Here is a 141,110-nt window from a genome sequence, read left to right as displayed (position 1 = left end):
TGTGGAGCTCACTGTTAAAGGGGCGGGCACTGTGGAGATCATTGTTAAAGGGGTGTTGTGGATGCTACTGTTAGGAGGCAGGCCGCTGTGGAGGTCACTGTTAAAGGGGCGGGCATTGTGGAGGTCACTGTTAAGGGGACAGGGGCCACTATTAAAGGGGCAGCTGCTGGGGAGGTCACTGTTAAGTCAGCAGGGTACCGTGAGGTCACTGTTAAGGGAGCAGGGTACTGTGGAGGTCACTAATAAGGGAACGGGGTATTGTGGCAGTCACTGTTAAAGGGACGGGTGCTTTGGAGGTCTCTGTTAAGGGGACAGGGAACAGTAGAGGTCACAGATAAGGGTACGGTCCCCTATTGAGGTCAGTGTTAAGGGGTGGGGTGCTGTATAGGTCACTGTTAAGGGGGCGAGCCCCGGAGGAGGTCAATGTCAAGGGAGTGGGGTACTGTCGATATCTTTTAACGACACACAGAAACATTAAATGAAATAGATGAAATATACTCGTGTGAAGCTGGGTCCTTCTGCTAGTCTCTTATATATATAAAAATGAGTTTCTGTCTGTCTAAACGTCTGCCACGATTAACGGGGCAGCTGCTGTGGTCACTGTTAAAGGAACGGACACTGTGGGGGTCAATGTTAAAGGGGCGTTCACTGTGGATGTTACTGTTAAGGGGGCAGGCCGATGTGGAGGTCACTTATAAAGGGGTGGACACTGTGGAGGTCACTGTTAAGGGGGCAGGGACCACTATTAAAGGGGCAACTGCTGTGGATGTCTCTGTTAAGACAGCAGGGTACTGTGAGGTCACTGTTAAGGTAGCAGGAAACTTTGGAGGTCCCTGTTAAGGGAACGGGGTACTGTCGCGGTCACTGTTAAAGGGACGGGTGCTGTGGAGGTCTCTGTTAAGGGAGCAGGGAACAGTGGAGATCACAGATAAGGGGACAGTCCCGTATGGAGGTCAGTGTTAGAGGGCGAGCCCCTGAGGAGGTCACTGTCAAGGGAGTGGGGTGGCTGCTGCGAAAGGTCAAAGTTAAGGAAGTGGGCTGCTTTGGAGGTCCCATTTTAAGGTGGCGGGGCACTGTAGGGGAGGTCAGTGTTAAGGGTTGGGGGACTGTGGAGTTTACTGCTAACAAGGCGGGGTGCTGTAGAGGTCACTGTTATGGGGGATACTGTCGATATATTTTAACGACACACACAAACATTAAATGAAATAGATCAAATATGCCCGAGCGAAGCCGGGTCCTTCTGCTAAGATTATATATAATTGACTTTAAGATGTCTTACCTAAGATGTCACTATAGTAAGAATCCCATTGACCCCACAGAGAGAAAAATATATAGTCTTGCACCAGATATGAGATGATATTGGATATCCGTTCTGAGAAATTCATTCTGTCAGTCAGTTCTGACAAGAACGCTGGGGTGTATGATGGAATGGATGGCAGTTTTCCACAATGTCTTTCCGCTGCTGAGGCAGGTGTGAACCTCAATGAATAAATGAATGGTATGTCCAGTGTCACTGCTATGAGGTCTCCACACATGGTGACTGGGTCTGATATCATTATGTGGTATTGGTTTGACTTCAGCTTTGTCATTAAGTCTTGGTTTTTAAGTACAGAATTACAGTTTTCCTTAATCATCAGATTGACTTCACTCACCAAATTGCTGAAACGTTCATAGAACTGAAAAAAGGTCATGTTTGGCTTTTCATACATCCAGAGCTTAACAAAGTCATCAATTATTGCTAGCATCTCAGTCTTCCCATAAGAGACGTTATAAATCTCATACTTTTCTGAGTGGGACTTATCATTTGCATTAATGTAAGCTGCTCCTGTTGATATCAATACTGTCACACTATGGTTTCTCTTTATTAGCTCATCAATTATAGTTTTGATGTTTAACCAGTGACTGCCTTCTGTTGGCCAGATCAAAATGTTTCCACAGAGTACCGTTCCAGAAAGAAACATGTGGGCGATCAGCAATTTTGCTGCTTTAGTCATCTTTCATTTAGTACTAGATAAGACTTTATTAAGGCTCCTGTACTATTCAGTTAAAGCCACTTGATCAGACGCCTCACAGAGAAGGTGATCTTCAGCCAAGATAACAAGCTGAGATGTTGTAAATTTCACCAATTTGTAAATCTATAAAATATGATAGAGAGAGATTAGATAGATAGATAGATAGATAGATAGATAGATAGATAGATAGATAGATAGGAGATAGGTGATAGATAGATAGATAGATAGATAGATAGATAGATAGATACTGTAAATATGAGATATATGAGATAGATATATAGATATGAGATAGATAGATAGATAGATAGATAGATAGATAGATAGATAGATAGATAGATAGATACTGTAGATATGAGATAGATAGATATGAGATAGATATATAGATATGAGATAGATAGATATGAGGTAGATAGATAGATAGATAGATAGATAGATATAAGATAGATAGGAGATAGATAGATAGATAGACAGATTTATTTTACTTACCTGAAATGTCTTCCTCCTTACATGCAAATGGCAAATCTGCTGTTTGAGTTTCAGACACCTGTGAAATCCCTATTATATCTCCATTGTACTGAGTGGATTACTGCACACAATAGGATTTATAGTTCTGATAGGTCAGGATATTTCATAAATTACATTTAATGAGCTACAGGAGTCCATAGAGTCTGATCAGATTACCAGTATATATTTCATCTTATCTGCTCTTATATGTTTCCCTTGTCATGACATATGGCTATACTCCACCCTGTGGGCTGATAGGATAGGTGGAATTTTTAGCTGAAACTTGAACATTATACCACATTCCAAATTATTATGCATATTATATTTTCCTCAGATTTTCCTAAATGGTCGATGCAAGTGACAGTATAATTTTCAAGTCATTACCCCTTAGAGTATAAATCTAATTTTATTAAGCAAACCTGCCAATGATAACAGTATTTTTTTTCATGAATTAAAAAACTTAAAATTATTATGCACAGCAGAGTTTCAAATCATAGTAAAATAGTTTATAAGGCCGAAAAAAGACATCTGTCCATCCAGTTCAGCCTGTTATCCTGCAAGTTGATCCAGAGGAAGGAAAAAAAAACTGTGAGGTAGAAGCCAATTTTCCTCACTTTAGGGGAAAAAATTCCTTCCCGACTCCAATCAGGCAATCGGAATAACTCCCTGGATCAACGACCCCTCTCTAGTAGCTATAGCCTGTAATATTATTACACTCCAGAAATACATCCAGGCCCCTCTTGAATTCCTTTATTGTACTCACCATCACCACCTCCTCAGGCAGAGAGTTCCATAGTCTCACTGCTCTTACCGTAAAGAATCCTCTTCTATGTTTGTGTACAAACCTTCTTTCCTCCAGACGCAGAGTCACAGTCACAGTCCTGGGGATAAATAGATGATGGGAGAGATCTCTGTACTGACCCTGATATATTTATACATATTAATTAGATCTCCCCTCAGTATCTTTCAGGGTACTGTAGTCCACCCATTCCAGTTATTACTTTAGTTGCCCTCCTCTGGACCCTCTCCAGCTATGCTATGTCTGCCTTGTTCACGGGAGCCCAGAACTGTACATAGTACTCCATGTGTAGTCTGACTAGTGATTTGTAAAGTGGTAGGACTATGTGCTCATCACGGGCATACCCTTTTGATGCAACTGTAGTGTCCCACTAGGTAAATGTGGGCACTACACAAGGGTCAATTTGGCCACGTTGTTCCCCACTTTTTGTGGAACAGGGTCATTGTATGTTATATGATGTTTTTATGTGTATTTTTCCTGTTGTCTCCTGTAACAGGCCTGTTAGGGGTAGTTCCTCCTCCTAGACAGTAGAGGGAGCTAGGGAACCCCCTGGTATATATTGTCAGGTCCAGTTCAGGAGAAGTTAGTGTGTGGTTAGGATCCAGTGTTCACTTTAGCTAGGCAGCAGCTGAAGTGCAGCTTCTAACATGCAGCTAGACAGTCCAGGGTACTAGCTCGCATCCAGGGGAAGAGTTTGCCTCCTGAGAAACCAAGTTCCCTTACAAGTACAGTGCAGAGCCAAGTTTATTCCAGCCAAACAGAGAGCTGATGGGCAGAAGTATATTCTACAGCAAGGAGACATATACCAGAGGAAGGTTTCCCTACCCAAGGATAAAGCCAGCAATAGGGCATACGGGCCTTGGAGAAAGCCAGACAGGAGCTGAGGAGAAATACAGCCTGATCTGTAAGTGTTATTCCCTCTGAGTATCTTGCAAGGACTTTGCCTGCCGTTTATATAAAGCCTGCCTGTTACAACCTTTTACATGTGGAACTGACTAAAGACTGTAAATAGTTGAACTGTTCAGTAAAAGGAAGTTCTGGTTCACTGCAACTTGTGTTCCTCAATTATTACTACAATAAATCGGTGTGCCACCGTTACCGGCACTGGCGTCACAAACTTAAAGGGATCTTGTCACCAGCCAATTAAACCTGTAACACCCAGGGCACCTCACCTACCACCCGGCCTGGTCCCTATACATAGAGAGTGCCCCAGAGGATCCATGAGCCAGCCTCTCCATCACTGCTGTACGCCTGCCCAGAGTATATAAAAACTGTGAGTACCAAAAACACCCTCGGTTAGTAACTACCCCTGTGACCCCACCATCGCTCACCCTGCAGGGCTGCTTACTGCACAACCTATTATCTTATTGGCCTTGGCAGCAGCTGCCTGACACTGGTTTTTACAGCTTAGTTTGCTGTTCACTAACATTCCTAGATCCATTTCCATGTCAGTGTTACCCAGTGTTTTACCATTTAGTATGTACAGGTGACTTTCATTATTTCTTCCCATGTGCATAACCTTACATTTGTCAGTGTTAAACCTCATCTGCCACTTATCCGCCCAAGCCTCCAATCTATCCAGATCCATCTGTAGCAATATATTGTCCTCTTCCGTGTTAATTACTTTACACAGTTTAGTGTCATCTGCAAATTTTTTTATTTTACTGTGCAAGCCTTCTACAGGATCATTAATAAATATATTGAATAGAATAGGGCCCAATACTGACCCCTGAGGTACTACACTAGTGACAGTGACCCAATCTGAGCATGTACCATTAAAGGGGTTATCCGAGTAATGGAAAAAAAAAAAATTTGAAAACTCATCAGGACTTACATATACATTAGTTAAGCTTGATTTCTTGAGAAAAAAAAAAAACATACTTACACCTTTGCATAGTTTGGCAAGCGCCCAACGGATTAGGGAGGAAGCTTAGGGACTGGTGGTCCCCCTTCCCAATCCCCCTGGTTGTGTGGGGTCGTCTTGCCCCTATAATGGTGATGGTCAACAAGGGGTTAACACTAAAATTACTCCTTATTGGTGTCATGCTGTTAGGGGTGGGGACGGGGTGGTAACTCCTCCCTCTCAGGAGGTTATATAGATCTTCCCCCAGCCACGGTGCTTCCTCTTGTCCGTGGAAGCCAAGTTTCCTGCCCTCCCTCCCTTATATGGTTATTTCCGGTAATAGGCGTCTGGAGTAAGATTTTATGGTGGAATACTTGTTTATGTTGTTTTTATTTTCTTAAGAGAGTTGCGGCCTAATTCAAGCTATGAAGTCACAGCTGGCGGCATTTGTTACAACAGAGAGTTGGTAATAGCTGTTGGCGTACTTGCCCGCCGGGAGTCTGGCGGTTGGCAGGTCTGGTGACTGTGGAGGCCAGGTCATCTGGTGCAGCACCCCATCACTCTCCTTCATGGTCAAATAGCCCTTACAAAGCCTGGAGGTGTGTTTGGGGTCATTGCCCTGTTGAAAAATAAATGATGGTCCAACTAAACGCAAACCGGATGGAATAGCATGCCGCTGCAAGTTGCTGTGGTAGCCATGCTGGTTCAGTATGCCTTCCATTTTGAATAAATCCCCAACAGTGTCACCAGCAAAGCACCCCCACACCATCACACCTCCTCCTTCATGCTTCACGGTGGGAACCAGGCATGTAGAGTCCATCCGTTCACCTTTTCTGCGTCGCACAAAGACACGGTGGTTGGAACCAAAGATCTCAAATTTGGACTCATCAGACCAAAGCACAGATTTCCACTGGTCTAATGTCCATTCCTTGTGTTCTTTAGCCCAAACAAGTCTCTTCTGCTTGTTGCCTGTCCTTAGCAGTGGTTTCCTAGCAGATATTCTACCATGAAGGCCTGATTCACACAGTCTCCTCTTAACAGTTGTTCTAGAGATGTGTCTGCTGCTAGAACTCTGTGTGGCATTGACCTGGTCTCTAATCTGAGCTGCTGTTAACCTGCGATTTCTGAGGCTGGTGACTCGGATGAACTTATCCTCCGCAGCAGAGGTGACTCTTGGTCTTCCTTTCCTGGGGCTGTGAGCCAGTTTCTTTGTAGCGCTTGATGGTTTTTGTGACTGCACTTGGGGACACTTTCAAAGTTTTCCCAATTTTTCGGACTGACTGACCTTCATTTCTTAAAGTAATGACGGACACTAGTTTTTCTTTACTTAGCTGCTTTTTTCTTGCCATAATACAAATTCTAACAGTCTATTCAGTAGGACTATCAGCTGTGTATCCACCTGACTTCTCCACAACGCAACTGGTGGTCCCAACCCCATTTATAAGGCAAGAAATCCCACTTATTAAACCTGACAGGGCACATCTGTGAAGTGAAGACCATTTCAGGTGACTACCTCTTGAAGCTCAACAAGAGAATACCAAGAGTGTGCAAAGCAGTAATCAAAGCAAAAGGTGGCTACTTTGAAGAACCTAGAATATGACATATTTTCAGTTGTTTCACACTATTTTGTTATGTATATAATTCCACATGTGTTAATTCATAGTTTGATGCCTTTAGTGCGAATCTACAATTTTCATAGTCATGAAAATAAAGAAAACTCTTTGAATGAGAAGGTGTGTCCAGACTTTTGGTCTGTACTGTATACATCACACACGTACACATTATACACTGCAATACATACATCACACCCTGCACTACATACATCACAAGCTGCACCACACACATCACACGCTGCACCACACACATCACACGCTGCACCACACACATCCCAAGCTGCACCACACACACACGCTGCCCCACACGCATCACACGCTGCCCCACACGCATCACACGCTGCCCCACAAGCATCACACGCTGCACCACACACACACACCCTGCCCCAGACACATCACAAGCTGCACCACACAGATCACACACTGCCCCACACACATCACAAGCTGCACCACACACACATCACACACTGCCCCACACACATCACAAGCTGCACCACACACACATCACACACTGCCCCACACACATCACAAGCTGCACCACACACACATCACACGCTGCCCCACACACATCACACGCTGCCCCGCACACATCACACGCTGCCCCACACACATCACACGCTGCCCCACACACATCACACGCTGCCCCACACACATCACACGCTGCCCCACACACATCACACGCTGCCCCACACACATCACACGCTGCCCCACACACATCACACGCATGTATGTGGTGCAGTATGTAGTGAATGCAGACAGGCTATTATAGCCAAGTGGTAAAGTACAGGGAAGATCCGCCATATTGGACTGGTCTTTATCACTTGCTATGATTACCTGCTGTTAAACAAGTAATGGTCCCCTGCATAAATACCCACCTCTTAGGCCCTATTTACACCAGCGCTATTTATTTTTGTTGTTTTTCTCATCTAATGGAGCAGAACAACTAAGATAACAGAAGTGCTGGATCGGGCACGTAAGGCTAGGTTTTTGTCATACGATCAACATACTCAACAGATGTCATACTGTGACATCCATCAACATGGAGTTCCATTGTAAAAAAAAAACAAAAAACTTTTTTTTGAGGACTCTGCAGGATGGGATATGTAGTGTACCACGTTTTTCCATTCTGCAAAGTCAAGCACAACATGTAGGCTAACGTTTTTTGTTTATTTTTATATATAGATGATATATATAGATATATTATGTATATAGAGATATTTATTTACCGATCGATAGCACTATATAATGTACATATATATCTACATATATCATCTATATAAATGTATATAGAGATATAGATCAGCAAATACAGGTCCTTCTCAAAAAATTAGCATATTGTGATAAAGTTCATTATTTTCTGTAATGTACTGATAAACATTAGACTTTCATATATTTTAGATTCATTACACACCAACTGAAGTAGTTCAAGCCTTTTATTGTTTTAATATTGATGATTTTGGCATACAGCTCATGAAAACCCAAATTTCCTATCTCCAAAAATTAGCATATTTCATCCGACCAATAAAAGAAAAGTGTTTTTAATACAAAAAAAGTCAACCTTCAAATAATTATGTTCAGTTATGCACTCAATACTTGGTCGGGAATCCTTTTGCAGAAATGACTGCTTCAATGCGGCGTGGCATGGAGGCAATCAGCCTGTGGCACTGCTGAGGTGTTATGGAGGCCCAGGATGCTTCGATAGCGGCCTTAAGCTCATCCAGAGTGTTGGGTCTTGCGTCTCTCAACTTTCTCTTCCCAATATCCCACAGATTCTCTATGGGGTTCAGGTCAGGAGAGTTGGCAGGCCAATTGAGCACAGTAATACCATGGTCAGTAAACCATTAAACCAGTGGTTTTGGCACTGTGAGCAGGTGCCAGGTCGTGCTGAAAAATGAAATCTTCATCTCCATAAAGCTTTTCAGCAGATGGAAGCATGAAGTGCTCCAAAATCTCCTGATAGCTAGCTGCATTGACCCTGCCCTTGATAAAACACAGTGGACCAACACCAGCAGCTGACATGGCACTCCAGACCATCACTGACTGTGGGTACTTGACACTGGACTTCAGGCATTTTGGCATTTCCCTCTCCCCAGTCTTCCTCCAGACTCTGGCACCTTGATTTCCGAATGACATGCAAAATTTGCTTTCATCCGAAAAAAGTACTTTGGACCACTGAGCAACAGTCCAGTGCTGCTTCTCTGTAGCCCAGGTCAGGCGCTTCTGCCGCTGTTTCTGGTTCAAAAGTGGCTTGACCTGGGGAATGCGGCACCTGTAGCCAATTTCCTGCACACGCCTGTACACGGTGGCTCTGGATGTTTCTACTCCAGACTCAGTCCACTGCTTCCGCAGGTCCCCCAAGGTCTGGAATCGGTCCTTCTCCACAATCTTCCTCAGGGTCCGGTCACCTCTTCTCGTTGTGCAGCGTTTTCTGCCACACTTTTTCCTTCCCACAGACTTTCCACTGAGGTGCCTTGATACAACACTCTGGGAACAGCCTATTCGTTCAGAAATTTCTTTCTGTGTCTTACCCTCTTGCTTGAGGGTGTCAATGATGGCCTTCTGGACAGCAGTCAGGTCGGCAGTCTTACCCATGATTGCGGTTTTGAGTAATGAACCAGGCTGGGAGTTTTTAAAAGCCTCAGGAATCTTTTGCAGGTGTTTAGAGTTAATTAGTTGATTCAGATGATTAGGTTAATAGCTTGTTTAGAGAACCTTTTCATGATATGCTAATTTTTTTAGATAGGAATTTTAGGTTTTCATGAGCTGTATGCCAAAATCATCAATATTAAAACAATAAAAGGCTTGAACTACTTCAGTTGTGTGTAATGAATCTAAAATATATGAAAGTCTAATGTTTATCAGTACATTACAGAAAATAATGAACTTTATCACAATATGCAATTTTTTTTAGAAGGACCTGTATATATCTCCATATACATCAGGGTAATGCTTTTTTCTCAAGGCTGCCAGCACTGGTAAAGATCGCGCATGCGCGATCCCTCACAGGAGCGGCCAGCAGCCAGACATAGAGGGAGGGGGCAGGCACACAAGGCTCTGGCGTTTCGTGTACAGAGCCGGGCCACTCCCTAAGGCAGGGCTTAGTCTGTACACGAAACGTCAGCGACATGCTTGCTTGATGTCGCGGGTCACGTGACCCACATCAGCGGAGAAGAAACAAGCTATTATAGATAAAGAGAGTAATTTACAAAGGAATAGATATGTTATAAAGCAGATTTGCCTATATTTATATAACTCGGACAACCCCTTTAATAACCACCCTCTGTTTTCTATTACTGAGCCAGTTACTTACCCACAGACATTTTCTCCTAGTCCGAGCAGTCTCATTTTATATACTAACCTTTCATGCGGTACAGTGTCAAATGCTTTGGAGAAGCCCAGATATACGACATCCATTGATTCGCCGCTGTCAAGTCTAGAACTTACCTCCTCATAGAAACTCATTAAATTAGTTTGAAATGACCGATCCCTCATGAAGCCATGCTTATATGGCGTTATTTGCTTATTTTCATTGAGGTACTCCAAGATAGCAACTCTTAGAAAACCTTCAAACAGTTTACCCACGACAGATGTTAAACTTACCGGCCTATAGTTTCCCGGGCTCTGTTTTTGGACCCTTTTTGACTATTGGCACCACATTCGTTATGAGCCAATCCTGTGGAACATTCCCTGTCAGTATAGAATCCTTAAATATTAGAAATAAGGGTCTGGCTATGACATTACTTAATTCTCTTAGGGTACAGGGGGTGTATGCCATCTGGTCCTGGCGATTTGTCTATTTTAATCTTTTTAAGATGTCGCTATACGTTCTATTTATCCACATTGTTTTTTTCTTGTTCCTTAACCTTTTAGTCCCATAAGGTATGTACAATTAGATTTTAGGATGCTTTTAAAAATATCCCATTTTGTGGCTGTATTTTTATTTTTGAGGACTTTCTCCCAGTTAGTTAGGCCTATGGCCTCTCTTAGTTGGCTAACTTTTGCTTTTTTGAAGTTTGGTATTTTTATTCCTTCCTGAAGAAACACTCTTTTGAATGACAATTAGAAGGTTATTACTTTATGGTCACTATTTCCCAGGTGTCCCCAATCTGCACATCTGTTGTTCTGTCAAGTCCTGAACCAGTTGGGAAAGGTAATTGTATTTGGTTATTGCCAAGAACCTGTTTCCTTTATGAGATATACAGGTTTCAGTTTCCCAGTCTATATCTGGGTAGTTGAAGTCCCCCATAATGACGACCTCATTATGATATGTCGCCTCGTCTACCTTGTTTAGTAGCAGATTTTCTGTGGACTCTGGTATATTAGGTGGTTTATAATAAACTCCTATTAGAATTTTATTATTGTTTTTGCCTCCATGTATTAAGAGGTTACATTTACTGAAATCAAAAGCTATTTCAATCAAAACCATCTTAACAGGCCAAGTTAGCTCTTAACATAGGGCCCCTGATTTGATATCACCTTCACAATTCTTGCATCCATTGAACTGGTGAGTTTTTAACCACCTCAGCCCCCCTAGCTTAAACCCCCTTAATGACCAGACCACTTTTTGCAATTCTGCACTACACTACTTTCACGGTCTATTGCTCGGTCATACAACTTACCACCCAAATGAATTGTACCTCCTTTTCTTCTCACTAATAGAGCTTTCATTTGGTGGTATTTCATTGCTGCTGACATTTTTTCTTTTTTTGATATAAATCAAAATTGACCGAAATTTTAGACAAAAAAATGTCATTTTTCACTTTCTGTTGAAACATTTTTCAAATAAAACTACATTTCTTTATAAATTTTTCTCTAAATATATTTTTCTACATGTCTTTGATAAAAAAAAATGCAATAAGTATATATTTATTGGTTTGGGTAAAAGTTATAGCGTTTACAAACTATGGTGCAAAAAAATTAATTTACGCACTTTGACTTTCACTGTCATGTTTCCTGAGGTTCTACAATGCCCAGATAGGGGAAACACCCCACAAATGACCCCATTTCGGAAAGTAGACACCCTAAGGTATTCTCTGATGGGCATAGTGAGTTCATGGAAGTTTTTATTTTTTGGCACAAGTTAGTGGAAATTTAATTTTTTTTTTTTTCTTACAAAGTCTCATATTCCACTAACTTGTGACAAAAAAATTAAATTTTACATGTACTCACCATACCCATCATGGAATACCTTGGGGTGTCTTCTTTCCAAAATGAGGTCACATGTGGGGTATTTATACTGCCCTTGCATTTTAGGGGCCCTAAAGCGTGAGAAGTAGTTTAGAATCCAAATGCTTAAGAAATGCCCTGTGAAATCCTAAAAGTACTCATTGGAATTTGGGCCCCTTTGCGCACCTAGGCTGCAAAAAAGTGTCACACGTGTGGTATCGCCGTACTCAGAAGAAGTAGGGCAATGTGCTTTGGGCTGTATTTGTACATATACCCATGCTGGGTGAGATAAATATCTCTGTAAAAGACAACTTTTCCAATTTTTTATATACAAAGTTGTCATTTTACAAAGATATTTCTCTCTCCCAGCATGGGTATATGTAAAAATACACCTCAAAACACATTGCCCTACTTCTCCTCAGTACGATGATACCACATGTGTGACACTTTTTTGTAGCCTAGGTGCACAAAGGGGCCCAAATTCCAATGAGTATCTTTAGGATTTCACAGGGCATTTTTTACGCATTTGGATTCCAAACTACTTCTCGCTCTTTAGGGCCCCTAAAATGCCGGGGCAGTATAAATACCCCACAAGTGACCCCATTTTGGAAAGAAGACACCCCAAGGTATTCCGTGAGGGGCATGGCGAGTTCCTAGAATATATTTTTTTTGGGCACAAGTTAGCGGAAAATTATTTATTTATTTATTTATTTATTATTCCTTACAAAGTCTCATATTCCACTAACTTGTGACAAAAAATAAAATTTTACATGAACTCGCCATGCCCCTCACGAAATACCTTGGGGTGTCTTCTTTCCAAAATGGGGTCACTTGTGGGGTATTTATACTGCCCTGGCATTTTAGAGGACCTAAAGCGTTAGAAGTAGTTTGGAATCCAAATGCGTAAAAAATGCCCTGTGAAATCGTAAAGGTACTTATTGGAATTTGGGCCCCTTTGCGCACTTAGGCTGCAAAAAAGTGTCACACATGTGGTATCGCCGTACTCAGAAGTAGTAGGGAAATATGTTTTGGGGTGTATTTTTACATATACCCATGCTGGGTGAGATATATATCTCTGTAAAAGACAACTTTTCCCTTTTTTTAATACAAATTTGTCATTTGACAGATATTTCTCTCACCCAGCATGGGTATATGTAAAAAGACACCCAAAAACACATTGCCCTACTTCTCCTGAGTACGGCGATACCACACGTGTGACACTTTTTTACAGCCTAGGTGCGCAAAGGGGCCCACATTCCAATGAGTACCTTTTAGGAGGGCATTTTTAGACATTTGGATTCCAGACTTCTTCTCACGCTTTAGGGCCCCTAAAATGCCAGGGCAGTATAAATACCCTACATGTGACCCCATTTTGGAAAGAAGACACCCCAAGGTATTCCATGAAGGGCATGGCACAAGTTAGCGGAAATTATTTTTATTTTATTTTTTCTCACAGTCTCCCTTTCCGCTAACTTGGGACAAAAAGTTCAATCTTTCATGGACTCAATATGCCCCTCAGCGAATACCTTGGGATGTCTTCTTACCAAAATGGGGTCATTTGTGGGGTGTTTGTACTGCCCTGGCATTTGAGGGTCTCCACAATCATTACATGTATGGCCAGCATTAGGAGTTTCTGCTATTCTCCTTATATTGAGCATACGGGTAATGAGATATTTTTTTTTTCCGTTCAGCCTCTGGGCTGAAAGAAGAAATGAACGGCACAGATTTCTTAATTTGCATCGATCAATGTGGATGAAAAAATCTCTGCCAAAAAATTTGCAAAAAAAAAAGGAGGGGAAAGGCGTCTGCCAGGACATAGGAGCTCCGCCCAACATCCAAACCCTCTCAGCCCGTATGCCCTGGCAAACCCGAATTCTCCATTCACATCAATCGATGTGGATGAATAAATCATTGCCGGAATTTTATTTTATTTTTTTAATATACAAAGTGTTTGCCAAAGCATATGAACACCGCCCCTCAGCTCATAAGCCTCGGCAAACGTATCTTTTTTACTGCAGAGGAGAAATCTCGTCTTGCAGCGCAGCACTGATGTGCAGAATGCACATCAGTGCTGCAGCTGGTTGATCAGTTGGTCCACCTAGAAGGTAAAAAAAAAAAAACAGGCCACAACGCAATACATTTATTAACATTAACTTTATATAACATTTGAAACAGAACATTAACTTTTATAAGCTTTATTGAACTTTTGGAACATTAACTTTTTTGCTTACCTGTGATTTTTTTTTTTTTACCTTTATAGGACAAACCTCTCCTTCCCCATGGGACAATGTGCAAAGCGCAAATTGCCCAGAGATGTGGCGAAGTACATTATGCACTTTGTCCCAGGTGAAAGGAGAGGTTTGCAGCAGCTCTGTGTGAAAGGGCCCTAAGACCCGTGTGTGCCTGTCCTGTGTCACGGAATCCCTATACTAAGTATACCTGTGTGTGGTACTTCCGGAAACACTCCCCTAAGCATAGGGCAGGGTGGTCAGGGCAGTCAGGACAGAAATAGCGGGTGTCACGCCTTATTCCACTCCTGCTACAAACACGACATCTTTTTCGGGGTGACGCTTGGTTTGAGGTACCAGCAACGACATTGGGGAAATGTCGCTCGGGTAGACGGCTCACTACACTGGTGGTTGGGGCCACAGAACCTCCTGGATACAGGAGGTTCTCGATCTCTTTCTGAAATTTGAGGAAGGATCCTGTTCTCCCAGCCTTACTGTAGAGAACAAAACTATTGTACATAGCCAATTGAATTAGGTATACAGACACCTTCTTATACCAGCGTCTGGTCCTGCGGGAGAGTAAATAAGGAGCCAACATCTGGTCATTGAAGTCCACCCCTCCCATGAGCAAATTATAGTTGTGGACCGAGAGGGGCATTTCAATGACACTGGTTACCTGTTCAATTTGGATTGTCGTGTCTGCGTGAATTGAGGAGAGCATGTAAACGTCACGCTTGTCTCTCCATTTCACCGCGAGCAGTTCTTCGTTACACAAGGCAGCCCTCTTCCCCCTTGCAAGATGGGTGGTAACGAGCCGTTGGGTCGCGCGGTGCCACAGCAGCCAATCTGTTCTAGAAACAAATGCCTGAAGAGGGGCACACTTGTGTAGAAATTGTCCACATAAAGGTGGTACCCCTTGCCAAATAAGGGTGACACCAAGTCCCAGACTGTCTTCCCACTGCTCCCCAGGTAGTCAGGGCAACCGACCGGCTCCAGGGTCTGCTCTTTACCCTCAGAGACACGAAATTTGTGCGTATAGCCTGTGGCCCTTTTACAGAGCTTATACAATTTGACCCCATACCGGGCGCGCTTACTTGGAATGTATTGTTTGAAGCCAAGGTGCCCGTTAAAATGTATCAGGGACTCGTCTATGCAGATGTTTTGCTCAGGGGTATACAAATCTGCAAATTTAGTGTTAAAGTGGTCTATGAGGGGCCGAATTTTGTGGAGCCGGTCAAAAGCTGGGTGGCCTCTGGGACGAGAGGTGCTGTTATCACAAGTGCAGGAAACGCAGGATGGTCTCAAATCGTGTCCTGGACATGGCAGCAGAGAACATGGGCATGTGATGAATTGGGTTCGTGGACCAATATGACCGCAATTCATGCTTTTTTGTCAGGCCCATGTTGAGGAGAAGGTCCAGAAAAGTCTTAAGTTCAGAAACTTGGACGGGTTTCCACCGGAAAGACTGGGCATAAAAGCTTCCCAGGTAGGCAGCTATAAATTGAGTGGCATACCGGTTTGTTTCTGCCACGACTAAGTCAAAGAGCTCCGCAGTGAAGAACAGCTCAAAAAACCCCAGTGCCGATCCGATCTGAGCTGTCTCAACCCGAACTCCAGACTCGGCGGTGAAAGGGGGAACTACTGGTGCGGCTGAAGATGGGGACTGCCAATCAGGGTTTGCCAGCACCTCAGGGACTCTAGGGGCTCTACGGGCCTGTCTGTGCGGTGGCTGCGACGGGGGAACGACTGCACGTGCCACCGTACCAGCTTCAACTGCCCTTCTCGTGCTCGCCACTTCACCATGTTCTACGGCAGTGCTGGTACTAGGTCCAGGATGGGCTGCGCTGCTGGTATATGCCTCACCACGTAATCCGACAGCTCCAGCCCCACTCTGCTGCCCTTGAAGCGGATCCTGCGCAACCTGTGGTCTAGCAACACGGGGCGGGGTACGCCTGGAGGTATCAGGGATCTCAACCTCATCGTCCGAACTTTGGGTCAGACTGCCACTGCTTTCTACAGGTTCGTATTCTGACCTGCTGGATTCGTCAGATGAGGGTTTGCATTCTTCATCCGACTGGGTCAGAAGCCTGTATGCCTCTCCAAAAGAATACCCCTTCCTTGCCATTTGGTAAACTAAATTTAGGGAGTATTCCCTGAGACTACCCAAGAAAAAAAGCAAGCCTATCTTATAAATGGGAGGCTAGCGAAGTACAGGAAGCCGATGCGATTGATAAAAAATATCAAAACTGATTTTTTTTTTATCGCCACAGCGCTTGTGTAGTGATTGTGCAGCGTGGGTGAACGCACGTGTGGGCGACCGATCAGGCCTGATCGGGCAAACACTGCGTTTTGGGTGCTTTATCAGCGAATCAGTGACTGCGGTGCGGTGGGATGGGCGCTAACTGAAGCTAACTACCTACCAAAGGGGCCTAAACTAACCTAAACCTAACTGTCAATACTGGTGGAAAAAAAAATGGGACAGTTTACACTGATCACTTTTTTCCCTTTCACTAGTGATTGACAGGGGTGATCAAGGGGTTAATTGGGGTGATGGGGGGGTGATCTGAGGCTAAATATGTTGTGCTTGGTGTACTCACTGTGATCTGTGCTCCTCTGCTGGGACCAACCGACGAAAAGGACCAGCAGAGAGCACAGAAGCCATTTAACACATTATATTTATAAATATAATGTGTTTTATGGCTTGTGATTAGTTTTTTTAAAAGTCACCAACCTGCCAGCGCTGATCATTGGATGACAGACTGGTGACCAACTCCTTCTGTTCTGCGACTTTTGCCGACCCGCACTGCGCATGTGCGGGCCGGATATGTGCGTCATCTTGTGTCTTGCGAGATGACGCATCGATGCGTCCAGGAGGAATAACCTGGCCACCCGCAGGACGCATCCCTGCATTAGGCGGTCGGGAGGAGGTTAAAGAGTTTCTGCTTGAATTTCTTTGCAGGATGTCAGAATAGCCTGCCAGAGCTACTGTTTTGATGTGAATTGCCTTCTACCCTCATAGATCCTTTGCTTGAGGATACTCTAAAGGTTCTCTCCTTTTATGTCCATTGCAGCCAATGACTCAGAGGTATTCTTTGCAGCATGAGATGAGGTGTATTGTCATACATGAAGATGAATTTGCTGCGAAAGGCACGGTTCTTCTTTTTGTACCATGGAATAAAGTGGTCAGTCAGAAACAGTATATATAATTTGCTGAGATAATTTTTATACCTTCAGGGACCCTAAAGAGGCCTATCAGCGCTTTCCTCATGATTCCGGCCCAAAGAATGACTCTGCCACCTCCTTACTGAAATCGCAGCCTTGTTGGGACATGGTGGCCATCCACCAACCATCCACTACTCCATCCATCTAGACCATCCAGGGTTACATGACACTCATCAGTAAACAAGACTGTTTGAAAATTAGTCATCATATATATCTGGGCCCACTGCAACCAATTCTGCTTGTGAGCACTGGTTACGGGGGGCCAAATAGTAGGTTTATGCACAACTGCAAGCCTCTGGAGGATCCTACACCTTGAGGTTCGCTGGACTCCAGAGGCACCAGCAGCTGCAAATACCTGTTTGCTGCTTTGTAATGGTATTTTAGCAGCTGCTCTCTTAGGCCTCATGCACACGACAGTTGTTTTTCTCGGCCTCCGTTCAGTTTTTTTGTGTGGATAGGATGGAGACTCATTCATTTCAATGGGTCAGCAAAAAAATGCTGATAGTTCATCCGTTTGTGTTCCTCGTCCGTTGTCCGTGTTTCCCTTCAGCAACAAAAAAAAGTGCATGTCCTACTTTTCTCACATTTGCGGACAAGGATAGGCATTTATTACAAGGGATCTGTGGAAAAAAACGGATCCTCCCAAAAACAAAAACGGATAACACACTTTGCAGATGCAAAAAACAACTGTCGTGTACATGAGGCCTAAGGCCGTGTTCCGCGGCCGAGAGCGGACCATGGAAACCCGGCCGGGATTCCTCCTGACAGCATGAGAGCACAGCGTCATTAGTTGCTATGACGCCGTGCGCTTCATGCAGCCGCTGCTGTACAGTAATACACTAGTATATGCCAATCTTAATACAAAACTTAACTGGCAGATGCTTTTTACCTCTTAATAATTTGGGATCATCCTTGGCAGTTCAATTCATACGAAAAAGAAATCTATACCAACAAGTTATTGTGTAAAAAAAAAGTTGAAAAGAACCATAAAAATAATACAGTGAATACTGTAATATCAAAGCCCCCAAAACCTTGGCGGAATTGTGTGGTTTTTTTTCAATTTGACCCCACAAAGATTTTTTCCTCGTTTTCCATTATAAGACATGGTAAATTAAATAATGCCATTAAGAATACAATTGGTCCCGCAAAAACTAAGCCCTGATATAGCTATGTGAACAGAAAATGTAAAAAGTTATGGCTCTTGGAATATGGGGAGTTAAAAATGAAACTGCAAAAATAAAAAAGGGAATACAAATATTACAGTGGCTCCAACCTCTCGTACCAACTGGATGCGGTGCACAACCCTTGCGGCCTACTCCTGGTCGCAGAGAGAGATATATATATTATGGTAGGGGCACTCAACTATCTGGTACCAGATGGACAATCAATATGGTAATTAATATATTCAAATAACATAGATAAAACGGAGTAGATATAAAGATAGAAATACTGGGCACTCTCACTTTATGGTGAATCAAACACTTTATTATACATATAATTAGTTAATATATAAACGCATAATCATAATAAAACCATCAATTGGACTTGAATAGAATTAATAAAACACTAAAAATACTACCTAAAAATTCAACAATCAAGATAAAAATATATATTATAATTCCACGATAGGACTAAAATGGTGACTAGTCCATAGAGATAAATGAACAATGAAATCCTGACTGCTTGCTACTAGTGGTCTTGTAGCTACAAGCAATATTATCGCAATGTAATTTAAAGTTCACAGTTTATATTCCCTTTAAGAAGATTTAGGAAGCTACAGTCAATGTGGTTCACCTAGGTGAGTATACTCGCGGCGTCCCGCTTTTACTCACTGTGCAGTGTAATTTTTTTTGCCGGTAACCTTGCGATCCAAGCACTCCTCACTACTCCTGCCGTAGCTGTATATTTCTAAGGCGTTCGTTCCGGTGTCACTGCGGTCCTCTGGCTACCGCTCCGTAGTTGCTTAGAGCCGGCAAGCCCTGGGACTCACAGTGCCTTTCCCCACGTCAGCTGTCCTGCGACACGATACCTTGTATCCTCGTGCTCTGCGTTTGTAGCCGCCAGCGTGTCAGGGCTTAGTAAGTCACGGAATCCTTGGGTAATTTAAAGTACAACCCAGCCTTGGTAATTCCAGCATATATTTCTTATAATTGATCAGGGGGTCTCTTCACCAAACGCGTTTCGGGGTACTTTGCCCCTTCCTCAGATGTATTCTTTTAAGTGTTCGTAACCCCTTAGGATTTGTAGGATACTTTGAGTTTCGTAGCTGCTATAACCAGATGCGTTTCGGGATCTGAACTTGCCCCTTCCTCAGTGAAACGCGCCTGGTTATAGCAGCTACAAAACTCAAAGGATCCTACAAATCCTATGGGGTTACGAACACTTCAAAGAATACATTGATTACAGTCAAATAGGCGCGCGCCTAATTAACATAAATCTCACAAGCGGATCCAGCCTTCGAAACCTCCCCCTTTCGATCACGTGGATATACTCCGATCACGTGACTGGGATCACGTGAACAAGGCGGAAGGTCCTAGATACCTGCTCTGGCGTCCGACCGCATGCAGACCTGACCTTCCAAGAGGGACTGAATCGGACCACACGCCTTCTGGAGGGGTAACGTACTGAGCAATCTGCGTATATACACCTACGCTTATGCCCTATTTAGATACCGTATGCACATTACAGTTCATGCCTATAACGGAGCATTGATATATTGGGAAGCAGGTTGCAGCATTTTCTATCAGCATCACCTCATGCAGAGGTAGTAGTGTACCTGGCTAGTATACCTGGAGTTTGTTGGCTACGGCATTGCAGACTTATATAAACTCATTTATCCCATACAGGGGACTTAGAGCTCGGACGATTAGTCCCGGGACATACCACAATACCAGGAACATTCAGTGATTTACAATCTGTTTTATGATTTTATATACATTTTTATCCTTATTTTTATGGCACCATTATATGTGTGATTTAAAGTTTTATGGCATTATATTGTTTTGATGAAGATAACATTCAACATCTACTCCGTTTTATCTATGTTATTTGAATAAATTTATTACCATATTGATTGTCCATCTGGTACCAGATAGTTGAGTGCGCCCTACCATAATATAAAAATAAAAAAGGGCCCTTTCTTTAAGGGGTTAAAGGTTTGTTTTTAAAGGCATCAGCAAATAAAATGTGTTGCTAATATGCATATAAAAGTCATGCTTTACAAATAAACTAACAGAAAAAAGCATGAGATAAAACTATTTACTAACTGTAACACCACACGTGGTATATGTGATCAAGAAAGAAAGGATTAGGGAATTTATTAGACATTCTGATAATGCTGAAACTCGTAATCCTCCTAACGTCTTTTGTCTTAAATTTTGAGGACTAGAATTAATGTATCATCCACTGACAGTAGAAGATTGGTGGAGAACCCTCCCGAATCATGAAAGCTATTGGATTTTTAGGTTATAAAGCACATGCCCAAATGGTCTAAATGTAGGGAAAGCTTTAAAGGGGTTTTCCAAGTGTTTTTTTTTTCCACTGATGATCTACAGTATTCTCTGGATATACAGGTATAATGGCCTAATGGGCCCCAGTTGATATATAACAGAGATGTTTCAATATAAGGAATACATTCCAGGAGGGTAATGGGGAATAGTAGGAACTCTTCAGCTTTCGGACTGCTTTAAGAAATCTTGTTATAAAGTGTCTGGGGCCAGAGCAGTTTTTAGAGTTCATGCCACTCTAGACACCCCCCTCTATGGATTTCCATATAATTTAGACAGCTGAAAGCCAAATGCTCCGTAGGCTGTCAGCAATTCCTCAAAACTCACCTATAAGCATGCACTCATAACTGAAAGTCACGATGCAAAAAGATAATTACAAAACACCATGGGGTAGATTATACTACGGTTTATTCAGATGGCTGTATATTTTTTGTAGTCTGCCAAAATGCTGATTTTTCTTGATTTTTTTTTTTGTGGTCAGTCCAGCATGTCCGCAAAAAAAAAAACGGATTGCATCGCTCGTTTTTGTGGACCCATAGACTTGAATGGGGCCACGTCCCAATTTCCACTGACAAGTATAGGACTTTTATTTGTTTTGCAGGGCTGTGGAACGGAAGAAAAGATGCAGACAGCACATGGAGTGTGCCTGATTAGCCGATGAACTTCACTTCCTTCCTACTAGTCCTGAAGGCGCCAAAAGAGGTGTGGAGGAGGATACCGTCTCTACACATCATACAGAGAGGGGGGCGCGCCCTGGCTGCACTGCCGGCTTTACATTATACAATAGAAAACAGCAGGCTACAGCCAGTAAGCTCCTCCCTCCTTTGATCTTGCTTGTGGCCTGTGGTTCCCCCCACCATTCACCACCTGCCCTTGGCCTGCTGCCTCCCTCCGCCATCCTCACCAGGCCAAGCCCCCTGCCCCATTTTCAGCAAACACTATGTTTATAGCTGCCCAGCTCTGAATCCTCCTTCTGCAAATGGCAGGGGGAGGAGCCGGAGCATCTCCTCTCTTACATAGCGCCACCTACCTCTTACATCCAGCGATGTCACCTTTGATGTAGATGTTTCCTCATCTTCTCCATTCAGACCATCCCGCCATGCTGATTTTTCAGTCATCTCTCGTCTCTGCAGAGATTGACAGACATTAGTTTCCCATTTTTCCATCATCCTAACATCTTCTGAACACCCCATACTTCCACCCCCAATACTGTGCACCATAATACTATACTGCAGAAACAGTCCCCCTGAAAATACTAGTACCATACAGAAAGTGCCCACTTCCAATAATTATTGGCACATAGTGCTCTAAAAAAATAACTGAGCCCAGCAACTAGTGTCCCTGACACTAATAGTATGAACATAATGTCCCCCCAAAATAATTTTGCTAAGCTGATACTGTGCCAGGGTGCCCACCAAAGTAATAGTGCTCCCCAAAGTCCCACACTTAGTAGTAATAATGCCCCCATAGTGCCCATACTAGTAATCATGCTCCCCATAGCCCCCCAGTAGTAGCAAAGCTAACCATAATACCCCCTAGTAGTAATAATTATCTTTATAATATGACAGTACAAGTACTAAGACAGTACCTTTTAGTGTCGGCAGTTGAGCTAATGTCCCCATAATGTTTACCAGTATAAAATGCCCCTTCTTAGTGTCCCTGTCATGGAACCATGAACCAGACGTACAACAAGAGATAAGTGGAAATAAGAAAGGCTTTATTGCAAATCAAGCTGTAAGCAAAAGTCCAAGCGGATGGCTAAACCGAAGCAGGGTCTTGCGTAGACAGGGGTCAGGAACTGGAAGGGTAGTCAGACGAAGCCTGGATCAGGAACCGGAAGGGTAGTCAGACGAAGCCTGGATCAGGAACCAGCAGGGTAGTCAGACGAAGCCAGGATCAGGAACCAACGGGGTAGTCAGACGAAGCCAGGATCAGGAACCAACGGGGTAGTCAGACGAGGCCAGGATCAGGAACCAACGGGGTAGTCAGACGAGGCCAGGATCAGGAAGCAGCAGCAGTCTTAGAAGCATGTGAACACAGGAGGACCAAGCAAGGAACTGAAGCCACAGACCTCCTATATATATGAGCTAGGCATCCAGCTCCTCCCAGTAGGAAGGAGAAGCCGCAGGGTGGGAGGCTACAAGAAACCCAGAAACCAAGATGGCCGCCAGCACATGTCAAACGAAGGAGAACAGTGAGAAGGTAAGACCATGACAGTCCCCAGCAGATGCCCCTATAGTGCTCCTCTCCCCCATAGTGCCCCTATACCCTGTGCCAGTAAAAATGTCCCTTCTTAGTGCCACCAGATGCCCCCATAATGTGCCAGTAAAAAATGCCCCTTTAGTGCCACCAGATGCCCCCATAGTGCTCCTTTTCCCCATAGTGCCCCCATAATGTGCCAGTAAAAAATGCCCCTTTAGTGCCACTGTAGGCCGTGTACCGGGGTGGACTCCCTAGGATACAGCAAAGTCACAGACAAGGAAATCGACACTGACACCAGCTTAATATGCAAGAACAGAAATTTTACTTAGGCAAAAAATAATAACACAGGCATAACTAAAACAATACAAATACGCATAGAAAACGCTATATCCCAGACCCACAGTCAATGTCCCTGCCCATTGGACAGGCCTAGCCAATGGCAGACACAGCAGTGCCTGCAAGTCGTGCTGTGCCGCTACAGAGGACTGACCTAGCCAATGGCGGACACAGCAGATCCTGCAACGTCAATACTGCGCCGCAGAACAGTCCCGAACAACCTGGCAATAACACAACCCTAACTAGCTATCTAGTTTCAGGCCTAGGCTTAGTCTCTGTTTTTCAGGCGCCACTAGTGTAAAGCATGGAGTAAACGGGTGTACTGACCTTCGTCCGTTCTGGGCCCTAGGATGCCGCTTACCCGGGATGGCCACCAAGCTCTCAGCAACCGTGCGGCCTTGCTTGATGATCCACACACTGAAACTGGTCTTACTGGGACAACCTCTCTATCAAAGAACAACAATTGAATGCCCAATGTAAAATATATATTATTTTATTTAATCAAAATAGACAATACATGATTTTTATAATAATAGGAATAACAAAAATTAATAGTGATTTATGGCCAATGTCACTTTTGATAATTTGGGCATATGTGTTGTTATTTAATGATGGTTTATGATTATCTAGATAGTATTATGAAATGTATTTGTGTATATTTGTGGGACACTTAGGGATCATGATGATTATCGGATGATATTATATTATCTGTGCACTGTATTGATTTTTTGTAATGTGTTGGTAATCATGTAGTGTATTCGGCATATATGATGTTGTATGTGTAGGATAATCTATTTGATCATGTCTGATATTTGTTCTGTGTGCATGACGATCCTGTTATGAGATATGTTCATGTTGTGGTTTACTGTGAAGAGTTCTCTTTCTGCAATATATGATGTCTACTTGTGATGTATATCCCGATTGTATTGTCATGTGGTGGTGCACGCGTGTGTGACTTGCACTATTGTATGATTGTTATATTATGGAGCTATAGTATGTGTAATGGTGCTGTGGTGGTGATAATGTGGATTTCTGCACACTTTGATGTGCGGTATGCGCGGTGCCCCTCCACGTAACAATATGATGTATGGGGATGATATATATGCTCTTTTGAAAGAGGTCTATTTGGAATGTGCCTTAATATGCCGAAACCCTATACTCACTGTTAAACCTTCCTGCTAATAACTAAATATATACAGGTCCTTCTAAAAAAATTAGCATATTGTGATAAAGTTCATTATTTTCTGTAATGTACTGATAAACATTAGACTTTCATATATTTTAGATTCATTACACACAACTGAAGTAGTTCAAGCCTTTTATTGTTTTAATATTGATGATTTTGGCATACAGCTCATGAAAACCCAAAATTCCTATCTAAAAAAATTAGCATATTTCATCCGACCAATAAAAGAAAAGTGTTTTTAATACAAAAAAAGTCAACCTTCAAATAATTATGTTCAGTTATGCACTCAATACTTGGTCGGGAATCCTTTTGCAGAAATGACTGCTTCAATGCGGCGTGGCATGGAGGCAATCAGCCTGTGGCACTGCTGAGGTGTTATGGAGGCCCAGGATGCTTCGATAGCGGCCTTAAGCTCATCCAGAGTGTTGGGTCTTGCGTCTCTCAACTTTCTCTTCCCAATATCCCACAGATTCTCTATGGGGTTCAGGTCAGGAGAGTTGGCAGGCCAATTGAGCACAGTAATACCATGGTCAGTAAACCATTTACCAGTGGTTTTGGCACTGTGAGCAGGTGCCAGGTCGTGCTGAAAAATGAAATCTTCATCTCCATAAAGCTTTTCAGCAGATGGAAGCATGAAGTGCTCCAAAATCTCCTGATGGCTAGCTGCATTGACCCTGCCCTTGATAAAACACAGTGGACCAACACCAGCAGCTGACATGGCACCCCAGACCATCACTGACTGTGGGTACTTGACACTGGACTTCAGGCATTTTGGCATTTCCCTCCCCCTAGTCTTCCTCCAGACTCTGGCACCTTGATTTCCGAATGACATGCAAAATTTGCTTTCATCCGAAAAAGGTACTTTGGACCACTGAGCAACAGTCCAGTGCTGCTTCTCTGTAGCCCAGGTCAGGCGCTTCTGCCGCTGTTTCTGGTTCAAAAGTGGCTTGACCTGGGGAATGCGGCACCTGTAGCCCATTTCCTGCACACGCCTGTACACGGTGGCTCTGGATGTTTCTACTCCAGACTCAGTCCACTGCTTCCGCAGGTCCCCCAAGGTCTGGAATCGGTCCTTCTCCACAATCTTCCTCAGGGTCCGGTCACCTCTTCTCGTTGTGCAGCGTTTTCTGCCACACTTTTTCCTTCCCACAGACTTCCCACTGAGGTGCCTTGATACAGCACTCTGGGAACAGCCTATTCGTTCAGAAATTTCTTTCTGTGTCTTACCCTCTTGCTTGAGGGTGTCAATGATGGCCTTCTTGACAGCAGTCAGGTCGGCAGTCTTACCCATGATTGCGGTTTTGAGTAATGAACCAGGCTGGGAGTTTTTAAAAGCCTCAGGAATCTTTTGCAGGTGTTTAGAGTTAATTAGTTGATTCAGATGATTAGGTTAATAGCTCGTTTAGAGAACCTTTTCATGATATGCTAATTTTTAGAGATAGGAATTTTAGGTTTTCATGAGCTGTATGCCAAAATCATCAATATTAAAACAATAAAAGGCTTGAACTACTTCAGTTGGTGTCTAATGAATCTAAAATATATGAAAATCTAATGTTTATCAGTACATTCCAGAAAATAATGAACTTTATCACAATATGCTAATTTTTTTTAGAAGGACCTGTATAGGTGATGATCACAGTTAGAATTATTTTTCTGGGGCTTGTATACGTGATAACCCCCTCCCTTTTCTGTGAATCACCATATTATATATTTTATATACATTTGACATGTGTTCCATCTTTTGGTGGGCTATAGAAATACCGGCCGGGGGACTGCGGCCTCCAGGGGTTTTCTGTTGACCTCTCCAAACCTTTTTTGCTATTCCTATTATTATAAAAAATCATGTTTTGTCTATTTTGATGAAATAAAATAATATATATTTTACATTGGGCATTCAATTGTTGTTTGTTGGACAACACTTTAGGTTTCCATAGTTGTTTTTCTTGTTTGCCCTTAATTATGGCATTATGTCACGGACGGTGTACAGGAAACAAGACAAAGCAACATGCATATATGACTGAGTGGATCCAAAGCTAAGGAACCAAAAGGGAGACCCCTGCACCAGACCTGAGACTTTCCCTGGCTGCTCAGCCTATGCAAAGATCCCAGAGGTGGAAGGTTGCATATCCACGTACCTCGACTATATAACCCCTGAACACCCTACAATAGTGAGGGGACACGACCACCGGCTCCCTACACCAGACACTGAGGGAGTCAGGATCACCTGGGATCCAGCAAACAGAAAATAACAGATAAATGTTCAGCACTTAACTTTGTAGCAGACAGGAAAACAAGATCAGCATGCACACACACTCCAGGAAGTAGTATAAGCCGCCCAGTAATGCATTATGGGGCGGAATTTAAAGGGATGCAATCAGTCCAACTCCATGACAGCTGAGAGAGGCTAACGAGATGAGGAACTGAACAGCACAACAAAGAGAACTCAAGGAGGAGGTTCTGAAAGGCCTCTGTCAGAGCTTCTCAGCTGTCTGGTTGTGACACATTATAAGTGAGGCTTTTTTCTTGTTCGGTTCTCTCTTTCAAAGAGCTGGATTCAGTATGGAAACGACAGCTACTCTCCTTCCTTTGAGTGTCCATTCACTGCCGGACATCTGCAAGCCAGGATGGAATCGGATTCAGTCCCTCACAGCACAATCCTTCCACCATGTCAGATCAACACTTCCTGGTTCACTCACAAGCAGCAGCATGAGTCATCACCTACTTTACATATGCAAATCCCAGAGTGTGCTGGCTGTAGCTGCAAAACAGTGGCCTCTAGTGCCCGGAATGCCAAATGACAGTTTAAGTACACTTTAAACATAAACCTTATACAGGCAGAGCTTATTTACAATCTCACACCACCATATGCCATCATAGTGCTCCTCTTCCCCATAGTGTCCCCCATGTGCCAGTTCAAAAATATGTCCCTTTAGTGCCACCAGATGCCCCCATAGTGCTCCCCTGCTCCATAGTGTCCCCCATAATGTGCCAATAAAAAAATTCTCTTTAGTGCCACAAGATGCCCCCCATAATGTGCCAGTAAAATATGCCCTTTTAGTGCAACCAGATGCCCCCATAGTGCTCCTCTCCCTCATAGTGCCCCCTGTAATGTACCAGTAAAAAGATGCCCCCATAGTTCTTCTTTCCTGTATTGTGCCATGTAAAAAAAACAAAAAACCTGCGCTGTATGATGCCTAGCTCAGGCGACGTGATGATAATGACGCTAGTGCCCGCAGCCTATCAGAGGAACAGGGAAGGGAGACGTCTCTCTCCTACCTCGCGGCAGCATCCATCCGTATCATTGTCCTGAGAATGGTGATACAGATGAATATAGAGATGAGCGCTTTCACAATAGAAGCACTCATCTCCTAGTGCCCGGCTGCAGCCACTGACCCCCCCCCCCCTCTCTTCCCCACTTACATCCAGGGCTGCGCCGCCCAAGGCCTTACCTAATTTGCGGTGCGGCCCTGACACAAAAAAAAGAAACTGCATCTAGGGGGGTCTAGACCTGTTGGATGCACTCTGCCAGTGCGTCCCTGCATAAGAGGCAACCCAGACACAGTGGCGTAGCTATATGGGTTGCAGCGGTCGCAATTGCGACCGGGCCCCTAGGTCAGGGGGGCCCACGGGGCCCCCCCAGGAGAGACGGAGTGAAGCCTTGGCAGTGGCCTCTGATTTACAGAGTACCCTTTCAGCAAGGCAGCGCATTGCCCCTCAACCCTGTCGGCGCCCCGCTCTGGCGCAGCATGAAAAGGGACTGACAGGAGGGAAGCGCAAGTGTAGTGTGGCCGAGCTCTGTCCGGTCCGTGGTACAGGAGCTTTTGTTTCCTGTACCCGGCGGACTTAGTGTGCACTTCCTGTCACTTCCTGTCAGTCTGGCCGGGTACAGAAAACAAATGCTCCTGTACCACAGACCAGACAGAGCTTGGCCACGCTACACTTGAGGTGGGTGGGAAGAAAGAGAGAGAGTGACAAGGGAGGGAGGGAGGGGAAGAGAGAGAGTGACAAGGGAGGGAGGGAGGGGGAAGAGAGAGTGACAAGGGAGGGAGGGGGAAGAAAGAGAGAGTGACAAGGGAGGAGGGGGGAGAAAGAGAGTGACAAGGGAGGGAGGAGGGGGGAGAAAGAGAGTGACAAGGGAGGGAGGGAGGGGGGAGAAAGAGAGTGACAAGGAAGGGAGGGGGAGAAAGAGAGACAAGGGAGGGAGGGGGAGAAAGAGAGAGACAAGGGAGGGAGGGGGGAGAAAGGGTGACAAGGGAGGGGGAAGAAAGAGAGTGACAAGGGAGGGAGGGGGGAGAAAGAGAGTGACAAGGAGGGGAGGGGGGGAGAAAGAGTGACAAGGAAGGGATGGGGGAGAAAGAGAGTGATAAGGGAGGGAGGGGGGAGAAAGAGAGTGACAAGGAGGGGAGGGGGGAGAAAGAGTGACAAGGAGGGGAGGGGGGAGAAAGAGTGACAAGGAAGGGATGGGGAGAAAGAGAGTGATAAGGGAGGGAGGGGGGAGAAAGAGAGTGATGAGGGAGGGGGGAGAAAGAGAGTGATGAGGGAGGGGGGAGAAAGAGAGTGATAAGGGAGGGAGGGGGGAGAAAGAGTGACAAGGGAGGGAGGGGGGAGAAAGAGTGACAAGGGAGGGACGGGGGAGAAAGAAATTGACAAGGGAGGGAGGGGGGAGAAAGAGTGACAAGGGAGGGAGGGAGGAGAAAGAGAGAGTGACGAGGGAGGGGGGAGAAAGAGAGAGTGACGAGGGAGGGGGAGAAAGAGAGAGTGACGAGGGAGGGGGGAGAAAGAGAGAGTGACGAGGGAGGGGGGAGAAAGAGTGACAAGGGGGGGAGCGGGGAGAAAGAGCGACAAGGGGGGAGCGGGGAGAAAGAGAGTGACAAGGAGGGAGGGGGGAGAAAGAGAGTGACAAGGGAGGGAGGGATTGAGGAGAAAGAGTGACAAGGGAGGGCTGATGGAGAGGCACTGGGGGCTGCTATGAGGCTACTGGGGGCTGATGTAGAGGCACTAGGGGCTGGTGGAGAGGCACTGGGGGCTGGTGGAGAGGCACTGGGGGCTGGAGAAAAGGCACTGGGGGCTGGTGGAGAGGCACTGGGGGCTGCTATGAGGCTGAGGGCTGCTATGAGGCTACTGGCTGGGGGCTGCTGGAGAGGCACTGAGAGCTGCTATGAGGCTACTGGGGGCTGGTGGAGAGGCACTGAGAGCTGCTATGAGGCTACTGGGGGCTGGTGGAGAGGCACTGAGAGCTGCTATGAGGCTACTGGGGGCTGGTGGAGAGGCACTGGGGGCTGCTATGAGGCTACTGGGGGCTGATGGAGAGGCACTGGGGGCTGCTGGACAGGCACTGGGGGCTGCTATGAGGCTACTAGGGGCTGCTGGAGAGGCACTGGGGGCTGCTATGAGGCTACTGGGGGCTGCTATAAGGCATGGGGCTCTTATCTGAGGTCTGATTTGGGTCATTCATATTGGGGTCTGAGCTGAGGTCTGATCTGAGGTCTTATTGGGGTCTTATTAACATTGGGGATCCTTTTGGGGCTGTCAGCTGAGGTCTGATTAACATTGGGGGTCTGATTGGTGGTCTGACCTGAGGTGTATCGAAAAATATGTTTTTCTTATTGTCCTCCTCTAAAACTTAGGTGCATCTTATAGGGCGAAAAATAAGGCACTTGCTTGCTCCTCCTCCCGACCTTCCCTGCCCTTTGCGTACGCCGCATGCCGTGACTTCACGCGGAGGCACTGGATCTTGGGTGAGTTCCCACACTTTTTTTCCCAGGACTGTTGGTCTGGCAGTACTGTCCGGAAGTGGAGCGGCGGAGGAGAAGCTGCGTGCCGAGTGAGTGAGGTGAGGGCGGCTGTGGCGAAGTGACTAGCAGAGACTCGGAGACAGTCTCTGCTCTGGCAGTTGGATGCTTTCTAGTAGCTAGAGTACACTACCATCACATAGGATAGCAGTAGTGCGTCCTCTTACTAGCACCGTTCTAGCCACATGTGCAGCTGCAAATGAGCTCTGCAAGTAAGAGGACCCACTACTGCTATCCTACAAGTACTGTTAGATGTCACAGCAGAGTCCTATGAATCATGTGATGGTCTATGGCCCATAGACCATCACATTCATAGCACAAGCGGCAGCTATATCATCATCATCACTGCTTCATCATATGCCAGCAGGGTTATTAACATCGCCGCCAAGCCCGCCATTATTGCTCACACAGGGATGGTCAGCACTGGAAATATGGGATTGCAAGTGCAACACCTATGGGAGCAGTGACTGTCACCATATTGCCGTGAGTGACTGATTCCAGCACAAGCGGCAGCTATAATCATCAGTCACTCACAGCAATATGGTGACAGTCACTGCACCCATAGGGGTTGCAGTTGCAATCCCATATTTCCAGTGCTGACCAGCCCCGTGTGAGCAATAATGGCGGGCATATGATGAAGCAAACTGAAAGGATAAGTGAAGGAAAATTAAGAACTATGTACCTCCCATGCTGCAGAATGACACATATAGGCCGTGAACGGTCCGTGGTATCCCGGCCTGGATTCCTGCTGACAGCAGGAGCGCACAGCGTCATTGGTTGCTATGACGCCGTACTACAGTAGTACTACAGTAATACACTCGTATGATCTATACGAGTGTATTACTGAAGTACAGTGGCGGCATGAAGCGCACGGCGTCAGTGCGCTCCTGCTGTCAGCAGGAATCCGGGCCGGGATACCACGGACCGTTCACGGCCGTGTGCATTCGGCAATAGACTGATTCCAGCACAAGCGGCAGCTATATCATCAGCAATATGGGCATGGGCATGTTGGGCGTGCAGGGGTATGGTGGTGTTAGGAAATGGTATTGAGGGTGGGGGGGCCCAAATTGAATTCTTGCACCAGGGCCAATGAGCCTATAGCTACGCCCCTGATTGGCATCAAGCAAATGTAAGAATAGTGGATAGCCAAGTTTTTAGATCCTCACTGTAAAAGGAACATGGATGAATGTTAACTTGATTTTGGAAGGGAAGCAAGATTGGTGTATTACCATGATACCCAGCTTGCTGCAGCTTTCTTCGAGCAGACATCTGCCAGCCACATGTTTGACCAGGAGGTCTGGTGGTCACTGCTCCACCAATAATATCACTACAACAAGTAGCAGAAGCGGCAACAGCCGATGTAGTTTGCTGAACATGATGGTAGTGTGGGATGGTGTTTTCAACTGCTGTGTCAACCATATGCACATCAACAAAAGGACCATGTTTAGTTGTACCTGGACTGTCCCCTTTCTCCAGCAACTACCAAGATCCATGAGCCCATGGACTTCTGGACCAGCCAATTGGGCCAGTGGCAGTAACTGGCCCACTTTGCCATCAGTGTACTGTCAGACACAGTATTCAGCATTGCTATCCTTATATCACACTGGAAAAAAAATTGGCCCCCTGCAGAAAACATTACATCTACAAAAAATGAAACATTGATCTGTGAGGATTTTCACACACTGCTGGCTACCACTGAACTGATATTGGAGACTGGCTATTTAACACCAGCCTAATGATGCCTCTGCTGCTGTTTTCATGTCCATCAAGTTCCACAGTCCACGCCATGCTGCTGCCTCTACTACTAGCCCCACACAGCGTCACAACTCCTGCTTTGTCCATCATGTTCCATACTGGGTTGCTGTTGCTACTACCCCTACACAGCAGCACATCTCCTGCCATGTCCATTATATTCCATACTTTACTGCTTATCCTGGGAACTGTACCCTGCATAGTATAAACTGCTCCCAAAATGGGATAATTTTGTGCCGCTTTGGCAAACAGCCATTGCTTCTTTCGATACCACCATGTGTGTATAAACACTGGTGCAACAAGTCATTGAGGAGCCAAAGCGGAGGATGGGAGCGGTAGTGGCTCTGACTATAGGATGTGTCACAGTGGTTTCTTTCAGGACGTTCATCTCCCTAGGACGGATGCAGCAAGAAAAAAGTTTACCCTTTCTTCCCTTGATGCCCCTGCCTGATGGTAGTTTGGGGTGTTCCTTGATATTAGTGGTTGTATGGGTGCAAAGATTGCAAATATTCTAATCGAATTTTATGTCGAATATCGGCACTTCGAGAATTCGCAAAGATGTAGAATATAGTGCTATATATTCGTAATCGCAAATATTCTAGATTTTGTTTTTCCATTAATAACCTTCCTTCCTGCTTGTGGGCCAATGAGAAGGCTGCAATGTCTTTGTCAGAGCTTAGCAACATCCCTAGCAACCAATAGGAAAGTTGCCTACCCCTTACTATATAAGAACCTCCCTAGAAGCCATTTTCTTCAGTTTTTTTGCAGTTCTGAGAGAGAGCAGTGACATTGCTGTGCTCTGTGCTTTCACCTGGATCCGATTCCTTATCCACTTACATTAGATAGTTAGATCATATATATAATACAGATAGTTAGTGGGGGATAGTCAGTGTAGGTTAGATAGTGATATAGTGTAGCTGATAGGTAGTGTGATAGGGATTACTGTTTCTCTTCTGTCCATACATACATGCTACAGGCATAGTGCTGGGATGTCACAACAATACTTCAGTAATATCAGTAATTTCTACTCAGACCTGATAAAATGTAAAGTTGCATGTATTGCGCAAAAAATATGCGCATCAATAGTCCCGATTTTGAGCAATCGCAAAAATAATGACGAGATCACGAATTCTAGAATTTGCAAATTTATTGCGAATATTATGCAGAAAATTCGCAAATTATCACGAAAATGAATATTGACACTAGTCTTAACTGTAAGTCCTTACAAGCCGCAAAGTCTGGTTAGCTGTAGTCACAGGTTACCTTGCTGACTCCTATGCTTTAGCCATGCAGATTCTTCTTCTTTCTTTCTCTGTAGCAGAAGCAGTAACTTGCACAAAGATCTTTTAGTCTCTGGATCCTGAGGCCTAAGGAGAAGGAGCAAATGGACTTGCTCCCTCACTCACTCTAATTAGAACTTCCCTCGAGACAGGAAGCAGGACTAGCCCACTCCTGCCAAGAGGTAAGAAACAGGGTGGTTAACCCTGTCCCTGCCAACCATACCAGGTCATGCTGAGTGTACATTACGTAACAGTACAAAACATTACATTACAAACCATTTGCAGATATCCCTTGTACTGCACTGGCAGGCATCTCCCAGGAAAAAGTGATAATTCTTAGACTATAGAAACCTAAAAAATCTGCCAGTGCAGTGTGTTTTTATACTTTTTGTTACCAGAAGCTACAGTACCATTCATTTACCCATAGCCATATGTGTTGTTGACACTTTGGCATTTTTATTGCTATCTCAGCATTAAAAGCATGAAAGGGGTAGGAGACCCCAGAGTTTCATAGTTACAGGACTTTTCAGGGCCGCTGGGGCACTTTAAATTCGGGTTGACTTGAAAATGCGCTGAATCTTTCAGATCAGATGGCTGAAGTAGACTCAGAACTGAAACAAATTTCAGGAAATTCGCTCACCTCTAGATGACAGTCAGGTAACCACTTATATTGTGCACTACTGTGGACGAGACACCCTGTAAATATTGAGATCATAGTGGGATTATACCGTGATAATGTTATGGGCAGTTCATAACAGCGTGCTGAAACTTATGGGGAGTTATGTAGTGTAGGATGTGATGGACTGTATGATGTTATGCTGCAGTAATGTGTTTCAATGTGTATGGCATTGTTATATAATGATTTTGTACTGCCATCTGCTGGCCAATTGTATTAATACCATTGGATAATATGTTTAGGTGTATTTTTTTTTAACCTTTTCCAGCTCAATGCTGTAATAGTATGTCTCTGCAAGTAGGTAGTTAGTACTCAGCGACATACTATTACAAATACGCACGCATTGCAGGCGCCAGCTGCATTATACTGTATTATACGACTGGTAAGTTTAACATTTTTTTTCAAATTCAAAATAAATAACATATTTTAAAACTCTAACATATATATAAAAAAATAAAAAAAATCCCAATACCGTCATAGCGACCATAGCCGCTGCTATATAGCTCTGTACCTGTAGGGGGCCTAATCGCCAGAACTGCAGTAACTAGTGACAGGACTTGCTCTGTATCTGCCACACCGCAAGAGCTCAAGGACATGTTGAAGTCACCTCCATGTGATGAGTGCAAGAGGGAACGGAGCTCAGCAGTGTGGAGAATAAATGAAGTAATGGTGCTTAAAGTGAAGTCACTGTACTTTCACACAATTTCATTGCATTTACTAGAGAAGGGTGTAATTAGCAAATTTCTAAATCACTTCATTTAAAAAAATCTGCCTGCATCTACCTGCAAAAAAGATGTAAAGTCAAGGCCACTAGGGATTATACTTCCACCTAAATTGCAGTCCACTGCCTGATAAAAGAACTACTGTACTTCTACACTGATTCTGAAGATCCCAGGAGTGCCTATCTGTAATTGTGATCTCCCTCTCATTATCTGTTTTGTGAGGTCTGGAGATTAAAAAAACCATAATGGGAAGTAATGGAAAAGATGTCAAAGCAGTACAGTGCTGGCAGATTCCACAGAAGGGAGACGCTCCCTGCTTCTGAGAGAAATGCATGTAGCTGTGCAGCTGAAGAGGGGATTGTACAACCTTCACAGTAGTTTTGTCCAGATATGTGCCCCCCTCACGGTAGATATGCCCGCTCTGTGTCCCTTTCATGGTAGTAATGCCCTATCTGTGCTCCCTTCACAGTTGTAATGCCCATTGTGCCCCATAACAGTTATACCTACTCCCTTTACAGGAGTAATGTCCTCTGTAATGTGCCCCCTTCATAGTGGCAATGCCCATTGTGCCCCCTTTATAGTAGTAATGCCCATTGTGCCCCTTCATAGTAGTAATTCCCTCTGTGACCCTTTGTAGTAGTAATTCCCTCTGTGCCCCTTTGTAGTAGTATTGCCCTCTGTGGCCCCTTTGTAATAGTATTGCCCTCTGTGCCCCCTTTGTAATAGTAACACCCTCTGTGCCCACTCGATGGTATAAATCCCTATTGTTCCCCCTCTGTGTTAAAAAATAAATAAAAATAACAGTAATTACTCACCTTGTCCCAATCCTAAAGCTCACACCCAGCTCCCTGGTTTCCTGGCTCCCTTTGCTCTTTCCTTTGCAGGGCCTGGACTGACACAGGGATATCCTTCTTTTCAGCATTGTGTTGTGCTGCGTTGACTAACTGAGGCTTCTCTCACCCCCAGTCAGTCACTAGAGCCAGCGGACATGTCACTCTGTGACTGACCGAGGGTGAGAGAAGCACTTCTGGCCCCAGCGCAGCTCACCTGACGGTCTTCACATTTTTTCTTTCCTCTTTAGGTATGATGAGGGGTGTGGCCTAGTAAAGTCATACATGAGGCAGTAGAACTGCACAGGAGATTGCAATGACATCCCTGTGACCTCCTGTGCCAGGTCTTGCAGGGTGACATCATGACGTTCATGACAGCATCATGTAATCACGCGAGACCCGGCACAGGAATGCACGGTGGCACGGTGATGTCATTGCAACCAGGTGTGGGATTCAAATTTTTAACAGGTTCCCTACTCAGCGTTGGACACGCGGCGTCACGACATATGTTTACAGATACATACACCATATATAAGCAACACACATATGTTTTAGAGTAGAGGTTGTTTCATTTATTCGTCCTTGGTGGTGCTGGCGCCACTTAAATATATATATATATATATATATATATATATCCTGGGGTTTGCTAATAAAGTTGGTCGAGAAGATCAGTGTCGGTTGGTTGTTGAGAGGAGCAGAACAGGCCTAGTCCACAATGTAGCTGCTATTTTAGCCCTTTGGCCCTGATCAAGCTAAGGGAGCATAGAGAACAGTATTACAGCAGCAGAGCACGGACCAGTGAGTCTATGTCTGGATATGGAGAAAGTCTAGTGGAGATTAGAGCTAACTTAGCCAAGGGACTTCACAAGCAACAGTGACCAGGATGAACCTAAAACTACCTGGACACAGCCGGATGATTAATGCGCAAAATTATCCTTTACCACATGCCTCTATGGACATAGTGGACAGTAATTCTTCAGTGAGCATCCTTTCCAAAGAATGGAGCAGAAGACTGATGCCTGCCATTAGGGAGCCGCCCTGTGGATTACTACTGACTAGAACGAGGTATTATATCCAGTACCTGAGTGCTAGAGTGTGGACACAGTATAGATAGATATAGAGAGAAGGAAAACTCCTCAAGTTACAATTGCCAAGCCTGTTACAAGGATTACAGCTAATCCAACATCTGAGTCATATCTTTATGCCATATAGATGAACTGTACTGGCTACCTGGAGACAAGTGATTTAAGTAACGGTTCACCTGTTTTACTACAACCGGGACTATGGGGAACATGATTACTATTATGGGCACTATAGGAGCATTATTACTTCTGGAGCACAGTGGGGACATTATTGCTGGGGCACTATTACTACTAAGTGCACTCTGGCAGAGAATTATTACTATTGGTGGGACTTTGGGGAGCACTATTACTGTGAGGGGCAAACTGGCCACTTAAATTGATCACCAGTACAAAGAATGTCCCTTATAATGTGCACCAGTACAAAAAATGCCCCTTAATGATGTCCACTAGTTTAAAAATGCTCCCATTCTGTGTGCCAGTACAAAAAATTCCCCCTCTTAGTGCCCCCAGTTGAGATAATGTCCCCATAGTGCCCCCATAATGTATGCAAGTATAAAATACCCCCATATAATGCCCCCAGTAAATGCCCACATAGTGCTCCTCTCCCCTTCCCAATAGCGTCCCCCATAATGTGTCAGTATAAAATTCCCTTATATAGTGCCCCAAGAAGATGCCCCCATAGTGCTCCTTCACCTTCCCATAGTGCCCCCATAATGTGCCTATATAATATGCCCCCATAGTTTTCTCCCTCCCAACCCCATATTAACCGCATAATGTGCCAGTATAATATCCCCACATAGTGTCCCCCATAATGCGCCAGTATAAATGCTCCTTCTTAGTGCCCCCATAAAGTGCCCATATAATATGCCCCCACCGTGTTCTTCCCCCAACACCATTGTGCCCCCATGTCCCTGTGATGTGCCAGTGTAAATGCCCCCAGTAGATGCCCCCAGATGTGCCAGTATAAATGCCCCTACCAGATGCCCCATAGTGTCCCCCATGATGTGCCAGTATAAATGCCCCAGTAGATACCCCCATAGTATCCCCCATGAGGTGCCAGTAAAAATGCCCCCCTAGTGTCCCCCATGATGTGCCAGTGTAAATGCCCCCATAGTTTCCCATGAGGTGCCTGTGTAAGTGCCCCAGTAGATGCCCCCATAGTCCCCTATGATGTGCCAGTATAAATGCCCCCAGTAGATGCCCCCATGATGTGCCAGTGTAAATGCCCCCATTGTCCACCATGATGTGCCAGTAGATGCCCCCATAGTGTTCCCCATGATGTGCCAGTAATGCCCCCAGTAGATGCCCCATAGTGTCCCCAATGATGTGCCAGTAAAGCACCCAGTAGATGCCCCCATGATGTGCCAGTGATGCCCCCAGTTTTCCCCATGATGTGCCAGTAATTCCCCCAGTAGATGCCCCCATGATGTGCCAGTAATGCCCCCAGTAGATGCCCCCATAGTGTTCCCCATGAAGTCCCAGTAATGCTCCCAGTAGATTCCCCCCATGATGTGCCCATAATGCCCCCGGAGTGTTCCCCATGAAGTCCCAGTAATGCACCCAGTAGATGCCCCCCATGACGTGCCAGTAATGCCTCCAGTAGATGTCCCCTATGATGTGCTAGCAATGCCCCCAGTAGATGCCCCCATAGTGTACCCAATGATGTGCCAGTAAGGCCCCCAGTTGACGCTCTCATAGTGTGTCACAGAAAAGAAAAAAAAAGAACACCTATTCTTACCTCCACGCTGGCAGCGATGCAGGCCTCTTCCGGTCTGTGTTCCGCAAAGTACAAAGCCCGGCTCAGGCGGACACGATGACGTCTACTGCCTGCAGACTATCAGAGGAACAGGGAAGGGAGACGCCTCTACTTTGCCCTGCTGCAGCGTTCATCTGTATCGCTGTTCTGAGGACGGCAATACAGATGAATGTAGGGAGATGAGTGCTTCTACAACGGCAGCTCTCATCCCCAGCTGCCCTGCCGCCGCCAGAGCACTGGACCGGGATTCAGTCGGTAACCTGGCTGTAATTTAACAAGCAGATCTGGAGAACCAGAGGGAACCGGCTGAATCCAATGCCTGATCGCAACCGCCTGCGTTGGGATGTGGGAGAGCAAGATGAATGCAGACGGTGACAGAGAGCGGAACACAGGTAAGTAATTTTTTTGTTTAAATGTATGTACTCCGGCTGTACTGGGGGTTGTGATGGAAAGCATTATATTTACTACAGAGCGGGACATTCTATATATAATGCAGGGGGCATTCTACAGAAAAGGGCATTTTATCTTCTTATTTTTATATAGATATAAAAGGACGTATATGTGTGTATGTATGTTCTGCGATCACTCAAAAACCCAACCATCGATTTCAACGAAATTTGGTATACACATCACTTGCTACCTGGAAAAAAATCTTGTGGGGGTTATATGCCTCTACACAACAGCTGCATGGAGTTTGTATGCTCCAATAGTTTTTGCTACGCACCTATTGCTCTATAACTCAAAAACTCATCGATCAATTTCTACTAAACTTGGTACACATATCACTTACTATCTGGGAGCGAATACTGTGGAGGTGACATGCCGGTACACAATGAGTTTCTGTCTGTCCCAACGTCTGTCTGTTCTTTATGTGCTACCAAACTACTGGAGTGATCTTCACCAAATTTGGAACACAGATACATCAGATGTCCGGGAAGGTTTTAGATCGGGTCTCAGCTCTCTAGGACGTACCGTTCCTAAGATATTCCCCAAAAATTACCTGTATTAGCCAATACAAACCTGCAAGTATTTCTCTTAATATCCCAACTGCCATATACACGGTCACACGTCCCTTATCAACCAATAGAAGCTCACAGGCCCTTAGTCTGCACACAGTTTTATGCCAGGTTTCCATAACAACCCAGACATTTTTCTTCACTGCTGTAGGTCAGCTTTAGACTAGGGCTACATGACGACACATAGGGCACAACTACACTGCTACATGTGTTGCACGACATTGGTTTCACACCAATGTCGCGCAACAATTTTTATAATGATAGTCTATGGTGTTGAACTGCAACATGTAAAGCTGAGAAATGGGGATCGTTCTAAATTTAAGTGGTATTATACCTACTATAAATGGATCAATGGAAGCTCTCAGCGCACATTGTGATCAAACTTGTGTCGGGCCCATTAGACTGAGCAAACACCCATCTGCCTGGGGCTTCTGAGCAAAGTACAAATGTAGCTGGTTCCTACACTCCCCTGAAAATGTGGACTTGGAAAAGTCCAAGAGAGGCGGTATATTAGTGATAGGGACCCATCTGCGGAAGCCACCTTGACGCTTGGTAGATGGGCCCGACACAAGTTTGATCAAAATGTGCACTAAGAGCTTCTATTGATCCATTTATAGTAGGTATAATACCACTTGAATTTAGAATGATCCCCAATTCTCTGCTTTACTGCTTATATGTGTGTGCAGCCATTATTGTTTATCAACTATGTTTGCTTTATGGATATGCACCTATGAGTATGAATAAGAATGTGCCAGTCTAAATTTTCTTGTAGAACTGCGACATGTGGCATGCTTGGATGGATTTTTTTCAACTGTCGAGTCACAGTCGCAGCATGTCACATGTCGCAGTGCAACACCATAGCCTATAATTATAAGAATGGTTACGCAACACATGTCGTCGTGTAGCCCTAGAATTAAAAGGGACAGGGCGCTGTGGAGGTCACTGTTAAAGTCACTGTTAAGGGGGCAGGGGCCACTATTTAAGGGGCAACTGCTGTGGAGGTCACTGTTAAGGCAGCAGGTTACTGTGGAGGTCATTGTTAAGGGGGCAGGGGCCACTATTAAAGGGGCAACTGCTGTGGAGGTTACTGTTAAGGCAGCAGGTTACTGTGGAATTCACTGTTAAGGGGGCAGGAGGTCACTGTCAAGGGAGTGGGGTGCTGTGAAACTCACTGTTAAAGGAGCGGGCTGCTGTGAAGGTCACTGTTATGGGGGATAGTACCCACCATAATGTGTCCCAGTATAAAATGCTACTGTACAGAGCCCCCCATATAAAATACCCCTTCTTTGTGGCCTCAATAGATGCCCCTATAGTGCCCACCAATAATGTGCCAGTAATAAGTGCCCCCAATAACGTGCCAGTAATAAGTGCCCCCAATAACGTGCCAGTAATAAGTGCCCCTAATAACGTGCCAGTAATAAGAGCCCAGTCCCCCATCACGTGCCAGTAATAAGAGCCGCCCCAATTTTCCAGCAACAAGAGTCCCCATCATGTGCCAATAACAAGAGCCCCCATCATGTGCCAGTAACAAGAGCCCCCCCATCATGTGCCAGTAATAAGCCCCCATCATGTGCCAGTAATAAGCCCCCCATCATGTGCCAGTAATAAGCCCCCCATCATGTGCCAGTAATAAGCCCCCCATATTGTGCCAGTAATAAGCCCCCCATATTGTGCCAGTAATAAGCCCCCCATCATGTGCCAGTAACAAGAGCCCCCCTAATGTGCCTGTAATAAGCCCCCATCATGTGCCAGTAATAAGCCCCCATCATGTGCCAGTAATAAGCCCCCATCATGTGCCAGTAATAAGCCCCCCATCATGTGCCAGTAATAAGCCCCCCATCATGTGCCAGTAATAAGCCCCCTGCGTCCCGCGCTGTATGGCTCAGGCGGCCTCTGATAGGCTGCCGGCCTAGTGCCTGCAGCCTATCAGAGGAAGGGGAAGGGACACGCCTCTCTCTCCCCTGCCGCAGCACAGGCAGATGACTATGGAGATGAGCGCAATGGAAGCGCTCATCTCCCTGTTGTGCCTGGCTGCAGCCACTCAGTTGGGGGGGCATTTTAGTTGGGGGGGCACATGGGGGGGGCACAGCGTGATGTAGGGGGGGCCCTGGTCCCCTCGGACCCCCTTCCCCGGCGACACCACTGGATACATAGCTCAGCGGACAGTATCACACAGGATAGGATTAGATACACAGCTCAGCAGACAGTGGGGCGGGGTGCTGTAGAGGTCACTGTTATGGGGGATATTGTCGATATCTTTTAACGACACATAGAAACATTAAATTAAATAGATGAAATATACCCGTGAGAAGCCAGGTCCTTCTGCTAGTCTCTTATATATATATAACAATGAGTATCTGTCTGTCTGTACTTCTGTCAGTCTGTTCTTTATGCATGACCAAACGACTGAACCGATCTTCACCAAATTTGGCACACAGGTACATCAGGTGTCCGGGAAGGTTTTAGATGGGGTCTCAGCTCTCTAGGACATACCGCTCCTAAGATATTCCCAAATGACCTGCATTAGCCAATACAAGCCTGCAAGTCTTTCTCTTTATATCCCAACTGCCATACACACAGTGTTACTCCAGGTTTCCATAACAACCCAGCCATTTTTCTTCACTGCTGTAGGTCAGCTTTAGGCTAGGGCTACAGGATGACAATAAGTCGCACGACACATAGGGCACAACTACACTGCTACATGCATCCATCTTGGATGTTTTTTTTGCGACTGTCGTGTCACAGTCGCAGCATGTCACATGACGCAGTGCAACACCATAGCTTATCATTATAAAAGTTGTTGAGACAAAATGTAGCGCGACACATGTCGTCATGTAGCCCTAGCATTAAAGGGGCAGGGCGCTGTGGAGGTCACTGTTAAAGGGGCGGGTGCTGTGGAGGTCACTGTTAAAGGGGTAGGCACTGTGGAGGTCAATGTTAAAGGGGCGGGCACTGTGGAGGTGAGTGTTAAAGGGGCAGGAGCTGTGGAGGTCACTGTTAAAGGGGCGGGCGATGTGGAGGTCACTATTAACCCCTTAAGGACACAGCCCTATTTCACCTTAAGGACCAGGCCATTTTTTGCAAATCTGACCACTGTCACTTTAAGTGCTGATAACTTTAAAACGCTTTGACTTACCCAGGCCGTTCTGAGACTGTTTTTTCGTCGCATATTATACTTCATGACACTGCTAAAATTGGGTCAAAAAAGTTAATTTTTTTGCATAAAAAAAATACCATATTTACCAAAAATTTTGAAAAATTTGCAAATTTCAAAGTTTCAGTTTCTCTACTTCTGTAATACATAGTTATACCCCCAAAAATTGTGATGACTTTACATTCCCCATATGTCTACTTCATGTTTGTAGCATTTTGGGAATGATATTTTATTTTTTGGGGATGTTACAAGGCTTAGAAGTTTAGAAGCAAATTTTGAAATTTTCAGAAATCTTCAAAATCCCACTTTTTATGGACCAGTTCAGGTTTGAAGTCACTTTGTGAGGCTTACATAATAGAAACCACCCAAAAATGACCCCATTCTAGAAACTACACCCCTCAAGGTATTCAAAACTGTTTTTACAAACTTTGTTAACCCTTTAGGTCTTCCACAACACTTCATGGCAAATGGACATACATTTTTAGAATTTAGATTTTTTGGAAAATTTTCCAATATAATCAATTTTTTCCAGGAAAAAAACAAGGGTTAACTGCCAAACAAAACTCAAAATGGGTTGCCCTGATTCTGTAGTTTGCAGAAACACCCCATATGTGGTGGTAAACTACTGTTTGGCCAAACGGGAGCACGTAGAAAGAGGGGAACGCCATATGGGTTTTGGAAGGCAGATTTTGCAGGACTGGTTTTGTTTATACCATGTCCCATTTGAAGCCCCCTGTTGCACCCCTAGAATAGAAATTTCAAAAAAGTGACTCCATCTAAGAAAGTACACCCCTCAAGGTATTCAAAACTGGGTTTACAAACTTTGTTAACCCTTTAGGTGTTCCACAAGAGTTATTGGCAGATGGAGAAACAATTTAGAAATTTCTATTTTTTGGAAAATTTTCCAATATAATCAATTTTTTCCAGGAGTAAAACAAGGGTTAACTGCCAAACAAAACTCAAAATGGGTTGCCCTGATTCTGTAGTTTGCAAAAACACCCCATATGTGGTCGTAAACTACTGTTTGGCCGAACGGGAGGACATAGAAGGAGGGGAACACCATATGGGTTTTGGAAGGCAGATTTGGCAGGACTGGTTTTGTTTATACCATGTCCCATTTGAAGCCCCCTGTTGTACCCCTAGAATAAAAATTTCAAAAAAGTGACTCCATCTAAGAAAGTACACCCCTCAAGGTATTCAAAACTGGGTTTACAAACTTTGTTAACCCTTTAGGTGTTCCACAAGAGTTATTGGCAGATGGAGAAACAATTTAGAAATTTCTATTTTTTGGAAAATTTTCCAATATAATCAATTTTTTCCAGGAGTAAAACAAGGGTTAACTGCCAAACAAAACTCAAAATGGGTTGCCCTGATTCTGTAGTTTGCAAAAACACCCCATATGTGGTCGTAAACTACTGTTTGGCCGAACGGGAGGACATAGAAGGAGGGGAACACCATATGGGTTTTGGAAGGCAGATTTTGCAGGACTGGTTTTGTTTATACCATGTCCCATTTGAAGCCCCCTGTTGTACCCTTAGAATAAAAATTTCAAAAAAGTGACTCCATCTAAGAAAGTACACCCCTCAAGGTATTCAAAACTGGGTTTACAAACTTTGTTAACCCTTTAGGTGTTCCACAAGAGTTAATGGCAGATGGAGAAACAATTTTGAAATTTCTATTTTTTGGAAAATTTTCCATTTTAACCCTTACTTTATTACTGAAAAAATGGGTTAACAGCCAAACAAAACTCAAAATGGGTTGCCCTGATTCTGTAGTTTGCAGAAACACCCCAAATGTGGTCATAAACTACTATTTGGCTAAACGGCAGGACATAGAAGAAGGGGAACGCCATACGGTTTTTGGAAGGCAGATTTTGCTGGACTGGTTTATTTACACCATGTACCCTTTCAAGCCCCCTGATGCACCCCTAGAGTAGAAACTCCATAAAAGTGACCCCATCTAGGAAACTATGGGATAAGGTGGTTGTTGTTTTGGTACTATTTTAGGGGTAAATATGATTTTTGGTTGCTCTATATTACACTTTTTTGAGGCAAGGTAACGAAAAAATAAAATTCTAAAATTTTTCTACATTTGCTATTTAGTTTTGTGGAACACCTAAAGGGTTAACAAAGTTTATAAAGTAACTTTTGAATACCTTGAGGGGTGTAGTTTCTTAGATGGGGTCACTTTTTGGGAGTTTCTAGTCTAGGCTACATCAGGGGGGGCTTCTAATGGGACATGGTGTCAAAAAAAAAAACTGTCCATCAAAATCTGCCTTCCAGAAACCATATGGAGTTCCCTTCGTTCTATGCCCTGCCGTGCGGCTATATAGCCATTTACGACCACATATGGGGTGTTTCTGCAAACTACAGAATCAGGGCCATAAATATTGAGTTTTTTTTGGCTGTTAACCCTTGCTTTATTACTGGAAAAAAAGGATTCAAATGGAAATTTTGCCCAAAAATGGTTGTTTTGGCACCGTTTTTATTTTATATTTTTAACACCGTTCATCCGAGGGGTTTGGTCAAATGTTATTTTTATAGCGACGACTTTTACGCACGCGACGATGCCCAATATGTATGGCTCTCAGACTTTGGAGACACTAAGCAGGCATCCTAAAACTGCGGCCCTCCAGATGTTGTAAAACTACAATTCCCACCATGCCCTGCTGATGGCTGTAGGTTGTCTGGGCATGCTGGGAGTTATAGTTTTACAACATCTGGAGGGCCGCAGTTTGAGGATGCCTGCACTAAAACTAATATTTTTTTGGGGAAAAAAAATTGTTTCTGTGTCTCCAAAGTCTGAGAGACATAGTGTTTTATGTTCTCTAGGGGACTGTTGGAGATTATAAAAATTTAGTACTCCATGGAAGTGTGATACTCCCTGAAGCAATCGATAACGCAGAGGCCCGGATGATCGGGGCAAGTGTCACACTGAGTAGTGGTGTCCTTCCGTATCCCCCTCTTGTGACACACTCTGCATCGTCCCTTCTTTCCAGTATGGGGGACCACACCTGGAAAGTGTTGGCCAGGGACGATCCGGGCGCCTCCAGTTCCCGAGGTACTCCGGCCTGCTCTTTCCCGGTCTGAAAAGATCAGGTCTTTGAGGACTGCCTCATAGAATTGGAGGAATGTCCCTGTGCTGCCAGCGCTTCGGGATAGTACAAAAGAGTTGTACATGGCAACCTGCACCATGTAGACCGCAACTTTTTTGTACCATGCCCGGGTTTTGCGCATGGCATTATATGGCTTGAGGACTTGATCAGAGAGATCAACTCCTCCCATATACCGATTGTAGTCGACGATACAATCGGGCTTGAGGACCGTTGCCGTGGTACCTCGCACAGAGACTGGGGTGGTGCTGTTACCGTGGATTGTGGACAGCATAAGGACATCCCTCTTGTCCTTATACCTGACCAGCAACAGGCTTCCACTGGTAAGGGCACGGGTCTCACCCCTGGGGATAGGTACCTGGAGGGGGTGGGCAGGGAGGCCGCGTTGATTTTTCCGCACGGTCCCACAAGCGAACGTGGATCTGGCGGCAAGGGACCTGAACAAGGGAATGCTGGTATAAAAGTTGTCCACGTACAAGTGGTAACCCTTATCCAGCAGTGGGTACATAAGGTCCCACACGAGTTTCCCGGTAACACCCAGAGTGGGGGGACATTCTGGTGGTTGAATCCGGGAATCTCGCCCCTCGTACACACGAAATTTGTAAGTGTACCCTGAGGTACTCTCACAAATTTTGTATAGCTTCACGCCATACCTCGCCCGCTTTGTGGGAATGTATTGGCGGAAACTGAGTCTCCCCTTGAACGCAACGAGAGACTCATCAACCGCGACCTCCCTTCCAGGTACGTAGGCCTGCTGAAATGTGGCCCCAAAGTGATCGATGACCGGCCGTATCTTGTACAGCCGGTCATAGGCAGGATCACTTCGGGGGGGACATGCTGCATTATCGGAATAATGCAGACATTTCCGGATGGCCTCAAACCGGGAGCGTGTCATGGCCGTACTGTACAGTGGGGTCTGGTATAGGACGTCCCCACTCCAGTACAGCCTGACACTGGGTTTTTGCACTAGACCCATATGCAGCACGAGGCCCCAAAATGTCCTCATCTCGGCTGCACTGACCGGCGTCCAGCCACCGGGTCTAGCCAAAAATGAGCCCGGGTTTTGAGCGACGAACTGTTGGGCGTACAGATTCGTCTGCTCCACCATCAGATTCACCAGTGGGTTACTGAAAAAAAAACTAAAAAAGTATATTTCAGTAAACCCCACTGTGGGAATCTGGATTCCAGGATTGCCAGCGAAATCCGGAATCTCAGGCTCAAAGTCCACTGGGGGACACCAGCTAAGTTCATCGGCAGGGGGCTCCGGTGAACTTATTTGGTGGGCCGGGAAACCAGTACGAACCCCAGGGCGGCTCGTACTAGGGTGGGCCACAGGATCCCTAGCATGTGTGGCCCCTGGCTCCGCCTGGCGGCGTCTCCGCTGCCTTGGTGGCTCATCGTCATCCGATGATGATGAGGAGGATGCGGATGACAAAAGGAACGTGGGGTCATCCTCATCCTCACTGGGGCTCTCAGAGTCGGAGGCAATCTGGGCATATGCCTCCTCGGCCGAGAACACCCGGCGGGCCATGGGTGTGTGTGTGTGCGTGTGTATGTGCGTGCGTGTAAACCTTTATTCTATGTGCGTGTGTGTGGGGGCACGGGTGTTCACGTACTAAAAAGTCCAGGCAAAAAAAATGGGCAAGTGTTAGAAAAAAAAAAAAAAAAAAGTTCAAACTTGCTGATCAGCGGTTCAACGCTGATCAGCGGTCGGTGGGGTGGTGGGGCGGGTGATGCGCTAACAGTGGACGGACGCTAAAAAGTGCCGGCCAGTCAGCGCACGCAGAAAAAAAAAAAGTGGTGGGGGGGGGGGGGCTGGTGGGGGGGGGATGCGGGGGGGGGCAAGTGGCAGGGGGTCTGGGGTCTGGTAGCTGAAAAAAAAAAGTTTGGAATAAATGTGCTTTTTTTTATTTATTTTTTTCTAACTTTTCCCTTCTATCCCTGCCTAAAGGTGCCTCTCCCTCACTGACCCTAACCTACCTGGGTGGCGATGGGTGCAGGAGGGTGATGGATGCCGATTAGGGGGACACAGGAGCTGGTGCTGGACGATGCTGCACGGTCAGGGTGCTGGACAGGAAGAGGAGGGGAGAGAGGAGCGCAGGAAGTTTGAATCTCGCGCCTCTCTCTCCTGCACCAATCAGCACCCTGGACAGCGGCGTTCAGCACCAGGGCCAGCTCCGCCTCTGCAAATCCTCGGACTGCGATTGGTGGTGTAAAATTACGCCACCGATCGCAGTCTTTTTCCGGTTCATCGGGTCACAGGACACCCGAATGGACCGGAAACGCAGAAAACCGCAGGTCTGAATTGACCTGCGGTTTTCTGCGATCGTCGATGCGGGGGGGTCAAATGACCCCCCCCTGCATTGTTACAGGATGTGGAGGCCACTGTTAAACGGGTGGGTGCTGTGGAGGTCACTGTTAAAGAGGCGGCACTGTGGAGATCACTGTTAAAGGGGCAGGCACTGTGGAGGTCACTGTTAAAGGGGCAGGTGCTGTGGAGGTCACTGTTAAAGGGGCAGGCACTGTGGAGGTCACTGTTAAAGGGGCAGGTGCTGTGGAGGTCACTGTTAAAGGGGCGGGTGCTGTGGAGGTCACTGTTAAAGGGGCAGGCACTGTAGAGGTCAATGTTAAAGGGGCGGGCACTGTGGAGGTCACTGTTAAAGGGGTAGGAGCTGTGGAGGTCACTGTTAAAGGGGCGGGTGCTGTGGAGGTCACTGTTAAAGGGGCGGGTGCTGTGGAGATCACTGTTAAAGGGGCGGGCGCTGTGGAGGTCACTGTTAAAGGGACGGGCACTGTGTAGGTCACTGTTAAAGGGGCGTTTACTGTGGATGTTACTGTTAAGGGGGCAGGCTGCTGTGCAGGTCACTGTTAAAGGGGCGGGCACTGTGGAGGTCAATGTCAAGGGGGTGGGGTGATGTTAAACTCACTGTTAAAGAGGCGGGCTGCTGTGAAGGTCACAGTTAAGGGGATGGGCTGCTGTGAAGGTCCCTTTTTAAGGAGGCGGGGCACTGTGGGGTGGTCAGTGTTAAGGTGTGATGGGCTGTAGAGTTCACTGTTAAGGGGGATACCTTTTAACGACACACAGAAACATTAAATGAAATAGATGAAATATACCCGTGTGAAGCCGGGTCCTTCTGCTAGTGTACTATAAAGGTGGGCACTATATATAATACAGAAGGTGCCATTCTATATACTACACAGGGAGCATTCTACAGGAGGGATAATTTTATATACTATAGAGCTGTGATAGCTAACCTCCGGCACTCCAGCTGTGGTAAAACTACGACTCCCAAGATGCCCCCTTGCTTGGCTGTTCTCAGAGCTCCATAGAAATAAATAAAGCATGCTGGGAGTCATAGTTTCAGCACAACTGGAGTGCCGGAGGTTAGCCATCACTGCTATAGAGGGAGGCACTATATATAATACAGAGGGGGCCATTACATATACTAGAGGGGGGCATTCACGGAGGTGGGCATCATATATACTACATAATATATATTCTACATAATACAGAGGGGGTCATTCTATATACTAAACAGGGAACATTCTACAGAAGGGGCATTTTATATACTACAGAGGGGGAACTATATATAATACAGAGGGGGACATAATATATACTAGAGAGGGAGAATTCTACAGAGGTGGGCATTTTATATACTGCAGAGGGGGTCATTGTATATACTATTATTACAAAGGGAGCATTATACTATGGAGGGGGTTAGGTGAGAGCACTATACATCCTGGCACTATAGGGGGCATTATAATACAGGTGGAATTATACATATGGGCAGGGGGGTGCATTATATGCAGTTGCACTACAGGGGCATTATAATACAGGAGGGCACTGCAGCATAAATACTGGGGGGGGGCATTATAACTATGATTAGTATTGTGGGTACTTTGGGGCCATTATTATTCGGCATAACATGGGGAGCATTACTACTAATGGGGTTGCTATTTGGGGTACTGTAGGGGGCACTATTACTATTGGGGTCAGTCTGTGAGCACTATTACCATTCAGTGACTTCCTCTAGTGTACTATAATACAGTATAGTATTGGGGATCACAGTGGGCACAGTAATGGGGGTAGCAGCAGGCATGCATGCATGTCAATGTTCGGATGTAAAAGGGAGGAATATAAGATGTAATTGTGTCAAACTCTACTAAGATTAGACGTGGCTCAAATTATTTGTCAAGGTGGTCTGGTCCGAATGGAGAAAATGAGGAAAGAAAATGTCTACATCAGAGGAGACATCACTGGATATAAGAGGTATGTGGTGCTATAGTCTCCTGTATGTGTTACAGTGCTGTATGTAAAGTCCATTTTAACAGTATGGCTGCGGTGAGGGGTTGGATTGAACATTTGGAGGGGGGGCATTTCAATTTTAACCACAGGCAGCAGAAACGCTAGAATTGGCCCTGACATTGCTAAACTATTTTCTTGCACTAATTGTAATACAACTGCAAGAACTAACCCAAAATCATCATCATACCACCTAATAGAGGAAAGGGCAATATAGGGGGGGGGGGGGAAGCACTCACTCCTATTGTATTAAGTTATCAGCTGTAGAGTGCTACATGACAGGTCATTTAGGCGATACTAACAGCACATCCAATCCCAATATGTGAAAGTAGCCTTGCTTATGTTTGGTTGTGTTACAGTTGCAGTAACCTAGACCAGGGTACTTGCAAACTGTTCAAGTTACATAGATGCCCGTGATGAGAACATCGTCCTGCCATTTTACAAATCACTAGTTAGACCACACATGGAGTATTGTGTACAGTTCTGGGCTTCTGTGAACAATGCAGACATAGCAGAGCTGGAGAGGGTTCAGAGAAGGGCAACTAAAAGTAATAACTGTAATGGGTGGACTAAGGTACCCAGAAAGATTATCAAAATTAGGGTTATTCACTTTAGAAAAAAGACGACTAAGGGGCGATCTAATAACTATACTGAATAAAAATATAAACGCAACACTTTTGGTTTTGCTCCCATTTTGCATGAGCTGAACTCAAAGATCTGAAACATTTTCTACATACATAAAAGACCCATTACTCTCAAATATTGTTCACAAATCTGTCTAAATCTGTGTTAGTGAGCACTTCTCCTTTGCCGAGATAATCCATTCCACCTCACAGGTGTGGCATATCAAGGTGCTGATTAGAAAGCATGAATATTGCACAGGTGTGCCTTAGACTTCCCACAATAAAAGACCACTCTGAAATGTGCACAGTTTTGCCTTACTGGAGGGGGAGGGGAGCAGAAAACCAGTCACTATCTGGTGTGGCCACCATTTGCCTCACGCAGTGCAACACATCTCCGTCGCATAGAGTTGATCAGGTTGTTGATTGTGGCCTATGGAATGATGGTCTACTCCTCTGGGTGACATGTCCAGTGAGTATGATAGCCATGCAAGAACTGGGATGTTTTCAGCTTCCAGGAATTGTGTACAGATCCTTGCAATATGGGGCCATGCATTATCATGCTGCATCATGAGGTGATGGTCGTGGATAAATGGCACAACAATGGGTCTCAGGATCTCGTCACGGTATCTCTGTGCATTCAAAATGCCATCAATAAAATGCACCTGTGTTCATTGTCCATACCATAACCCCACCGCCACCATGGGCCACTCTATCCACAAAGTTGACGTTAGCAAACCACTCACCCACACGACGCCATACACGCTGTCTGCCATCTGCCCTGAACAGTGAAAACTGGGACTCATCTGTGAACAGAACGCCTCTCCAACGTGTCAGACGCCATCGAATGTGAGCATTTGTCCACTCAAGTCGGTTATGATGACGAACTGCAGTCAGGTCCAGACCCCGATGAGGATGACGAGCATGCAGATAAGCTTCCCTGAGACGGTTTCTGACAGTTTGTGCAGAAATTCTTTGGTTATGCAAACCGATTGTTGCTGCAGCTGTCCGGGTGGCTGGTCTCAGACGATCATGGAGGTGAACATGCTGGATGTGGAGGTCCTGGGCTGGGGTGGTTACACGTGGTCTGCGGTTGTGAGGCTGTTTGGATGTACTGCCAAATTCTCTGAAACGCCTTTGGAGACGGCTTATGGTAGAGAAATGAACATTCATTGAACGGGCAACATGCCAATTGCACGCTCCCTCAAACGTTGCAACATCTGTAGCATTGTGCTGTGCGATCAAACTGCACATTTTTGAGTGGTCTTTTATTGTGGGCATTCTGAGCCACACCTGTGCAATATTCATGCTGTCTAATCAGCACCTTGATGAGTGGGATGGATTATCTCGGCAAAGGAGAAGTGCTCACTAACACAGACTTAGATTTGTGAACAATATTTGTAATGGGTCTTTTGTGTATGTAGAAAATGTTTCAGATCTTTGAGTTTAGCTCATGCAAAATAGGAGCAAAAGTTTTGCGTTTATATTTTTGTTCAGTGTATTTATAAATATATCAGGGGTCAGTACAGAGATCTCTCCCATCATCTATTTATCCCCAGGACTGTGACTGTGACAAGGGGACATCCTCTGCGTCTGGCGGATAGAAGGTTTCTACACAAACATAGAAAAGGATTCTTTACGGTAAGAGCAGTGAGACTATGGAACTTTCTGCCTGAGGAGGTGGTGATGGTGAGTACAATAAAATAATTCAAGAGGGGCCTGGATGAATTTCTGGAGTGTAATAATATTACAGGGTATAGCTACTAGAGAGGGGTCGTTGATCCAGGGAGTTATTCTGATTGCCTGATTGGAGTCGGGAAGGAATTGTTTTCCTCTTTAAATGAGGAAAATTGGCTTCTACCTCACAGGTTTTTTGCCTTCCTCTGGATCAACTTGCAGGATGACAGGCCGAACTGGATGGACAGATGTCTTTTTTCGGCCTTATGTACTATGTTATTTAAAGTGCATCTGTCAGCAGTTTTGTACCTATGAAACTGGCTGACCTATTACATGCGCACTTGGCAGCTGAAGGTATCTGTGTTGGTCCCATGTTCATACTTGCCCACATTGCTAAGATAAATTAAGTTTATATATATATATGCAAATGAGCTTCTAGGAGCAATAGGGTGTTGCCATTACAGCTATGAGGCTCCACTTTCTCGGCAACTGCCGCGCCCTATGCACTTTAGAAGTCATGGCCAGGCAGTAAAAACATCATCATGCCTGGCCCTGTCAATCAAAGTGCACAGGGCAAAGCAGTTGCAGAGTAACAGCAACGACCCCATTGCTCATAGAGGCTCATTTGCATATATTAAAACATAATTTTTCTCAGCAATACAAGCAAATATGAACATGGGACCAACACAGATGCCTTCATCTGCCAAGCGCACATGTAACAGGTCAGACAGTTTCATAGGTACAAATCTGCTGACAGATGTCCTTTAATGCTATTTAATGTTGTTTAACCACTTCAGCCCCGCTAGCTAAAACCCCCTTCATGACCAGAGCACTTTTTACACTTCGGCACTACACTACTTTCACCGTTTATCGCTCGGTCATGCAACTTACCACCCAAATGAATTTTACCTCCTTTTCTTCTCACTAATAGAGCTTTCATTTGGTGGTATTTCATTGCTGCTGACATTTTTACTTTTTTTGTTATTAATCGAAATTTAACGATTTTTTTGCAAAAAAATGACATTTTTCACTTTCAGCTGTAAAATTTTGCAAAAAAAACGACATCCATATATACATTTTTCGCTAAATTTATTGTTCTACATGTCTTTGATAAAAAAAAATGTTTGGGCAAAAAAAAAAAAATGGTTTGGGTAAAAGTTATAGCGTTTACAAACTATGGTACAAAAATGTGAATTTCCGCTTTTTGAAGCAGCTCTGACTTTCTGAGCACCTGTCATGTTTCCTGAGGTTCTACAATGCCCAGACAGTAGAAAACCCCCACAAATGACCCCATTTCGGAAAGTAGACACCCTAAGGTATTCGCTGATGGGCATAGTGAGTTCATAGAACTTTTTATTTTTTGTCACAAGTTAGCGGAAAATGATGATTTTTATTTTACATTTTTTTTTTCTTACAAAGTCTCATATTCCACTAACTTGCGACAAAAAATAAAAAATTCTAGGAACTCGCCGTGCCCCTCACGGAATACCTTGGGGTGTCTTCTTTCCAAAATGGGGTCACTTGTGGCGTAGTTATACTGCCCTGGCAATTTAGGGGCCCAAATGTGTGAGAAGTACTTTGCAATCAAAATGTGTAAAAAATGGCCTGCAAAATCCGAAAGGTGCACTTTGGAATATGTGCCCCTTTGCCCACCTTGGCTGCAAAAAAGTGTCACACATCTGGTATCACCGTACTCAGGAGAAGTTGGGGAATGTGTTTTGGGGTGTCATTTTACATATACCCATGCTGGGTGAGAGAAATATCTTGGCAAAAGACAACTTTTCCAATTTTTTTATACAAAGTTGGCATTTGACCAAGATATTTTTCTCACCCAGCATGGGTATATGTAAAATGACACCCGAAAACACATTCCCCAACTTCTACTGAGTACGGCGATACCAAATGTGTGACACTTTTTTGCGGCCAAGGTGGGCAAAGGGGCACATATTCCAAAGTGCACCTTTCGGATTTCGCAGGCCATTTTTTACACATTTTGATTGCAAAGTTCTTCTCGCACATTTGGGCCCCTAAATTGCCAGGGCAGTATAACTACCCCACAAGTGACCCCATTTTGGAAAGAAGACACCTCAGGGTATTCCGTGAGGGGCATGGCGAGTTCCTAGAATTTTTTATTTTTTGTCGCAAGTTAGTGGAATATGAGACTTTGTAAGGAAAAAAGAAAAAAAAAGAAAAATCATAATTTTCCGCTCACTTGGGACAAAAAATAAAAAATTCTAGGAACTCGCCATGCCCCTCACGGAATACCTTGGGGTGTCTTCTTTCCAAAATGGTGTCACTTGTGGCGTAGTTATACTGCCGTGGCAATTTAGGGGCCCAAATGTGTAAGAAGTACCTTGCAATCAAAATGTGTAAAAAATGGCCTGCGAAATCCGAAAGGTGCACTTTGGAATGTGTGCCCCTTTGCCCACCTTGGCTGCAAAAAAGTGTCACACATCTGGTATCGCCGTACTCAAGAGAAGTTGGGGAATGTGTTTTGTGGTGTCATTTTACATATACCCATGCTGGGTGAGAGAAATATCTCGGCAAAAGACAACTTTTCCCATTTTTTTATACAAAGTTGGCATTTGACCAAGATATTTCTCTCACCCAGCATGGGTATATGTAAAATGACACCCCAAAACACATTGCCCAACTTCTCCTGAGTACGGCGATACCAGATAAGTGACACTTTTTTGCAGCCTAGATGCGCAAAGGTACCCAAATTCCTTTTAGGAGGGCATTTTTAGACATTTGGATCCCAGACTTCTTCTCACGCTTTCGGGCCCCTAAAATGCCAGGGCAGTATAAATACCCCACATGTGACCCCACTTTGGAAAGAAGACACCCCAAGGTATTCAATGAGGGGCCTGGCGAGTTCCTAAAAATTTTTTTTTTTTGCATACGTTAGCGGAAATTGATTTTTTTTTTTTGTTTTTTTCTCACAAAGTCTCACATTCCGCTAACTTAGGACAAAAATTTCAATCTTTCATGGACTCAATATGCCCCTCACGGAATACCTTGGGGTGTCCTTCTTTCCGAAATGGGGTCACATGTGGGGTATTTATACTGCACTGGCTTTTTAGGGGCCCTAAAGCGTGAGAAGAAGTCTGGAATATAAATGTCTAAAAATGTTTACGCATTTGGATTCCGTGAGGGGTATGGTGAGTTCATGTGAGATTTTATTTTTTGACACAAGTTAGTGGAATATGAGACTTAGTAAGAAAAAAACAAACAAAAAAAAATATATATTTCCGCTAACTTGGGCCAAAAAAATGCCTGAATGGAGCCTTACAGGGGGGGGGGGGGTGATCAATGACAGGGGGGTGATCAATGACAGGGGGGTGATCACCCATATAGACTCCCTGATCACCCCCCTGTCATTGATCACCCCCCTGGTAAGGCTCCATTCAGACGTCCGTATGATTTTTTACGGATCCATGGATACATGGATCGGATCCGCAAAACACATGCGGACGTCTGAATGGAGCCTTACAGGGGGGTGATCAATGACAGGGGGTGATCAGGGAGTGTATATGGGTGATCACCCCTCTGTCATTGATCACCCCCTGTAAGGCTCCATTCAGACGTCCGCATGATTCTTACGGATCCATGGATACATGGATCGGATCCGCAAAACACATGCGGATGTCTGAATGGAGCCTTACAGGGGGGTGATCAATGACAGGGGGTGATCAGGGAGTGTATATGGGTGATCACCCCTCTGTCATTGATCACCCCCCTGTAAGGCTCCATTCAGACGTCCGCATGATTTTTACGGATCCATGGATACCAAAACACATGTGGACGTCTGAATGGAGCCTTACAGGGGGGTGATCAATGACAGGGGGGTGATCAATGACAGGGGGTGATTAGGGAGTGTATATGGGTGATCACCCGCCTGTCATTGATCACCCCCCTGTAAGGCTCCATTCAGACGTCCGCATGTGTTTTGCGGATCCGATCCATGTATCCATGGATCCGTAAAAATCATACGGACATCTGAATGGATCCTTACAGGGGGGTGATCAATGACAGGGGGTGATCAGGAAGTCTATATGGGTGATCACCCACCTGTCATTGATCACCCCCCTGTAAGGCTCCATTCAGACGTCCGTATGTGTTTTGCGGATTCATGTATCCGTGGATCCGTAAAAATCATACGGACGTCTGAACGGAGCCTGACAGGGGGGTGATCAATGACAGGGGGGTGATCAATGACAGGGGGGTGATCAGGGAGTTTATATGGGTGATCATGGATGATCAGGGGTTCATAAGGGGTTAATAAGTGACGGGGGGGTGTAGTGTAGTGTGGTGTTTGGTGCGACTTTACTGAGCTGCCTGTGTCCTCTGGTGGTCGATCCAAACAAAAGGGACCACCAGAGGACCAGGTAGCAGGTATATTAGACGCTGTTATCAAAACAGCGTCTAATATACCTGTTAGGGGTTAAAAAAAAATCACATCTCCAGCCTGCCAGCGAACGATCGCCGCTGGCAGGCTGGAGATCCACTCGCTTACCTTCCGTTCCTGTGAGCACGCGCGCCTGTGTGCGTTCACAGGAAATCTCGGGTATCGCGAGATGACGTGCCGATGCGTCCAGGAGGAATAAATCAACCACCTCCCGGACGCATCGGTGCGTTAGGCGGTCGGGAGGTGGTTAATGTTATCTCATCTATCATTACATAGTTACATAGTTATTACGGTTAAAAAAAGACATAACTAGGGATGAGTGGGCCCTTGGATGTTCAATTTCGCTGGGTTCGGCCGAACTTCGGGTCAAAGTTTGGGTTCAGGACCCGAACTTGACCCGAACCCAAACACCATTAAAGTCAATGGGGACCTGAACTTTGGTGCACTAAAACGGCTGTAAAAAAAAGTCATAATAGGGGCTAGAGGGCTGCAAAAAGAAGCAAAATGGGTGTAAGAGCAGGACAATTGCCCTGCAAACAAATGTGGATAGGGAAATGACTTAAAATAACATAGAATACAAAAAAAAATAAAAAATCTTGAACTAGGAAGCAGAGGTCAAAGTGGAGTAGAATATTGAGGAGGCGGTAGACGTGACAGTGTAGGTGGAAGCGGTGGTGGAGGAGGAGGAGGTAACCAAGGCGTAAAGGGCAAACTCAGGCCATGTGCCCAATTTGGATACCCAGAAGTTGAATGGGGCAGACCCATCAGTCAGTATGTGTAGGCATGTGCAAACGTACTGTTCCACCATGTTGCTGAAATGCTGCCTCATGCTAAGACGTTCCGTATCAGCTGGTGTTGCTGGTTGTTGTGGCGTGCTGACAAAGCTTTTCCACATGTTGGCCATGCTAACCCTCCCTTCTGAGGTGCTGGCGGTGCCCCAGCTGCGGTCGCAACTTCTTTCTCTTTCTTTGCCTTCTCATTGTGCTTCCACTGAGCCCCAGCTGCCAGGTGGGAATGCCATCAGCAGCACATCTACCAGCGTGCGCCTGTATTTGCGCACCGTCCGGTCATGCTCCAGTGATTAAATTAAGGACGGCACGTTGTCCTTGTAGCGGAGATCCAGCAGGGTGGCCACCCAGTAATCAGCACTGGTTAGAATGTGGGCAACCTGGCGGTCTTTGCACAGGCACTGCAGCATGTAGTCGCTCATGTGTGCCAGGCTGCCAAGAGGCAATGACAAGCTGACCTCTGTGGGAAGTGTCCTGTGCCACATCCTCTTCCATCATCGCCCGAAACGTTTTTTCAATGAGACATAGAAGTGGGATAGTAACGCTAAGGACGGAGTTGTGAGATTGAGAAACAGTCACCACTGTCTGAACACTGTTTATGTGCATATTGATTTATTAGGATTGTCATTCTGCTCTTTAACCACAAGAGGACGCTGTTTCCCCACACAGCTAACATACTGCAGTACTTGAAAATGCATGAGAGGTGGGGTTAACAAGCTAAAGAAGGAGCAGGAAGGAGCTTGGCAGGCATCTTGAGGAAAGACACAGAGAGGCTGGAGAACAGCATCGGGTGGCATCCAGGCGTCAGTGTGTCTTGGAGTGGCCAGAGTTGCAGTTTAATGTGACTGATCGCTGTCCTGTATCCAGATATCGTCCAGAAAAGAGAGGATCGTTTCCCTGAAGGCTGATAGAGCTGTGGAACAGACCTACATACCCTGCATGGCCTCCTATTTACTGGAGAGACTTGTAGTTCGGTTTAAAGTCAAAATCGGAAAAAGAGCAGACCTCGGTAGGTAAGAGCGTGCACTCACCCAATTACAGATTGGCGCCCTAGAGACTGAGAATAGGCCTGTAGTTAGATAGAAAGGGGCCTCCGTTTGATCAGGCCAAACGTGTTTGCCACGTTTACTACAAGGAAACCATTCCTTAAATAGACATTGCGCAATTGAAAGCTGCCATACTGCTCACCAACTCAATCCAGCTTTGCGCTTCGCTCAGGAATATTGTAGAGCCAATAGGAATGTAAGCTGCTGTGTTGCACCACAGGCGAAACCGTATCTTGCACCCCACACAATTGTTCCTGTTCCTAGGGTAATAATAGGTACGGCAAGGCTGTGTTAATTGCACCAGTCAGCAGGTAAATTATCGCAATTGTTTTCCTTTCCAGGCTACCATTGGAGGGCGCCGTGCTGTGCAACACAGGGGTCTAGCCCTCCGGGCTGATTGTATGTGACTTTATTTTATGTTCACTACATTTGGCTTTGTGTTTGATATCCCGTTATAGTAAAAAGTCTGTTTTACAAAAGCTGGTGTCTGTGTTGCTTCCCTCGTTTGTGACTTCGCTGTATCCTGGGGAGCCCACCCTGGTACACGGTCTTACAGCGTCATCAGCACTGGCCATGTGGGTGGAGTACATGCGTCCAGCATGGAGGCCCACTCGTTGGTGAAGTGGTGCTGTTCTGCAGAGCGACTCACCAGTGCGTGCTGCAACTGAAACACCACTATTGCCCGCTGCTGCTGACACAGTCTCTCCAGCATGTGCAAGGTAGAGTTTCACCTTGTGGGTACTTTGCATATAAGGCGGTGAGCAGGAAGGCTGAAGTTACACTGCAGCGCAGACAGGTGAGCAGCAGCAGGATGGGAACGCCGCAAGCACGCACAGACGGCCCGCAGTTTCTGCAGCACCACCAAATTCAGCACACACGCCAGGCAAGGGATGAGCGTCAAACCGGCTAGGCCCAGAGCTGCTACGAGATTTCACCTGTTATTGCACACCACCAGGCCGGGCTTAAGGCTCAGTGGCACCAATCACTCATCGGTCTGTTGTTCCATGCCTGTCCACAGCTCCTGCATGGTGTGGGGTTTTCCCCCAAACCTAAGAGTTTCAAAACAGCCTGCTGTAGTTTCCCCCTGGCTGTGCTGAAGTTGGTGGTGCAGGTGTTACGTGGACCGGATGAGGAGGCGGTAGAGAAAGAAGCGGAGTAGGAGGAGGAGGCAACAGGAGGCAAAGAGAAACTTCCTGCAATCCTCGGTGGTGGAAGGACATGCGCCAAACTGCTATCTGCCTCACTCCCAGCTGCCACTGCATTTATCCAGTGTGCTGTTAGGGAGATATAACGTCCCTGCCCATGCTTACTGGCCCGCGTATTGGTGGTTATGTGTACCTTGCCACAGATGGCATTGTGCAGTGCACACCTGATTTTGTCCGCCACTTAGTTGTGCAGGGATGGCTCACCTGGAAAAGTAGTGGCGGCTGGGAACCACGTACTGTGGGACAGCCATAAGGTTTTTAAAAGTCTCTGTCTCCACCAGACAAAATGACAGCATTTCAAAGGCCAGTAATTTTGAAATGCTGTCATTCAGGGCCAGGGATCTCTGGTGGGTAGGGGGGTACTTCCTCTTTCTCTCCAGTGTTTGGGGGATGGACAGCTGAACGCGTCCATGGGACATTGTGGAGATGCTTGGTTACGGTGGTGGTGTTGCTGCCGCATCCTCTGTTTGCGGGGTGGCAGGTGCCACTGTCACTCCAGAGGGGGAGGAAGAGACCAAAACCGCAGCAGAAGAGGGAGCAGGAGGAGCCTGAGATCTTTAGTGTTTTTTGAGATATGTACTCATGCTTTGCATTTAGATGCCTGGTCATGCAGGTGGTGCTCGGGTTTAGAACATTTATGCCTCGCTTCAGGCTCTGATTGCACAGCGTGCAAACCACTCGCGTCTTGTCGTCAGCACATTGTCTGAAGAACTGCCACTCCAGGGAACTCCTTGGAGCTGGCTTTGGTGTGCTCAGTCTCTGGGTGCAGTGGGCAGTAGCAGGCCTACTGGCTAGGGGACGGCCACTCTGCTTTTGCACCCTGCTCCCTCTTTTGCTGTGTGGCTGGCACTGTGTGACCACCACCTCTTCCTCCGAACTGCACAAGTCACTCGCATGAGCTTGATTCCTTGTGGGGTCTAGGACTTCAAACTCCATATCATCTTCCACCCACACTTCACCCCTGCCCGGTCTGCACACTGCAGAATGCCACAGCAGTTGGCACCTGTGGTGTTTCGTCATCATCAGAGACGTACTGCCGTGGTCCTCCCATGTCCACATCCTGAAACAAAAGGGGTTGGGCATCACTGCACTCAATCTCTTCAATTTCTGGTGCAGGGCTAGGTGGATGGCCCACGGAAACCCTACCAGCAGAGTCATCAAAAAGCATAGGAGACTGCTGCATGACTTGGGGCTCAGACTGCTTGGCTGATTTGCAAGGGGGTGAGGTGAAAGACAGATGCCCATGGGCTGTAGGTGCTAACTTTGCACTTTCAGCAGGGGAGAGGGTATATGTCACCCACCGATCTAACAGATGGATTAACTATATTAATTTCCTTTTCACGGATGCAGTGCAGGTGTACCTCACACAAAAAATGGTTATATGTCCCCCACCAAACAGATTAACTATTCAATTTTTGTATTGGGGTACAAAGATGGTGCAGCCTTTCAACAAGCTTTATTAAATGCCCGAACACCGAACTCAAAATTTTGCTGCAAAGTTTGGGTTCAGGTTCGGGGGCACCCAAACTCGCTAAGTTCGGTACGGAACCGAACTTTGCAGTTTGAGTTCGCTCAACAATAGACATAAGTCCATCAAGTTCAACCAAGGGATTGGTGGGGATGCGAATCTACACGTTTTCATAAGCATTAATGTCATTTACTTTCAAGAATTTATCTAAAGCCTTTATAATACTGTCCACTGTTTCTGCTGTGACCACATCCTGAGGAATTCTATTCCACAGATTCACAGTTCTTACAGCAAAGTAGTTTTGATGCTTCTGGAGACTGAACTTTTTTTTCTCCAGTCGGAGGCAGTACCCCCTTGTATTTTGAGGGCATTTGACCTGGAACAGTTTTTCACTGTATTTTTTGTATGGCCCATTTATATATTTGTATAGGTTAATCATGTCCCCCCTTAGACGTCGCTTCTCAAGACTAAATAAATGTAATTCTTTAAATCTTTCTTTGTAACCAAGACCCTCCATGCCCTTATTAGTTTAGTCGCTCTCCTCTGTACTTTTTTCAGCTGCAGTGCATCCTTTCTATGGCCTGGTGCCCAGAACTGAACTGCATATTCCAGATGAGGCCACACCAACGCTTTGTAAAGTGGCAATATTATATCCCTGCCCCGCTGGTCCATGCCTCGTTTAATGCATGACAACATCCTGGTAGCCTTAGAAGCAGCGGATTGACATTGTATGCTGTTATTTAATCTACCATCTTCAAGGACACCCAAATCCTTCTCTATAAGTGACTCTCCCAGTGTTACATCACCTAGGACATATGAAGCACGGAGATTATTACTACCAAAATGCATAACTTTACATTTATCCACATTGAACCTCATTTGCCAAGTTGATGCCCAATTACTTTGTTCAAGTCAGCTTGTATTTTATGGACATCTTCCATAGTACTACACAGCTTAGTGTCATCTGCAAAAATAGAAATGGTGCTATTAATCCTGTCCTCGATATCAATAATAAATAAATAAAATAATAGAGGACCCAGCACTGAACTTTGGGGTACATCACTTATAACCCGGGACCATTCTGAATAGGAATCATTGACCATAACTCTCTGGACAGGGTCCTTCAGACAGTTTTCAATCCGTTCCTTGTAATATACCCAGAATAGCTTTTGTACGGATTGGTCAGGGTTAATAATCCTGCCTCAGGCCCTGTAGGAAGTTAGGTGTTGATCCGCCCCTAGCTCAGTCTAGTCTAGAGTTGGAGATGGAAAGGAGACTTATGACATGTGCTCCACTCCTCACAGGACTAGACAAATGTTCCAGAGAATCATCTTCTCTGTGGATTATTTCTCCATTTTTACAGTACCCCAGAGAACCAAGAGGGTCCAGAATCTGCATGGCCCAGCATTGGAGTTAGTCAGTAAGCTATTACTGTGTCCATGATTAGTAGAGGATGAGCATGCACCAGTTTCCTGAGAGGGTACAAATGGAAACACAAGGAAACAATTCAGCTCACTTAACCTTGGTGAATGAGTAGAAAGTATCTTTCGTTAACTCACCGTGGTACATGAGTAGAAAGTGTCTTCAAGTAACAAAATAAATTTCACGATTCAGGAGGGTTCTCCTTCAATTGCTCTCTCTCATTAAGCAATTAACTCTCTATGTTCCCCTAAATTCAAAGCCAGACAAATCATCTGAATGTACTTGACAAAATTGCAATGTTTTGGGTTTTTATGTAAAACAGTACATACCCAAATGTTAGGACTGATCTTATGTTACAATTTTGAAATATTATATACGGTCGAACTTCGTCTATATGTTGTGCTATATGATTGCTTTTCTAGTAATCTTTGTGTTTTAATTATGTCTTATTGACAGAATTTGTGGCTAACTAGGGGGAGGAGATTTGTGGTGACATGTACATACAGCATATACATTACTCACAAAGTTAGGGATATTTGGCTTGTGGGTGAAATTTCAGGATAAACCTAAAATGCACTATAACCTTTAAAGGTGAACGTAATGTGAACTTCTCTAAACTTTTGAATGCATATGTCCAACTGTTCAATGTTTCAGTACTTTTTGCACAACTTGCTGTTCTCTAACAAGGAGCTTAACGGCAAGATTCAACAGAAGTTTGAACCATGAATCGCCCAATAAATTTCCTAGTTCAATTAGAATTGGTATGTAAACAGTCCTCCTCATCATGCTGTTCACATTTTGACATCATGAGACCAACACATTGATCAACAGTACTTTGCCATTGCAAGTCTTCAAGCAGGATTTTCTCAGATGGAAGTGGCCACTGAGCTTAGAGTTTCACAGAATGTCATCATTAGGTTGCAACAGAGATACAGAGCGACTGTATAGAAGGCATAGAAGTGGACGTCCTTTGGCCACATCTCACACTGATGACTTCTTCATTGTGAGCAATGCCCTTCAGAACCTGATGATGAATGCCACACAACTCCAGGTAGATTTAAGGGAGGTAAGAGGTACCCAACCGTCACTGCAGACCATTCGACCTTTTAGTGTGGTCTGCATGCTAGACACCTTGCAAGGGTATCTGAACACAGGCATCATCGTATTGCATAGACCTGGGAGCATCTACGCTGGACGGGGGACCAGTGGGCCACAGTGCTGTTCACTGATGAAAGTCGATTCACGCTGAACAGAAATGATGGCCGCCAGCGATGTTGGAGACGTCAAGAAGAACGCTATGCATCAGCCACTGTGGTCACCAGACGAGCCTTTGGTGGTAGTGGTGTTATAGTGTGGGCAAGTGTGTCTAGTCAATAAAGAACTGCCCTACACTTTGTGAATGGTACAGTGACAAGCCCATCAATAATCCAGTCATTGTCCCTCTGCATGAACAACACATGCCTAATTTCATTTTCATGGATGACAATGCACCAGCTCATCGAGGTTGCATCATTAGGGAACGGCTGCTGCAGATTGGGGTACCTCAAATGGAGTTGCCTGCACTTTCTCTATGGGATCAGCTGAGTCGCCGTGTAGAGACTTGTAACTCTGTACCCCAGAACCTCAATGACCTGAGTCATTTTAGAAGGTTACCTACAGAATGATTTAGATCAGACTGAGCCTCCTCTGAACTTGGGGAAATCAATCATGACTTATCACAACTATCAAATATCTGGGCTAGATTATAAACTCAGTGTACTTCACAATGTAACTCTCATTTGTCAGAAATCCACTATCTTGCAATCCTTTTTATTCAGGATCCAGTCATTTAGAACTTTATCCAAGTACAAAAGGACCACTAAGAGACTTATTATATATTTGTATAATCAAACAATTCAATTAAACTCCATGTCGGGTCTTCCAAAATAACCCACAACAAGATCCGAGGTGGGTTTTCCAAGCAACCCCCAATGAGTTTAAAAGGAGGTTCTATGGTGTTTCTAAACATGGCTACTGAGGAAGAGGTCTGGGAACTTCGAAACGCGTTTAGAAAACCTGAAACAAATCCACAAGAAACACAGAAGAAGAAGGAGATTGAAGCTTTTCTAAGCAAAAATGACAAAGAGGAATTAATGTGCAATAGAGATCCGGACTGAGAGAGAGAACAACATGACACTTGTCTAGTCACGTGGGACGCCAAAGCCGGAACAGCAGTAAACCACGTGAGACGCCGTACAGCACACACGAGAGGTATTGAGTACAAGTGGCATTGAGTAGAAGTGATGAGCAGTGAATTCACCATAATCAAGCGGGGTAGTGTACTGATTATCGAGTGGGACGCTACCGAAATCAGTGTAACGCAACATAGCAACAAACTGAGTACATAAAACCTTTGGGATATCATTAAAAAAGACTTACACTCTGCAAACCACAATGATTATGGATGCACAATAATGATTGTGGATACATATTAACCATATATGGAGTAACAACTTGAAGTATATTTACTCCAACTCCAATCACTATTGCTGCTACTAACTACTACTGCCAACACTGCTACATACCAATTAAACCACTGTTATTCTTACCTCTGCTATTAATAACTATCACTGCCAATATTACTAATATGAACTGCTACTATCAATTAACATACTAATTGAGCCTCAACTGTTTTTGAACTGTGACTATACATTGAGGACTCACTGTTAACTAACCATTACTAACTATTCTTTGAACCGCTACTATTTCAACTGCTGCTATATTTTTGAATTGCTGCTATTTCAATTGCTGCTATATTTTTGAACTGCTGCTATCTCACCGAGGACTCGACACACGAGTCCATGGTCACTGGAGTAATAGAAATACCAGAGGATATTACTAACTACAACAAATACATTAGCGTCAACAGTCATTTATTTGGGATTTAAATCAATTATTTTACTTTAGTTTATTGTGTATTTTATATGTAATTTTAGAGTGGATTAATATGTGTTTATTGATCTATATGCAACCAGATGGCGAGTGCCTACTCCTTTTTGACCTACATTTCAATATTTCTTCATGATTGGGTGAATCACTTTTTGAGTAAGAGCACCTGTTGCCACATAGAGGGTGAGCTACTAGAATATTTGAAATACTACTTCTTAGTTCGGGCCCCGTATTAGTTGCTTCCACTGCAGCTAGACCCCTAATCAGGGGTCTGCCAAGATAACCCCCTTAGGATTCGCCCAAAGTCAAACCAGTTGATTTAACAGCCACTGCACATAACAGAATCATTCCAAGAATGGGTTGATCTTTTCTAATCTCAAGAAATTTAGGTTAATCTGCATAAAACTTTCTGCCTTAAAATATTGATATGGGACATGATACAGTTGCTTACTACATGCCTGGAATTCTGTGGTGTGGTTTAAAGGGGTTGTCCTATAGTCTGCTGTTTTAAAACCAGCACCTGAATTATTGTTTCTGAATGGAAATAGTGCCGGGATTACAGGGAATTTCCTGGAAGGAATTCCGATAGCCCAATCATCTCTCACTTACCTGGGAATCAGGGTAGGGAGAACTTTAGAATCCATTTATAGGTTAAACTTTAGCCCCCTTATTACAAAGATCATTAAGGAGCTCAAACAATGGCACCACCTCCCACTGTCGCTGATGGGCCGAAATCATCTCCTAAAGATGATGTCGATGTCCAAATTATTGTACCCCTTACAAACGATTCCGGTACTCCTAAAACATGAGGATGTCAGAAAATTAGGGAGGGCCTTCACTGAATTTCTTTGGCACGGTAAACGCCCCAGAATCAATGTACGGAAGTTATCAGCCCCAAGGGAGCTATGTGGAATTGCTTTTCCAGATGTACGTAACTACAATCTGGCTTGTATGGCTAGGCATATAGCGGATTGGATTAATGACTCCAGTTATTACTCAGCCCTACCCCTGGAGAAAGCATTCTGTACACCGTGGTCCCTACCGGCCCTCCTGCACGCCAGGTTATCACAGATCCCGAGCCCTCTTAGGTCTTCAATACTCATTAAAGATACCGTGGCAGCCTGGCGTGTACTGAGGAGGAAATACTGGTTGTCCTACAGGATATCTAAACATCTCCCCCTGTGGAACAACCCGGAATTTAAATCAGGGCTTACTAACCAACTGTTTGGGGAGTGGAGAGCCAAGGGAATTATGAAAATACAACAACTTTTGCATCCCACTGAACCTAGATGGCTCTTAGAAAAAGAGCTAGTGGAAAAATACGCTTTGAATCCTTTTCAAACTATTCAGTTTGCACAGGCCAAAGCTGCCTTCCATAATAATCTGTTGCTAGTACATAAAGAGGTCAGGGTGAATGTGATGGACAAGATACTGGGACTGGAGGGGGGGCGGTCTTCTGTCTCTCACATTTATTATGGCATTCAGAAAGAAGATACTGTACATGGCCCGGCCGGTAAATTTGGTGGTTGGGAAGAGCAGCTAGGAGTTGAAAATGTGTCTCAGGACATACAGAAAGGATGGATGCGGGTGAGGAGGCATATTATAAACGAGGTGTGGAGAGATACCCAGCTACGTATTATACATAGAGCAATCTATGGATTCAATATCCCTCCTCATCCGCTCAAACCCGACCGACTGGTAGCCTGCCCCAAATGTGGTGAAGGGTCCACTGACCTGTTCCATGGCCTATGGGTTTGCCAGAAAAGTGCGACTCTATGGTCGGAAGTAGGAGACATGATAGGCAATATCTGGGGGCGGAAGATAGCATTAACCCCACTGCTCTGTCTCTTCCATTGTGAGGAAGACTCGGAGGGAAGAAATCATCTTCCGGTGCTTTTCCATTCTATTTGTATGGTGGTCAAACGCTGTTTACTGCAGCACTGGTTGCAATCAGAGATACCGACAATAAGCAGGATTCAAACACAACTAAAAAATTTGTTCCAATTAGAAAGGGAATCAGTTCTCAATACTAAAGAAAAAGGGACCCAGAAGTTGTTCAGGAAATGGAGACAGTTTATTATAAAATACATGTCGGATGCAGAAATAAAACATATTATGCAACCTTTCACATTAACAGAATGGTATCTTACTGAGCAAATGAAAGGATCTTTAGGGAAACTCAGGGCCTGATCAGATATGAGACTGAGGTGACAACAGTAAAATAATCCAGGCGCTGAGCAGACGTAGATAAGTCTTATGTTATGTAATTGCGGGCACTGTACTGAAACTAATTTTGTTTTATTATATTTGTTGGGACAGGGTCTGCGTACCATGCTATGTTTGGGGTGTAACAACCCATTTGTTGTTGTCAAAAAAAATGTGAAAACTTAATAAAGTTCTTATAAAAAAACAGCACCTGGATCTGAATACTTTTCTAGTTGCATGTAATTAAACATTTTGTATATCCACTGAGTTATTCAATAAAATGTATCTGTATAGCGCCACCTGCTGTTTGTTCTTTTTCTTATTTCTTTGACCTGCTCACTGAGATGGCCGCACATGCTCAGTTTCATCCTTCAACTACCTCTCGAGCTGTGATAGAGAGAGCATGGACACGCCCCCTTAGCTGCAGCAGAAAAGACACACCCCTTGAACTGTCAGCAATAAATGAGGAGATCTCTGGATCCATGTGAGGTACAGGGCTGGTTCTAGCTTTGTTAGACAGATATTGTCATGTACTATATGATATCTTTAAGGGTGATTTCCACTGGTCAATTGTCAGGCTGATTATCGGGAAAGAACTTTTGTACAAACACATGTTCCGAATAATCTGCCTGTGTAAAGGTGCCGCAGATCATTCATTGGGTGAATTGATTGTTTACGTAGCACATTAAATCATTGCAGTAAAATGCAGTAGCCATTGCTCATCCCCATTCAGTGGAGGTGATTGCTGCATGTAAAAAACAAACTTTTTTTTAGAATTTTTGGTGATTTTTGTTTTTAATTTTCCATGTCCTAAAATCAGGCAATTTACACATTGGCCACCAGGCCTAAAATATGTAATAACATTATTTTCTTTGAGAATGGCCACATGGGCTGCAGACACAATGAACATAAGATAAGAAAAATATAAAAATATATAAGATAATATAAGAAAGGTCTGTAAGGGTTGTATGAGCTCAAATTCCTAAACCCAGTGGACCTTTTTAACATCTGAATATGGATTTTACAGATATGACAGTAAAAATAAAAACAAATCAATATATACTTGGGGTGGTATGTCCATATTCTAGGTGGATTGAGGCATTCCTGTGTGTAAAAGCAGAAGCGGAAAACAGTAGCTAGACATCTAATGAGGTATTAGATGACCAGCAGAAGCTGAAAGTAGGATTCACAAAGCTAGACAAACAGTTAACCCTTTGTGACAGAACGGCTGAATATTTTTAATAAAGACTAACTGAAAAAAAATTTTTTTTAGCCCAACATGAGTAGAATGCTATTACAAAATTGTCCCGAAGGTGTACATAGCCTTTAATGTAAAGTTAGGTAAACTATGTCAGACAATTAGGAAAAATTGGCTATATTTCTTGCCTCTTGCTCTTATGTCTTTCAGAAACATAAGGGGCGAGGATCATCATCTTACTCCCCATGAGCTAGTGACAAGAAGAGCCATGATGTCCCCTCAATTGACACAGGTATGATCATTGTTAAGCAGAATAAATTCAAACATATCTGAAGGAATTAACCAAAGCTACTAGATTTTGTTTTCAACAGGTGACCGTGAAAGCAAGCAAGAGGAACCCCTGCCAGTGAACCCACACAAGTTTATACTTGCAACCAGAAAAGTGGGTGGAAGCAGCCAAGGTTTCTGGACCCTTCTGAAGTAATCTGTCCCGAAGGTGTACATAGCCTTTAATGTAAAGTTAGGTAAACTATGTCAGACAATTAGGAAAAATTGGCTATATTTCTTGCCTCTTGCTCTTATGTCTTTCAGAAACATAAGGGGCGAGGATCATCATCTTACTCCCCATGAGCTAGTGACAAGAAGAGCCATGATGTCCCCTCAATTGACACAGGTATGATCATTGTTAAGCAGAATAAATTCAAACATATCTGAAGGAATTAACCAAAGCTACTAGATTTTGTTTTCAACAGGTGACCGTGAAAGCAAGCAAGAGGAACCCCTGCCAGTGAACCCACACAAGTTTATACTTGCAACCAGAAAAGTGGGTGGAAGCAGCCAAGGTTTCTGGACCCTTCTGAAGTAATCTTTGCGATGCCAACAATGAAAGAGATCAGCATGGATTTATCTAACCCACTGCAGAAAAGTTCCAAAATACAGAGGGGGCACATCCTCTCACACTGTTATATGATATACAATAAGTATATACACTGATGAGCAAAAGGGTAACAATTTTTTGAACTTTTTACTTTCAGGCTCCATATCTCACCATCCACTAGAGCTTCGAATGTGAGACTACCATCATTTTATAGACAACCATCTTGGCTATCTCATACATAAATTGGACTTGTTACTATTTAGCATATGATAAGGGTACTTTCACACTAGCGTTTTTCTTTTCCGGCGCTGAGTTCCGTCCTAGGGGCTCAAATCCGGAAAAGAACTGATCAGTTTTATCCTAATGCATTCTGAATGGAGAGTCAGTCCTTCAGGATGCATCAGGATGTCTTCTGTTCAGTCTTTTTGACTGATCAGGCTTTTCAGAAAAACGTAGCATGCAGTATTTTTACCTCCGGCCAAAAAGCCTGAACACTTTGACTGAACGCCTGATCAGGCTTTTTTCCCATTGACTTGCATTAACGCCGGATCCGGCCCCGTGTGTTCAGTCAAAACGGATCCGGCTTTTGCATGTTAAACCCGAAAAATGTGAAAAAAAAGTTAAAGTCCATAAATGGCGGATCCGTTTTTTCCAATGCATTTTTCCATTGTGATCGAAAGCCTGATCAGGATTCAAATGTAATCCGTTTTCACACGTTTTTCCGGATCCGGCGGGCAGTTCCAGTGTCGGAATTGAACGCCGGATTAAAACAACGCTAGTGTGAAAGTAGCCTAAGTCATGCAGATTCGTGTAACTGCATTGTTACTGTTTTGCTCCTAAAATTCTAAATTAAAATTTGTATTATTGTTAGTATTTTTTAACTCCACCTTTGGCTTTTAACACTGCCTGAATCCTTCTGGGCATGCTCTCAATCAGATTCAAGAATGTTGACGACTAAAATCTGTTCCCAGGTCTTTTCTACACATTCCCAATGTTGGTGCATACTGGCCAACTCATTTTGGTACGATTACAGCTTTTTCTTCAACTTTACCCAAGTGTTCAATTGCGTTGAGGTCTGGGGACTGTGGGGGCAAATCCAGCACCTCTACTTCATTGTCATTGCATAATTTCTTCACCAATCTCGTTGTATGCTTAGGCTCGTTGTCCTGTTGGAACACTATGTCGTCCTTTTCAAACTTATAGTACTCGAGTGTAGGAAGTAACTCGTCTTGTAGGATACTCGCATATAGCTCCGCATTGAGACCACCATCGATCCTGGTCAAATATCCAACGCTTTTGGCTGTGAAACAACCCATCATCAGGCTTCCTCCACGGAACTTGACAGTTCCTTCAATATCTCTATCCGTTAGCACCCTTTTCCCTTGTGTATTCCAGACCCATTTGCACCCATCAGAGCCTAGTCTATTCACTTTCATCTCATTGCTCCAAATTACCCATTTCCAATCTTCTACTGTTCACACTTTTTTGCAAACTCGATCTGAGACTTCTTATGATAATATTGGAGTTGAGGCTTCTTCACCTTTTTTAGGACCACCATTCCAAACTTGTGTAATGCGTGTCGCATTTTGCTTGTATGGACGTCTGTGATCTCACTATTACGAAGTATACTAGCCACCATCACTACCATGTTTGTCGCTCCAGAACTGATAGACCTTGTGATTAGCCTACTTCTTGACTCTGATATTTTGCATGGATGTCCACCTCTTGGCTTTGGAATGGATGGACTTCGTTATGTATTCTTCCAACTGTCCTGGCACTCACATGATGCAGTTTGACAATTTTCTCGGCCGAGATACCGCAATCGATTAGCTGAATGATGCTGTTTCTCTTTTCTTGGGAAATCTTTTTTTTTCCATAGCTGCTCCTGGATTCAAACCAGTGACCTTTCACTTGGGAATCAACCTAATAACACACTGAACTATTAGGGAATGTGAGAACAGGTTGTAATTTATAGTATACAAGAAAAAAAAGATTGTTTCACCACCAGGAGCAAAACAGTAAGGGCTCTTTCACACTTGCGTTCTTTTCTTCCGGCATAGAGTTCCGTCGTCGGGGCTCTATGCCGGAAGAATCCTGATCAGTTTTATCCTAATGCATTCTGAATGGAGTGAAATCCATTCAGGATGCATCAGGATGTCTTCAGTTCTGGAACGGAACGTTTTTTGGCCTGAGAAAATACCGCAGCATGCTGCGCTTTTTGCTCCGGCCAAAAATCCTGAAGACTTGCCGCAAGGCCGGATCCGGAATTAATGCCCATTGAAAGGCATTGATCCGGATCCGGCCTTAAGCTAAACGTCGTTTCGGTGCATTGCCGGATCCGATGTTTAGCTTTTTCTGAATGGTTACCATGGCTGCCGGGAAGCTAAAGTCCTGGCAGCCATGGTAAAGTGTAGCGGGGAGCGGGGGAGCAGCATACTTACCGTCCGTGCGTGCGGCTCCCAGGGCGCTCCAGAGTGACGTCAGGGCACCCCACGCGCATGGATGACGTAATCACATGGCACGTCATCCATGCGCATGGGGCACTCTGACGTCACTCTGGAGCGCCCCGGGAGCCGCGCGGACTGTAAGTATGCTGCTCCCCCGCTCCCCGCTCCTACTATGGCAACCAGGACTTTAATAGCGTCCTGGCTGCCATAGTAACACTGAAAGAATTTTGAAGACGGATCTGTCTGCAAATGCTTTCAGTACACTTGCGTTTTTCCGGATCCGGCGTGTAATTACGGCAAGTGGAGTACACGCCGGATCCGGACAACGCAAGTGTGAAAGAGGCCTAACATGACAAGAATCTACATAACTAATCATATGCTAAATAGTTGCAAGTCCAATTCATGTATGAGATAGAAAAGATGATTGTCTATAAAATGATAGTAGTCTCACGTTTAAAGCTGTAGTGGATGGCGAGATATGGAGCCTGAAAGTTGAAAGTTCAAAACATTGTTACCCTTTTGCTCATCAGTGTATGTAAATTTGGTTTATTTTTTATAATTGTGGTAGGTTACCAGTGTTATTGATTTATAACAATGTCTATTACAACATCTTTATTCTCGGCTTTAGGTGTATGTAGATTTACCAATATTCATACGTATCGTAGAAGTATTGTGGACCCTAATAGTATTACTGTTGAATTAACCAATAGTAATCATTTTGAAGAGCATTTGTGGTATGGACATATGAAACATATGATCCGCACTTCCGTTCCAGAAAAAAAATAGAACATGTCCTATTTTTGTCTGCAATTGCGGACAAGAAAAGGGATTTTCTATGAGAGTGCCGGCGATGTGCGGTCCGCAAAATGCGGAACGTGTATTACCGGTGTCCGTGTTTTGCGGATCCGCAAAACACATACGGATGTGTGAATAGACCCTTAGGCCTGTTGTTATTTTCATGCTGCAAAAGACTGTTCTTAAAAGTCACTACCCCCTTTGAGCATTATGTTTGGTGTGCTGAAAGTGTTAATGCTCCTGGCTGCCATAATAAACCTTACTCTTCCTAAAGATTGCATTTCTTGAGAGTGATATATTCTACAACAAGATTGCTATGCCAGTTTTTGGAATAAAAAATTTCCTATTCTTTTTGCAACTTTTTCAACGCCTGTGTGACAATATTTTGTCACAAGGGTGTTTTTATGCCTTTCACACCACCTGGGAGTGGTGGGGGCTGTAAAGCTCTGCAGAATATGTCAGTGCTATATAAATAAGTAAAATAAACATGTAGTGGTTTCGTAACCATTCCTAATTCCTTCTTTACTCCAAATAAGACTTTGTAAAGATCTATAGAAGAGATTGACCTAGGGTAAATCCCTGGTCCTCATATGTTGTGCTGCTTTAAGGAGTCTTAGCTCTCATTTCAGGATACCGGCCTTGTGCATGCCGCCATATTATTTTTTGCTTCTGTAGAAATGTTCTATCAGACAAAGATAGGACATGCTCTTATAATTTTTATTAAGTAAACATCCCAAAATAACAATATAAACACATAGGCAAAAATGACAATACATTTCTAACATTGTAGAAAAAAACACTAAAACGTTTACCACAGAATAGCATAGTGAGAAAGTACGACTTGGTTTGATAATAATATCATCTCATACAGCATGCTGACCTAAATGAAAAAAAGTTTTACTGTAGAAGCAAAATTAAAAAATTCTTTAAAAATGGCCAAGTTCTCAAGGGATAAAGGAAACATATTGAAAATGTCACCATAACATCAGCATTTGCAAATAACTCATCGGTAGATTTAGCAAAGCATTGAATGAGTTAACTGTATCTAGGCACGCCTTCAAACTATGAGGTTGGGTTACTTTCACAGCTTTCTCTTCAGTAGGAAGCAGTGATCAGCTTTGTCTACACCACCAGAGACAATGAATATAATTCTAGAAATCCTTCTGCTGCTCCTCACCATTATCTACTCATACTTGGAGTCTCTGGTAAAGTTATTCATACCTGTGAAAAGAAAATCAGTGAGTGGAGAAATTGTGCTCATCACTGGTGCTGGTCATGGCATAGGAAAGATCACAGCGACAGAGTTTGCAAAACTTCACAGCGTCCTGGTGTTATGGGACATTAATAAGGTGAGATATACTATACAGCAGAGGTTAGATCTGCTATCATGGTCGGGACATGGGGTAAGCAAAGGTAGTCGGCAGTCCGAGGGGGGAAGGAACCTCATCAGGAATGAGTGGGAGATGTTTGCAGCCCCCCTGAGGGTCTTGTCAAGCTACTGGTTTCTTATAGAGGTTGTGTCACCTCAGCAAATGGCATTTATCATGTAGAGAAAGTTAATACAAGGCAAGTACTAATGTACTATGATTGTCCATTTTGCCTCCTTTGCTGGCTTGATTAATTTATAAGTCATATTATACCCTGCTCGTTGTCAGTGGGTTATGATCACTGCTCCGTATTCATAGGTATGCATGCAAAGCAGCTCCCTTCCCGGCCACCTCGTTTCAGCACTGCCGTAACCCTTGCAAACAAGAAATGTATAATGCAATAGAAAAATGAATCAAGCCAGCAAAGGAGACAATATGGATAATAACAATTAGTACATTAGTAAGTGCCTTGTATTAACTTCCTCTACATTATAAATGCCATTTGCTGAATTGACACAATCCCTTTTCTCTTTTTATTGAATCCAGTGATCCTCCATGAAATGTACTGTAAGTGTATTTGGGTGTAAATGTAATGTGTATGTGTGTAATGTGCACTCATATATATGTTAGTATGCAAATTATATATATATATATATATATATATATATGTACAAAAATTGGACTGCACTCCAAGCAATTCTTTGAAGAAATCTGTGTTTATTCACCCATCAATGGCAAAGCGACGTTTCGGCTCCAACTGAGCCTTTCTCAAGGCTTGAGAAAGGCTCAGTTGGAGCCGAAACGTTGCTTTGCCATTGATGGGTGAATAAACACAGATTTCTTCAAAGAATTGCTTGGAGTGCAGTCCAATTTTTGTACCTCTATTACTGGGTAAGCACCTGCTGCCGTACCTGGATTTTGCACCCATTTTTTACGTTATATCTGAAGGGTGGTGCCGCCTGTTGTTTTTCTTTTTTATATATATATATATATATCGTGTTTTTATGTATGTAGCATTATGTATTATTAGACAGGGTTTGCATACATCATAGCCAGCACCTCCAAATGTTATTACACCATAATAGTAAGGCAGGTGGATAGTAAAAACATTTGTATTTGGAGGGGGGGCGGTATCCTAACTTTTTCTCTAGGGCTATAGGATATCTATATACTGTATGCCCCTACTTCAGCACCATGCACCCAACATCTAGGACACATGATTTTTTGCTCATATCCTGGGGACCACCGCATTCAGCTGTATCCGTGTTCTAAGTTCTAGTGGTAGTATTGGATTTATTCAGGGACTGTATGGAATTATATTTAATGACGAGTGCTAATGCTAGTGGTTATGGTGTGGCTGTATTATAGTTGCACTATTGGCACCACTTGTCTTTTGGCAGTGATTTTCATTCAGTAACAGGATGCTAATATGATTCTGTCAATATGTATTCGTCCTAGTGAGGCGGTATTATTTGTTCAGTAACAGTTTAGAGATAATCACTGTATGGTCATAATGTTAGGTACAGAGGTATTATTTGGTAATTTATATACATATAAATGATAATTTTTTGTGTGTGTATATCAGGGGAAACATATGCCTTGGGGGCTAGTGTTCCTCATCTAAAAGGGGCTGTGCAGAAGGTAGATATTGATAACCTATCCTCAGGATAGGTCAATAGCAGATCGGCGGGGGTCTGACAACTGACCAGCTGTCTAAAGTGGAGGCAGCACTTGTGAGAACACTGTTTCCACTTCAAGATTACACTGCAAGTGTTTGTCCCATTCAAGTGAAAGTACTGCTGAGAAGATATGCAGTGTAATGTTGGAGAGGAAGATGGTCATATGACACAAGGGCAGAAGGTCTCCACTGCGGCCAGCTATTGGCTGCAGCAGCGTCAAAACAGAAGTTTACATTACAGGACCCAAGCGGAGCAGTGGAGGCCAGAGAAGAAAGAAGCTGGGAGCCAGCGTCAGGAAGCAGGTAAGTATGCTTCCCTTCACATGTCTGCCCAGGAGGTTTCCCTACGCCCCCTTTAAAATTAGACACATCCTCTTGGGGACTTTATCTCAATCTCCACTTTTTTATTTACTATCTTCTTCTACTAAAAAGGGAATATCTTCCTTGTAAACTATGAGGTCTTCTGAACACCATTATATAACATAATGGGAAGGTCTAGATCAGGGGTGGCCAACCTGCGGCTCTCCAGCTGTTGTAAAACTACAACTCCCACCATTCCCCAATGTAGGCTGATAGCTGTAAGCAGTCTAGGCATGCTGGGACGTTGGCCATGCCTGGTCTAGATTCTTCGTTCCCCATAGAGAAATGGAAGCGAGCTGTATTATGGGTTAAAACACAACACCAAGAAGAAAGACCAAAAGATGGTGCTGGATTGGACCCAAGAGTACCAACAAAAATGTATCTTTATAAGAAATTCACAGTATCTGTGCAGTTCACTCCTGGGGTGAACTGTAACAGAGAGTGGCCTCCTGTATATGGACTTTTTGTATTATTTATTTATTGGACTGTTTGTGGTGCTGGATTAGTTTTGCTACACCACATAACAAGTACAACAGTTTTAATGTACCGTAAGTGCATAAAGAATAGAGAGTACACATACTAGGCTCACCCACCACACCCGATGCTCGTTTCTCCTACGCCTTCATCGCCATGTGTGTGCACACCTCACCAAATGGAAGCTAATACTTCTATCACTTAGACCCTCTCTATGAATTTTTTTTCACCTCTGTAATAGTATAATAGAACTATGTCTATCCTACTTAAGTGGGGAATGAATGGAACACATACTCCCCACTTAGCAATTGTTATGTCCCCTAATGAGTTAAAAATACAAATAAAAAATAGGGCACAATAGAGGCACAAAGTCACCTAGGTTTCATCTGGGGTTGCCCTTTTTGAGGCAGTTGCTCTGTGAGACTACACCCAAAGGAAACCTAGGGTGAATTCTAAGGTAATCTATTTAGTACACCTGCTGTGCATTTATGAAACTGGCCGCTTACCTAAAACTACACTTAAAGGGGTTGTCTCACATGTGATGGAAAAATGAATGAAGTCAGCAAAGGAGGCAATATGGACACTCACAATACATTAGTAAGTGCCTTGTATTAACTTTCTCTACATGATAAATGCCATTTACTGAAGTGACACAATCCCTTTACTGAAACATCAGAACCATGGTAAGGCCATGTGACCGATGAACATGTCGTCACTGGCATAGGGAAAGCAGAGAGAAGGCCGCTGCACTCACAGGAGCACCGATGCCTTCTCAAACAGCTGATCGGCGGTCCCGGGTGTCGGACCTCACCAATCAGATTCTGATGACCTATCCTGAGAATATGTCATCAGTAAATACTTGGAAAACCCCTTTGACACTGGGGCTAAGTGGTAACTTCTGTTGTACGACAATCATAACTCCTGTGCAACACGCCCACTGTCTTGGGACCACGTTTGACTCAGATCTTTCCTTTGTTCCCCATATTCATTCACTTACACGTGCTTGTCATCTGCACCTCAAGAATATCGCCAGAATCCGCCCTTTTCTTACAGTGGAAACAGCAAAAACTCTTGTTGTTGCTTAGATTCATTCTTGTCTTTGCTGTAATTAATTACTAATGGTCTTCCTCTCACTAAACTCTCCCCCTTCAGTCTGTCCTAAATGCTGCAGCCAGGCTCATCTATCCATCCAACCGCTACACTGATGCTACTAGCCTGTGCCAGTCACTTCACTGGTTGCCCGTCCACCACAGAATACAGTTCTCACCCACAAAACTCTCACAGTGCTGCACCTCCATATATGTCCTCCCTCATCTCCATCTACCACCCTACTCATTCTCTCTGTTCTGTTAGTGACCTAAGATTAACATCCTCCATAGTTTGTACCTCTCACCCCCGTCTTCAAGACTTTTCTCGAGCTGCACCTACTCTCTGGAATACTCTACCCCGGAATATTAGGTCAATTCACAACTTCTCCACCTTTAAACGTGCCTTAAAAACACATATTTTCAGGCAGGCTTATCAAGCTACCTAGAATGACTATTCCCTGAGTAAACCTCTCCCCCACCAACTCCTCGCAGATCAGCCTACACCACTGCTATCAGTTCAATAATGGCTCGAATCCTACTTATCACAATCAACTACCTTATGTGTCACCCCCAATTCCTCATAGATTGTAAGCTCTTATGAGCAGGGCCCTCACTTCTAGTGTTTCAGTTGCATATTAGCCAGTTACGTTTTTTTATACATAAACCCTATGAAACGCTGCGGAATATGGTAGCGCTATATAAATAAACATTATTATTAGTATTATTATCTCACAGCCAAAAATACCTGTGCAGCTTGAGTGCAACTTACTGTCCCATAACTATTTTAGAGCTGTGATTTGGCTGTAAAAACACAAACTGCAGCATGGAAATTGCATTGTGGTCTACGATGACAAAAGTCAGATCCAATCCAATGTTGCGTCACAGCATGTCACCTGTCACATTGAAACCCCACTGACAAATATGAGATGTGATATTGCAATGCGACATCACAATCTTCATGTCAGGTGACACATGCTGCTAAGTAACCCCAGCCTAACACTAATAATTATGTAAAGTGCCATTATGTTTTTTTTGTTTTTGTTTTTTTTGGGGGGGGGGGGGGGTTTGCCTTCACATGTGGCAGATTTTGTAGCGGAAAAATTTCTGCCACTGAAAATAATTTCCATTCATCTCAATAGGTCTTGTAGAAATCCATGTGCTTCCCGTCAAAACAAGTCCATTTAGATGAATGATACTGATTTTCAGTTGCAGAAATTTTCTGTAACATAATCTGCTGCAGCAGAAGGCACTTTAACGGAAATATTGATGGCGATTTGGCATTAGTTTGTATAAAGATTCATGCATTAGAGCAGCGCTGTGGCTACCAACTCCGTCTACTACACTATGGATGGCGCTGTGTAGTTCTAGCACAAACCAGACCGCAAACTAGAAATCTTGGAAGTTAAAGGGGCTATCCAAGATCTAGCATGCCCTCACATATGCTAGGGCCCCTCACAGAGGTTATACTAACCTCGCTCCCTGGCACTCGCGATGCTTCTCATACCTGCAATAGCAGGCAACAACGGGAACCAGCCTCCCTAGCATCGCGGGTGACGCTAGGGAGGCTCATCCCGCGTTGAGGTAAGTACAACCTCTGTGAGGGGTTATCCAAGATCTAGAATGCCCCCCCCCCCCCCCCTATATGCCTGCGCTGCTCACAGAGGCTGTACTTACTTCGACGGGGGACGAGCCTCCCTAACGTCACCCGTGATGCTAGGGAGGGTCGTCCCCATTGCGTCCCACTACTGCAGCAGCAGCCGTGCCGGTATGAGAAGCGTAGCGGGTGCTGGGGAGTGAGGTTAGTACAACCTCTGTAAGGGGCCCGGGCATATGGGGCGCATTCTAGATCTTAGATAACCCCTTTAAAGACAAAGGGGGGCATTTATTATGAATTATATGCCACTTTTAGGCGTATTAATGTTGCAGATTTTATCACAATGCTTTTTTTCTGCAAAATCTGTGACTCTTTGAGCGGAGAAGGACGGGCCCGTCTCATTTATCATTTTCCATGGCAGTTTTTGAAAATTACTTACCAGTAGATTTTAGTATGTCGCACGGCCTGATGGAGGAAGCGCCAAAGTTATATAGAGGCCTGCGCCTTCACATAACTTTGGCACATCCACCAGCAGCGCAGAGGGACTAAGACCATCATCTAAATCACTGATCTTAATAGATGTCCCCCAAAGAACATTAGAAAAGTGCAACTAATCATATCAATGGAAAACCCATTAAGGCTCCATTCACACGTCCGCAGAATGTGTCCGCAATTTTGTGGAACAGGTGCGGACCAATTCATTCTCTATGAGGACGGAATGGATGCGGACAGCACACAGTGTGCTGTCTGCATCCGCAATTGCGGAACGCATCCCCGATCTTCGGGTCAGCAGCTCCGCAAAAGATAGAACATGTCCTATTCTTGTCTGCAGCTTGCGGACAAGAATAGGCATTTCTATGGGGGTGCCGGGCTGGTGTGTTGCGGACCCGCAATTTTTCGTGTGAATGGAGCCTAAATCAGACACATATAGTATACCTCAATCTTTATTAATTAAAAGAGAATAAATTCATACATGATACAAAAAATGCGATTTCATGTAATAGTGGTAGTGCAGGAGGATACTGCGACAAGTATAAAAAACCACCATCCCTCCTAACAGTATCAATTCCTATGGTAAGTTGAGCATTGTCAAAAAAATTGCACACCTACAATACTGCGATATTATTGCATGATACATATATACCGACACAGGTGATAAGCAATTCGATACCTGACCTCATGTCATCATGGCCATTGCAATGCTGCTGCATAAAAGTCAGTGTGGGATCTAAAAACGAAATCCCAATGTATCAACAGCATACTGACATAAGTGCAACCCAAATGCAAGGGACAATAAGTGAAAAAGAGGACATGATTGCAGCCAATACTAACCAGGAGAGAAGAGAGAATGATGGCACCAACCCGACGCGCGTTTCGCCTCGCTTCTTCAGGGGGCGTGTCATATTAATGTCTCTGAAGAGTCCTACATTATTAAGAAACGAATAATTAAACATTATAAAGTAATGAAGAAATGAATCTATTATATGGCAATAGGTATACTACCTGTAGGTATGTTTTACACTGATCCGTTAATGACCAATGACGTACTGCGTACGTCATGATGTGGTGTTAAGATTTGACTAACCAATCACAGCGTTCAGCAGCGCAGCTCCGATCTTCTCATTGAGTGGTGAGGAGATCGGGGCTGCACTGCTGTGTTTATTCTGCCCCAATCACACCCCATTCAGGGACCCTCATAATCACCCAAAAAAAAACACCTGTCCTGCCCCCACAATTATTCCGGACGGCCGAGCGGAAGTAGTGTGTCAGCTGTAACATACAGCTGACACTCTACTGTAATGGCTGACATCTGTGCTGGCACTGATGACAGCCGTTTAACCCCTTTCATGCCACGGCCCATAGGGACTGCTGTATGGAAGGGGTTAACAGGGAGGAAGTTCCCTCCCCATTGGGGCGCTGCGCTGCTGTGGCAGGTTCCAGGTGGTTACCATGACAACCGGATGCCTTACATAGGCATCCGGCTTGCCATGTTATATCTAAGCATGATCAGGCTCCTGCTAAATACAGGAGCCTGATCAGGCAAAATGTTGTCACAATACACTGCAGTCCGCTATACAGTGTACTGCAGTGTATTGTAGAGCCATAAGACCCACTGGATCTTCACAAACCAAGTGGGTCTGGGTACAAAAAGTGTTAAAAATGTTTTTTTTTTTTTTATCTAACATTTTCCCATATCCACACATTTATGATTGGGTAAAATGAAGAAAAAACAAAACACTGCACATGTTTGGTTTCGCCGCATCCATAACGACCTTATCTATAAAAGGATAACATTACTTTTGCTGCATGCTGAATACCATAAAAAAATAAAAATAGAAAAACTATGATGGAATTGCAACTTTGCCCACCTCACTTCCCAAAAAATGGTATAAAAAGTGATCAAAAAAGTTATATGTACCCAAAATTAGTACCAAACTGTCACCTCGTCCCACAAAAAATGAGCTCCTACATATGGCTTTCAGAAAATGGACACACAAAAACATGATTTTTTTTTTTCAAATATTCTTTTATTGTGTAAAACCAAATAAAAATAGACATAATAAATATTGCCGCATCCATAACAACCTGCTCTATAAAAATCCTATGACATACCCCTTAAGGCTAATGCCGTAAAAAATTATATGAAAACTGACCCAAAAAAGCAATTTTTTGTCACCTTACAAAAAAAGCGTAATGCCAAGCGATCAAAAAGTCAAATATAGACAAAATAATACCAAACCATCACCTCATCCCGCAAAAAAATTAGACCCTACCTAAATCAATCGGACAAAAATAAAAAAAAGCTATGGCTCTCAGACTATGGAGACACTAAAACATCATCTTTCTGGTTTCAAAAATGATAATAATGTGTAAAACTTAAATAAATAAGAAAAAGTATACATATTAGGTATTGCCACGTCTGTAACAACCTGCTCTATAAAAATATCACATGACCTAACCCCTCAAGTGAACACCGTAAAAAAAAAACGGTGTTAAAAAAGCCTTTTTTTTTTCACTTCACAGCACAAAAAGTGTAATACCAATTGATCAAAAAGTCATACACACTTCAAAATTGTACCAATAAAACAGTCATCTCATCCTGCCAAAAATGAGACCCTACATAAGACAGTCGCCCAAAAATAAAAAATAAAGACTGGCTTTCAGAATATGGAGAAACAAAAAAATTTTTTTTTTCAAAAATACTTATTATGTAACACTGAAACAAACAACCAAAAAAAGGTCATATTTGGTATTGTCACTTCTGTAATAACCTGCTCTATAAAAATACCACATGAGCTAACCTGTCAGATGTAAACACTGTAAATAACAAAAAATATAAATTGTGCCAAAACAGCTATTTTTTGCTACCCTGCCTCACAAAAAGTGTAATATAGAGCAACCAAAAATCATATGCATCCTAACTAGTACCAACAAAACTGCCACCTTATCCCGTCGTTTCCAAAATGGGGTCATTTTTAAAGTTTCTACTCTAGGGGTCTTCAAATGTGACATGGCCCTCCAAAAACCATATGGCATTCCTTTCCTTCTGCGCCCTGCCGTGTGCTCGTACAGCAGTTTACGATCATTACAAATGGGGCGTTTCTGTAATCTACAGAATCAGTGTAATAAATATTTAGTTTTGTTTGGCTGTTAACCCTTTTTTTGTTCCTGGAAAAAAAAAAGTATTAAAATGGAAAAAAAATGTATAAAAAAGTGAAATTCTGAAATTTCATCTCCATTTTCCTTTAATTCTTGTGGAACACCTAAAGGGTTAACAACGTTTTTAAAATACCTTGAGGGGTATAGTTTTCTAAAATTGGGTCATTTTTGAGTGGTTTCTAATATGTAAGCCCCACAAAGTGACTTCAGACCTGAACTGGTTCTTAAAAAGTAGGTTTTGGAAATTTTCTGAAAAATTTCAAGATTTGCTTCTAAGCCTTGAAATAGACACATGGAGAATGTAAAGTACTATTTTTTTTAGGTATTACGGTCTATTATAATATATAAGTAGAGAAATTTGGCAAATTTGGTATTTTATAAATAAAAAAGAAATTTTTTACTCAATTTTACCACTGTCATGAAGTACAAAATGTGACGAGAAAACAATCTCAGAATGGCATGGATACGTAAAAGAGTTTTAAAGTTATTACCACATAAAGTGACACATTCCAGATTTGCTAAAAATGGCCTGGTCCTGAAGGTAAAAACGAGCTTGGTCTTGAAGGGGTTAAATTAAATGTTCCCTTATATACTTGCTAAAGCAGTTGTTTCATAGCATTGCATGCTTCCTCTTCCAGTAATTGCCATGCTCTGTTTCACTTTAATGATTTTGGTTGGGTGTATACCAGTATAGAGTATTTATGCCAAGATTTATAGGCGTTTGCAATACTTTTATGAGTAGGAAACACACCCCAAAATAATCTGTTCTTTTTATAATCTATTTTCTCAGACATAAAACTAAAAGTGTTTTATATTTGTCCCATATCATTATTTGAAATTTTCACCTTGTTTTCAGTATTTTTGTGGTATGTAGATTTCAATTTTTGTTTCATATAGAGCTGCTTCTGTTACTATACATTCCAACAATCCTGGATCTTGCAGGGTAGTCCCGGATTTTGTCCCTGGGACGGCTGAAGTATGTCCCGATTTCAACTGCATCTTAGTCCTGAGGATGAAGATAAAGTTGAATACAATGGTGAAACAGGAAGCTTTTAGTCCCCTGCTCCACCAGTCCCCAGTCTGTGTTCTCCTCAGAAGCAGGCACGGGATGGGAGAGTCCACAGGCCAAGGATGATTCCTTGATCTGAGAGCTATCCTATCAGCTCAGCAGGTGTAATGGGGTCACTACATTGTGCCTGCTGCTGGGGAAAGCATGATGTACTCTGTTCATCGCTGGAATGGGGTTAGGTGAGTATTACTATTTTATTAACAATACAGGGGCAGCACTACGGCAAGGGAGCTCTAAGGGGCAGAATTATTGTAAGGAGGACACTAAGGAAGCGTAACTACTGTAAGGGGAATAACTACTGTGGGAGGGCACAAAAGGGACTCAGCACTATTGAGTGTGTATAGACAAGGACAGGGGTTAGAGGCATGTCTTACTGTAAAGAACATTTTTAGCAAGGCCTGCTATGCACACTGCTGCTGTTGTCCCTCGTTGGGCACCAACAGTTGGGTGGTATGTTATTATACAGGTCCTTCTCAAAAAATTAGCATATTGTGATAAAGTTCATTATTTTCTGTAATGTACTGATAAACATTAGACTTTCATATATTTTAGATTCATTACACACCAACTGAAGTAGTTCAAGCTTTTTATTGTTTTAATATTGATGATTTTGGCATACAGCTCATGAAAACCCAAATTTCCTATCTCAAAAAATTAGCATATTTCATCCGACCAATAAAAGAAAAGTGTTTTTAATACAAAAAAAGTCAACCTTCAAATAATTATGTTCAGTTATGCACTCAATACTTGGTCGGGAATCCTTTTGCAGAAATGACTGCTTCAATGCGGCGTGGCATGGAGGCAATCAGCCTGTGGCACTGCTGAGGTGTTATGGAGGCCCAGGATGCTTCGATAGCGGCCTTAAGCTCATCCAGAGTGTTGGGTCTTGCGTCTCTCAACTTTCTCTTCCCAATATCCCACAGATTCTCTATGGGGTTCAGGTCAGGAGAGTTGGCAGGCCAATTGAGCACAGTAATACCATGGTCAGTAAACCATTTACCAGTGGTTTTGGCACTGTGAGCAGGTGCCAGGTCGTGCTGAAAAATGACATCTTCATCTCCATAAAGCTTTTCAGCAGATGGAAGCATGAAGTGCTCCAAAATCTCCTGATAGCTAGCTGCATTCACCCTGCCCTTGATAAAACACAGTGGACCAACACCAGCAGCTGACATGGCACCCAGACTATCACTGACTGTGGGTACTTGACACTGGACTTCAGGCATTTTGGCATTTCCCTCTCCCCAGTCTTCCTCCAGACTCTGGCACCTTGATTTCCGAATGACATGCAACAGTCCAGTGCTGCTTCTCTGTAGCCCAGGTCAGGCGCTTCTGCCGCAGTTTCTGGTTCAAAAGTGGCTTGACCTGGGGAATGCGGCTCCTGTAGCCCATTTCCTGCACACGCCTGTACACGGTGGCTCTGGATGTTTCTACTCCAGACTCAGTCCACTGCTTCCGCAGGTCCCCCAAGGTCTGGAATCGGTCCTTCTCCACAATCTTCCTCAGGGTCCGGTCACCTCTTCTCGTTGTGCAGCGTTTTCTGCCACACTTTTTCCTTCCCACAGACTTCCTACTGAGGTGCCTTGATACAGCACTCTGGGAACAGCCTATTCGTTCAGAAACTTCTTTCTGTGTCTTACCCTCTTGCTTGAGGGTGTAAATGACGGCCTTCTGGACAGCAGTCAGGTCGGCAGTCTTACCCATGATTGCGGTTTTGAGTAATGAACCAGGCTGGGAGTTTTTAAAAGCCTCAGGAATCTTTTGCAGGTGTTTAGAGTTAATTAGTTGATTCAGATGATTAGGTTAATAGCTTGTTTAGAGAACCTTTTCATGATATGCTAATTTTTTGAGATAGGAATTTTGGGTTTTCATGAGCTGTATGCCAAAATCATCAATATTAAAACAATAAAAGGCTTGAACTACTTCAGTTGGTGTGTAATGAATCTAAAATATATGAAAGTCTAATGTTTATCAGTACATTACAGAAAATAATGAACTTTATCACAATATGCTAATTTTTTGAGAAGGACCTGTATATGCTATACAGGGTTCACCTTGAGCATGAGCCTCACATTTACTGTTTTTGTCAAATGTAATCGTAGTAGTTGTTTCATCGAATTAAAGCCAAAAGACCATACTTTTGGCTACTGTTAGGCTGGTCTACATCGATAATGTGCAGTATACGTTTTTCACAATGGGAGTCCATAGGGAGCGTATGCCACTGTATGCCTTTTCAGTGTCATGGTTCAGAGTCTTGTGTTGGAGGTATATGCTAGGCAATACTCCCAAAATATATTCTCAAACTTTATGTTTACAGAGCTCTAGATCAAAGTACTTAGATAACTAAAGCCTTGGAAATATGCCCTATGACACAAGATATAAATGTTATTTGATAAGGTGTATTCTGTGCTAAAGGCTGAACTGCTATTAACTGTTAAAAAAAAGCTCTGTATTTCATATATTTCATATAGAGGCACATGATATTCCTGCAGTAATGCCCCTTTCACACGGGCGAGAATTCCGCGTGGGTGCAATGCGTGAGGTGAACGCATTGCACCCCCACTGAATCTGGACCCATTCACTTCAATGGGGCTGTGTACATGAGCGGTGATTTTCACGCATCACTTGTGCGTTGCGTGAAAATCGCAGCAAGCTCTATATTGTGCGTTTTTCACGCAACGCACGATGCTAGGAGACGATCGGGACCCGATCTTTATTATTTTCCCTTATAACATGGTTATAAGGGAAAATAATAACATTCTTAATACAGAATGCAAAGTAAAATGTCCATTGAGGGGTTAAAAATAATAAACAAATTTAACTCACCCCATCCACTTGATCGCGTAGCGGATCTCCTCTTCTTTCTACTTTCTTCAGGACCTGGCTAAAGGACCTTTGATGACGTCACTGCACTCATCACCATGGACCATTTTTTAACCCCTCAATGGACATTTTACTAACTATTCTGTACTAAGAATGCTATTATTTTCCCTTATAACCATGCTATAAGGGAAAATAATAAAATCTACACAACACCTAACCCAAACCCGAACTTCAATGAAGAAGTCCTGGTTCGGGTCTGGGTACCAAACATGCCGATTTTTCTCACGCGCGTGCAAAACACATTAAAATTGCGCATTTTGCCGCAACGCACCCGCATCTTCTCCCGCAACCCCCGTGTGAAAGAGGCCTAAGGAGCTGTAGGCACTTTGTCCGCCAGCAGATACTCCATATGGCACTGTATTGTGAGCGTATCTCCTAGAAGCAATGCTGGGAGAGAAGTTCAGAATTCTTGTATGCCTCAAATGAAATTTGAAAAAAGAACAGTAAAGCCCCATTGAAGTCTAGGGTCACTATATTTTAGTTCCGTAAGGTTTCATATAACATGGTCATATGCAGGGGTGGATTACAGGGAAATTTCCCAGTGGGCCAATGCCCAGGGGACTGCCTGAGCCCTCCTCACGGCCGGCCAGTGGCAGTTTTTAGTGATGTATTTTGTGCTGTTGGAGGCAGTATTTTGTGATGGACTGTGGTAATTAGCTCTGTTGGGGTGGTATAAATTGCTACAATATGGTATTGCTAGCCCAGCCAACTTGTGTTGGCCCAGCCTTTCATCAATTTGGACCCAACTACAAAACGGGGCCACTTTTAGTATTTTTTCCAGGGCCACTTAGAGTTCCCAGTCCGCCCCTGGTTATATGAAGCCTTAACACACCTGTGTGCTTGAGGTCTAATTGAATGTAGATTCTATATTCTATTTCCAGAACAGGATTATGGGGGCAGCCATCTTCCAGAGCTGTGTTTAAAACATTTAGAGATGTGCTTTACAGCAGCCACCATGGGTCATAGGCACAAAGGACTAAAAGGGACTTAATTGACATCTACGGGGGGATTTTCTAGGCATGTTCTGTGACTTGTGCAGAGGTCAGGAGTGAATAGATAAACTGTAACATCACTTTATCGTGAATAGTATATCCTGTGATATCTATACAGAGTTAATATCTGTCATTCTGTTAATAGTTTATTTTTAGCAATTTACAAAATGTAAAGTGAATAAAGGGGCATTGTTCTAAACATCTTGGTGAACCTAAACCGATCTTTTGTGGATGTAGGCTTGCTCAAATCCTTCTGTCTCTTCATGTAATGCCAGACAGACTTGATTATATTGAGATGAGGGCTCATTAGCTGTATGCTTGTTGTCATTGTCCTGCTACAGAACACATTTGAAGGCAATGAGACTCCTCCGTGATGGTTGTCCCTTCTGCAGCAGGACAAGGACCACAAACATACAGCCAGTGTCACTAAGAACTATCTTCAGTCCAAAGAAGAGCAAAGAGTCCTGAAAGTGATTGATATGGCCCTCACTGCGCCCTGATCTCAATATCGAGTCTATCTGGGATTACATGAAGAGACAGAAGGATTTGACCAAACCTACATCCACAAGATCTGTGGTTAGTTCCCCAAGATGGTTGGAACAACCTCTCTTCCAAGATCCTTCAAAACCTGTGTGCAAGTGTACCCAGAAGAATTGATTCTGAAGACAAAGGGTGGTTGCACCAGATATTGATTTGATTTAGATTTCTATTTTGTTCATTTTATTAATTGATACAAAATAAACAAACGTTTGGATAGTATTCTTACTTTGCAGCATTTTTGCACACCTGCCTACACCTTTTGCACAGTACTATAGTTAGTGGCATTGGAAATTAAAATAACTGCCAAAAAAAACTTAAAAAATAGGGTTTAAATAAAAACTTGATTTAAACAATAGATCATTTTCTAATTACCCATTCAATTTAATTGGCTACTTTCACACTGGCGTTTTGGCTTTCCGTTTGTGAGATCCGTTCAGGGCTCTCACAAGCGGTCCAAAACGGATCAGTTCAGCCCTAATGCATTCTGAATGGAAAAGGATCCGCACAGAATGCATCAGTTCCGTCTCCATTCCGCTTTGGAGGCAGACACCAAAACGCTGCCTGCAGCGTCCGTCTGACGAAACTGAGCCAAACAGATCCGTTCTGACACACAATGTAAGTCAATGGAGAGGGATCGGTTTTCTATGACACAATAGAAAACGGATCCGTCCTCCGTTGACTTTCAATGGTGTTCAAGACGAATCTGTCTTGGTTATGTTACAGATAATACAAGCAGATCCATTCTGAACGGATGCAGACATTTGTATTAACAGCGGATCCACAAAAAAAAGGGAAGCCGCCCGTGTGCCTTCCGCAATCTGCGGAACGGAACAGGCGGCCTATTGTAGAAATGCCTATTCTTGTTCGCAGAACGGACAAGAATAGGACATGTTATATTTTTTTGCGGGGCCACGGAACGGAGCAACAAAGTGAATGGGTCCGCACCCGAGCCGCAAAAACTGTGGCTCGGATGTGGACCAGAACAACGGTCGTGTGCATGAGGCCTTTTAGTAACTATTTGCATTCCCCATGTAATAACAATTCTGGTAGTACTGATTGCACAGTGTCAGACTGTGCAGGAACACCTCTCAGCTGGTAACACCCAGTTGGACACTACTGGCAATTTATTCCTAAACATCTAAAAATGAATAATAAAGAAATGGCACAACACAAAGCTATATGAACAGATACTTCAGAATTATTCTTGCATAGGGAATGCAAGTAGTAACTAAAGCAGGCAGGACAGGTGACAGCTCTTCTTAAGGAACCCTAAAGCAGACTGCTGTTTGTGGCAGACTAGACTCTTTACGGACTCTAGACTGTAGGCTATTGTAAAACTGCCAACGTCTGTTATACAATAACCGATATAGAGGAGAGGTCAGTCACTCGGACTCCGAACGCCCTTGCTGTATTTTTGAAACCAACCCACTGATAAAGTTGTAGATGAAGATAACGATATAAGGTAACTGCTTGTGCTCTTTTATAATAAATCTAGGTGAACAGGAAAGATAAAACACACTGAAATGTAATTCTGCAGCACATAAGGGTACGTTTTTCCTTGGGACATAGACATACCATGGGGTGGATTTATCACGCCCTGCACTCCAGAATTCTGGCTTCAAAAAACAAACTTGCAACTTGTTGGGTCCCTTTTACATTTCTCCGCCATTCACTCCAGTTTTGAGGAGTGGGTGAAGAAGTGGACATGGTTAACTAGGTTAATAATTTTCCCTCCAGATTTATCACTAACACTTTATAAAAAATTGCAAAAAAAAAGTAACACACTAACTCCAGTACACAGGAAGTATAGAAAAACTGGAATAACATTTCAAGATAAAGGTGTTAAAAGATGCACCAACTCAAGGTATACTGAATTTACCCTCATGATAAATTCCCCCTCATATCTTTATTAAAGAGCGTCTGTCAGCATGATCAAACCTAGTAAACTGGGCAGGACCAGGCCTTGGAACAGTGATGAAGCCCGGCCCTGAAATCTCATGCCTGCACCTGAAAGAGATCAATGGCCATGTCAATGAGCGGAAACAGCAACATGTGCATGGATTTTTACAAACCCCATTATGATGTCTTGGGCACCTTATAAAAGGGGATTTGGCTTAACTGCTACCTTTTCCCCATTATTTCTCTGGAATTGTGGGGATGCAAATATTTCTGACAGGACTCCAACTTAAAGGGAACCTGTCACCAGTTTTATGGTGTCCTAACTAAGGGCAACATAAATAAGTGGCTGATTCGCTTAGCAAAATGCTGGGTCACTTTCTTTATTTGACCCAGTCAATCTGCCAACATCTTGTATTGAAAAACTCCAGCTGATAATGAGGAGTCATGAATATTCATGAGTTCCTGACTCTCCCCGCCCACCTGCTGCTGAATGACAGTTTGCTTCCATAGGAATCAGCAGCAGGTGGGCGGGGGAGTGGCTATAGCTCTGAATTAAATATACGCTGGACTTAATGACATCACGCCGGACTCGAATCAGCTCATTAGCATGAGGCATGTGACATCTTTGTGTGTATATTATGAGGTAACCATCTGTCACACCAGTAAGTGAATACATCTAAGGCACTTATTAGTAGTTAATGATTGTATATAATTAGTTAGATTATAATCAAATATCCACATGACAGGTTCCCTTTAAAAGTCAAGAATAACTAACCAGACCAGCGTAGGAATGGCAGTGGTGGGGGATCATTGAAAGCGAGTACCGCTTCTTTTTTTTAACTTTTAACCCCCTGTGAGCCATATATGTATATAAAAAAATAATAATACTGCTGGACAAACCCTTTAAAGCATGGTCCTTGTTCTCTGGGAAATACCTCTTTGCATAAAAACATCAACCACATAATCACCAAGTTCTGATTAAAGACAAAGCCCCTGATTTATCATACTTTCACTCTAGAATTCTGGCCTCAAAAAGTTGCAAAATAGGGCTTTTGCGATTTTTTGGCACTCGCTTGCGCAAAAAATTGCAACTTTTTACACTCACTTGCGCACTATTTCGTGACTTTTTGTATTTTTACCCCACTCACTCCAGTTTTGTAATATGGGTGGAAAAGTGGGTGTGGTTAGCTATGTTAATGAGTTTCACTCTAAATTTATCATTGCGACTTTTTAAAAAAGTCGCAATCTCACTCCAGGAGCAGGGTGGAGTAGGAAAACTGGAGTAGCTTCTCTAGACACAAGTGCTAGGTTTAAGTACTCCAACACAGACTCAAGCAAAACTGGCTTCAAATATTACAAAACCAATAGAGGTATATGCTGTTCAATAATAGAAAGCTCAATAGTCACACGAAGCGCGTGTCGGGGAGTGGTGGTCTGACTTCGTGCGGGATCGTTTACTTTTGGGCTGTATTATTAACTGCTTCTTATTGATCTATTCTATTTAGATATCATGTGTTTTGTTGGTGCCTGGCTATATTACCCTTACATTGAGCAGTTTCTTTTACAGCTATACTCTTATGTTGTGCTTGTAATGCCATCTAATTATTATGAATTTGCACTTTAATACCTTCATGCTGCTGTCAGACCACCACATTTGTGTTTTTTTAAATTTTTGTAACTTGTATTCCAATCATGTTGATAACACAAATTAATTATATGATCATGTCTACAGTGTGACTATCGAGCTTTCTATTATCTAATCGCATATACCTCTATTGGTTTTATAGTATATTATGTATATGGGTTAATGTTACTTTATAAGGGAAAGTAGTTTTGGTGTTTATATCGGACTTCAAATATTCTCTTCATGAAAAATTCCCCCCAAAGTACTGTAATGATTAATGACAATTCTCTTTTTTTTGACAGAATGGTGTTGAGGAAACCGCTGCACAATGCCGAAAAGAAGGAGCCAAAGTATTTACATATTTAGTGGACTGCAGCAAACGTGAGGAGATCAGTAAAGCTGCAGATAAGGTACTTACTGTAGTTAAATACTATTTTGTATAATAAGCTATGTATGTTCATTCCCTTTACTATTCCAAATAGCAGAATAGTTAACATCTAGCTCCATAGTGACCGTCAATAATCAGTTTTTTTGATGGTCACTAAGGAGCTTTAGGCCCCTTTCACACGGGCGAGTTTTCCACGCGGGCGCAATGCGTAAGGTGAATGCATTGCACCCACACTGAATCCGGACCTATTCATTTCTATGGGGCTGTGCACATGAGCGGTGATTTTCACGCATCACTTGTGCATTGCGTGAAAATCGCAGCAAGCTCTATTTTGTGCGTTTTTCACCCAACGCAGGCCCCATAGAAGTGAATGGGGCTGAGTGAAAATGGCAAGCATCCGCAAGCAAGTGCAGATGCGGTGCGATTTTCACGCACGGTTGCTAAGAGATGTTAATACAATCTACACAACCTTGAACCCAAACCTGAACTTCTGTGAAGAAGTTCGGGTCTGGGTACCACAGTCAGTTTTTTATCACGCGCGTGCAAAACACATTGCAACCGCGCGATAAAAACTTAACAACGGAACACAATCACAGTCAAAACTGACAGCAATTGGGTAGCTACTCGCGTGGGTTTGCCGCAACGCATCCGGACCTTATCCGGACACGCTCGTCTGCAAGGGGCCTTAGGCTACAAAGAAGTGTTTCTGTAGGGGTGTTTTGTGCCAGCTAGGGTGGATGCTCAAATGACTCACAAGTTCTGTGAGGATTTTTGTGCATTTCTGCTGCATATCCACACCAAGGTCCGCAATGCCGAACAGCGTTTTTTGTTGCAGATTTGTATGCAGTTTTGCTGCAGATCCCACCCTTCCATTGAAAAGGGTAAAATCCGTAGCTAAAACCACAAACATAATTGAAATGCTATTTATTTAGAATTTCCGCAAAGTGTACATGAGATTTGTGGTTTTTACACTGTGGTTTTTCTGCTGGCCTAAAGGTGGATTTAGATATTCGGGCAGATTATCGGGGACCTGTGAAGGTTCGTTCCCGACAATCTGCCTGTCTAAACGTGCAGCTGATCACCTGATAAATGAGCGAAACGCTTGTTCATCGGGTGGAACTGATGTTAGTGCAGATGTATAATATATTGTTTCTGGGCAGCAGATTGTGCTGTCTACACAGTGATCTGCTGCCCAGAAACAATGCAGATGTATGAGGATGAGTGATCGCAGTAGTCATCATGGAGGTGATCTCTGTATATAAATGCACCTCTGCACCCCTCCTGAACAAGCAGCTGATTGTAGGGGATGCAGGCTTCCTTCCTGACAATCAGTTTATAGTCGCCCCATGTATATCCACCTTAAGAGAGACAGGGTCTCCATCTGTCACCTCATCGGCGCTCCCCATCTGTTGGTGTGGTCATGATGCAGCAATACTATTTGAATAGTGGTAGCACTTGGTAACTGCGTGTCTGTATTATTTAGAGGTATACTGTCAGAGCTAGATAGGTATTATGCAAGGGGAGTGCTTGGTGGAGAATGGGAGTGGTAGTGGTGGTACAGATAGCAGTAGTAGTGGCTCATGGTGGCTGTCCTCACTGACACCCTCTGGAAAGAAAAAAAGGGGGTTAGTCAGCACATCCCAATGTGCAGGTGCACGTTGCTATGGCTAAAAACACAACATAGAACAAAACTTACAATGCAACAGCACTCTGCAAACCAAATAAAGTATAAAAAAATATAATATATTGCTAATGTTATGCATTAGAGGTGCTTGGCAAATCATTTTGTACAAAATTATTTGAGCCCGTCTGCCACACGTCAAGGCGATCTCTGTAAGACGGGAACCTAAGACTAAGTTAAACCTGTGCCATAACAGCGACCATGAAGTTCAGGGGGTGTAGGTTCCGCATTCATGCTGGACCCCCTTTGGTTTTTATCATTTTTGGTGCCAAATGGCCTCCATTTAATCCAGGGACTACAAGTACCAACATGCATGCAGAGCAAACTAAGCTTTATACTCATGCTAATTAAAATCAGCCTATGAGGCAAACAGGCTGATCAGGAGTGCACGACCTAATGGAGGCAGCCACACCTCCAGTACAAACTGCAAAGAATAAAAGAGGAGGGTTAGTCAGCACATCCCAATGCGCTCTCACTCTGACACCCTCTGGGGCTGTGCAGAGACTGGGTGGTGCACCCTTTCTTCCCTTGGGGCACACCCTGGGCATTTTGGGGACTCACCCCTGGTGATACTTGGCGTGCCCTTGACAGTGATCAGTAGTAGTGTGCAAGGCAGGAGGGCAGGTGCAGGGACGGTGATAATGGAGTCCATTAAATCAGGCCAGACCTGTTTTGTTGCAATAAATAAAGTCTGTTTACTGAGTAGATAATGGGAGTAATAGTTCATACAGCAGCAAAAGGCACAGTTCTGAGCTATGTTACAGAGTAGGATTCTACAAATACTTGTGCATAGGTAGTAGCAATGATGGAAGTAGTATTCCTTCCTGAGTCTCGCTCTAAATACACTTGGCAATCTTTCCAAATTAAATGGAACCTGTCATCAGATGGGCGCTATGTAACTAATTACATCCTGCTGCTGTCATACTGTTCCCATCCTTAATTGCTGCTTGTTTCTAATCATAGCCATTTTGAAGAAATTAGCTTTATAAAATGTACCCGGCATGCCAAAACACTGTGCCGCTGCTGTAAGCCCGTCCATCCAGCTCTGATAGACATGCCTCCTGCTCGGCCATCCACAAGAATATGCCAGCAGTGACCAAGCTGGCTGGAGACAGCCAACCAGGAGTCCAACTACAGCAGTCACTCAGAACAGAGGATTTACAATATGTCTAATACAGTGTCAGACGGGGGGCCAAGGGCCCGCCAGTAAAATTCATTCTGGGGCCCAATATACAGCTACATGCAAATATTACCTTCCATTTGCAAATCCCTAAAACTGCAGCAGTACACATTTATTTTCAGTAGTATTCTAATGCCTAGTTTGTACCACTGTCCTGTCCTGGAGACACTGGGGAAGATTTAGCAAAACTGGTGCAAAGGAAAACTGGCGTTGTTGCCCATAACAACCAATCAGATTCCATCTTTTATTGTTCAGATCTCCTATGGAAAATGAAAGGATCAATCTGATTGGTTGCTATGGGCAACTAAGCCAGTTTCCTTTTGCAGCACTTTTCATAATTCTCTCCCACTGTTTCTACACTGATACATCTAAAATAATAAACTGGGCAGTTCATTAAAGAATCTACACAGTTTTTTATATGGACGCATAGGTTGGTTGAGATGCTATACACTGAATATCTGTATATTGTGCAGTCAGTGTACTGTTCCATGTGCCTCTTGTGCAGGGGGTGGGGGACTAGGGGCCCACCCTGGTTCAGGCACCCACTGGGGGATTCACCTGTTCCCCTGTGGGCCAGGCAGAACCTGGTCTCTTAGGTGCGAGTCCAAACACTTGAAGCTGCACCTAACTTGAAAAGAGCCACTATGAATAGAGGTGGTCACACATGCTCAGCTCTCTCCGTTCACTTCTAAGGAAGCTCCATATATATAGGCATACTTTTATTTTTTTGAGAGTGATGCACATACACGGCCATCTTTCCATTCACCGTGCCCATAGTACTAGTGCCCTTCTCATGTTCTGCACTTATAGACACATCCTGCAGTTCAGTGTAAGGTTACAATGGGCAACTTAGTTAAAGGGGTTTTCAGGATTTATATACTGATGACCTATCCTTTGGATAGGTCATCAGTATCTGATTGAAATGTAGAAGACAATAACTTGTGGCACAATTTTCTTTGCAGCTTGTTTATTCAAAGTTAAAACATGGTTGCTGGTGCGGGCCCTCACTCAGCCACCGGCAATGGCCGAGCAATCCAGGCTTCGTCTGGCCTCCCACGTGATGGCGTCAGGACGCTCCTCTCTATGTACTGTGTCTGACGACAAAACACTATTACATGCCTTATGAAATGAAAACAGCTAAATCATTCTTATCATTTAGGTCTCATTGCATTCGTTTTTATTCGGCTTCATTTTGTCGTAATATGCGATGTCTATCTCCTCCATTTATTAATATTCCCACCTTTTCTATTCCTGCACATGTGAGGACGTTACTGTCTCCTCCTCTATCAGTCTCATGAACCAATTCCTGTCTCAATAGATTTCTTATGTTCCCTAAATCTTATATATAAACATCTGATGGGTTTTTCCTATATAGAACCTTCCACATGAACAAAATATAACATAAACCAGAAACTGTGTTATACATGAGAGAAACTGTCTTACTGTAGGTTTCACTCCTCCTATATTTACATTCCTAGATTTAATTATAAGGGTGCATTCACACGACCGTATAGATGGATCCGCATCCGTTCCGAAAATTTGCGGAACAGGTGAGGGCCCATTCATTTCAATGGGGCCGCAAAATATGCGGACAGCACACCGTGTGCTGTCTGCATCCGTTGTTCCGTTCCGTGGCCCCGCTAAAAGATAGAGCCTGTCCTATTCTTGTCCGCAACCGCAGACAAGCTTAGGCATTCTCTATATAGCGCTGGCCATGTGCGGTCCACAAACTGCAGAATGCACACGGCCGGCATCCGTGTTTTGCGCATCCACAATTTGCAGAATTATAGTTTCCATGTCTCCATTTTCTCCCCTATTATCAAGCAGCGTGCTCAGACTACCACAGTCCAACATTCAATGTATATATAAAGAGCAATCCCGGTGTCGGCACTGGTGCCATACGTACAGCACCAACTTAATAACGATGTGGTGAACACCTTGTTGGCCACATCTTGAGATTTGTTTTGACACGTAAAGCCTTCACATTTGATAATAAATGGTATTACCAAAGAACGGGAACAGCTATGGGGACACCAGTCTCCAGCACATTTATACCGGTCTACCTTTGAGGAAGAATATGTGTTCACCACTAAAAATAAGTATGTGAGCAATATAAAGCTTTTTTTGAGATTTATTGATGATGTGTTTATTATATGGAGAGGAAATGAAGGGCAATTTGAGGAATTCTCGGAGTATTTAAGTACTCAAAATAATATGAATATGAAATTTACTAGTAAAGTAAGTTCAAGAGAATTGGAATTTTTAGATGTAAGGGTTAATGTACAAGGGGACACATTAAGAACTAAAAAAGCAGTACCCTATGGGCAATTTACAAGAATGAGAAGGATAGCTAGTGAAGATGTAGACTTTATAGATCAGTCTAGAGATTTAAAAAGAAGACTACTGGAGAGGGGGAACCCTGAAAAAAAAAATTCATGATTTATTTTTGAGAGCAGCGAAGGAGAGTAATGAAAAAGAGAGGAGATATAATAAACAAGTAGAAGAGAAAAGAGGTAGAGCAGTGTTCACCTTTAAATACACACCTATGGCCACGATTATGGAGATATAATAAACAAGTAGAAGAGAAAAGAGGTAGAGCAGTGTTCACCTTTAAATACACACCTATGGCCACGATTATGGAGATATAATAAACAAGTAGAAGAGAAAAGAGGTAGAGCAGTGTTCACCTTTAAATACACACCTATGGCCACGATTATTAAAAAAAAAAAGCCATCTTGAATAAGGCCTCTTTCACACTTGCGTTGTCCGGATCCGGCGTGTACTTCACTTGCCGGAATTACACGCCGGATCCGGAAAAACGCAAGTGAACTGAAAGCATTTGAAGACGGATCCGTCTTCAAAATGCTTTCAGTGTTACTATGGCAGCCAGGACGCTATTAAAGTCCTGGTTGCCATAGTAGGAGCGGGGAGCGGGGAAATGGTATACTTACCGTCCGTGCGGCTCCCGGGGCGCTTCAGAATGACGTCAGAGCACCCCATGCGCATGGATGACGTGCCATGCGATCACGTCATCCATGCGCCTGGGGCGCCCTGACGTCACTCTGGAGCGCCACGGGAGCCGCACGGACGGTAAGTATGCTGCTCTCCCGCTCCCCACTACACTTTACCATGGCTGCCAGGACTTTAGCGTCCCGGCAGCCATGGTAACCACTCTAAAAAAGCTAAACGTCGGATCCGGCAATGCGCCGAAACGATGTTTAGCTTAAGGCCGGATCCGGATTAATGCCTTTCAATGGGCATTAATTCCAGATCCGGCCTTGCGGCAAGTCTTCAGGATTTTTGGCCGGAGCAAAAAGCGCAGCATGCTGCGGTATTTTCTCCGGCCAAAAAACGTTCCGGTCCGGAACTGAAGACATCCTGATGCATCCTCAACGGATTTCACTCCATTCAGAATGCATTAGGATAAAACGGATCAGGATTCTTCTGGCATAGAGCCCCGATGCCGGAAGAAAAGAACGCAGGTGTGAAAGAGTGTGATGGTCTTACCTTCTGCTGTTCTCCTTCGTTTGACATGTGCTGGCGGCCATCTTGGTTTCTGGGTTTCTTGTAGCCTCCCACCCTGCGGCTTCTCCTTCCCACTGGGAGGAGCTGGATGCCTAGCTCATATATATAGGAGGTCTGTGGCTTCAGTTCCTTGCTTGGTCCTCCTGTGTTCACATGCTTCTAAGACTGCTGCTGCTTCTGGTTCCTGATCCTGGCCTCGTCTGACTACCCCGCTGGTTCCTGATCCTGGCTTCGTCTGACTACCCTTCTGGTTCCTGATCCTGGCCTCGTCTGACTACCCCGCTGGTTCCTGATCCTGGCTTCGTCTGACTACCCTTCTGGTTCCTGACCTCTGGCTACGCAAGACCCTGCTTCGGTTTAGCCATCCGTTTGGACTTTTGCTTACAGCTTGATTTTCAATAAAGCCTTCTTATTCCCACTTATCTCTTGTTGTACGTCTGGTTCATGGTTCCATGACATTAGGACCAAGCCATGAATTCTGACGGTACAGGGCCATCCTCGCTACCTACGCTGATTGCCAGACTTGATCAGCAGGATCACCTGTTGGGTCGGTTCGCTGTGGCGTTGCAAACCCTGCTTGAACGCACGGCTCATTTCGCTTCCGTTGCCGATGGGTCGGTTGTCGCTCCTGGGCCCGCTCCTACTGCCGCTCCGGTTGTTGCGCCAGAGTCTACCCCGACACCTGTTGCTGCGCCTGCGGTGTCTCGGGGTATGACCGGTTCTGCCCCCCTTCCACAGCGCTTTGGGGGAGAGCCAACTCAGTGCCGAGGTTTCCTTAACCAGGTGGGCATTTATTTCGAGTTGCTGCCACATGCCTTTCCTACTGAGAGATCAAAGGTGGGCTTCTTGATCTCGCTGCTCTCGGACAAGGCCTTGGCCTGGGCCAGCCCTTTATGGGAGAACAACAATCCGGTGGTTGCCAAGTTTTCCGGTTTTGTTGCTTCTCTTCGGAGGGTATTCGATGTGCCGGCTCGTGCTGCCTCTGCTGCGAAGCTCCTTATGTCCATCAGACAGGGTTCACGATCCGTAGCTGAATTCGCCATTGAGTTTCGTACCCTGGCAGCAGAGGTGGGCTGGAATAATGAGGCTCTGGTCGCTGCTTTCTCTCATGGTCTCTCGGATGCCTTGAAGGATGAGGTTGCAGCTAAGGACCTACCAGTGGAGCTCGAGTCTCTTATTTCTTTCCTGATTTTGATTGACACCAGACTCAGGGAGAGACCTTCCTTTAAGGAGAGCCTGCGGAGGCCTTCTAACAGATTGGCGCCTACGTTTGCTGTCCCACCCGTGCCTCCCTCTCCTCCCACGCCTCCTGGGGATGACTTGTCTGGGGGTGAACCCATGCAGCTGGGGTTTGCTCGCCTGTCCGAGGGGGAGAGGGTACTCCGGAGACGCGAGGGCCGATGCATGTACTGTGGTCTCGGTGGGCATTTTCGGTTGGCATGTCCGAACCGTCCGGGAAACGCTCGCACCTGAGATCCTGTCGGGGGCAGATCTTGGGTGGAGTCTCCTCGTCCCCGGTTTCCCGTGTTGACAAACCACTGATCACTGTTGTCCTCTCCTGGGTCGGGGGCTCGGTGACGACCCAGGCGTTGGTGGACTCTGGTGCTGGTGGTTTGTTCATTGATAGTGTGTTCGCTGCCGCCAATTCCATTCCTCTGCAGCCTCGAGGTTCCCCACTGGCTCTTGAGGCGATAGACGGCAGACCCCTTCTGCCGCCACACGTGACTCATGAGACCCTTCCAGTGGGGATAGCCATTGGTGCCGTTCACAGAGAGTCGGTCTGTCTCCAGGTGATTTCGTCTCCACACTACTCGGTGGTCTTGGGGTACCCCTGGCTCCAGAAGCATAATCCGACTTTCGATTGGAGATCGGCCGAGATCCTCTCGTGGTCACCGCAGTGTGGGGCTAGTTGCATCCATGGGCCTGTCAAGTTGCTGTGTACTTCCTCGGACTCTCTGTTGCCTCCTGAATACGAAGAGTACCGGGATGTATTCGATAAGGTGCGCGCGGTTGCCCTACCTCCGCACCGCCCATACGATTGTGCCATAGAGTTACAATCTGGTGCCGTTCCTCCTCGTGGCAAAGTCTATCCACTGTCGGTAGCGGAGAATGAGGCCATGGAGGAGTACGTGAGGGAGGCGCTTTCACGCGGACACATTCGCAAATCCTCGTCCCCGGCAGGGGCTGGATTTTTCTTTGTGAAAAAGAAGGGCGGTGAGTTGAGGCCTTGCATCGATTACAGGGGTCTCAATCGCATCACGATCAAGAACGCTTACCCGATACCCTTGATTTCCGAGCTGTTCGATCGCCTCAAAGGGGCCACGGTCTTTACCAAACTCGACCTGAGGGCGGCATATAACCTGGTAAGGATCAAGGCGGGCGATGAGTGGAAGACCGCGTTTAACACCAGGACCGGTCATTATGAATCCTTGGTTATGCCCTTTGGGTTGTGCAATGCGCCCGCAGTCTTCCAGGAATTCATCAACGATGTTTTCCGTGACCTGTTGCAGCAGTGTGTGGTGGTCTATTTGGATGACATCTTGGTATATTCTGAATCCATGGAGGCCCACATTATGGATGTCAGACGAGTGTTGCAACGGTTACGAGAGAACAGGCTGTTCGGTAAGCTTGAGAAATGCGAATTTCACCGATCCCAGGTAACCTTCTTAGGTTACATCATTTCCGCTGAGGGGTTCTCCATGGATCCTGAGAAGGTTTCGGCTGTCTTACAGTGGCCCCAGCCCAGTGGTCTCCGTGCCCTGCAGCGCTTTTTGGGCTTCGCCAATTATTATCGGAAGTTCATCAGGGACTTTTCTATGCTAGCCAAGCCTCTCACGGATCTGACCAGGAAGGGCAGTAATTTCCAGGTCTGGCCGCTCGAGGCCATCCGAGCTTTTGAGGCTCTAAAGTCCGCCTTTGTGTCGGCTCCGATTCTGTCGCATCCCAACCCTGGGTTGCCCTTTGTCCTCGAGGTGGACGCGTCTGAGACGGGAGTAGGCGCCCTTCTGTCTAAGCGTAGAACACCAGAGGGTCCTCTGCTTCCTTGTGGGTTTTACTCCCGGAAACTGTCTTCCGCGGAGTGCAACTATCAGATTGGTGACAGGGAGTTATTGGCCATCGTGCAGGCCCTTAAAGAATGGAGGCACTTGCTCGAGGGTTCGGTGGTTCCGGTTCTCATCCTGACGGACCACAAGAATCTGACCTACCTTTCTGAGGCCAAGAGATTGACACCACGTCAGGCCAGATGGGCTCTGTTCTTGTCACGTTTTAATTACGTGGTCTCCTACCTACCCGGTTCCAAGAACATCAGAGCGGATGCCTTATCACGGCAGTACTCCGAGCTGTCCAGGGAGGAGTCGATTCCGACTTCGGTCATACCTCCGAATCAGATCCTGGCCGCCATTCGCACCAGTCTGACCTCTCCCCTGGGTGAGCAGATTTTGGCGGCTCAATCTGGTGCTCCCTCTGGGAGACCCAACGGCAGATGTTTTGTGCCTGAGGAGTTGCGCACTCGGTTGTTGCGAACCTACCATAACTCCAAGGCCGCGGGGCATCCTGGAAAGAATCAGCTGTCCTGGGCTGTTTCACGTCTGTTCTGGTGGCCTTCTCTACGTTCCGACATCGCCGCATATGTAGCGGCATGCTCCGTTTGTGCCCAGAGTAAGTCCCCTCGGCACCTTCCGTTGGGCCTTTTGCAACCCATAGCCACCGGGGAGCGCCCATGGTCACACCTGGGGATGGATTTCATTGTGGACCTCCCTGCATCCCGAGGCCATACGGTCATTCTCATGATTGTGGATCGGTTTTCCAAAATGTGCCACTGTGTTCCTCTCAAGAAGTTACCCTCTGCACAAGAGTTGGCCACGATTTTCGCCAGGGAGGTCTTCCGGTTGCACGGTTTGTCCAAGGAGATTGTGTCGGATCGGGGGAGTCAGTTTGTGTCCAGGTTCTGGCGCGCCTTTTGCTCCCAGTTGGGGATTCATCTCTCTTTCTCCTCGGCCTACCACCCTCAGTCCAATGGGGCCGCAGAACGATCCAATCAGGCCTTGGAGCAATTCCTTCGTTGCTATGTCTCCGATCACCAAGACAATTGGGTTGACCTCCTGCCTTGGGCTGAGTTTGCCAGGAACACGGCGGTGAACTCTTCCTCTGGGACGTCTCCCTTCATGGCCAATTATGGGTTCCAACCTGCCGTGTTACCGGAGGTATTCTCTCCCCAGGATATTCCGGCTGTGGAGGATCACCTTTCCGTCCTACGTGCTTCTTGGGTACAGATCCAGAGGTCCCTTGAGGTCTCTGCGCAGCGCCAGAGACTCCAGGCTGACCGCAGACGAGCGCCCGCTCCTTCCTACCAGGTCGGAGACCGGGTATGGTTGTCCACCCGCAACCTCAACCTTCGAGTGCCCACTCCCAAGCTGGCGCCTCGCTTTGTTGGTCCCTTCCGAGTGCTTCGCAGGGTAAACCCGGTAGCCTATGCCCTTGCGCTTCCTCCTGGCATGCGGATCTCCAACGTGTTTCATGTCTCCCTGTTGAAGCCATTGGTGTGTAATCGTTTCACTTCCTCGGTTCCTCGGCCCCGTCCGGTCCAAGTGGGCAATCGTGAGGAATATGAGGTGAGCAATATCCTGGACTCACGCCTGGTCCGCGGTCGGTTGCAGTTTTTGGTCCATTGGCGTGGTTATGGTCCAGAGGAGCGTTCCTGGGTTCCCTCCGCAGATGTCCATGCTCCTGCTTTGCTCCGAGCCTTCCACGCACGCTTCCCTCAGAAACCGTTCCTTACTCCGTGGAGGAGGGGCCCTTGAGGGGGAGGTACTGTCATGGTCTTACCTTCTGCTGTTCTCCTTCGTTTGACATGTGCTGGCGGCCATCTTGGTTTCTGGGTTTCTTGTAGCCTCCCACCCTGCGGCTTCTCCTTCCCACTGGGAGGAGCTGGATGCCTAGCTCATATATATAGGAGGTCTGTGGCTTCAGTTCCTTGCTTGGTCCTCCTGTGTTCACATGCTTCTAAGACTGCTGCTGCTTCTGGTTCCTGATCCTGGCCTCGTCTGACTACCCCGCTGGTTCCTGATCCTGGCTTCGTCTGACTACCCTTCTGGTTCCTGATCCTGGCCTCGTCTGACTACCCCGCTGGTTCCTGATCCTGGCTTCGTCTGACTACCCTTCTGGTTCCTGACCTCTGGCTACGCAAGACCCTGCTTCGGTTTAGCCATCCGTTTGGACTTTTGCTTTCAGCTTGATTTTCAATAAAGCCTTCTTATTCCCACTTATCTCTTGTTGTACGTCTGGTTCATGGTTCCATGACAAAGAGCCCTTACTGGAATATTCTTGCCCATGATGAGGATTTAAAGGAAATAAAGAATCCACCTTTGATAAGTTTTAGACGGAGCCAGACCATTAAAAACGAGATATTAAGAAGTAGGTTTGAGAGCAGAAAAGAGAATTGGCTAGAAAAAGGGACACCACAGGGAAATTATAAATGTGGTTAATGTACAGCTTGCAGATTCATAATTAAATCTAAGAATATATGACAATGCCAGGATTCATCGGGCTCAAATTGTGAAAGAGTGGTTCAGGGAGCATGAGACATCATTTTCACACATGGATTGGCCACCACACAGTCCAGACCTTAACCCCATTGAGAATCTTTTTTATTTTTTTGGGTGGCGACTTTTTTTTTGGGGGACAGGCAGTGTATTTTGTTCATGTGGAAGGTTCTATATAGGAAAAATCATAAGATGTTTATATATAAGATTTAGGGAACATAAGAAATCTATTGAGATAGGAATTGGTTCACCGAGACTGATAGAACACATCAGAGAAGCACATGGAGGGGACAGTAACGTCCTCACATGTGCAGGTATAGAAACACTGGGAATATTAATAAATGGAGGAGATACGTGGCCTAGGTGCAACTCAGCCCCACTGAAGTGTGCATGGTGAGCAGGAAGGAACGCCGGTGCCTTCTCAAACAGCTGATCGGCAGGGGTCCCGGGTGTCGGACCCCCACTAATCAGATACTAATGACCTATCCAGAGGATAGGTCATCAGTTTATAAGTCTAAGAAAACCCACTGGCAGCCTGTTCAACAGCGTTATCATGCTTTCCAGTCTACAACTTCATCATCAGGTAAAGGGTGCTGGACCACCACTGATCCGATATTGATGGACTAGCCTGAGGATAGGCCATCTGTATGTAACTCTCAGAGAACCCCTTTAAGAGTCAATCAGATGTATATATGATTATGTATTATTTGTTTGCAATGGCCAAGCTAGCATCCCTGACTGACAACATATTCCCTCATCCAGGTGAAGCAAGAAGTGGGTGATGTCAATATTCTGATAAATAATGCAGGTGTTGTGTTCTGTGCCGACCTACTGTCACTACAGGATAGTCAGATTCAGAAGATATTTGAAGTGAATGTGCTTGCTCACTTTTGGGTAAGTAGAACTGGTAAAAAGCCACAGTATTTGTTTATAACTGTACTATGCAATATTTAAGGGCCAATATGCAACATTTAGTTAGTTCATTCATATAGCGTGCGGTAAGAACAGTTTATAACACAGTTGGCTGGTAAAGCATGGAAGGGGGTGTATGTCTCACCAAGAATGCTTAAATGGATGGTTTCAGCAAAGTGCAGTTTACTGAATCACATTTCTGTTTTATGGGCCTGGAATTTTATGAAATTTTTATGGAGTTGGTAGAGGGACATGCCATTCCCTCCCCACTCCAGTACAAAGCTTCCCCTAGCTTTCCCCTAGCCTGAGGCAAACCCATGTGTAGCTACTGACCTCATTACTGAGGAATAAATACAGGGCTGAAAAGCTGATTCAGAGTCAGATGCCTGGAAGTTGCATGGCCTGTTGACTATGTAAAGCCTCTTTAACAGAACACTTAAATTTTTCTGGGAAGAATGTCGGTTAGTTATCAAAACCAGGATCTCACATTATTTAACTTGTATTTTATATAGCGTCAACATATTCCGCAGCGGTTTACAGACATTATCATCACTTGCTGTCCTTAGTGGGGCTCACCTTCTAATCATGCAGATGTTGTCCTTGGTCAGAGTCACACCGAGAACCCTTGATAACCAGTCAGCCAACATGCCCTTACATTATGTTGGCACCAAAAAATTACCAACTGTGAAGTGCCACATGATTTAGTCCAGTTTCACACAAGTGCAATATGGGTGCATTTTGCATTCGTGTTACAGCCAGATATTCCATCCTGACCAGGGGTTTAATCAACCAAAATAACAGCATCATTGGTCTTCTGATGCTATTAGTTGAGATGGTCGGAGCCACTATCAGGCTGGGATTTTGCCTGATCTAAATTGTGCCAAGTGAGTTGTTATTTTTCATGCTGCCCTTTAAACAGCACGCCAGCAACAATGTATCTACATTTGGAAGACAATGCTTGCTATTGTTAATGTGTTTGATACTATTTTGTACCGATGAATGTTCTTTTTGTAATATTAGACCACACGAGAATTCCTGCCATCAATGATGAGAAAAAATCACGGGCACATTGTAACTATTGCTTCATCAGCCGGACTGTTTGGGGTGGCATTTTTGGTGGACTATTGGTATGATTTTATAATGTACTTTTACAACTAACAATATTTAATACAGTAGTTCAATACAAAAGTCAATAAATACCGTAAAGTAAAGAACCAAAATAATTTAATTTTCACTAAGCCAACTCTTTTAACAGTTACCCCCTTCCTGATGAAGTGGCAAGTTGAGCATGCGCCTTGCTGCTCGCTTCATTCTCTATGGGACTGCTGGATACAGCTGAGTGCTGTACTTGGCTATCTCTGTCAGTCCCATAGAGGATGAATGGGGCAGCAGGGAGCATGCTCAACCTGCCACTCTATTCGGAAGTGGGTAACCTTTAAAAAGTTGGCTTAGTGAGAATTATACAGAATAGTGTTTCCCATTCCAGTTTCAGGAATACGCACATATTACAGAGGATATACCATCCAGATTGTTATCAGTATTGCTTCAGTAATTAATCTGGATTTACATGCATATTCCTTCCTACCTTCATTTTTTATGCAATTATGAGGCAACCTGTGGGAGCCGCTCTAGAGGATAGGAGTGGTAGTGGCCCTGATGTAGTGTTGTAGTCTCACGGTATCCTACCGCAGGCCGTTGAACGTAACAAAGTCCATTTTACTAAGTGTAACGTAGAATTTAAAAATACATACAGTAGCAGCAGGCTTTAGAGCAATTCACCAGCTAAGGAGGTATCCAGACTGTATAACTGCAATTCTGCACTTAGTTGTTGCACTGCCTCACAGGGGATATGATACAGTTCCTAAGAGTGGGTGCTCTATGAGCTGCTTCCTCACTCCCCCTCTACCTGGACAGGTTTTGTCATGTCCCCTCTCCACCACACTCTGACTATAGATTACTGAACTACCTAGACTTCCCCTTCCTGGCAGGAAGTCGGACGAGCCCACTCTACCAGTTGGGGTTGAACAGGGTGATTAAACCCTGTTACAGACAGCCACTGCCACACAATAATTCCCCTGCTGGATAAAATGACATGGTACAGGTGACATACCTAACATTACACAGAAATGCACATGAAGTCTATAAGAACACCGCAATTAAAGAACACAATAGTAACACCCGCAGGTCTGGAGTATTACACTTCCATAGACTATTAGGGCCGAGCTTGGAAACAAATATACACAAAACTAGACCTGGCGTGAGCAGGGAAGAAGTTGCAGAATATGCCGCAACATGGTGTGCGACAGAATCTGCACCAAATATATGCCACTATATCCGTTCGTAAATGACCAATGTTTTTGTTTTTCTACTTATGGTGCTTTTTTTCTCCATGGTGTTTAATACAGCTTGCTCTGGATATGTTGGATTTTCAGGCATGTTAAAAATGTTATTAAAAAGCTTGAAAAAAATGCATTAAAGGGATTCTGTCACCTCCCCTAAGGCAAAAAACGATTTAAAACCAGCCATGCAGCACAGCTTACCTGGATTAGGCTGTGCTGTTCAATCTTGAAATCCGTCCAGCAGTTAGTTCAAAAAACGAGTTTGATCAATGAGGAAATGCGTCCTGAAGGTGCCCAGAGGGGCGTTTTTTTCTTCTGAGAGAGCCCAGTCCCGCCCCTTTTTCAGTGCCCAGCCCGCCTTCCTTTTACTTCCTAACTGCCGCCTCCAGCCTGCCACAGCCTCCCCTTCCTCTCCTCCCCCTCCCTCTTGCCGAACGAAGTCTCGCACAGGCGCAGTACCCACTGAGGGCTGCGCCTGTGCGATCATCAGGAGACTGAGGGCGGCAGCTTCATCTTCGTCACTGGGCATGCGCCGAGCCCAGTGACGTCCGATGCTCGCTCTTCCCTCAGCAGGGAAGAGCGAGCATCGGACGTCACTGGGCTCGGCGCATGCCCAGTGACGAAGATGAAGCTGCCGCCCTCAGTCTCCTGATGATCGCACAGGCGCAGCCCTCAGTGGGTACTGCGCCTGTGCGAGACTTCGTTCGGCAAGAGGGAGGGGGAGGAGAGGAAGGGGAGGCTGTGGCAGGCTGGAGGCGGCAGTTAGGAAGTAAAAGGAAGGCGGGCTGGGCACTGAAAAAGGGGCGGGACTGGGCTCTCTCAGAAGAAAAAAACGCCCCTCTGGGCACCTTCAGGACGCATTTCCTCATTGATCAAACTAGTTTTTTTAACTAACTGCTGGACGGATTTCAAGATTGAACAGCACAGCCTAATCCAGGTAAGCTGTGCTGCATGGCTGGTTTTAAATCGTTTTTTGCCTTAGGGGAGGTGACAGAATCCCTTTAAAATTCATTTTTACAAACCCCCCAAAAAATGTGTGAAGGAAGCCTTAGGGGGTCTTACTGTAATGTTACTGTATGAGCATTGGTAAAAAAAATTAAAATCAAATAAAAACGCCATAAAATATATTGCACGTGAGCTGCAACAAAAAAAAAAAAGAAATGGAGGTCTATGGGAGAAAAACACCAGGCAATGGAAGGGGGAAATGCCAGACCCAGAGCATGATGCAATTTAAAAAAAAATGCCACTGACAAAAAGAATGCACCTCAAGGGTGGAAAACTGCATTTAAAATTTCCCATGCAGCATCTGGAACTGGCATTTTTTACCTAAAATAAATGGCAAAATATGCCAGGAAAAAAAAAAATACCAAAAAGCCTCAAAAACACAAGAAAAAAAAAATATGCGTGACACCAGCTTTAGGGCTCATGCACACGGCCGCTGGCGTTTTGACCTGTAATTGTGGATCCGCAAAACACATATATTGGCCAGGTGCATTCTGCATTTAGTGGAACTGAATGGCTGGCCTCTAATAGAACAGTCCTATGCTTGTCTGTAATGCGGAAAATAATAGGACATGTTCTATTTTTATGCAAAACGGCCATGCGGACATACAGACACGGAATGCACACAGAGTAATTTCTTCTTTTTTTTTCTGGCCCCATTTAAGTGAATGGTTCCGCATACAGGCTGGAAAAAAAACAAAAACGGAACAGACATGGATTTTAATGCATGGATAAGTCATTAACATCAGATCATCGTGGGTCCAACACCCGCACTCCCATCAATCTGCTGTTCTGGCCCCAGAATTACACAGCTCCATCCATTGTGTAGTAACTGCAGTGCTACACCCCATGTTTAGATATTGATGGCCTATCCAAAGGCCATCAATATTAAAGGGAAACTGCCACCAGTGACCTCCCTATAGAACTGTCTGCATAGACACATACCTTTGTTGATCCCGGCTTCGTTTCTGAGTTACAATACTTTTTCTTAAAGGGAACCTGTCACCTGGATTTTGTGTATAGAGCTGAGGACATGGGTTGCTAGATGGCCGCTAGCACATCTGCAATAGCCAGTCCCCATAGCTCTGTGTGCTTTTATTGTGTAAAAAAAACTATTTCATACATATGCAAATTAACCTGAGATGAGTCCTGTACGTGAGATGAGTCAGGGACAGGACTCATCTCAGGTTAATTTGCATATCTATCAAATCTTTTTTTTTACAGAATAAAAGCACACAGAGCTATGGGGACTGGGTATTGCGGATGTGCTAGCGGCCATCTAGCAACCTATGTCCTCAGCTCTATACACAAAATCCAGGTGACAGGTTCCCTTTAATATGCAATGAGGGGGTCACTATTTCTCTTGTTGCACCCAAGCTCCACTCATTTCTGTGGCCAACCCCTCCCTCGGAGCTTTGATTAACAGGGCCTGGCAAAGCAGCCAGGAAGAGGATGGACACAGAAATTAGCAGAGCTTGGGTACAACAAGAGTAATGGTGACTCCCTCATGAGCCGAATAGAACCTCGGATCAAAAGAAGAAAAACTGCATTTTTATCAGGTGAAACCATACACGGTTTAGTCATGTTGGCAGTTATAGGCTGGCTATACAATTGTTTGTTTAAAGGTGTTGTGCCAAGTTTAGAAGTTATCCCCTATCCACAGGATCACTAGGGTCTGAACACTGGGACTCCCAATAATCCAGAGAACGAGGGTCCCGATCCCCAGATCTGATAGAGCGGCAGGTTAGAAATGTGCCCTTATGATCCATCAGAGATAGCCAAGTACAGTGTTTGGCTATTCCCAGCACTCCTACTGAGAATCAATGGAGTGGTAGGGCACATTTCCGACCTGCCACACCATCAGGTCAGGAAAATGGGACCCCTGTTCTCGGAATTGGTGGGAGTCCAAGTGGTCAGACCATCAGTGATCAGTTACCTGTGGATGGGGGATAACTTTTAAACTTTGCACAACCCCTTCAATATCTGACTGCACCATAAACAGTCAAGTATTAGAAGCTATCAGTCAAAAATAATCATCTGTCAATGAAAGGAGCAAGAGTGCACAGACTGGCTTGGACCCACCCTCAGTGCACTTAAAGGGGTAGCTCTGAACCCGGACATACCCAGAATTTCACCCAGGCAGCCCCCCTGACAAGAGCATCAGAGCATTTCATGCTTCGATGCTCTCCTTTGCCCTGTGCTGAATCGCGCAAGCTAAAGTCATTTTGTGCGGTTCCGGTGACGTACTGGGCTCTCCTTCGGGCTGCCAGGCGGAGGCTTCCACCCAGCAGTGAGGCCGGTGACTGTAAAACAGCTAGGGCAGCGCTAAAGCCCACCCATCAGAGCCGGTGACGTCACCCAACGCAGGGCAAGGGAGAGCATCGTAGCATGGACTGCTCCGATGCTCAAGTCAGGGGGGCTGCCTGGGTGAAATTATGGGTATGTCCGGGTTCAGCTCTGAACCTGGACAACCCCTTTAACTGTTCATATGCATATGGATTAAAAGTTTTTTTTTCTCCAGAATGAAACAATGGATCATTAAAGTGAAAAGTATAATTCCATTCCGAGAACTAGCACTACAAGGCAATGAACAGTGATTTTCCTGGGGGCAGATTCCCTTTCATCATTTAGCAATATTCCTTATATTTCATTATTTAGTCAATTGTCAGCTACACACAGTTCAGTACAATGGAATCCAGTCCACCACACAATTGGCAATGATTGATAATCACTACTGACCGAAATGTATTACATTTTATTAAAATATAACATTCCTCATAAGGGCTATTGTTACATGAGCACAATTGACTTTGCTTTACTCGAAATATATGAATGACTATGTGAATTCTATTGATCTGTCACAGCTCTACAAAGTTTGCTGCAGTCGGATACCATAAAGCACTGACCGCTGAGCTCGCTGCGCTGCAGATGACAGGAATAAAAACATCGTGTCTTTGCCCTGTTTTTGTGGATACTGGCTTTGTTAAAAATCCAAGTACAAGGTAAAAACCTGAACACTTATTTATGGGCAAGTACTGTGATGTCACGACAATACTGCACTATTTCGGAAATGAAAAGTCCAGACTGGCTTGGTGATCATAGTAGAGCGTTGATTAGCACAAGTTCTGAGAGACAATACGATGGAGAGAGTGAACTAGTTGGTCATAGCAACCAATAAGGTGGCTGCATTTAATTGTCAAAGAGCTTCTGACACATACGAGCTGTAACAGTGGCTGGTGTGCGCCACTGTTCCCCTGCTTACCACCGCGCTCCCTGGGTGCTGTGTTCAGCGGTGATCTGCTGCCAGTGTTTCCTTTCAGCCCTGGCCACAGCATGCTTGCTGCTTGTTTCCTGCAGCATTTCCTTAAGGGCCGGCACACTTCACTTCCTGTGTTTTATGGGTTGGATCATGTGACCTCGCCAACCAATCCTAGCCCTCCTGCACGTATATGAGTGGCTCAGCCCCCTTCCCAGATGCCTCAGTGTCAAGGTCCTTGTGTCCTGCTAAGGTTCCTGATAGCTGCTTGTGTTCCTGGACTCTGCTACCTGTTTGATCCCTGCCTGCCTTGACTGCTCGCCAACCCGGATTGCCAGATTTTTGTACCTGTCCCGCCTGCTCTGACCTATTGCCTGTCTGACTTCGCCTCTGTCTCATCCTTCAGTCCTGCACTGTTGCTCCTGGTAACGACTCAGCCTGCTGACAACGCCTGTACCTCTGGTACCTTTCTCAGGTGCTTCCTGGTCTGCCTGGACCAGCTACCTAGTGTGCCTATGCTCCTCAAGAGGTAGCGACCTGGTGTTCCCCTGGGGAAAGTCTATCCCCACCATCAGGGGTACTGTGAAGATTGAGGGGTTCACTTAGACAATGCCCTTAGAGGAGGTAGGACATGTGGCACAGTGGGCTCACAAGAGCTGAAATATTATTTATTGTAATGGCCAACTATAACTAAATCCATGCACTAGTTTTGATAAATATGCCCAAATATCACAATGAAGATATATAACTCAGCGAAAGAAGTACATTATTGGATGTCACACAGCTGAAGTGGCCTAATAAGGGGTAACATACAGTGCCTCAAATTGTATGCAGAACTATACCCAACTACTATATATTGTATATTATATGTGGCCCTCATATTTTACTATTTACAGTTGTGCGTTTTGCCATATTTGCAAGCTACTTCCTGATGTTCCCTCTCACAGCAGCAAAGTCTCTTGGCCATAAACGTGCACAATACCTTACTGTTTGACTCAAGTTCATTGCCCTGAGTGTCCTAGACTTTCGGTAAAGTCGCTTCATTGGCTGTAGAAGTCTCAAAGATGGGGATTCTCCAAAATTGGACCCAGGTCTGAGGAGCTGGTACATTCCGGTCTTCACTGTAGCACACCTAGAACTCAACTGCACTGACTCTAACTAACCAGGGGGCAGATCTAGGTCAATTTTCCAGCAACCTAACACAATAAGACAGTGTTTACTCAGCACAATAAGCCAAAGTGTTTAATTCAATAATATGACATTACAGCAATTAACTATTTGAAGGATAAGGCATACAGTGAATTTTTATATCTGGGGACTATGTCTTCATTGACAGTGTATTTTAACCATATATTTAATCATTTCTTCAACCCACCTGGCCTCTGCTCCCCTTGTGCCTCTTGCAGGAGCATTATGTTGTGTTTTGTCTTCAACAAACTATTCTACAGTCACAAACTTTCCCTCCTGAATTTGACATAAACATGGCTGACACCATCTGACACTGTTGGACTCTCTTTTGGCAGATTTCATGTTCCTCACACACCCCACCCCGGCAGCAAACATGGTGGAGGAGTTTTTCTTCTCCTGTCGGACAACTGCTCCTTTGGCTTAACTCCCCTGCCATCCTCCTTTATGCTACCTTCATTTGAAGTACACTCTGTCTGCATCTACTCTCCTGCCAACCTTCAAGTGGCTGTAATCTACCACCCCTCAGGTTCAGCCACCATCTTTTTTGTCCACTTCAACACCTGGCTACTATGTTAATTTCAGCCAACATCCCCACTATCTTCATGGGTGATTTCAACATCCTCACTGACACTTTCCACTTAGCTACCTCTAAACCTCTAGTACTTCCTCTTTTGGCTTCCCTCAGTAGTCCTCCACTGCCATCCACAAAGATGGTCACATACTGGATCTTATCTTAACCCACCTCTGTTCCCTATCTAACCACTGTAACTCACCTCTCCCCATATCCGACCGCAATCTACTTACGTTCTCTTCACTTGTCTCTTAGCGCTGCCCCCCTGTTCACAAACTGGCACACCATCGCAGGAACCTTAAACATCTTGACTTTCTTGTGATCTCTCACTCTCTTCTGCCACTTTCTACCATGTGTTTCCTCCATGATGCAAATGCCACTTTGTATAACACCACAATAACTACAGCTCTCAACTCAGTCACTGCCCTCATACATAACAAAACCTGAAAAATCAATGGGCAACTCTGACATACCAGTCTGACTAAAGAGATCAAGCAAGCCTGCAGAGTGGCAATGGAGGAAAACCCATTCTAAGGAGCACACTGTTACATACAAACAATCCCTCGTCAACCTCAAGTCCATGCTCGCTGATGCAAAACAGGCATACTTCTCATCTCTCATATCTCCCCTGTCTCACAATCCTAAACAACAATAACTCCCTTCTCAGTCCCCAGGTGCCCCCTCCCTCACCTCTTCTCTCAGTCGAGGACTTTGACACATACTTATAACAAAAGATTGATAACATGAGAACAATTGATAATAACAAAAGATTGATAACATCAGAGAAAGCTTCAGCCTAAAGTCTCCACAGCCAAATCCAGCTTCTCCACCATTACAGAAGAAAAACTTTCAACCCTACTCTCCAGTTCACATTTCACTTGAACCAATCCCATCTTACCTCATCCCCCAACCTCACCACAGTGTTTATCCCTGCCCTAACCCATTTCTTCAACCTATGTCTAACCACCGGATACTTTCCCTCCTATTTTAAACATGCTTCCACCACACCCATGCTCAAAAAGCCTTCCCTCGACCCATCTTCTTTGTCTACCCATAGTCCCATATCACTACTCCCATTCTCCTTAAAAGTTACTTAAACAACATTTCTACCTTGAACTGTCCTCTCATCTCGCTTTCTTTTCTGCATTTCACTGACTACAATCTGGAATCCGACCCCAACACTCTACCGAAACTGCCCTTTTCAAAGTCACCACAACCTGCTAACTGCCAAAGCCAAACATTACTCTGCCCTCCTTCTCCTTGACCTATTCTCTGCCTTTGACACAGTTTACCACTCCCTTGTGCTACAAACTCTCATGTCTTGTCATCACCGGCCCTCTCCTGGATCACATCATACCTCACAGATCGGACATTTAGTGCCTCACCACCTACTCGCCTCGTCCTCTCTCTCTGTTGGTGTCCCACATGCTCTGTCCTAGCACCCCGGCCCTTCTCAATGTACAACATCGGCCTGTGACAGCTCTGAGAGTCCCATGGCTTTCAGTATCACTTCTATGCTGAGGACACGCAAATTTACCACTCTGGTCCAGATATCACCATCCTACTATTCATAACACCACAATGCCTATCTTCTAAAGCCTCCTTCTCCTCCTGCTTTCTAAAACTTAACATGGATAAAACAGAACTTATCATTTTTCCCCGATCTCCCTCAGCCCTCCCATCAGGCCTATCTATCACAGTCAATGGCTACACACTCTCCTCGGTCAACCAAGTCTGCTGCCTTGGGCTAACCTTCGGTTCTGCTCTGTCCTTCAAACCCCCCATGCAAGCCCTTTCCACCTCCTGCTGTCTCCAACTCCAAAAGTATCCTCAATCCAAAGTGTGCAAAATGTTTGTACATTACCTCATACTCTCCCGCCTGGACTACTGTAATATCCTTCTCTGTGGCCTCCCATCTAGCACTCTCACACCCCTCCAATCTATTCTCAACTCTGCCACCCAATAAATACACCTCCCCCAGAATCTAGTACAAAACACTTTAAGCAGCGTTTTGGTGTCCGCCTCCAGAGTGGAATGGAGGCGGAACGGAGCCAAACTGATGCATTCTGAACAGATCCTTATCCATTCAGAAATGCATTAGAGATGAACGGATCCGTTCGGGGACGCTTGTGAGAGCCCTCAAACGGATCTCACGAGCGGAACCCCAAACGCAAGTGTGAACGTAGCGTTCACACTTGCGTTTGGGGTTCCGCTCGTGAGATCCGTTTGAGGGCTCTCACAAGCGTCCCCGAACGGATCCGTTCATCTCTAATGCATTTCTGAATGGATAAGGATCCGTTCAGAATGCATCAGTTTGGCTCCGTTCCGCCTCCATTCCACTCTGGAGGCGGACACCAAAGCGCTGCTTGCAGCGTTTTGGTGTCCACCTCGCCGTGCGGAGCCAAACGGATCCGTCCTGACTTACAATGCAAGTCAATGGGGACGGATCCGTTTGACGTTGACACAATATGGTGCAATTGCAAACGGATCCGTCTCCCATTGACTTTCAATGTAAAGTCAGGAGTCCCTATTAATATACCATCGGATCGGAGTTTTCTCCAATCCGATGGTATATTTTAACTTGAAGCGTCCCCATCACCATGGGAGTGCCTCTATGTTAGAATATACCATCGGATTAGAGTTAGATTGTGAAAACTCAGATCCGACAGTATATTCTAACACAGAGGCGTTCCCATAGTGATGGGGACGCTTCAAGTTAGAATATACTAAGAACTGTGTACATAACTGCCCCCTGCTGCCTGTCACCATCCGATCTCTTACAGGGGGCTGTGATCTGCACAATTAACCCCTCAGGTGCCGGCGCTAGACCTGTCACTTACCAGTAGGAGGAGCACTGGCCGGCCACAGACAGCGCAGGTAAGTATAAGCTAAGTAACCATGGCAGCCAGGACTGCAGTAGCGTCCTGGCTGCCATGGTAACCAATCAGAGCCCCAGCGATTAAACTGGGACTCCGATCGGAAATGCTGCTCCGCTGCCACCAATGATTGGTGGGGAGGGGGGTTGTTAGCCTGTGGCCACTGGCCACCAATGCTTTTAATACTGGGGAGGGAGAGAGGGAGGGGGGGAAGCCGCACTGTCCACTAATGCTTTTAATACTGGGGAGGGGGAAGCCGCACTGGCCACCAATGCTTTTAATACTGGGGAGGGAGGGTGGTCTGGCCCCTGCTGCCTGGCAGCACCCGATCAGGGGGCTGAGATCCGCACAATTAACCCCTCAGATAACAGCCCCCTGTAAGAGATCGAGTGGTGCCAGGCAGCAGGGGGCAGTTATGTACACAGTTCTTAGGGACGCTTCAAGTTAGAATATACTATCACCATAGGAACGCCTCTGTGTTAGAATATACTGTCGGATCTGAACGGATACCATAGTTTGCATTTATAGGTGCGGATCCGTCTGTGCAGATACCAGACTGATCCGCACCTAGCGCAAGTGTGAAAGTAGCCTAACAATGACATACAAGGCTGTCCACAACCTCTCCCCTCCATACATGTGTGACCTGATCTCCTGATGCCTTCCCACATGCAATCTCTGAGCTTCACAAAACCTTATTCTCTACTCTCCTCTTATGTCCTCTTCCCACAATTGTCTCCAAAATTTCTCCTTGTCAGCCCCTGTACTCTGGAACGCTTTACCCCAATATATCAGATGCTTACCTACCTTGACAAACTTCAAAGGAAACCTGAAAACCTACCTCTTCAGACATGCCTACAACCTACAGTAACCCTGCTGCCACTATAACGCCATGACTAGCTTTACCCTTACCTTATGTATCCTTACCCCATCCCTTGTAGATTGTAAGCCCTAGCCGGCAGGGCCCTTTCTCCTTCTGTACCAGTTTGTAACTCGTTTTGTTTATGCATATTGTACTTGTTTTTTTATTATGTATGTACACCCCTTTTCATATGCACAGCACCATGGAATGAATGGTGCTTTCATAATAAATAATAAGCCTTTGCATTGCAAATGTACCATCAAAAATTAAAAAATTTGATTTTTCTTTTTTTCAGATTTGCTCCAGTGCTACTACCCGAAGATGTAGCCAAGACATTAGTAAATGGTATTTTAATTAACAAGAAGATGATTTATATCCCACCTTTTGTGTCACTTGCTCCGGTATTAGATTTGTAAGTATACTATTATTGCATAAATTCACACTAACAAAGTAAAAGACTTTAAAGTGGTCCCACTTCAGCAAATTGCATTTATCATGTAGAGAAACTTAATACAAGGCACTTACTAATGTATTGTAATTGCCCATATTGCTTCCTATGCTGGCTTGATTCATTTTTCCATCACATTATATACTGCTCTTATCCAGGGATTGCGGCCACTGCTGACATCCAGTGGCCGTGCTTGCACACTATAGGAAAAAGTGATGGCCTCTCTGGTGGCCGGGATCATGTAGAAATGCATAGGCACGCATGTGCAGCAGGATATACACTGGATATGAGCAGTGTATAATGCGATGAAAAATTGAATCAAGCCAGCAACGGAGACAATATGGACAATCACAATACATTAGTACCACTATTAACATGATAAATGCCATTTGCTGAAGTGAGAAAACCCCTTTAATGCAGCATCTAAGACCTCACAACTGTCAGATTATCAAATTATGATATAACCATAGAGATATAAGCGAAAAGCGAAAATCCAAAATGAAATGTGCTGTTATGATTGTTCTGTAGATATGAACCTTGTTTGGCCTTTTATTTTCAGGTTCTTACCAGAACGTGCTTTGAAGGCTCTCAATGCATTCCAAGGAGTAAAGTTTGATGCCAAAGTACGGAGCACCGAGAAGGACAAATAGACAAACAATATTAATGTGTAAAAAACGTCACCGTCTACTTCTTCCTACTTCCCTAACACAAATGTATCATTTATCATGTTACAGAAAGGGTTAATCTACACGTAGCGATTTTCTGTGAATTTTACCTGTGGATTTGCAGTAAAATCTGCAGCAGATTACAGTAGCAGGCAAGTCAATAAGATTTTACAAATCTCTTTAACAAAACTGGCCCACCTTCATGGGACCTCTCAAGCTACAGTTATATGTTGCAAATAAACAAAACAATATCCACTTTATTCACAAATTGTCTGTGTTTTTCATCCATCTGCTCCTGCAGGTGACAAGGCAGGGAGAAAGTAAGACTATGTTCACATAGCCGCTAAGGTAAGCAGATAGTCTGTTCTAGCAGGGGTTAATATATCCGGCACAGCTGGACCCTGCAGTGCACCGCTGGATCCCCATTGACTATAATGAGATCTGATAGGAATCAGACGGCTTTCCGGTATAAATGCTGGCTTTCTGCAGGACAAATACATCTGCGTGTGGCCGTATTTATGCCAGAAAGCCTCCGGATCCCATTATAGTTATTGGGGTTCCGGCGGTGTCCAGCTACGCTGGATATGATAATTATGTTTTTTCTGCCAAAACAGATTACCGGATTACCTTGGACGCTATGTGAACATAGCCTATAGGACTGCAGAAATTATAATCTTCATCTACTCTGTCCCATATTGAGATCAATGGAGTGTGTAGCCTGCAAGTAATTGGCCACAATATTTTTGTGAAATATAAATGCCTAGGAAAACACAGATGTAACCTGCCCCAGATTTACTAATGTGTCTGCACCGAAAAACTGTCTAAAGTGGCAAAATTGGTGCAATTCGGCACAGCCAAGGTTTCTACACTTTTTTTGGGGCTTGCTGCAAAAGGGGTGGGGCTCATCAGAAAGGAGGCGGGGCTTTATGTGTAAGACTGTGGCCTAAGATAAACTAAAGTGCAAAACAATTCTAGCGGAAAATTGAGCCTCAATGTAAGCCAACCGATAGGCGGTATAGAGCTAGACAAGTGTCTATCACTGCACCATATTTAAACCAGCTGGAGTCCCTGTGATATATTTGGTGCAGGTCTAGACAGCCTAAGTTTACGGAATCTATAGGATTAGTAAATCTGGGCCCCTTTGTGTGAAATAAAGAGAAAGGGGTCAGTTCAATGCATTTATGTGTTTTCAAGAACCGTGAGTTTAAACGGGTGACTTTTAGTAAAGGGACACTGACAGGCCCAATAAGCATATTTAGGTATATATCACAGTACAGGTCTTATAAAGTGTATTAAAATCATCTAAGTATCCCCCCTGTCCACCTTATAAATACAGTAAACTGAAGTTTTATAACCTGCTTGAATCGTCTTCAATCTGCCCAAGGGGCGGCGTTTCATCTCCACTTGCGCCCAGCCAGCCTCGCCCCAACTGCCGTTTTGAAGCGTCGCCCAGCTCATCAATATTCACGTCGCTAGGCGGCTACTATTGTCCTTGCTCTGAAGCGCTGTGCTGAACAGTGCCCGGCGCATGCGCATAATGCAGAGGCTGAAGCGGCCTCTAAGATGCAGACTGTACGCAGGCGCTATGTGATCACGGCCAGTGAGGGTGCCGGGCGCATGTGCTGAAGATGAGACGGAGGCCGATGCCCATAGGATTGTATTAGGCATGCGCCGGATCTTGTGAAGTCAGGGACAGTAGTAGCCGCCTAGCGACGTGAATATTGATGAGCTGGTGTCACGGAAGGTGTACAGGAAACAAGACAATGTAAAATGAATATATGACTCACTGGATCCAAAACTAAGGAACAAAAGGAAGACCCCTGCATAAGACCTGGCACTCTCCCTGACTGCTCAGCCTATGCGAAAATTCCAATGGTGGATGATCGCATATCCGCGTACCTCGACTATATACCACCTGAACACCCTACAATAGTGAGGGGACACGACCACCGGCTCCCTACACTAGACACGGAGGGAGTCAGGGTCACCTGGGATCCAGCAAACAGAAAATCACAAATAAATGTACAGCACTTATCTTGTAGAAGGCTGGAAAATAGGATCAGCATGCACACACACTCCAGGAAGTTGTATAAGCCGCACACTAATGCATTATGGGGAGGAATTTAAAGGGATGCAATCAGTCCAACTACATGACAGCTGAGAAAGGCTAACGAGATGAGGAACTGAAATTCAAAACAAAGAAAACTCAAGGAGGAGGTTCTGAAAGGCTTCTGTCAGAGCTTCTCAGCTGTCTGGTTGTGACAGCTGGGCGGCGCTTCAAAACGGCAGTTGGGGGCGGCTGGCTGGGCGCAAGTGGAGATGAAACGCCGCCCCTTGAGCAGATTGAAGACGATTCAAGCAGGTTATAAAACTTCAGTTTACTGTATTTATAAGGTGGACCAGGGGGATACTTATATGATTTTAATACAATTTATAAGACCTGTACTGTCATATATATATACCTAAATATGATTATTGGGCCTGTCAGTGTCCCTTTAACGGTCTTTTTTTTTTTTTTTTGTCAGACAACCTTTTTAATTTGGTGATGGAAATCGCTTAAAATAAATTATGAAAAAGCTGTGTGTGTGTGTGTGTGTGTGTGTGTATATATATATATATATTGTTAGGGATTAGATAGTGGGGTGTGTCGTCTCATGGGTAGATGGACACATTTTAGCAGGCACACTAAAGAAATTTCACTCCAAACTGTGGGAATTTCGTTCAACTGATCTCAGCCAGTTTTATTGTCAGTTTGTGGTACAGGACATAAAATATAACAAACAAAAACCCTCTGCTTGTCTAGCTCTAACTATATAGCAGGATAACCTAACTGACCCAGTGCCGGCCTAATACCAGGCACCACATATAACAGCAAGTCCATATCTCTTGATGTGCTCTCACAGGCTCCAAGAACAATGTGTGACTAGGCTCCTGACCTTAAATAAGGCCAGCACACCTGTAGACTAACTAATATGGACTGCCCAAGACTGTCCGGATGGAGTGGAGGCCCACCCTTCTCTTCCCAACTCAGGCCCTAAAAGCGAGTTTTCAACAAACCCTAATACAGAGACAACTGCACATATCTCTGTAGCATATATACTACAAACAAAAAGTTAGGAATATTTGGCTTTCGAGTGAAATTAATGTAAAACGTAAAAAAAAAAAAGTGATATTATATCATGAAAGTAGGGCATTTAAGTAGAAGCATGCAATTGTGATTTCCTCATCTCAAACAATTTATTGGAACAAAAGACAATACCAGTGGTGGATATGCCCCCACAAAAAATGTCAATGTCTCAAAAACTTGTTATGTGGCCTTGAGCATCAATTACAGCTTGACAACGATGTCTCATGCTGTTCACAAGTTGAATTATTGTCTGCTGAGGCATGGCATCCCACTCTTCTTGAAGGGCGGCCCTCAGGTTATTGAGGTTCTGGGTTACAGAGTTACGAGCCTCTACAGGGCCGATCCCACAGGTTTTCAATGGGATTCAGGTTTGGAGAAAGTGCAGGCCACTCCATTTGAGGTACCCCAGTCTCCAGCAGCTGTTCCCTAATGATGTGACCTCGATGAGCTGGCGCATTGTCATCCATGAAGATAAAATTAGGCCTGTGTTGTTCATTAATCCAGTCATTGTGCCTCTGCATGAAGTTATTCAAGTAGTATGGGCTTGTCACTGTATCATTCACAAAGTGTAGGGCAGTTCTGTATAGACTAGACACACCTGCCCACAATGTAACATCACTACCACCAAAGGCTCGTCTGGTGACAACAGTGGTTGATGCATAGCGCTCTTTGACGCCTCCAACATCGTTGGCGGCCATCCTTTTTGCTCAGCTGCTCAGCGTGAATCGACTTTCATCAGTGAACATCACTAAGACCCACTGGTCCCTCATCCAGCGTAGATGACAAGATGTAAAATCAATAAAAATACAAAAAAAAAAAACACAAAGAAAAAGGGGAACGTTCTCTTTTACGTTGAAATTGTGTCTTAACGGCGCTGCTGATCTCCGTGTGAAGTGGGTTCAATTCACATTAAACAGTACTTATTCCATGGAGGTGATCATGCTGCCAGGTGCAAGTAAAGGCTTCTAAGCTAGGTCAGATTATATCAGGCTCTTCTATGCAACCGAAAATCCGAGTTCCAACAGGGATAGTTTCGTCACAAACGATCTTTCTGTTGAGGTTAGAGTTCCGTGCACATAATGAAGTTCCGCCACAAATCAAATCTTTAAAAGGTTTTATTATACTCACAAAAGAGATCCAATTCCGTGGATTCATGAGTGTGGATGTTTGCTCAATGCTTGTTTATCAATCTCTTTTTGTGAGTATAATAAAACCTTTTAAAGATTTGATTTGTGGCTGAACTTCATTATGTGCACGGAACTCTAACCTTCACAGAAAGATCGTTTGTGACGAAACTATCCCTGTTGGAACTCGGATGTTCGGTTGCATAGAAGAGCCTGATATAATCTTACATAGCTTAGGCTACTTTCACACTTGCGTTCGGAGCGGATCCGTCTGGTATCTGCACAGACGGATCCGCTCCTATAATGCAAACGATGGTATCCGTTCAGAACGAATCCGTCTGCATTATATTTCAGAAAAAGTCTAATTGTTAGTCAGACGGATCCGTCCTGACTTTGCATTGAAAGTCAATGGGGGACGGATCCGTTTGAAATTGCACCATATTGTGTCAACGTCAAATGGATCCGCCCCCATTGACTTACATTGTAAGTCTGGACGGATCCGTTTGGCTCCGCACGGCCAGGTGGACGCGAAAACGCTGCAAGCAGCGTTCGGGTGTCCGCCTCCTGAGTGGAACGGAGGCCAAACGGAGCCATACTGATGCATTCTGAGCGGATCCGCATCCACTCAGAATACATTGTGGCTGTACGGATCCGTTCGGGGCCGCTTGTGAGAGCCTTCAAACGGAACTCACAAGCGGAACCCCGAACGCAAGTGTGAAAGTAGCCTTAGAAGTCTTTACTTGCACCTGGCAGCGCGATCACCTCCATGGAATAAGTAGATGACAAGTGATGACGCCAATGCCTGGTGGTGTTGTCAGGTGCCCTTCCAAGTCGTCTAGCACGCAGACCACGCTGATGTAAACATTTTCAAATGGTCTGAAGCAGGGGCGTAGCTAGAAATGACTGGGCCCAATAGCAAAAAAAATGTATGGGCCCCCCCGGATCTCCCACCCCCAGGTACCTCTCGGACCTCGCCGCCACATTCGTAGGTCCTCATGCACTTGCGACCGTTACGCGTAGGACTGAGCACAGACAGTTGGTCACTGGCAACGCAATTGTGCCAGTGTAGGAAATCTATGAATCTAAATGTCTGTGTATTAAAGAAGATTGTTAAATTGTACAGAAAATTCAGTACAACATAAAACGTAAACAAAAACTGGAATTTGCGCTATATGTCTGTTTAGACATAATTTGTCTCTTTCATATTATAAGCTCCCGTTATATATCATTTACTTACAGTTCTGAAGACTCAGGGGTGCTGACAGGCTTGGACTCAGGGGTGCTGGCTGGCTTGGCCTCAGGGGTGCTAGCTGGCTTGGCCTCAGGGGTGCTAGCTGGCTTGGCCTCAGGGGTGCTGGCTGGCTTGGCCTTAGGGGTGCTGGCTGGCTTGGCCTGAGGGGTGCTGACAGGCTTGGCCTGAGGGGTGCTGACAGGCTTGGCCTTAGGGGTGCTGGCTGGCTTGGCCTTAGGGGTGCTGGCTCGATTGGCCGGGCAGAAGGAGTGTGGGAGACTATGAGGCCTTTTTTCTCCAAGCTGCTCCGGAAAAAAAATATTTTTCATTACACCTCAGGTCAGACCACCAATCAGACCCCCAATGTTAATCAGACCTCAGCTAACAGCCCCAATAAGATCCTTAATGTTAATAAGACCACAATAAGACCTCAGAAAACACCTCAGCTCAGACCCCAATATGAATGACCCCCAATCAGACGTCAGATAAGAGCCCCATGCCTCATAACAGCCCCCAGTAGCCTCTCCATCAGCCCCCAGTGCCTCTCACCAGCCCCCAATGCCTCTCCATCAGTCAGTCCCCAGTGCCTCTCCATCAGCCCCCAGTGCTTCTCCATTGGTCCCCATTGCCTCTCCATCGGCCCCCAGTGCCTCTCCATCGGCCCCCAGTGCCTCTCCATCGGCCCCCAGTGCCTCTCCATCAGCTCCCAATGCCTCTCACCAGCGGCCCCCCAGTGCCTCTCCATCAGCCCCCAGTGCCTCTCCATCAGCTCCCAGTGCCTCTCACCAGCAGCCCCCCAGTGTCTCTCCATCAGCCCCCAGTGCCCTCTCCATCAGCCCCCAGTACACCCTCCCCGGTATTAAAATCATTGGTGGGCAGTGCGCCCTCCCCCTCCCAAGTAATAAAATCATTGGTGGGCAGTGCGCCCTCCCCCCCTCCCCGGTATTAAAATCATTGGTGGGCAGTGCATCCTCCCCCCCTCCCTGGTATTAAAATCATTGTTGGGAAGTGAGCCCTCGCCCCTCCCAGTATTAAAATCATTGGTGGGCAGTGCAACCTCCCCCTTCCCCTCCCAAGTATTAAAATCATTGGTGAACAGTGCGCCCCCCCCTCCCCCCCTCCCCGGTATTAAAATCATTGGTGGGCAGTGAGCCCTCCCCCAAGTATTAAAATCATTGGTGGGCAGTGAGCCCTCCCCCCAGTATTAAAATAATAGGTGGGTGGGCAGTGGGCCCCCTTCCCCCATCATTGGTGGCAGCGGCAGTTCCGATCGGAGTTCCAGCAGTGTAATGCTGGGGCTCCGATCGGTTACCATGGCAGTCAGGATGCTACTGAAGTCCTGACCGCGGCACATAAAAGGTTATTGCGCCTGCATCGGTGTGACTGCCGGACCCCGCCAAAAAAACTATGGCTCTCAGACTATGGAGACATGTTTCAAAAATGCTTTATTGTAGGTATTGCTGCGTCCATAACGACCTGCTCTATAAAAAATACCACATGACCTAACCCCTCAGGTGAACACCGTAAAAAAGATAAAATAAAAACTGTGTCAAAAAAGCAATTTTTTGTCACCTTACATCACAAAAAGTGTAACAGCAAGCGATCAAAAAGTCATATGCACCCCAAAATAGTGCCAATCAAACCATCATCTCATCCCGCAAAAATGATAACCTACCTAAGACAATTACCCAACAATAAAAGAGCTATGGCTCTCAGAATATGGAGACACTAAAACATTTTTTTTATTTTTTTTTAAATGCTTTTATTGTGTAAAACTTAAATAAATAAAAAAAGTATACATATCAGGTATCGCCGCGTCCGGAAGAACCTGCTGTAAAAAAATATCACATGACCTAACCCCTCAGGTGAACAAAGAGTTCACGTTACATCCCAAAAAAAAGTCATATGCACCCTACAATAGTACCAAACAGACTGTCATCCCATACCAAAAAAAATGAGCCCCTACATAAGACAGTCTTCCAAAATGTAAAAAAAACTATGGCTTTCAGAATATGGAGACATTAAAAAATAATTTGTTTCAAAAATGCTTTACTATGTAAAACTGAAACAAACAACCCAAAAAATATTTGGTATTGTCGCGTCCATAACAACCTGCTCTATAAAAATACCACATGATCTAACCTGTCAGATGAACCCTGTAAATAACAAAAAATAAAAATGGTGCCAAAACAACAATTTTTTGTTATCTTGCCTCACAAAAAGTGTAATATAGAGCAACCAAAAATCATATGTACCCTAAAATAGTACCAACAAAACTGCCACCTTATCCCGTAGTTTCCAAAATGGGGTCATTTTTATGGAGTTTCTACTCTAGGGGTGCATCAGGGGGTCTTCAAATGTGACATGGCAGCTTAAAATTATCATAGTGAAATCTGCGTTCCTTTCCTTCTGCGCCCTTCCATGTGCCCGTACAGCAGTTTAAGACCACACATGGGGTGTTTCTGTAAACTACAGAATCAAGGCAATAAATTTAGAGTTTTGTTTGGCTGTTAACCCTTGCTTTGTTACTGGAAAAAATTTATTAAAATGGAAAATCTGCCCAAAAAGTGAAATTCTGAAATTTCATCTCCATTTTCCATTAATTCTGGTGGAACACCTTGAAGGGTGTAGTTTCTAAAATGGGGTCATTTTTGGGTGGTTTATATTATGTAAGCCTCACAAAGTGACTTCAGACCTGAACTGGCCCTTAAAAAGTGGGTTTTGGAGATTTTCGGAAAATTTTCAAGATTTGCTTCTAAATGTCTACATTTCTAAGCCATCTAACATCCCCAAAAAGTAAAATGGCATTCACAAAATGATCTAAACATGAAGTAGACATATGGGGAATGTAATTGCCTGGATAAGTAAAAGCGTTTTAAAGTTATTACCACATAAAGCGACACATGTCGGATTTGCAAAATATGGCCTGGTGAACGTGAAAACTGGCCCGGGGTAGAAGGGGTTAAACTGTATCACTAAAAACGGTATTGCCATTTATTTACATGGCTGTGTAACAAAAAATGTATTCATAAGGTGATGCATTTTTTAAACAACATACAAGTTGTTGATACTGTATATAATAAACACCTTAGCCATAGGACTGAATACTATAGGTAGTATAAAGTGACCCCTCCTATGTACCCTAGAAGTATAGCTACATTAATATTGCTACGGTCCTTTTAAACAGGCCAAAAAATTGTCCAAACTAAGTCAGAGATAGAGACATAAATATATCAAAGCAAATGTCTTTTCCACTGAACAATTATTGGCAATGAACTTTAGTACAAATGATTGTTCACATCTTAAGATCGTTAGTACAATCATTTGTGTCCAAATGACAAACAATCAAAATATTGATCGCACCATTGGTGTCTGTCTGACAAGTTATTTAAAGGGAACCTGTCACCTGGATTTTGGGAATAGAGCTGAGGACATGGGCTGCGAGATCGCCACTAGCTCATCCGAAATACCTAGTCCTCATAGCTCTGTGTGCTTTTATTGTGTCAAAAAAACGATTTGAGTCCTGTCCCTGAGATGAGTCCAGCGTGAAGGAGCCCAGCACCGCCCTGCATCCTCCGAATCTCCTCCTTTGCATATCTATCAAATCGTTTGTTTTTTTAAACAATAAAAGCACACAGAGCTATGGGGACTGGGTATTGCGGATGTGCTAGCGGCCATCTAGCAACCTATATCCTCAGCTCTATTCCTAAAATCCAGGTGACAGGTTCCCTTTAAGCCTGGTTTAGGCAGCGGGACACCACCTAACTATTCAGGTAGTTTGGCAACCCTACTCACCTCTAGTTGGTTCTTCTATCTTGATTCCGTCTGCCACGGCTCAGCCACAGCCTCTGCCCTGCTATACCCTCAATTTAGCCACAACTTCAGCCCTGCTACATCACCATCTCTTTAACCACTTCAGGTCCCTACAACATCAACTCAGTAACAGCTTCAGCCCTCCTACATCACTGACTTCACAAATTCTTCAGCTTTGCTACTCAACTAACTCTGCAACCTCTTTGGCTCTGCTACTCAACCAAATCCACAATATCTTCAGCCCTGCTATGCCACTTACTCTGAATCACTTCAGGCTACATCATCTGCTACAGCTATTATTCTGCTACATCTTCAGTTTTGCTATGTAACTGACTCTGCTAAATCTATATTTCTGCCTTGCTGCACCTTTGCCACCTGTCAGTGCTGCATAATATTTGCGCATCCTGACAAGAGTCTCAGTGGATCCACCTTACCAGGTCAGACAAATACCGGTAGTATGTGTTATATCTCACCCCAATTGCTTTAGGCCTCATGCACACGACAGTATTTTTTTGCGGTCCGCATAAAGGGGTTCCTTTGTTCCGTGATCCGTGTCAGTTTTTGTTTCCTTGTGTCTTCCTTTATTTTTGGAGGATCTCCAGACATGAAGGAAAGTAAAAAAATATCTAAGTCAAGTTTGCCATGCAAATGATAGGAAAAAAACGAACGCGCGGATGGCAATCTTGTGTGCCTCCGTGTTTTTTCACGGATCTATTGACTTGAATGGGTCCGCGAACCGTTGTCCGTGAAAAAAATAGGACAGGTCATATTTTTTTCACAGACTGGAAACACGGATTACGGACGCGGATGACAAACGGTGCATTAGCCAAGTTTTCCACGGACCCATTGAAAGTCAATGGGTCCGTAGAAAATCATGGAAAATGTAACAACGGACACAACAACGGTCGTGTGCATGAGGCCTTATTCACATCACTACTGCGCACTGCTTCTCTATAATGTCCTATATAGTGCTTCTCAGGGAATGGGAAATAGGGAACAAATTCTCCTGCTTCTATGTGTAGTCTATGGGCAGACATCAAAGCAGCTAGTCTGCACCCACTAACTCTGGAAGAACTGAGAATTAGAGATGGAGACTACGGAGGGGTAACTGCTAAAAATGCAGAATACAAGTGATACAATAGGCAGAAATTGTATTACTTCTCATTTACACACACAGCAGCTAATTCTACATCATCTTATAATGTAGTTATAATAACAGATTGGAAGCCGCTAGGAAACGCTGTAGACAGGTCTGCCTGCAATGGCATCCGCACCCAGCAATCTCATTTGCGGGATACCAATGGGAGACAGAGGGAGTCTGCTCCCTGTATAACCGCTTACATGCTGTGGGTGCCATTGCCATCGGCATGTAAGGGTTAAACGGCCAGGATCAGCACTCTTGGTGGTCTGGGCTGTTAGAGCAGGAGCGGGGCTGAAATGTCAGAGCCAAGTCCAGGTTCTCCGTTGCATGGGAGACCCGTGCAGCGCTTAGACTAGGTCACCATAAAAAGGCAGCCTAAGGCCGCTTATTGACCACCAGAAAAATACATATTGGTGATCACTAAGGGGTTAAAGAAGAATTGCAGTATAATGTACAATCAATCGACAGTGGGGTTCAAGTGCCCTAGGGTAGTGCGTCTCTAATTTTTCACATCAAGTACCCGCTAGTGGCAAGTTCCAACCAAGTTCTCCTAAGAGATCAGTTATAAATGTTAGCCACATTTGGACCCATGATGGATGGCTATTACTTCTTAAATTACATTCAGCGCCAGCAAACATATAAGTTTACACAGTACTACATACCTATTTAATACAGTGACGTCTACACTGCTCATAAAAATTCTCTTTTCCTCATCTCCACTTGGCCCAGACCACCATGAACACTTCTTCCAGCCAAGTCTCTGAAAAATTAGCCACACAGAAACCTTAGGTTACTCACTTTTTCATAATCCTCCCCTTGTCAATGAAAATTCCCCATCCTGGTGCCCTCCAAGAAAATAAAATACTCAACTCACTTCTGTTCCATTCCCCTGTCTGCAATTCGGTTCAAGACACAGGTCTCATCCAGCCTACTGGCTCTTTTGGTTTCCGTTTGTGAGATCCGTTCAGGGCTCTAGCAAGCGGTCCAAAACGGATCAGTTTTGCCCTTAATGCATTCTGAATGGAAAAAGATCCGCCCAGAATGCATCAGTTTGCCGCCGTTCAGTCACCATTCTGCTTTGGTGTCCGTCTGATGAAACTGAGCCAAACGGATCCGTCCTGAAACACAATGTAAGTCAATGGGGACGGATCCGTTTTCACTGGCACAATCTAACACAATAGAAAACGGATCCGTCCCCCATTGACTTTCAACGGTGTTTAAGACGGATCAGTTTTGGCTATGTTACAGATAATACAAACTGATCTGTTCTGAACGGACGCAGACGGCTGTATTATCTGAACGGATGTGCTTGTGCAGATCCATGACGGATTTGCACCAAACGCGAGTGTGAAAGTAGCTTTACTTGCATCCTGGCACAGTCAGCTGCGATAATGATGACATTATTGTATAGGATGTGCCCTCCTCTGATACGCAGGGAGACATTAACTCCCGTTCCCCGCTGCAGTATTCAACTATATCCTTCGGACAACGATACAGTGGAATATGGAGCAGCCCTAGCAATGACATCTAGGGGGACTCTATGGGGACAAAAATAATAAAAAATAAAGATTATTAAAACATAATGGAAATTTGTCACATTGAACACATTGTCTGAGCTGCATGTCATAGAGCAGGGGGAGCTGAGCAGATTGGTATGTAGTTTTATGGGAAAAGATTCAGTAAAACGTATATTTCATCCATTTAAATTCCTGCTCATTTGGCTTGTAGTCAAGGAGGTGGTCTATCAGTGATTGACAGCTTTTCTCTATGGGTGTACATACTCAGATAGCCGATAAGACCGTCTCCTTGATTCAAGTAGTAAAACATAACCAAGTTTATATAGTTTTTTAGTCAAAGGTAGTCAGACGCACAGGTTTGTGAGACCACCAAAACGGGGTGCCCGCAGTCGAGTAGTAACACCCCACTACTCAAGGAAATATAATAGCAATATATGGAAGACTGGGCACACCTCAAGATATTAAGCCATACATTTATTTGTTAAAACAGTCATACACCAATATCTGTAAAATAAATAATAAATAAATATGATGGTACAATCAATTAAAATCACCTATAGTCCTAAATAGCAGCGAATATACTAGTTCATTAATAAAATTGCACTATTTATTATTCCAAATGTTAGGTAAAAATGCGCAGCAGCGCAGATGAACTTGGGTAGCTCGATCAAAGTAGCAGAAGTAATCGACCACAGTTAATGGAAGTCAACAGCACTAGTTCAGCAACAAATCCGAATGCAAGATAGCTGTAAGTTCGTATCGCTAATGGGCAACTTTGTACCTCCTTTATAGCGCACACAATGAAGCTGTTCAAATACTGAAACAAACTAATATACAGCGGCGTCCCGCTGCATGTAGATCTCAGCGGCGTCCCGCTAATATAACTGTATAATAGGCTTGGGCACACCGACCTCAGTGTCGGAACGGTCTTACCCACTTGGTACGACCCCGAACGTCCTGCAGTGTTCTATGGAGTTTTCCTTTCACCCCACAGGGTTTGGTTTGCCGCGTGGTAGATCAGCGCACGTGAGTCTGCCGGTTTGGCTTCGGACCCGATGTAATGCTGCTTTCCACACGGATCTTCAGCAGACGTTCGGCACCGGTCTTGGTCCTATATGTGGCCACTGAAGAAGGGGATACTCCAACCCCGAAACGCGTCTGTTCAGACCCCCCCATCTTTTTAAACGAGTAGTGCACTACGTATAGTGCGCTCACTAGCCCTTTATATCCCCTTTGTATCAATGGATACATGCTACTGGAAGAGAGGAGAGGCCTTACCAGCAAACAGGCCAAAGGAGGGATGAGATCAGAAGATGAGAGCAGGAGGTGGGTCCAGACCACCGTATGGGTTTAACATCACAGCAGCAACTCAAAGCTGACGTTTTCAACAGTACCATAACATGGTGCCATTAAAAATACAACAAACCCAGTAGAAGGCAGCCCTACAACAACGTAAAGGTAAAAAAGTTTTTGTAAGGCAGAGGTGGAAAAACAAGGAAAGGTGAGAAGCCCTAAAGTACGAAATCCTTAAAGAGGTTGGTCCATCTCACACATTAGTGCATATTGCTAGAATATGCCACCAATGTCTAATAGCTGCGGGTCTCAACTCGACTCACAATTCTAGAATGGAGCCTGCAAAGTGAAGGAGAGCAGACAGCACATGCTTAGCCACCCTCCATTAATTTCTGATTGCCAAAAATAGCTGAGTACTGGCTTAGTTACTTCCATCGGTCCCATAGAAGTGAACAGAGCGGTAGTCACACTTGCATGTTGCACTTCCCATTAATTTCTATTTTCTTTCTTGCGTGGTCTACTCTCCTTCACTTTGCTGACTCCGTTCTAGAGATAGGTACAGGTCCCAGAGGTGGGACCCACATCTATCAGACATTGGTGGCATATCCTAGCGATATACTACAATGTGTGAGATAGACCAACGTCTTTAAAGGGGCACCCTTGGGCTAAACAAGAACACAGGATTTTATTTTGATATTTGGTATTTTTTGTAAATTCCAGACAACCCCCTTTAACCTCATAAGGGGTTGTCCCATCTCAACATTTATGGTATATCGGCAGGATATGCCACAAATATTAGATAGGTGTAAGTCCTACCTCTGGGACCCATTCCTAGCTCCAGAACAGGCCCCCTGAATTGAAGGAGAGCGCACTGTGCACCTGCTGTGTTTTCTTCATTAATACATGACACCATCACGGATGTCAGGTAACTGAAGCGGTATTTTCTACATTTCTTTTAACATTAAACGTTACTGCCTCACAACTGTACCAGTCCAGAGAACCTGACGGTGATCCATGTTTGGTTCAGTGGATCCACGCGGGTCTTGGGAGTTATGTGTGTATTTCACATGCTAAAACGCAGCGATACTATGGATTTGGGAGACCGGCCTTAGGCTACTTTCACACTTGCGGCACAGTAATCCAGCAAGCACTTCCGTTGCCGGAACTGCCTGCCGGATCAGGCAATCTGCATGCAAATAGACAGCATTTGTAGACGGATCCTTCTCATAAATGCATTGCAAGAACGGATCCGTCTGTCATCCGGAAAAACAGATCTGACATTTATTTTATTCACATTTTTTTCGGATCCGGCATTGCAGTATTTTTTATGCCGGATTCGGCACTAATACATTTCAATATAAATTAATGCCGTATCCGGCATTCTGGCAAATGTTCTGGAATTTTGGACGGAGATAAAACCGCAGCATGCTGCGGTATTATCTCAGTCCTGAAAAGTCAAAAAGACTGAACTGAAGACGTCCTGATGCATCCTGAACGGATTGCTCTCCATTCAGAATGCATGGGGATAAAACTGTTCTTTTCCGGTAATGAGCCATTAGGACGGAAAAGAAAAACACTAGTGAGAAAGTATCCTTACTAAAATGCTATATAAGCACAATGTGGCGGTATTATTTTAGTATCTTTGAGGTGGTATCACATGCTAGTTATGTCACTGATGCGTTCCACTGCAGTCTCATGGGAGGGGGTCTCATACAACCCTAAAACACACAGCTCCCACAGGTCACCCTGTTTGTAAAGACAGGTATCACCTCCTGACACAGTGTAGTCATTGTATCCTGCTGCTGGCTGACAGCTCTGGTATGTAGGCCGCTTCGTACCCCGGGTCGGTCACCTGACCTACATTATTACACCCGGTCCCATACTGCTCACACTACACATCCCAGCATGCCATTATCGAGACCGTGACGTCATCACCATGGGACCGGGTCGGCTGTCTCCAGTGTGATTATGTTTGCTACAGACCTAGTACCGTACAAACTATACATCCCAGCGTGCCTCTGTGGAGACCGTGACGTCATCACCATGGGACCGGGGCTGCTGTCTCCAGTGTGATTATATTTGCTACAGACCTAGTACATTACACCCGTAACGTACAAACTACACATCCCAGCGTGCTTCTGTGGAGGCCGTGACGTCATCACCACGGGACCGGGTCGGCTGTCATTCTCGGGTCAGTCCCTGGCACATGTGATTTCTTATTCGTTCTACGCTTTCTTCTATGATGTGTGTGTGTCACCGGTGATGCGCTGCTGTGAGTCTCCAATACAATACTCAGCCTGAGGGACTACTAATCCCAGCGTGGCTTGATAACCAGTGCCTGTCTGGAAAGTTGGGTTCTTGTAGTTTTGTATGGGCAGCAGAGCTTGTCACAGGTGCTGTGAGGTTCTATCCAATAATGTGGCATCTAATTGAGGTTGTACCATGGGTTCTATGGTGATGTGAGCTCGGCCCATTAGACTGACTAGCATTCAGCCATATTACCGTCACTAGAATATGCGACAGTGCACCTTCTAGACCAGGGGTCAGCAACCTCCTGCACACCAGATGCTGTAAAACTACAACTCCCAGCAAGCACAATTGCTCAGCTGTTTTCAGAACTTCTGTAGAAGTGAATGGAGCATGCTAGGAGTTGTAGTTTCCCAAAAACTGGAGGTCTAGAAGTTGCTGACCCCTGTGCTAGACAACTGCATTTCAACCACTGAGCAATAAAACACCAGATGACATTTCTGTGGCAGAACATTTTGCGGTGTAGAGTAGACTAGGCACTAAGAGGAGACAACCTCACTGTGGCCCTGCACTCCCAGAGGTGGGTCCCACCTGTCCCCAACTTGCCATTCCCTATTGTGGCCAAGTCCACCTACTTTGGATGCCTACCTTCATGCATGCCAAACTCCCAGGCAGCCGGTGGCCCTTTGACCGGCTTCCATGGCTGTCTTGGCCAGAATTGTATGCCACCTACAGCAGGGTCGAGTGGGTGGGATATTGTTATTCTGAAATCTTCCCAGACCACCTCTTTTATCCTGCTCCTCGTTACTTACCTAAGCAGTGAACACCTTCACTATTTACTGCCTTACTGCCCCCAGTTTATCATTGTCCCTAATGAGGACAATACCTCACCCCCTCCCAGTTCGACAACCTGGAATGACAGCACCATTTTCTTCAACTTATGACCCTGGAACACAGGGAGCCCTAAACTGTGTTGCTATCTATGTGCTGTGGCCCAACAGCTTGTTGGTTGGAGTCCATTCCCTCATCACTAGTGTTGAGCGAACTTTGGATTCTGCTACCGCGGACCATAACTTATGGTCCTTGGTAGCGGAATACATAACGGATTTCTTAGATAACCCAAACCTTGTAAGCCGAACTTGAAACACAAAGTTCGCTCAACCCCACTCATCACATATTAGAGTGGTAGAGAGGAGGATGTTATGGTGGAGCAGAGGTCGCAACTGGAATGGTGAATACATTGTGATACTGTATGGAGCACAGAGTAAAGAGAACAGACGAACATGATATTAACTTTGCCCTTTGACTTCATAGGATAACTGATGGCCTTGACTCTGAAGATGCTCCGATCATGCCTGCCTGCCAGCGAAGCCGTATACAGAGCATGTACCCATAATATGTCCTCTTCTATGACCCATTTCCATAAAAATGACTACAATGAGAAGACATTTCTGGGATCAAAATGGCACTACACCAACCATGTACCCAGCCTACTTTCCAAATGTGTGTGCCCCATTGTGTGTCAAAGTGCCCATCTAAGAACCTCACCTAGTATGTGGACAAGGCCTAGGTTTTCTGCAGCTGGAGTGGTAGAAGCTATGCCAAAGAATGTTCAGCCTTATCTAAGGCTCATGAGGCTGGATAAACCTATAGGTAAGAAGAACATGTCACCTACCACATCCCCTCCAGTGTATAGTACTAATCGTCTTCTGTCTGTACTGCCAAAAATCACAGTATTGCTTTTTGGGATTTTCTGCAATGAAGCTCATGTGAAAAAAATCAGTCTGATGTGTGACCATCAGGCAAAGGGAGAAAGCCACCCTATGCAGGAGGTAAGTGTGTGCTGGATTATGAGGCACATCCGTCTGTAAGCAGCAGTCTTGGTGCCACTTGTGGAAGGCACTATGAGGGGCACGTACTTTAGAGGGAAGCTGTGACTTATTCCCAGGACTGGATTCATCAAAAAATGACCCAAACATTGTGTGTACAGATATAAGGTTTCCTAGCGGCACCTCCTACACTCACAGGGGGCGGGTGGGTGTTGTCCCTCTTTTCCATTTTTAATACATTCTTCCCCAAAAGGATCTGGAGGACTAAGCTTATTCTCATGGATGTGTAAGATTGTAGGTCTGTTTGAAATCTCATCATCTTGTTCTCATATCTTTTCTTAGACATCTAGTACTCGCTATACACCTTTTATAAGGTCCTTTAATTTTTCTTCTTCTTTTTTGTGTGTGCTTTTTAGGAACGTGGTTGTTATATCTGCCATGCACTTGGAGTATTGCCCTTGCAGCACAGCCAGGAGGCCTTCCAGACTTTTATATGCTTGCTCTATTTGGCACTGGTGCGGTACTAATGCGTGGTGCTGGATGTACTATTAATGATATGTGGGATCAAGACTTTGATAAAAAGGTATTATAGCAAAAAAATATAGTACCGTAATATAGTATATCCACATTGCTTTTAGCCAGATATTTGTGATATCCCATGCCATGGCTAATGGACAGAAGAGTGCAGCATTTTATAGCATTTACTACTACTTAGAATTTACACGGACTGAGAATCAAGCAGATTATTGGGAACAACCGTTCCTGCAAAGGTCGCTCCCGACAATCTTGCCATGTAAATGTGCTGCTGATCACCCCATGAATGAGCGAAATGTTCATTCATCGCGTGATCCTGTCGTTCATGAAGGCCCCTTCGGTCATGGCTTCTGGACAGCAGGTCGTGTGGTAGGGTTGCACCGGGTATCGAACTTTCGATACCAAATCGATACTTTTTGCTATTTTCCGCAGTAGTGCAGCCTAGTATCTTTTAGAGAACATGATGCGCGCCGCCCTTAGAGTGAACCATGTTCTCATAAACCGGCACAGCAGAGAAGGAGAGAGTCCCTCCAACCTTCCCCACTGTGACGTGGCTGCCGCTGGCCATCACTGAGAAGATAATACTGAGGAGGAGGGGCTGTGTCCACTGCACCACCAATGCATATAATTAACCCTTAAATACAAATGTACGCTGCGGGTGCCGGCCGTATCACACAGAGGGCACCCAGCCTCTGATTGGGAACGGCCATTGCTCGGAACCCCATCAAATAACCCCTCAGTTGCCACACCTGTGGGGTTAATTGACGTGGTTTGGCGGATCGCCGTGCTCTGTCATTGAGACCAGGTTCCGGCATTGGTGGCACAGTGGGCACAGCTCACCCTCCTCAGTACTATAATAATGTTGATTATATTCATTGGTGAAGCAGTGGCCAAAAGACCCCCCCTCCCCCTCAGTATTTTCATTGGTGGCGGTGGCAGTGGCAGCTACCGATCGGAGCCCCAGCAGTGAAATGTTAGCAACTGAAGCCATCCATGGCTGTCATAGTAATCTCCCTGCTGCTGTGTGCACAAAGCACAGGGCAGCAGGGACAGTGTAAAGTCCTATTCACCCTAGACAAGGGTTCTAGCCCCCTAAGGGGCCTAATAGTTAATAAAAACGTTTAAAAACAGTGATTCTGTAGATAGTCTACCTCCAGGACGTGGTCACAGCAGGAACAGTGGACGGTTTTAAAAAGGGCTTAGATAAATTCTTAAAGGTAAATGACATTAATGCTTATGGAAATGTGTAGAAATCTGGGTCTCACTCCCCTTTTTCTAAAATTCACCTCCTCTTATCCCTTGGTTGAACTTGATGGACTTAAATCTTTTTTTCAGCTGTATTACCTATGTAACTATGTCATGTGTTGATTCCATTTCAACTCTTGCTAATGGTTTGTGTCTAAATTAGTCTAGATAAATCCAGCGGCAGTAATTGGCACATGAGCAATCATTGCATGTTAGCGAGATCATCACTGTTTAAGTTCTGACCATCGATCCACCATCTTTTTTTGGAAAGGTGACAAGAACAGCTAATCGCCCACTTGCTGCGGGAGACATCACCCAGTTTCAGTCTTTGCTTTTCCTGGGAGGACAGCTTAGTTTGGCACTGGGCGTGCTTCTGTGCCTTAATAATTACAGGTGAGCTTTTCACTTAACCACTTCAAGACTATTTATCCCCCCTTCCTGACCAGGCACATATTCTGTTTTTTGAGTAAATGTGTTTAGGAAAACCATCTTTTTTTCCTGTTCGCTTATGTAAATAATTTTAGTTTAATAGCAAGAAAATTTTATAAAAAGGAAAAATATTGTTTTTCACATTTTTTACTTTTTTGTTAATGGCACAATGTACAACCAAAGTATTTTTTTTAAATGATGTTGCCTTTCCATAACAGTCTTTTTGATATGTGGGATGTATGGGTTATAGTCACCTGGTGGCAGGCGTAGAAGCTGTGGTGGTGGTGGTTTACATCTTTTTTTAATTTTGTCTTTATTTTTGTATTTTACACTTTGTGTCCCCCATAAGGTCATACAAGACCTTTGGAGGGCATTTAATGTTACATTTTTTCATTGCTGATTTCTTCTGTAACTGTGGCTGACATATTAGCCCCAGTTACAGGGTGAAAACAGTCCCCAGAGAGGTTGTATAGGGCTGTATAACCTCCCTGCAGCAGCTCTCACAGACACCCAGTCCCTAGCCATCACATGACCACCGGTACTGGAGCAGGAAGCGGCATTGCCACCTCCAGATCTCTATGCATGCACTCTTTGAGCATTGTATACAGAACGATGGGGGAGGCTTTTGCGACATCTGGATTTATGTGTAGAATAATAATTAATTGTAGCTGTCTGTACTTATTACAGGGTTTGTATTAGTTATTTTTTTCTTACAGATACAGCACCACTTTGTCCATGGGCTGTGTCTGGTATGTGTCAGCCCCATTTAAGTGAATGTAATACCTGGCATATTTCTGATATACAAGAATGGTGCTGTTACTGGGGAAAAGCATACACACCTTTTGTAATCTCTTTAAAGGGCTTAACCAGTAAAAAAAAAAAAACATGCAACAAATGCTCTAAAATAAAAAAAATAAGAAATAAAGCCAATCAGTGGTCATGTACTGGCATTACCACTCAGTGATAGCTGTCATGATTCCAGTTGTACAGAACGCGATTGCTGTGGCCGCTGATTGATCAGGGGGGGGCCACCGTAGTGTTTGTGGTGAATTGGTGAGGGGATGAAAAGATGAGTACTCTCTTGTTATTTTACAGCATTTGTATTTTTATAGACTGACACAATAAGCAGAGTCACACACTAATGAATCATCTAATTTTAAGTGCATGACCTTGTAGTCACTGACGAGCACTACTTGGGGTGCACTTTTTTATATTTACTTTGTAACATTTTCTTTAGTATTGCTTTAGGAGCTGCTTCTTTGACGCTGGTACTCACCTATCCATTAATGAAGAGGATAACTTACTGGCCCCAACTTGTTTTAGGTAACTAGGAAATGCATAGTAGAGATTGAGTTTAATTGTGAATTAAAGAGGTTGCCAAGGATTTTGATATTGATAGCCTATTCTCAGAATAGGACATCGACATCAGGTCAGTGGGAGTCCAACCCTCCACACTTCTGCTGACCAGGTGTTACCTTGTAGCTCCAATGCTGGAATTGCATAGCTTTTTCCATTGTGTAGCCCATGAAGCTGGTTATTGCAGCAATGCCGCATTCACTTAAAAATACTCTGTCAGCATAGTCAATCCTATTAAACCAGGCACACTGCCTGGTAGGGTCATCATGCTGATTAAAATGATACATTTCTTTTGTCTGTATACTAAACAGCTGAAGAGATATCTGTGCTTTTATTCATATGCAAATGAGTAGGTTGGAGCACCAGGGGCTGTGCTAAATCCTTGGAGCCCTGCTTTGTAACACCCCTAGTGCTCTGCACACTCCCCCCTCCCCTTGATTGACAGGGCTAGACATCAGCATGCTGATGTCGACACAACATGCAATATAATGCACTTTTAACATTGTTGCACTCACAAGCATGAACATATCATATACATTGCTTACTGTAGCCTTACCACATTGAGATATGCTTAGAAAGATAATATACATATTACTGCTTTAGTAACTAACACAATATATGATAATAAAGACACCAGTAATCTGTATTAGCTTTCTAAGTATAATTTTTTTTTTTTTCCACTATGTGTCCAAACGAAAAGCAAAATTCAGCTCAGTCTCTCTGCGAGACTGAGTTGGATTTTGCTTTTCGTTTGGACTTCAAGTTGCCCTCATCCAGGTGCTCACAGCAGAGAAGGAGCAGGTGAGAGCAGCTTTTTTTTCTCAATTGTTATGTATTTTCACTATGTGGTAATGAGATAGCTTAGTAGTAAATGGTCAGTCTTGCATGTAGAAATGTTTAAATCGTGGGAGCGACTTTCATATTTTTTATTTATTTTTTGATAATTTTTTCTCCCTTATTTAACTCATAATAAAATTCTATATCCTTATCATATTGAGAATAATGTTTTTTAGAAAGTTAATTTGTATTGCTGGTTTCTTTATAATCATATATTATAACTGTGAATAAACCAGTAATAGGTTTTAGGTTTCTAAGTATTAAACACTATTCTCAATATAGTAAGGCCTTGTATTATTATAAATTATTTATTATAATATATACATTTATTATGGGTTAAATGGGAGAGGAAAAAACATATATAAGTCTTTTCTGGGACTTGAATATAGGATCTCTACATGCAAGGGTGACCACTTATCACGAAGGTATAACATCATCACATAGAGAAAAATGTTTTGTCTATGCTTAGACATATTAACTAGTGTTTTTATAATCATATACAGGTATTGTGCTTATGAATAAAGCAGTAATATATGTATTAGCTTTCTCACTG

At 44.5% G+C, this 141,110-nt stretch overlaps 2 protein-coding genes across 4 annotated transcripts in view; both read left to right on the top strand.

The window, feature by feature from the left end:
- Window positions 1-74,259: 74,259 nt before the first annotated feature.
- LOC122926180 (17-beta-hydroxysteroid dehydrogenase 13-like) lies at window positions 74,260-119,094 on the top strand. The gene is made up of 7 exons (XM_044277564.1): window positions 74,260-74,525; window positions 92,704-92,811; window positions 105,481-105,612; window positions 106,651-106,757; window positions 111,836-111,973; window positions 118,017-118,133; window positions 118,729-119,094. The coding sequence occupies exons 1-7, from the start codon at window positions 74,316-74,318 to the stop codon at window positions 118,817-118,819; spliced, it is 903 nt and encodes a 300-aa protein (XP_044133499.1). The 5' UTR covers window positions 74,260-74,315; the 3' UTR covers window positions 118,820-119,094.
- Window positions 119,095-134,137: 15,043 nt separating this feature from the next.
- Window positions 134,138-141,110, top strand: part of COQ2 (coenzyme Q2, polyprenyltransferase) — a 12,846-nt gene continuing 5,873 nt past the window's right edge. Inside the window, exons 1-6 of one of the 3 annotated variants that reach the window (XM_044277539.1) lie at window positions 134,138-134,271; window positions 135,642-135,980; window positions 136,573-136,739; window positions 138,207-138,328; window positions 139,081-139,113; window positions 139,602-139,687. In XM_044277539.1, coding sequence (XP_044133474.1) covers window positions 135,650-135,980; window positions 136,573-136,739; window positions 138,207-138,328; window positions 139,081-139,113; window positions 139,602-139,687 — 739 coding nt within the window. In that variant the 5' untranslated portion in view covers window positions 134,138-134,271; window positions 135,642-135,649. Of the gene's footprint in view, window positions 134,353-135,641; window positions 135,981-136,572; window positions 136,740-138,206; window positions 138,329-139,080; window positions 139,114-139,601; window positions 139,688-141,110 lie in introns of all 3 variants that reach the window. The other 2 variants (XM_044277541.1, XM_044277547.1) reach the window with 2 other exon arrangements.

Source organism: Bufo gargarizans, chromosome 1 (assembly GCF_014858855.1).
Source record: "Bufo gargarizans isolate SCDJY-AF-19 chromosome 1, ASM1485885v1, whole genome shotgun sequence".
In the NCBI taxonomy this organism is placed as follows: Eukaryota; Metazoa; Chordata; class Amphibia; order Anura; family Bufonidae; genus Bufo; species Bufo gargarizans.
Note: the sequence above shows the minus strand (reverse complement) of the source record. Positions and strands in the feature narration are given on the sequence as shown.

Bases quoted from the DNA above. Each gene is read 5' to 3' on its own strand.
- LOC122926180 (XM_044277564.1), top strand. From the start codon at position 74,316: ATGAATATAATTCTAGAAATCCTTCTGCTGCTCCTCACCATTATCTAC. The intron at 92,812-105,480 runs GTACTTACTGTA...TCCCTCATCCAG, and splicing joins TCAGTAAAGCTGCAGATAAG to GTGAAGCAAGAAGTGGGTGA. The intron at 118,134-118,728 runs GTAAGTATACTA...TTTTATTTTCAG, and splicing joins CTTGCTCCGGTATTAGATTT to GTTCTTACCAGAACGTGCTT.